General features: G+C 39.6%; 10 protein-coding genes and 2 long non-coding RNA genes across 14 annotated transcripts in view; 9 read left to right on the forward strand and 3 right to left on the reverse strand.

Annotated features, from left to right (window-relative positions):
* LOC139925433 (metalloreductase STEAP4-like) overlaps positions 1 to 2,178 on the forward strand; it is a 9,340-nt gene extending 7,162 nt beyond the window's left edge. Inside the window, exon 10 of the mRNA XM_071916805.2 lies at positions 382 to 2,178. Within this exon, the coding sequence (XP_071772906.1) occupies positions 382 to 636 (255 nt within the window). The 3' untranslated portion in view covers positions 637 to 2,178. The remainder of the gene's footprint in view (positions 1 to 381) is intronic.
* A 5,007-nt stretch (positions 2,179 to 7,185) lies between these two features.
* On the forward strand, positions 7,186 to 10,458 carry LOC139925417 (serum amyloid P-component-like). Its single transcript, XM_071916779.2, has 5 exons — positions 7,186 to 7,280; positions 7,507 to 7,561; positions 9,254 to 9,356; positions 9,460 to 9,757; positions 9,905 to 10,458. The coding sequence occupies exons 1-5, from the start codon at positions 7,236 to 7,238 to the stop codon at positions 10,124 to 10,126; spliced, it is 723 nt and encodes a 240-aa protein (XP_071772880.1). The 5' UTR covers positions 7,186 to 7,235; the 3' UTR covers positions 10,127 to 10,458.
* A 9,492-nt stretch (positions 10,459 to 19,950) lies between these two features.
* LOC139925423 (C-reactive protein-like) lies at positions 19,951 to 20,819 on the forward strand. The gene is given in 3 exon segments (XM_071916787.2): positions 19,951 to 20,056; positions 20,059 to 20,276; positions 20,439 to 20,819. Coding segments are annotated over 3 exon segments (618 nt in total). The 3' UTR covers positions 20,733 to 20,819.
* Positions 20,820 to 23,826: 3,007 nt separating this feature from the next.
* LOC139925416 (C-reactive protein-like) lies at positions 23,827 to 26,460 on the forward strand. Its single transcript, XM_071916777.2, has 5 exons — positions 23,827 to 23,846; positions 24,047 to 24,101; positions 25,260 to 25,362; positions 25,455 to 25,752; positions 25,919 to 26,460. Exons 2-5 carry the CDS (start codon positions 24,047 to 24,049, stop codon positions 26,144 to 26,146), a joined length of 684 nt encoding a protein of 227 aa, XP_071772878.2. The 5' UTR covers positions 23,827 to 23,846; the 3' UTR covers positions 26,147 to 26,460.
* An 89-nt stretch (positions 26,461 to 26,549) lies between these two features.
* On the forward strand, positions 26,550 to 44,200 carry LOC144541927 (uncharacterized). Its single transcript, XR_013506902.1, has 2 exons — positions 26,550 to 26,585; positions 43,692 to 44,200. It is a non-coding gene; the product is annotated as an uncharacterized LOC144541927 (long non-coding RNA).
* LOC144541929 (C-reactive protein-like) lies at positions 29,323 to 33,123 on the reverse strand. Of its 2 annotated transcripts, none has more exons than XM_078287190.1 (5): positions 33,040 to 33,123; positions 32,890 to 32,944; positions 30,448 to 30,550; positions 30,055 to 30,355; positions 29,323 to 29,906 (listed from the first exon to the last, which is right to left on the reverse strand). In XM_078287190.1, exons 1-5 carry the CDS (start codon positions 33,082 to 33,084, stop codon positions 29,688 to 29,690), a joined length of 723 nt encoding a protein of 240 aa, XP_078143316.1. In that variant the 5' UTR covers positions 33,085 to 33,123; the 3' UTR covers positions 29,323 to 29,687. The 2 variants fall into 2 exon arrangements, with proteins under 2 accessions (XP_078143316.1, XP_078143315.1); XM_078287189.1 differs by having other exon boundaries at positions 29,536 to 29,909; positions 30,058 to 30,355.
* On the forward strand, positions 35,001 to 44,200 carry LOC139924760 (C-reactive protein-like). 2 transcript variants are annotated; one of them, XM_078287146.1, is made up of 5 exons: positions 35,001 to 35,051; positions 35,218 to 35,270; positions 42,362 to 42,466; positions 42,559 to 42,856; positions 42,971 to 44,200. In XM_078287146.1, exons 1-5 carry the CDS (start codon positions 35,007 to 35,009, stop codon positions 43,190 to 43,192), a joined length of 723 nt encoding a protein of 240 aa, XP_078143272.1. In that variant the 5' UTR covers positions 35,001 to 35,006; the 3' UTR covers positions 43,193 to 44,200. The 2 variants fall into 2 exon arrangements, with proteins under 2 accessions (XP_078143272.1, XP_071772003.2); XM_071915902.2 differs by lacking the exons at positions 35,001 to 35,051; positions 35,218 to 35,270 and adding exons at positions 41,257 to 41,316; positions 41,412 to 41,466 and having other exon boundaries at positions 42,364 to 42,466.
* On the reverse strand, positions 43,387 to 75,656 carry LOC139924761 (uncharacterized). The gene is made up of 2 exons (XR_011785241.2): positions 75,595 to 75,656; positions 43,387 to 43,522 (listed from the first exon to the last, which is right to left on the reverse strand). It is a non-coding gene; the product is annotated as an uncharacterized LOC139924761 (long non-coding RNA).
* LOC139924727 (C-reactive protein-like) lies at positions 54,610 to 56,429 on the forward strand. Its single transcript, XM_071915860.2, has 5 exons — positions 54,610 to 54,693; positions 54,925 to 54,985; positions 55,518 to 55,620; positions 55,714 to 56,011; positions 56,173 to 56,429. Exons 1-5 carry the CDS (start codon positions 54,649 to 54,651, stop codon positions 56,401 to 56,403), a joined length of 738 nt encoding a protein of 245 aa, XP_071771961.2. The 5' UTR covers positions 54,610 to 54,648; the 3' UTR covers positions 56,404 to 56,429.
* LOC144541926 (C-reactive protein-like) lies at positions 73,429 to 76,232 on the forward strand. The gene is made up of 5 exons (XM_078287145.1): positions 73,429 to 73,512; positions 73,744 to 73,804; positions 74,369 to 74,471; positions 74,565 to 74,862; positions 75,029 to 76,232. Exons 1-5 carry the CDS (start codon positions 73,468 to 73,470, stop codon positions 75,254 to 75,256), a joined length of 735 nt encoding a protein of 244 aa, XP_078143271.1. The 5' UTR covers positions 73,429 to 73,467; the 3' UTR covers positions 75,257 to 76,232.
* Positions 76,233 to 88,452: 12,220 nt separating this feature from the next.
* Positions 88,453 to 90,530, forward strand: LOC139924759 (C-reactive protein-like). The gene is made up of 5 exons (XM_071915901.2): positions 88,453 to 88,536; positions 88,768 to 88,828; positions 89,391 to 89,493; positions 89,587 to 89,884; positions 90,051 to 90,530. The coding sequence occupies exons 1-5, from the start codon at positions 88,492 to 88,494 to the stop codon at positions 90,276 to 90,278; spliced, it is 735 nt and encodes a 244-aa protein (XP_071772002.2). The 5' UTR covers positions 88,453 to 88,491; the 3' UTR covers positions 90,279 to 90,530.
* Positions 90,531 to 96,422: 5,892 nt separating this feature from the next.
* Positions 96,423 to 101,982, reverse strand: LOC139924744 (metalloreductase STEAP4). The gene is made up of 9 exons (XM_071915881.1): positions 101,782 to 101,982; positions 101,542 to 101,649; positions 101,210 to 101,280; positions 100,691 to 100,775; positions 98,797 to 99,075; positions 98,532 to 98,626; positions 98,242 to 98,395; positions 97,921 to 98,091; positions 96,423 to 96,686 (listed from the first exon to the last, which is right to left on the reverse strand). The coding sequence occupies exons 1-9, from the start codon at positions 101,980 to 101,982 to the stop codon at positions 96,423 to 96,425; spliced, it is 1,428 nt and encodes a 475-aa protein (XP_071771982.1).
* Positions 101,983 to 119,917: the final 17,935 nt, after the last annotated feature.

Below are 119,917 nucleotides of genomic sequence, written 5' to 3' on the forward strand. Positions count from 1 at the left end.
CCCACCCCACCCACCCCCCTCCCTCCCCCTTTACTCCAGCCCAAATTAGAGCAGTGCTTTAAATGTTAAGTTATTCATCAAATGTAATTTAGAGGGCATACATTATCCTTGGCCACAGTCTTGAGGTTTTGTGCGTGTGTGTGTGTGGAATGGATCCGTGTGCCTGCCGGTGTATCACTGTGTGTGTGTGCGTGCATGTAAATGTGTGTGTGTGTAGGTCAAAGGCTTGTCTCTGTAAAGGTCAGTCTGTCACATACCAACTCATTGAACCTATTACACAGCAATTAGATCTGCGTTATCTGTGGGGGTGAAGGTGCGTATCTGAGTAGGTGTGTTAGCGCCATGGTGTGCGTCTTATCTCTCCTCTCTCCTCTCTCCTAGTCCAAGCTGGGCTACCTGACGCTGTTCTTCTGCACACTCCACACCTACCTGTACGGCTGGGACAAATTCCTTCGCTCCTCTTACTACAAATGGTGGACTCCTCCAGCCTACATGCTGTCTCTGGTGGTGCCGTCTGTGGTGCTGCTGCTCAAGCTGCTGCTCCTCCTCCCCTGTGTGGACCGCAGAGTCACCCGCATACGGCAGGGCTGGGAGAGGACTGAGCCGGGGGAGGAGAGCAACAAACCCCTAATATAGGAGTGTCACAAATATACACGCACACACACAGAAGACACAGACACAGATGTACGCAAACATAGACACCACCGGGACTTCCTGCAGCTCTATCATTAGATCATTCCAGCTCATTGTTTGGGCTGTCATATGTCCAGGACTATGCAATCACAGCTATTGTTCTGCTCTCTGTTGTGATAAGCCAACAGAGAAAACACTCACAATGGCACGCCATTTCAGTTTATATAACTGCGTCGCGAAGCATTCCATTTTGTAGTAGTTTGTAGTATACGATACAATAACAATATCTATTTTTCCACTAGATATACAAAATACTTTTAGCTGTTTTCAAACACATGGAGATACCCCCCCACCCACACACACACACACACAACACATATTAAAGCAGCTGCACTATATTTAAATCTGCTAATCTTTACCTTCTACTGTGAGCCCATCTCTTTGTTGCACTACAATGTCGCGATTACAGTCATGTACATCCAGTATATCATCACAGACCCTGACCCTGTGTGGCTCCTTTGTTGTATTGCTGTCTACATCAACGGGGTCAATTTGAGCATCTTGACTTTCTGATAAGTGACCAGTTATTTTCATTGTGGGCCTTATTTTCCTAGTTTTTGTGTTGTTCCAACACACATACAGGGCAAGACGTGTTTTAATCGCTTTTTGGATTGAACTGTTGGAGATTACAGTTGGCCCTGTGTGTGGTTCAGCAGCACTCCAGGCAACCTGGAGGTACGAATGCCCTACAGTCAATTAAAGCTACACTATGATTTTCCGACCACTAGAGGGTGACAGAAACCGCAACACATTTGTAAATAAACCACGGCAAAGCTGCTGGACTGTGGAGGCTCCAAAGGACAAACCTAGCGAAGGTCCGTGCATAAATGCTAATAGCTAAGCTAAACGTACCTACGGAGAAGTGTCGCCGGTTACCAGTCTCGGTTTGCCAGATTTTTGTCCCGCTGAAGGTTACATGTCCCACAATGACAAGTGAAGAGGTAGGTAGCGAGTTTATAGTTTAACAAGTTTACTCGCTTGCTTCATCGATTCCGCCATTACGAGAATTTTTTTCAGCGAGGGGAGGGGGAGAGTGCCGCTTTTAAACAGCGAGGGAGGAGACAAGCTAGTTTAAAAAAAAAAGAAAAGCTACTGGTCGGTCCGAATTTTCACAACAAGCTTTAGAAAAGAGGTGAAAACAGCAACACAGTTGGCCCGCTGTGTGGCTATTTGTTAATGTCATTACGTCTCACGGAAATCTCTACATAACACACGTTAGTTTCAGGATTGGTTACAGGGTCTGAAATCGCTTAGTGCAGGTTTAAGTGATGAAATTTACAATCAATTGTCATGATGGCAAAAACTAGGAAAATAAGACCCAGGTTGAAAATAACTAGAATTATCCTTTAATCTATATATAGTGGATTATGTTTATTGGATTCACTTTTCAGCAATTTGTGTACATTCTGATTTTTTGGATTTGGTTGTTACTGCCCTCCTTTTGTTCTACTTAATTCCTTTTTTTTTATTCATGTCAAATGTAACCGTTGTAAAAAGGCCTTTAAAATAAACTTCAGCTTGACTGAACAGTATTGCCTTGTCTCTCTCTCTCTCTCACTCTCTCACTCACTCTCTCCAACTACCTCTTATACTGTCTGGAAGCCCAGTTGAACCCAGGGAGTTTTTCCCGGCTGAGTTGAGTGTGCTCTGTCTAGTCGTCTCTGTCTGATCCCTCTCCAGGGTTCATCCCTCTGGCTGATCTGATGCCGTTCTCCAGGAAACATTCACTCTGAGCTGCAGGCTTCTCCCTCGTCACTACTGGATCTCATCACATCAGTGGAGGCAGCAGCCTGCAGACTCCTCCATCACAGAAGCCCTCTGTGGAGATGATATATGTTGATCCACATATGTGGATGTGACAGTAAAGAGAGGCCCTCTATGTTGTACTGCATCAAGTCGTTTTTGCCCATTGAGAAGGGAAGAAAAAGAAAGAAAGCACAGTACAGCCCTGATAACCTATTTTAATACTCCTAGGTGACAAGTGCTTAACCAATAATCTATGCACACATGGAAGGAAGGAAGGAAGGAAGGAGCAAACAAACAAAACAAATGAATACACAACCAACCAAAAAAAGAAAACTAACTAATTAATAATCACAAAAATTATTATGCCAGGTTTAATAGTTCATGTTGGGTTCATGTGGGAGTTGTACAACTTGTGGAAGTTACTCAACTTCCTTGAACAAGATGTCATAAAAGGACAACCAGTGCATTTATTCCTGCGAAAGTGATGATGGTGTCATGTTCTTGTTTGCATTGGATATGACAAAATACAATAGCTGGAAATACAATGAAGAAAAACAATAGCTGGAATGTAACCATGCTGGATTTGGACAAGCACAGCATGTATTGTGACAGGACTGTTGCAGTTGTCTGCTTTGCTGGAGGAAATACCTTGACAGAGAACCAGCTGCCATGGGTGTTAAGCTGGGGACTCAGTGGAGGACTCTTACCCTTATTATTGACCTGCTGTGTGAAATTAGTCAAGTTTCATCAACCGGACAACGGAGTCATTATTAGTAACTCTGCCTACCAGGGACATGAAAGGAGAGAGACACATACACAGAGACAGGGAAAGACACACAGACAACAGGCCCTGACAGTGCAGGGCGTCCACATTTTCTACCAATCATATTAAAATCCATATTTTACAAAAGAGATTTGTTAGATTAGCTGCTGAACATTCAGCACAACTCTTCTGTTAACTAAATATTCTGCAGGAGGGTATATCTTTCCCCAAGGGGATTAATAAAGTGCTATCTTATCTTATCTTATCATCTTGTGTGTTGTCATTTGTAGTGTCCTATCCTGTGTAATTTAGGTTGTTTTCACACTTGGTACGTTGAGTCTGCTTGAGTCCGAACCCGAGTTGGATTGTTCCTATAAGCCCCCTGGCACCGCTGGTCTGGTTTCACATTGTGTTATAATTCTGCCAAAACGCAAAACATTCGTCATCAACGTGAGTCTGTCCGATGCACTGAAAATGCCACAAATGGAGAACAATGTGTGCCTCGCATTCTTTGCAATGAGAGGTTTTTGAGATGGCAGTATACTCCTATTTTTTGCTTTACTTGAAGTGCATCATTCACGCTTGTCTGGTAGGTGAGCTCATCACTACAGCCCAGCTACTGGCCAGACTTCACACTTTTTATTTTCCATCACGTCACATTACCAACTTTTGACACAAACTGTACCTGGATTTGGACTAAAACACCAGTGTGAAAGCCCCCTTAGTGTCTTGTCCTGTGTAATGTGTGCCATGAGGTGGCAACTTCTGTAATGCCATATCTTAAGATTCAGCACAAGCAATAACTTGTTGGATCGGCACCATTATTTTGGGTTGTAAATGTAGCCTAGTCTTTAGCCCCAACAGCCTGCAGCTAATTTGAGCTAATAATGTATGCAGTCTGACAGAACAATGCACTATTTGACAGTCTGAATTTCAATGTGTTTTGTTTTTCAATGTGTGTCTTTATTTTCATTTAGTTTCCGTTTTATTTTATTGTCAATGCCATTTTATAAATCTTATTTTTCTTCTAAGATTTTACACCATGTTATTTCTGTCATCTTCATCTTGATTTATTGGGTTGTCATTACTTCCACCAAGGAGGTAACGTTTCACCCGCATCTGTGTGTCCGTCCGTCTGACTGTTAGCAGGATATCTCACAAAGTTGGCCATGGATTTGCACAAAACTTGGTATGAAGGTTGGTTATGGGCCAAGGAGGAACTGATTAACTTTTCATGTCGATTGGCCAAAAGGGGGCATGGTGGTGGGCGTGGCATATCACCAAAAGGTGGTTGTCAGACATGTCGGAGGTCTGTGCTCTACTGAGCACATTTTCTAGTTTTGTTTCTTTTGTTGTTTTTAGGTGAGATGTTAAATGTATTTTATCATTGCGATTTATTTCACACTTTGATTCTATGTTTTCTCAAACACACTAACTCTCATTCTCAATTAGAGAAACTAAACTAAATTAAAATAACCTTTTTACAATTCAGCAGTGTCTGCCCTGGGCTGGATATAGTATGGCACTGTGTGATGCTCTTGTGTGAACATCCTTAAAACTCAACCTGCTGCCCCATGGGCCGGCTGCACACACATCACATCAGTGGATGTGTGCATCTGTCGGGCTTTCTGGGGATCGGTATGGTTCTCCAGACAGAAAGGTCTCCCTGCTGCATCCAAAGCAGGATGATAGTGACTGATTGGTGGGATGACATCCTGCCCTAGAGGCTGCATGGAGCCCCCCAGTCTGGAGTACAACTGATGCCTAAAAAGACCAGCGAGTAGATACAGCGGCCCACAGACTTTTCCATCATAGCGCTTGTGTAGAGAAGATATTACAATTGAATGTTATGGGAGGTAAAGAAAGGCCCTGTCTGATGTAGAGCTATATACAGTGGATACATATGCAATCAATGAATGTCATGTAATACATAATGACAGTGTGATAAATATGATTATGTTGATGACAGGTTTCATGCTGTATGTTTTACACTTCCTTTTGGACTTCGCCCAAGTATCTTTTCAATGATTCAGATTTTCAGAAAAGGTCATCACTTGTATTTCTTCCAGGAAGAGTCTTCTTATTGTTAAATTTGTTTTCACAGCCTGTACATGGAAACAGTAAACAACAGTAATGCAAGATATTGGCTGGAAAGTCCTCATACTAGATTCTGAGAAGGTGGGAATAGTATGGTAAAAAAAAAAAAAAAAAAAATCAGTGTCAAATGTACTTCATCACAGACTTATGGGATATTCTCGGTCCTGTTTGTATCTTTTTTGTGTAATCTTTACGTGCTGCTTTGTATTATTTCATTCATTTACCGCCATAATTAAATTTTCTTCACTGTGCCTTTATTTTTAATTTTTCACAGTTACAAAAGAGCTCCACTGAAAAGCTCTGTTTATAATGTCTATCTGAAATGTGTAAGTATAATGCACCTCATGAGACATTGCTAAGTGCCTGCAGTGAGCAATGCACATTTGCTAAGTGCCTGCTGTTCGCAACAACATTGTGCCATGAAGTGCTTTTATATAGAATGTGATCTTTCAACGTGAACATGGGCTTTCAACATGAATTCTGCTGCATCAATGAAAAATATCAATTTTCAGGAAGAAAACTTTGGTAATGCTTCATTTTCCGGGTCTGCAACGTCCTAGTAATTTCCTAGAGGAGTTGATAAGTAACTGTTAATTTCTTAGGAAGTCTCCTGGGCCTCTTTCAGTGTTGGGAGTTGTGAATGTGTCAGTGGAACATAACAAACAGTCAAGGACGCTCCCACTGCACATCATTCAAGGAAACCGTCCAGCTCTGTTTGGCCGCAGCTTCAGTTGAAGTGGCAACAAGCGTCTCTGATCTGTGACGGAGACACAGGTTCACTACAGGGGACCTTGAGAAAGCGTTCAAAAGTGTTCAATGGAGAATTTGGCAGTATGAAAGGCTGACTGTTAAACCAGGGAGCAAGCTAAAATCCCTCAAAGTGAGACCTGTCCTGTATGCCATCAAACCTAAAGTAGAAGCAGAACTAGAGAGGCTGGTGCAGAGTGGAGTATTGGAACCAGTGAGTACAAGCGAATGGGCCACTCCAATTGGATGTGTGGGGAGTTTAAGGTCACTGTTAAGGATAACACCAGAGTAATTGTTTTACTGTCACCATTATTGCAAATGAAAAGTCTTGGCCTATCGATGCCGCAGTCAGAAGCTCCTACTGTCTATTCTACTGCAGGTTTACTTACTTCCCAAAAGTCATACGCTCCCAACTACGTTAAAAATAGCTCAGAGACAGACTGCTGCCTTGACAAATGTTTTCATTTGAGTTTTATGTTTTTTATCTTGTAGTTTATCTTTGTACCTGTTATTGTTCTGATGTGCCTGTTTGTAATAAAGATTAGTATAGTTATTAAGGGACAAGCAGTGCTGTTGCTAGTAGGGTGAAAGGTGGCGATTGTAGGGGCCCACAACAATTCCAGAAAGTTGTATGAATTAATGCATTCTATTGATCCTGCAAAGGCATTTGGGTTGCTGACAAGGCTGTGGACGCTAAACCAGGGTGTCTGCAGGTAAGTTTGTGTTGGACTCCACTGTACAATAGCATAGCCTACAGGGTGTTTTGCTCAATGGTCAATGTGTCAGCTGAACAGGCAACAATGTCTGTCTTCCTGTAAGGTTAGAAATTACAGATAAATAATTAAACAAATACTGAAAATAACTTCTTCCTCCAATTTTCTATATATAATTATATGCATAATTACTTGGGTTACCAAATCGTCTAATAAATAAATACAATAAATATTTTCCCTATAATTAGTAGATAATATCATGCTTCTTTCCAGGAAACGTAATTAACAGGTACTTATGAACTCCTTTCTGTGGAATTACTACAGTAGGAAGTTGCGGACCCGGAAAATAAAGCATTGCCAAAACTTTTGCAATACAGGAATCTGAAATAACAAAGAAAAGAAGGATACAAGGAAGCAAACACACAAAACCACCCACAGGGATGAGGAAATATAAAGCATGAAAAACGCAGTATCCCATGCATTGTTGCACACAACATCCTGACACTTGCACAGACTACAAGGTAAGGTGATATCCACTGAAATGTTAGAGAGGAACGTAGATATTGTATTTTATATTAACTTTTTGCAGTTTTTCTAACTATCTATAACAGCAGACCAAGCCCAGTAACAGTAAATTAATTTGTAGTCTAGTACACATGTGATACAGTAGTAGTAGTAAAACATAAGTAATGCATTTCATTTAATCTGAGCATTTTCCATGGTGTCTATTTGTTGTCTTTGCATTAGATGAAGTTTCTACTTCTACTGGTGATGCTGACAGCATGTGCCGCAGCTCCTCAAGGTACAAAACTTTTTTATTTATTCGACTGAAATAAATTTGATTTGCAATGTATTAACTGTAGACTCGCTATTTGAATACTAATGTACAAAATAGATCAAATGTACTGTATCTCTCTAGAAATTACCTATTCTGCCCATAGGCATATGTCTATTGTCTTGTTTTGTAACTAAAACATTTTTTTATTTATTTCACAGCTAACATTATAGTAGAATTTCATTCAACTGAGTTTCTAATAAAGTAAATAAACTAGAAATGTAATAATGAAAAAAAAAAATCGAACCATTAGTAACAAAAAACAAATAGAAATGTTTCAATTTTAATACTGTACACATACATGTATATGTGTGAGCGTGTTTATGTGTGTGCAACACACCATGTTATACTGTAAATATGTAATATACGTAATATATGATATATGTAATATATTCTTACAATGTTTTACTGTAACACTTTATCCTTGATGTTTTTATTTCAGTTTAAAGCAAATTTGTTCCATTACTGTACATAAATTTGCTTGACTTTACACAGCTACATGTCTTCCATAACACTTGTGGTATTTCCACTTTCAACCAGGAATAATAATAATGTATTTCTTTGTGTAGTCCACAAGATGCTGCTATAACAAAAGCTAGCTAGCTGCTAACGTTTGCATATGTTTACATAGCTATATATAACTACTGAATTCTAAACATGCCTACACCCACTCTTACACCGACACTCTCTCATTAATGTCCCGTAGCTGGTTAGAAACAGTCATTAAGTTTTGGGAAATCACAGACCTCAAGAATCAACTTTTCCTCCATTTTTTAAAACTCAGTGACAACAGAACAAACTCTCATTTTATTAGTCAGGCGACATGGTGTCCACTGATAATCAATTGTGTGATGAAACTCTGCGTCGCGGTGTCAAAAAGTTCAATTCAACAATTCAACTCTGGCTGAGTCTCACCACACACCTCTCATTGAAAATGAATGAGGACCAGGCAACTGTCGCGTCCCGTGTGAAAGGGCCTTAAGACAGATGCTCCACTAACTATGCAGCAAAATGGGCAAAACATTCTGATCTAGGAGGAAAACCTGCATAAATGAAACTCAAATTTAGCTTTGTATTAGTAGGCTAAGCTACAGTGTGTTATGTTCTTACATCTTTATTGCAGTGAAACAAACATTAATTTGGAACCTTACTGTAATATCGCTGTCAGCATGAAAGCATGAAACACGGGTGAATTGGAAAAAAACGAACAATCGCCCAGTGTTGTGGATTGGTTTGTTGTGCATTTGGTTAATGTAGTGTTCCTTTGTTGCAGCACACTTTTTATTTGTCGCGTACATTTAGTTTATGTAGCGCTGATTGTCTGTCTTGACCACTGTAGTGTTCAAGTGTCAGTGGTTCATATGATAACTCATAATAAGTATGTTCCTCATCCAAGTTCCTGTAACACTACATTCACAGTAAATATACAGTACAGTTAATTCAGTTTGTGTCAAGCTTGCTACCACAATTTTATCCACGTGGTTAGTTGATTATTGTTTTTTTAGCAGTGAATAGCTTTAGCTTACAAAGCTGTTTACAGAGTGAAGGAAATTATGCTAAAAAAAAAGAAAAGAAAAAAAGAAACGTACATAAAACACTCCTCAAAAACTATTATGAGCATTTTGCATTCTGATTTTGAAACTCTCTTTGTCGGTTTAGATCTTTCAGGTAAAATGTTCACCTTCCCACAACAGACCGACTCAGCTCATGTGAAGCTGGAAACACCAAGAGAGGAATTCAGTGCTGTCACTGTCTGTCTCAGGTATTATAAATGTTATTTATAAATGTTATATGCGTGATGGAACCAACTATATTCCTGACTGTGAAAGGCATGATGCATGGGAATTTATTTTTTATGCCTACAGGTCCTTTACAGACCTCAACAGAGCCCACGGGCTGTTCTCTCTGGCCACGCCCTCTGCCGCCAATGACTTCCTGATTTACAAGAAGACTGCAGTCAATCAGTTTGAGCTGAGTGTCAGGAACAGTAATGTGGACGTTAGAGGGCAGGAGTACAAGCTGAACACATGGCACTCTGTTTGTGCCACCTGGGACTCCCAGTCTGGACTGGTACAGTTGTGGCTGGATGGAAAGCCCAGTGCCAAGAAATTCATCAGCTCCGGATCAAACATCAAAGGAAAACCTATCATTATCATAGGACAGGTAGTATTGTTAGGCACTAAAGTTAATAGTCTTCTTACGAATATTAATTTACGACTTCTCTAAAGTACAGATCTCTCATATCATAAAAAATATTGTCCAATGTTACTGTTATTTATCTCAATCTGACTCTTTCTGCAATGTCCACAGGAGCAGGATTCCCATGGTGGGCGGTTTGATATTAACCAGTGTTTCACTGGCATGATCTCTGATGTCCACATGTGGGACTACGCCCTTTCATCCTGTGAGATCCAGCGCTACGTGGATGATCTGAACTTCACCCCAGGCAATGTGCTCAACTGGAGGGCACTGCAGTTCCAGATCACAGGAAGAGTGCTGCTGGAAAATAAACAAGTGAATGAATGTCACTAAATGGCTAAATCAAGGCCTTCAATGTCTTATAAAGTCAAAATCAGACTTTCTATACATTTGTCCACTGATAGTGAAGTGATAGCATTTCCAAAAGGTTTCTCTGTCTCCTCTGTATCAAGTAGAACATTCTTTCCAGCTTTCTCTTTTGTTGAGCATGTCACTTGTAACATTAATTAGAATATCAGAGTTTATCCTCTTTCCTTAACTTTTTTTTTTTTTTTCAGTAACAGTTTTGATGTAACTGTCCTTTCATTGTGAAATGTGGAGTGCTGAATATCTGCAAATAATAATATAAATCTGAACTGAGCATAAAACTGGTTTTGGTGGTGTTATTATACCTCAAAATTATTTTGTCATTGGAAATACAATTACTAGATGTCCCCTTTAAAGGCCTATTTCACTGCTGTGAATATGATGATTTATTAAAACTAGGTCACACATGTAGTAGAAATGTGCAATTATTTTTGAAATTGGAGCCCTATGACCAGAGAACACTGAGAAAACGGCTGTAGATTCCCCATATCGCTCTTAAGGGGGAATCTTACAACAACCAGAATGCATTGTGCGCGTCATTGACTCTGACGGTGTGTTCACGGCCAGCGTAGCACCAAAGACAAAGTTGGCAGAGACAAAGCAGCATTATATCTCTTTACTGAGGCTTATTTTCATTTACAAAATGTTTTTCCTCATCGAGTCTGGATAAATCGCACCCGTTTTCAAAGGATCATAAAACAAACCAGCGAGCTGGAGTCAGTTACGTTATGTGGATCAACTTACCGAGTGCTGAACGGTGCCTTTGGATGTAGCCGCAAGTTACAGGTAAAGTTAACACAGTCGCTGTTCGCTGTTGTTCTGTATTCAGAGTTGGCAAAGTCCGATATAATATTCTGTCAGAAAACAAAGTCAGGTTCACCAAAGCACCGTGAAGTTTGTTGCAGTGCAGAGTTTTCTGTCTGTCCCCCTGACGATCATCACCGGGCGTTCACAGGTGTTCAGCCTCCCCCGGCTCTCTCAGGCGCGTCTCTCTCGGCTGACGCTGTTACAGCTCCCGTGGTCGCCCTCTCCTCCACACTCTGTTTTGTCTGATTCCACAGCACTATATTCGGCCTCATAAGTTGTAATAGTGGCGCCACATCTCTGCTCCGACATTATATTGTAAAGCTAGTTGTTTTTTTGTGTTAGATGCTCTTCTGGATTAATCACGGAGAAATTTAGCAGCTTAGCTTAGTTTAGCTGCGGCTGAAATGTCGCTCCGGTCCGGTGGTCGCTTCCTCTTCCAGACTCTGTTGTGTCGCGATATTCCGCCTCGTATCATGAAACTAGTTTACTTCCAAATATACTGATATTTTAAAGTATTTAGTAGTATGATATTTTAGTGTCTGCTTTTCCCTATCGCTAGCGTAGCATGGGACGGGAGTGTTTTGGGAGACCCACATTTTACCGTCCTTGAAGGCACCACTACAGAAAATTCGGAAACGTAGTTTGTAGTCTAAGGCTGTTCTCCAAAGTCCGCCGGATGATGCATTTTGCGTCACCCAGTGGACTTTTGCCGGAAAATGAGCGGGGAGCTCTGGGTGCAGGCAACATGGAGGCAAGTTAAACATTGTTAATTTGCATATACTACCCATATTGTAATGATACAATGCTGGTTGAAAATCGGCGAAGTTGCCCTTTAAGTAAGACCTCTTATAGCCCATCTGCCCTCTAGACCCATAGGGAAATTATAACAATAATAGGGGAAATTATTGTACCACATTACATCTGTAGATAGAAATTATTTGGAAATTAAACAGTACTAATTTACAGGTCTAATGTGTGGAAAGCAGATAGAAACTAGGACTGCAAGCAGTCATGGACGAGACCATTCATCCATCAATTTGATGTGTCTGAATTCGCAACGCAGTCGCCACCCAACGGTTCTAACTGCACCGTGTATCTTGGCAGAAGATGGAGGAGCACCCGGTGCGCCTGTTTGGGCGAGCAAGCTAATGCTAGCTACCTAGAGCTAAGGTAGCGAGGTACCGAGCTATCAGTAGTTGCTAGCTTGCTCTAAAAAGTAATCAGTCTAAAGGCTATTTACCAATAGCACCAAAAAAACTGAGTGAGAACATATTTTCATCGAAAATAATAATCACAATATTTTATTTATGTAAAGATCATCACTACAAACATCTTTAATAAAAAGTCAAATAATAAAATATGTATTAAGAAAGATTCATTAATTGAAAACATACATTGTTTACTAGTTGCTATGCCAACCATCCGGTTGAAAATTCTGACGGTCCGATGCCAATACAAAGTTTTAAATTTTTCGAAGTATCCGTCACTCCGTTGTGAATGGATCCGCTGTCCACAAGGGGGCGTTGTGTTTCTACTCCGTACGGAGGTCCTCCATTGACCTCAATGAATTCTGGTGGAGCCAACGGAACTAGCATACGTCAATTGTGTACGAGGCATAAGGGAACCACGAGAGTTCATGATAAGATCTGTCCATCCATACAATGCAGATTTCTAAGTAGCGTCAAATATTCAGTTTTTATGATAAAATTCTGAGAATTTGCGTACTTTAGACAACATAGAGATCCCTGTCCCTAATTAGCTGGAAAATAAACAGTGCTATATCACTTTAATTTCCAGGGGCCGTATGTATAAAGCTTCTAAGAAATACTCTTAAGAATGGTCTTAAACTTTGTATTAAGAGTTAAGAAATTCTTACCAAAAAGTAGGACCAAGCACTATGTATAAAGATGCTAAAAGCAACTTTCAGCAAAGATCATGTGTGAGTCTTAAGTGCTGATCTGCCTTTAATTTACAGCACACCCAAGTGCCGTAAAAAACAAACTGAATCAGCTAATAGAGGGCCTCTACATCACACCACAACGTAATTTACAATTTACAACGTAAAATGTATTTATGTTGTTACGTATTACGTTCGTTTACGTATAACCATCATGATATTTTAGACCTATCCCTTACAAATTAGACTATTTGCCACGTTTTTGTAGATTAGTCTACTTATACTGTATTCAAAATTGCTGTTTTTCTTCCACTAAAGTAACACTGCAACACCGGAAACAATAATTTATTTAACTATATATAATAAAATGGGACAGTTGCTAATTGGTTTGATGATAATCTCACAAATTTCTGCCAATCACACCACTAAAATTGATTGACAACTGTAGGCTATATAAATCAAAGAGCTCAATATCTCAAACTAAGAATGGATTCAACAAGACGTAAGCCCAACTGGTCAAAAGAAGAAACTCTGCTTCTAGCACAGTCCGTCACAAAACAAAAGGACATTATAAGAGGAAAATTTGGCCCCACATAACCAGCAACCATAAAAAGAAGGCATGGGAAGAGGGATTTCAAGTGCTATTAATGATGCGTTCGCGCAAACTAATCGTTCCATTTATGAATGTGAGAAAAGATGATATAACATTCTAGCGCAGCAAAACGGCTGCCACTCTTCTTCTACGCTTCTTCCCTGTGCAGCGAGCTGGAAAACATGGGCTGAATGGGTCGAATAGTCAAAAAAATACGTCCTAACTCCTATTCCTAACCACTTTTCCTTGACCTCGTTGGAAAACGTCATGAGGTCAAGGAAAGATGTGAAGGAGAATTCATAAGGGCTTAGGAAAAGACAACCGCGGTGCTAAGAGAATCCGACTGCACTTACACTAGGCTACGTAATTATGCGACGGCGGATGTTAATGACATGGGTCTGCCGTGGTGAAACTACAGTGTTCCGAAGATGGACTACTAAAAGCGCATCTTAGATACTTCGCCCCATACGTTCTTACCGTGTTGTTTCATGCAGGCTATATAAACGTGGACAACCCGGTGAAAAATATTGCTTCATCACCAAGGTTGGAATTGAAATAAAAAAGGAATATAGGCTACCAGTCACAAAAGTGAAACGAAATGGTTGTCACATTGAGAATGGTTGCTCACGCTCACCCTCCTGTCCACTCATATTTATCGACATGAATCCCAATTAGTATGATTGTATGAAAATAATTGTTAAATTAATGCAAGATAGGCATAACATGTTAGGCCTACAAATCTACTACTGTACATATCATCAAAGTTTCAAACGTGTTGAATTAAATCTGGCTAAAAACGTCTCATATCCCTTTTTCTTGTGTTATGGTTAATATGCTGATTATGATCTGATTATAAGCCTATGCATATAATAGCTTAAGAACCACCACACAACTCAGTAAACACCTTGAAATGTTGACTTGATTGTGCTTTGAAGTTGTTATGGCTGATACAGGCCTTTATTAAGGGGGGGTTTCAGCATCTGTGACTTAAGTAAAAATTAATTAATGATATTCCTAAAGGCTGGCAATACAACAACGCTCAGAATGAAGAAATAACTAATGCAAACTGAGCATAGGTTACGCTACAACGTTAACTTCACTTTGATCATTTTACAACAGCAGCGTAACGTTCATAGTTCGCCTCTATGGGTTTAACATATTGTTGAAAGTTCAAAACATATAAGCATATTAGCAAGTTATGGCATAAGATGGAAAATGCTTAATAAGCAACGGTAACTTGCATGATGATCTGCGTCCCTTGTCGGTCATGATTTTCGTGAACGGCCAAATGGTGCGTTGCTTTAAATGTTGCTGCCGCAAGGAATTGTGGGACGGCATTATCTCCTTTCCTTTCGTAAAGGATGGTGTATCCTATGCTAAAGGAGCTAAGTAAGGAAGCATTGAAGCACCTTTCCTTAGCATTTAGAGAATTCGAACAGCTCTTATCATGGCTGCCACTTAGATACTTCCGGGTCATTTCACTCAGTTAGGAACCTTCCGAAGCAAAAAAGACAATTCGACCGCAGCCCTACTCTCATGCCCCCTCTGGCCCCTAAACAACAGGTTAGCAATGTGTGTAAACAGGATGCAACGTGTTTTTTCCGGCGGCCAGAGGGGGCAACAAAGAGCATGCTTTCCAGCTCGCCACACAGGGAAGAAGCGTAGAAGAAGAGTGGCAGCCATTTCTAAGACATCCATACGAGAACAACCAGGACAAGCCACACAAAGGTGAGATTTTATACTTTATTGCAAATACTTTAACACAATATGATCCACCCACTTAACAGATAAGGGTTCAAGGAATCCAGAAAGTTTGTCAGATTGGCAAAATTCGAGCTGTAAACCTTGACCGGTACGCCTGAAATTTTCTGTACTATCTACATCCTAGGTTTTTAATGCAGGGACCCGGGACTGACACCCCACGCAGTGTTGTGTCAGTCCCAATGGGGCTAGCAGCGCAATAGCAACTTATAAAGAAAGCCTCAGAGCCACTGGTAAGTCACAGACCTTGTACCATTAGGCCTACACACTTTTATTATGAATAGGCCAAATGGGGGATTGCAGAGATAGTGGAAGAGATTCTTGGATCATCAAATGCATCCATCTGTGGCATTGTTAATGCTCAAGATCCTGCACTCCTCAAACTTAAAGGATAAGGCTGGTGTTTTTTTTAATGCATTTCTTACCATCAACAAATTCTATGAAAATAACAAAATCAGCAATGAATTTGTTTTGCTAACAAGTCTCGTCCATGTAGCCGACGCTCATGTCTCAGTAGCCATAGAACTCCATTGTATTAAAAAAAACTATTAAAAACACGTCAAAAAGAGCCATGCCGTTGCTCTGGACAGCATATTTTATTTTTTTCCTCAAACAACTTAATAAGCCTACTGTAAACACGTTTTCGATCTCTGGAAAGTTAAGTAGCACCGAAAATAGTCGTAATGAAGAATTTGTTCCCATTTGAATTTGACTTGGTAATAACTACAATAGCTTGGCTCATGGTAACAGTTAGCTATTTTTAAAATTGAAACTATGTCTTTGTGAGCTGTATATAAAGGTTTTTAGCTTACAATTGGAGCCAATGACTTCTGGTTTGAAGGCTAATAAGGATACGTGGGAAGTAATGGTAGTAGAGCAAACGCATTGTTGATTTTGTTATTTTCATAGGATTTGTTGACGGTAAGAAATGCATAAAAAAACACCAGCCTTATCCTTAAGGAGTTAAAAAGAAGGTATGGCTTTTTAATGACACAGCCTGTTTTGCACTTTGTGATAAACATGTTTTAATTCTCAAAGCTCAAACTTAGTGTGCAGCAATTGTACGCTGAACAGTGTCTCTTTACAATATAGCAACGTGGGTGATGTTGGTGAAGCTGGGCCATTGGACCCACCATCTCCTCTCGCTACTTAGCAAGCTTGCCCTCGTCCTCTGGAGGAGCCCTCTGCTTTACAGGCCACAGGGTTTGGGCAGCGGGCAGCCTGTGTTCCGGAGGACATGGAAGATCTCAGAAAGAAGCTTGTGTAGGATTTGAAAATTGTTGATTTTGGTGACTCCTAGTGGTAGTGCCAAAAAAACTACACCGTCGCAAATGTCTTTGCAACCTCTTAGCGGCGTTTGTGATACCCCACTTCATACAGCCACAGCTGTAAACAAAATACTGCTGCAGATAACTGTAGCTCAAGCATTAGTTCATATATTATTCCTAATGACAGCATTGTACTATGAAGTAGTTTGCTATTGTGAGAATTCGAGTTAACAGATGTTTGGGGGATTGCTGTCGTTGTGAACATAGCCTATCCAACATTTACTATTCTGATGCTATGAGCTGCAGCTAATGGAAAATGCTACCGCTAACAAACTAGACTAAACACAAATCAAGTCAAGTAATCGGAGTATGGAGTTGTATTAAATGTGGCGATTACGGCCGATCAAGCTGGCAGAAGGCAGGACACATGAACCAGACACAGGACTTCGGCAAATAACTAAATGACTAAACGACGCGATTACAACCCACACACTGGACAGAAGGATGCCATGGTCTGCTGACAAATGTAAGTGGCTATGATAGTTTCTTTCCCTTCTGTACCCCCACTCTCTGTCGGCAACCGGCTATGTACCGACAAGTGAAGCCTAGGCTTTTGCTAAGCTAGGTTACATAGCTTAGTAGCTGTACAGGTAGCTGACTACACAAATAAACCGCAGATATAAATCACACGGGTCCTTAAAAAATAGTTAAAAGCTTCGGTAACACAATTTGAGAACCTATTGGTATTTCACTTTCATGTGTAGGAGAAAGAAAGCCAGCTCTGTGACAGTCTTAAACCACTTCAGCTCCCGTCTAGCTCTCCGACGAGTGAACGCCCGGCCGCGGTTAACTCTGGTCGATCTGACGCCAGTCTTTTAGCCTTTTATAGAGCTAGTGCTGGGCGCTGATGGGTCCACCGGGCTCCCGGGGTTTGGTGACTGGAGTCTCCAGTCTGCCGTGTTGCAGGGGGCCGGGGAACGGGTACTTCAAGTCAATCGATCCGCTGGGCTACTGGGAGCTCCGGGTCTTGCGCTGCCCTCCCTCTTAGCTGTTTTAGCCTCTTCTGTTATAGGCTTCTTGTTTTGTTTTGTTGCAGAGGGTCAAGCAGTTACAGTCCTGTCTTCTATGTTACCACTATCTGCCATATTGATTAGCTTCACGCTGTTCAATCTAAGCAACTAGTCTGCATTCAATCTGCTTCTGTTTTCTCCCTGGTTTGGTTTGACTTTCTGCCGTAAGTCAGTACGGCACTTCGCACCAGTTCGTACCTGTGGACACAGAATGAACAGACTGAAAGCAACACAGAGACTAAACCAATTTTCTGATGATGAACTTTTATGGTATCAAAATTAATTGGAGGATGATATAATCAGATACAAATTCTACACGTAGGGGCTTTAAATTGGAAATAAGCTTATTGGAGATACAAAAAGAATATGACACACTGAAACTGGAAAAGCTAAAGAAAACTTCATTATGTGCGTGTTTTTTTTCTTTCTATGAATAAAACAAGCTCTTCATGGTCTACATGTTATTTCTTGTCAATTTACCCGAAATGTAAGTTAGCAAAGCAGTCCCGAATTGATGCTCTGTCTGAAGCTCCCTGAAGAGTGTCGGTGTCGTCTTCATCACCATCATCATCACCATCATCATCACCATCATCGTCATCATTTTCAAACACTGGTAGGTTGCGGGCTTTGCAAATGCTGTGCAAAATGCCACAAGCTGTGATGATGCAGCTGGCTCGCTCAGGGGTGTGTCTGATTTCTCCGTGAAGAATATAAAATCTTCTTTTCCACTGTCCTATCCCTCTCTCCACCACACATCTTGTTGCCTTGTGTGCTCTACAGATAAAATAATCACATTTCAAAGATAGATAATGTATAATATTTAATTAACCAACTGAATTAATATAATTTGGTGCCATATCTACCTGTTATAATTGAGCTGTGCTTCTTCTTGTGGTCTTTGGTAAGGGGTGAGAAGCCAGTGCTTTAAGGGGTATCCGGAGGCACCCAGTAAATTACATCCTGGGGGTACGTAGTGTTGGTCGAATAGGGCAGTGAGGCCGCTCTCGGATAGAATCCTACAATCATACGTTGATCCTGGCCATTTAGAAACAAGATCCAATATTTTGTAACTGGCATCAAATACCGCTTGCACTGTGGTATCTTTTTCTGTTGACGTAGACCTCATTCTCACTTGGAGCTGTGATGCGCACATGCGTGCAGGCAATAGCGCCAACAACCCCGGGGAAGCCCGCAATCCAAAAAAGCGGCTTGGTTCTGGCGGATGGTTTGGTGGTCGGTAGGGAAATCAATTAATTGTCTGACGATGTTGGGTGCTGTTAGGGCCTTAATAGTGGCATCTATAGCCCTGCTTATTGTGGACTGTGATGGGCCCAAGTCATCACTTGTGCACTGCTGCATTTTCCTAGTTGCCAAAAAACGCAATGTCATTACAACTTTAATTTCTGCTGTGAGAGCATGGTTGCGCAAAGTGGAAGAAGTTATAGAATTTCTGATAAGGTCAGTGACGAACAAGATACCATGACGATCAAGCCTGTATCTTTTTATCAGCTCCATGTTGCTATATATTTCCAAAACATCCTTTCTTTGTTGGTGTGTGCGTGACCCCTGCCTCTGAACACGTAACACAGCCATCTGCTGGCAACTCCTGACCAAGTTAAGACCTCTGGAGCTCTCTTAAATAATTTAGGAGCTGAGACCAATTCTTAGCACATAAGAATCTTTATGCATTACACTTATTCTTAATTGTAAGAATAAGAGCAAATTTGCGTCATTCTTAGAATTTTGATGCTCTTAAGACCAAAGTTTTACTCTGAGCCGCTTTATACATATGGCCCCTGGTATCAAACCTTCTCAGTTTTTTCCTGGATCTTAAATCAAGGCATTGTAACTTTCTATGACTTCAGGACATGCAACTTGCATGAATGGGAGCAGGGGTTACTAGGCCATCAGGTTTGTGTCAGTGGTTCATATAACTCTTTCATAATAAGTATTTTCCTGATCCAAGTTCCTGTAACACTACATTGACAGTAAATATACAGTACAGTAAATTCAGTATATGTGTCAAGGTTGCTACAACAATTGTATCCATGTGGTTAGTTGATTCTTTTTATTTAGCAGTGAATAGCTTTAGCTTACTAAGCTGCTTAGAGTTTTAGAAAGGGAAATTATACTAAAAAAAAAAAATTAAAATGGAATTTTTTTAGTAAAAAAATTCCATGAATTATTACATGCAGTATTTCCACTGGATATTGTATTTCTGTCTCTACTGTGTAATTCATTTGTTCATGTGTAATTTGTATGAATATTTTGTATTCTGATTTCGAAACTGTTTCTTTGTCGGTTTAGATCTTTCAGATAAAATGTTCACCTTCCCACAACGGACCACACACACTGGAACATTGGAACACACTATATTCCTGACTGTGAAAGGCATGATGCATGGGAATTTATTTCTTGTGTCTACAGTTTCTTTTACAGACCTCAGCAGAACCCACGTCCTGTTCTCTCTGGTCACGCCCTCAGCCGCCAATGACTTCCTGATTTGAGTACCACAGGCAATCAGTTTGAGCTGAGTGTCAGGAACAGTCATGCGGTTATTGGAGGGCAGGACTACAAGCTGATCGCATGGCACTCTGTTTGTGCCACCTGGGACTCTCAGTCTGGACTGGGACAGTTGTGGCTGGATGGAAAGCCCAGTGCCAGGAAATTAATCAGCTTCGGATCAAACATCAAAGGAAAACCTATCATTATCTTAGGACAGGTAGTATTGTTAGGCACTAAAGTTGACAGTCTTCCTACGAATACTGCAGATTGCTAATTTATGACTTCTCCTCTAAAGTATAGATCTCTAATATCAGAAAAAAAATATTGTACAATATCACTATGATTTATCTCAATCTGACTCTTTCTGCAATGTCTACAGGAGCAGGATTCCTATGGTGGGCGGTTTGACATTAACCAGTGTTTCACTGGCATGATCTCTGATGTCCACATGTGGGACTACGCCCTTTCATCCTGTGAGATCCAGCGCTACGTGGATGATCTGAACTTCACCCCAGGCAATGTGCTCAACTGGGGGGCACTGCAGTTCCAGATCACAGGAAGAGTGCTGCTGGAAAATAAACAAGTGAATGAATTTGTCACTAAATGGCCAAATCAAGACCTTAAATGTCTTATAAAGTCAAAATCAGACTTTCTATACTTTTACATCCACTGATAGTGAAGTGATAGCATTTCCAAAAGGTTTCTCTGTCTCCTCTGTATCAAGTGTAACATTCTTTCCAGCTTTCTCTTTTGTTGATCATATCACACTAGTCCGTACCCGGAAATGCGTGCGCCACAACTCCGCGCAGACTTGCCAAAAAGGCGCATAAAGAGCGTAAATTTGGGAAAATGGAAAAATCAGCTCCATCAGTCCCTGCCTATGCCAATGCTCAATGCCCATGTGCAGTTTGAGATTGATTGGCCAACCCGTTGAGGAGCACAATGGATGCGGACAGACAGACAGACGGACGGACAGAGTTTTCCTCATTCTATAGTAGGATAGGATGTAGTATTAATTTGAATATCTGTGTTTTTCCTCTTTCCTGAACTTCTCTTAAACAGTTTCTTGATGTAACGGTGCTTTCATTGTGAAATGTGGAGTGCTGAATATCTGCACTCACTCATACATCTTTGGATTTTTCAAAACCAACTACTAAATCTGAACTGATCATAAAACTGGTTTTGGTGGTGTTATTATACCCTCAAAATTATTTTGTCATTGGAAATATAATTACTAGATGTCCCTTTAAGAAAGACCACTTTACAGCCCGTCTGCCTTCTAGACTTAAACAATTATTGGGGAAATTATTGTTGTGAGATACCACATTACATGTCTAATCTGTGGAAAGTAAATAGAAATTAGTTGGAAATTAACCCTTTAAACACGGATCGGCCGCCTGCGGCCTAATTTGCATCATGCTGTTTAGATGGCTCTAAAATCGAAACCATAATAGCTACCATCATAATTCTTTTTGCATCTGAAAGCCAAGGCTTCTGTCTTCCCTGCATGTTTTTTTCACTGTCTAAATGAACTGCGTCAAGTTGTACATCAAGTTACGAGGTAAAATCTATTGAGTTGCGGATAAGGTATATTCTAGAGATCTAATATTGCATCCATTTCAGTATGTATCATTGATGACGTCATCACGTTGTACCACGCTCGTGTCGCAATTTGATGACTTCAATATGCGATGCTCGAGATTCCCGAAACGTCACTTCCAAGCCGGCTGTTTACGGCGCGCGTGTGCCGGATGTTTGACCGAGGAGCAAGCCTGATTGCCGGCGAGCTCCGCTCTCAGCTGGGCTATCCCCGAAACGTCTCCTGCCGCCGACCCTTCCACCCCAGTGAAGAGGATAACCGATGTCTGGAGAAACATTAGCAGTTGGCTAATGTTTGGCAACTGCTAATGTTTGGCTAGCCAACTGCTAATGTTTCTCTCGCGGACAGAGAGGAAACAGAGAGCGGGTAGCTGTCTTCCAGAGACAGTCTTTGAGAGAGAGAGAGAGAGAACTGATTGATGCTGTGCGTCATTGTGTGGCAATAACAATGGGCATCATATTATTATTAGTTTTTTTTTTTGTCTACCCCCTGGCCCCAAATAAAAAAAATCTCTGGTAATTTGGTCACTGGCTTGTAAAGCCATGTAGTTGAAAGTGTTGTGTGATTATTGATGAGTTAGCGGGTAAAAATACAACAAAAGCCTCACAACTTCTGCCTATACTATATCTTAGGACATCATGAAGCAACGTCAGGTTTTGTTCATGTCGGCCTTGATTTGGTGGCAGATCAGCAGACTCTAGAGGATTACACATATGAATGTGGGTATTAAATAATTTAATAATACAGACATTTCGAGGAAGACTGCAATCAGACAATCTTATCACAGAAGAAGGCTGGCTCTGAGATCCTACCACGACTTGTTTGCATTTGCGATACGGGACCAGTGAGGTAAGTTGGTCCAGTCCAAACTATAGCGCTGTCGATTGCAATTATGCAAAAATCCCAAAAAGGTGATCCATGCAAACGCTAGTTTCACCAGTCACCAAAACAGGATGTGAAGATGTTGTTTTTAACCAATAAAATGCAGAGTAAATGATTTGCTTCCGAATGGTTCGAATGGTGTTCTCACCAGACATGAACCGCTCCACAGTTCACTTGGAAGCGGCCTGAGACCACCTCTTCGAGGCGGACCATAGAGCGGTTGTTTGGTCCGCACCAGGGTTCGATTAGGGTGTTCACACCACCCCAAATGATTCGAACCAAGGGGGTAAACGCTCCGGGGTTCGATTCAAACGGACTAAACAAGGCTGGTGTGAAAGCACCATAAGTTACATGCTACATCTAAACCCTACCAAGTCACACATACTATGATGTTTACATCCTACACTTGCCCAAGCAGAGAGTAGATACCCAACCAACTCAGCAGTCCGCATACCGGTATCCACATTGTATCTGCTTAGGCAAAGCTAAATCTGACTAGCCCTGCTGGCTTGTCTGGCAGCTTCTCATTGAATGCCAGGGCCCGCTCAGCTGTCCAGCCACCCTCAATGTTTATGTAGATGAGTTTCCCGTTGACAGTCGAGGATGCGCACGCAGCTCAGGGGCAGAGAAGCCGCTGTGGCTATCGGAGCTATGGCAACTTGGATGTAATTTTCGCACTGATGAACAAACGGACAACACTGGCGCACTTGGCTAGTTTGTCAGACTCTGATCACGCAGATTGTATAGAAAAACTTGTTTTAAGTACTGGTGAATGATTGCAGGACCCTTATTCAATCCCAGTTGATTAATGGCTTGTAGACATGGCCAAGTGGCCACCGATCCAATGACCAGACATACATATGTATCTGATTGAAAAGCCTAGCGTATACAAAAGACAGCCTCCAAGCATACAAATCTCTTGATGCTGTCAATTACGTATTATGTGGGCATGTGGAACAAAGTAGACATTACATCTCTGGTGAGTTTTGTGTGTTAAGAACAGAGGTCTTACCCAGCCAGCGTCAAAGTGTGAAGGCAAAGCCCTATGATGCATTATAATTTTACGCATTACTAAACTAAAGCACACTCAATAATCAGGTATATTCTATAATTATATGCATAATTGCTTGGGTTACCAAATCGCCTTTGCAATAGGCCTACTGGAATCTGAAATATCTAAACAGGAAGGATAAGAGGAAGCGGCACACAAAACCACCCACAGGGATGAGGACATATAAAGTATGAAAAATTCACTATCCCATGCATTGTTGCACACAACACCCTGAAACTTGCACAGACCACAAGGTAAGATCAAGACATGATGTCCGCTGAAATGTTAAAGACAGGAACGTAGTGATATTGTATTAACTTTTTGCAGTTTTTCAGCAGTAACAGCAAATTTATTTGTAGTCTAGTACATATGTGATATAGTAGTAAAACATAAGTAATGCATTTGATTTAATCTGAGCATTTTACATGCTGTCTATTTGCTGTCTTTGCATTAGATGAAGTTTCTACTTCTACTGGTGATGCTGACAGCATGTGCTGCAGCTCCTCAAGGTACAAAACTTTTATTTATCCGACTGAATGATTTTTATTTAATTGACTAAAATAAATATTACATTTGCAATGTACTGTAGACTCGCTATTTGAATGATAATGTACAAAATAGATCAAATGTATCTCTTTAGAAATTACCTGTACTGCCCATAGGCATATGTCTATTGCCTTGTTCTGTAACAAAAACGTTTTAATTTTAAAACTTTTTTTTTTATTTCACAGCTAACATTATGTAGAATTTCATTCAACCGAGTTTCTAATAAAGTAAATGAACTAGATATGTAACAACGAAAAAAAGAAATTTAACCATTAATAACAAAAACCGAACAGAAATGTTTAAATTTTAATACTGTACATACATACGTTCATATGTGTTTGTGTGTGTGTGTGCAACACACCATGTTATACTGTAAACGTATTATATACATAATATATAATGATATATGTAATATATACTTACAATATTTTACTGTAACCCTTTATCCTCTTGATGTTTTCATTTCAGTTCAAAGCTAATTCGTTCCATTACTGTACATTAATTAACTTAACTTAACACAGCCACGTCTTCCATAACACTTGTATCACTTTAAACCAGGAAGAATAATAATGTATTTATTTGCAGAAAAAACCTTGTTAATTTAAAACTTTAGTTAGCTTACTGGTATCAAACCTTCTCAAGTTTTTCCTGGAACTTAAATCAAGGCGTTGTCACTTTCTATGACTTCAGGACATGCAGCTTGCATGAATGAGAGCAGGGGTTACTAGGCTGTCAGGTTTCAAGTGTCAGTGGTTCATATGATAACTCTTTCATAATAAGTACTTTCCTCATCCAAATTCCTGTAACACTACATTCACAATAAATATACAGTACAGTAAATTCAGTATATGTGCCAAGGTTGCTACCACAATTGTATCCATGTGGTTAGTTGATTATTTTATTTTTTTTAGCAGTAAATAGCTTTAGCTTAGCAAGTTGTAAAGAGTTTTAGAAAGCAAAATTATCCATAAAAAAAAGAAAAGAACATTTCATGAATTATTACATGCAGTATTTCCACTGGATATTGTATTTCTGTGTCTACTGTGTAATTCATTTGTTAATGTGTAGTTTGCATGGACATTTTGTATTCTGATTTCGAAACTCTTTCTTTGTCGGTTTAGATCTTTCAGGTAAAATGTTCACCTTCCCACAACAGACCGACTCAGCTCATGTGAAGCTGGAAACATCAAGAAGTGAATTCAGTGCTGTAACTGTCTGTCTCAGGTATTGTAAACATGTTATATGCATGATGGAACCAACTATATTCCTGACTGTGAAAGGCATGATGCATGGGAATCTATTTTTTGTGTCTACAGGTCCTTTACAGACCTCAGCAGAGGCCACGTCCTGTTCTCTCTGGCCACGCCCTCTGCCGCCAATGACTTCCTGATTTTCAAGAAGACTGCAGCCGATGAGATCCAGCTGATTGTCAGGAACAGTGATGCGGACGTTAGAGGGCAGGAGTACAAGCTGAACACGTGGCACTCTGTTTGTGCCACCTGGAGCTCTCAGTCTGGACTGGGACAGTTGTGGCTGGATGGAAAGCCCAGTACCAGAAGATTTGTCAACTCTGGATCAAACATCAGAGGACACACTATCATTACCTTAGGACAGGTAGTATTGTTAGTCACTAAAGTTGATAGTCTTCCTACGAATACTGCGGGATTGTTAAGTTATGACTTATACCTCTATAAAGTATAGATGTCTCATTTCAGAAAATACAAATTGTACAATATTACTGTTATTTATCTCAATTTGACTCTTTATGCAATGTCCACAGGAGCAGGATTCCCATGGTGGTGGGTTTGATATTAACCAGTGTTTCATTGGCATGATCTCTGAAGTCCACATGTGGGACTACGTCCTTTCATCCTGTGAGATCCAGCGCTACGTGGATGATCTGAACTTCACCCCAGGCAATGTGCTCAACTGGAGGGCACTGCAGTTCCAGATCACAGGAAGAGTGCTGCTGGAAAATAAACAAGTGTCACTAAATGAATGTCACTAAATGACTAAATCAAGACCTTAAATGTCTTGTAAAGTCAAAATCAGACTTTCTGTACTTTTATGTCCAGTGATAGTGAAGTGATAGCATTTCCAAAAGGTTTCTCTGTCTCCTCTGTATCAAGTAAAACATTCTTTCCATGTTTCTCTTTTGTTGATGTCATGTAATTTGAATATCAGAGTTTTTACTCTTTTCATAACTTCTCTTAAACAGTTTCTTGATATAACTGTTCAGCTGAGGCTGGCAGTGTTTACAAGGACCTTTCATTGTAAAATGTGGATTGCTGAATATCTGCACTCATACATCTTTGTATTATTCTAAACAAACTACTAAATCTGAACTGATTACAAAACTGGTTTTGGTGTTGTTATTATACCCTCAAAGCCCATCTGCCCTCTAGACCCATAGGAAAATTATATCAATTATAGGGGAAATTATTGTTGTGAGATACCACATTACGTCTAATCTGTGGACAGTAGATAGAAATTAGTTGGAAATTAAACAGTGCTAAATCACTTTAATTCTCAGGTCTAATCTGTGGAGAGTAGATAGAAATTAGTTGGAAAGTAATCAGTACTATGTCACTTTGGAAAGTAGATAGAAATTAGTTGGAAAGTAATCAGTAATATGTCTGAGTGAAGCTGTGTGTATGAGGATGACGGGTCATGTACATGCAGCTGTGCTCCATCTGTGCAACCATCGACTCAAAGTTCAGGGGAACAGCCTTTTGGAAGGCCAATTTACTGACTCTTTAGTGGGTTGCTGACAAGGCTGTGGACGCTAAGCCAGGGTGTCTGCAGGTAAGTTTGTGTTGGACTCCACTGTACAATAGCATAGCCTACAGGGTGTTTTGCTCAATGGTCAATGTGTCAGCTGAACAGGCAACAATAGTCTATGTCTGTCTTCCTGTAATGTCATAAACTATACGGATAAATAATTCAACAAATACTGAAAATAACATCTTCCTCTAATTAGAGATCCAAGCACGTATAGTGGAAGGCAGCCCACACACAGTGGCCAGATGGTGGCACTGTAACAAGCAACTTTACGTTTTGGTATGACTTTCAATGTACACCATATTTTTTCATTTTCCGCCATTTTTAATTCTTTAAGAAAGAAAGTACTCCTAGGACATTAATCCAATTCACACGATACTTACAAAAAGCTTGCTCGGTGTGCACAATCTTTGTTGTATGTTATTTTGCCATTGGCAGATGATGTCAAACACCTGCTTTGAGTTTTATGTGATTTAGTGTTGATTTAACTTTCATGAAACTTCAAAAGGATCAGAAAATGTCAGGGGACTTGAACTTGTGCTCCAAAGACTTGTGCTTAACCACTCTGCCAACTTCTACTTTTGTGTTCAGAGTGGGCAAATAAGACAAAGGGACAAGTGATAGTCATAGGTGATAATCTCACCCATATTGGAAGCCTCAGAAAGAATATTAGGCTATAACGGTATCAGTGCCCCATATTAATCAATTCAAACATGGCTCTACAGACATCATGAGAGTACAGATATAATTTGTCTGTAGTTTGATAAAGATTGATCAAACTATCTTGAACATATCACATTGTCAATTTATCAAACTATTTGCAGCTGCACATTTCAATCGACCGTACGCTCAGTTTTCAAGATATCATTACAAATTTTTGTCTATTTACTAATTAAGGTATGACGATTTCAAAAAATATTTTTTGAAAAAACAAGTTTTTTCTGTAACGTACGGTTTAGGAGGACAACATTGTGGGATCACAGTCGGTTTTTGCTATAAACAGAGGGGGGCGACTTCAGAATCAGGGGTAGGTACCAGTGTATGAAAGATTTATCTCACTTCAGCCAACATGTCCTGAAAATTTCAACTTGGACATACGGCTGATTTGTTATGCATTTTTAAAGTTTTGACTTGAATGTATATGAAGATTTGTTTATTATGCAATAAGCCATGCCCACTTTCCTCAATCACAACCAAACTTCAGAAATCGACTTGGATATGATCCTAGAAGATGTGTACACAATTTCATAAAAATCTATGCATTCATTTAGGAGATATAAACTTTTTGCTTTTATAGTGCCCACTAGTGGTAGAACTCAAAATGCTTTTGGGGGGCGTTCTCAAGCAACACTCCTCAACATGTGTTTCAAATTTTGGCTTGATTAGATGAATAATCAATGAGTTATGGCCAATTTTGGGTTGTGTGGACATGTTTCGTTAAAAGTTTATTGGTCGATAAAAGCCAAACCATTTGGCCTATCAATAACCTTTACACAACTTTTAAAGAGGATGGTCCCAAGATTGTGCACACCGAGCAAGCTTTTTGTAAGTATCGTGTGAATTGGATTAATGTCCTAGGAGTACTTTCTTTCTTAAAGAATTAAAAATGGCGGAAAATGAAAAAATATGGTGTACATTGAAAGTCATACCAAAACGTAAAGTTGCTTGTTACAGTGCCACCATCTGGCCACTGTGTGTGGGCTGCCTTCCACTATACGTGCTTGGATCTCTAATTAGAGGAAGATGTTATTTTCAGTATTTGTTGAATTATTTATCCGTATAGTTTATGACATTACAGGAAGACAGACATAGACTATTGTTGCCTGTTCAGCTGACACATTGACCATTGAGCAAAACACCCTGTAGGCTATGCTATTGTACAGTGGAGTCCAACACAAACTTACCTGCAGACACCCTGGCTTAGCGTCCACAGCCTTGTCAGCAACCCACTAAAGAGTCAGTAAATTGGCCTTCCAAAAGGCTGTTCCCCTGAACTTTGAGTCGATGGTTGCACAGATGGAGCACAGCTGCATGTACATGACCCGTCATCCTCATACACACAGCTTCACTCAGACATATTACTGATTACTTTCCAACTAATTTCTATCTACTTTCCAAAGTGACATAGTACTGATTACTTTCCAACTAATTTCTATCTACTCTCCACAGATTAGACCTGGGAATTAAAGTGATTTAGCACTGTTTAATTTCCAACTAATTTCTATCTACTGTCCACAAATTAGACGTAATGTGGTATCTCACAACAATAATTTCCCCTATAATTGATATAATTTCCCTATGGGTCTAGAGGGCAGATGGGCTGTAAGTGGTCTTACTTTAAGGGACATCTAGTAATTGTATTTCCAACAACAAAATAATTTTGAGGGTATAATAACAACACCAAAACCAGTTTTATGCTCAGTTCAGATTTAGTAGGTGGTTTTGAAAAATCCAAGGATGTATGAGTGAGTGCAGATATTCAGCACTCCACATTTCACAATAAAGGGTCCTTGTAAACACTGCCAGCCTCACCTGAACAGTTATATCAAGAAACTGTTTAAGAGAAGTTACAAGAAGAGGAAAAACTCTGATATTCAAATTAATTAATACATCAAATGAATGCTACAAGTGACGTGATCAACAAAAGAGAAACATGGAAAGAATGTTCTACTTGATACAGAGGAGACAGAGAAACCTTTTGGAAATGCTATCACTTCACTATCACTGGACAAATGTATAGAAAGTCTGATTTTGACTTTATAAGACATTTAGTGACATTCATTCACTTGTTTATTTTCCAGCAGCACTCTTCCTGTGATCTGGAACTGCAGTGCCCTCCAGTTGAGCACATTGCCTGGGGTGAAGTTCAGATCATCTACGTAGCGCTGGATCTCACAGGATGAAAGGGCGTAGTCCCACATGTGGACATCAGAGATCATGCCAATGAAACACTGGTTAATGTCAAACCGCCCACCATAGGAATCCTGCTCCTGTAGACATTGCAAAAAGAATCAGATTGAGATAAATAACAGTAATATTGTACAATATTTTTTTATGATATGAGAAATCTATACTTTAGAGAAGTCAAAAATAAGTATTCATAGTAAGACTATACATTTTAATGCCTAACATTACTACCTGTCCTAAGATAATGATAGGTTTTCCTTTGATGTTTGATCCGGAGCTGATGAATTTCTTGGCACTGGGCTTTCCATCCAGCCACAACTGTACCAGTCCAGACTGAGAGTCCCAGGTGGCACAAACAGAGTGCCATGTGTTCAGCTTGTACTCCTGCCCTCCAACGTCCACATCACTGTTCCTGACACTCAGCTGGATCTCATTGGCTGCAGTTTTCTTGAAAATCAGGAAGTCATTGGCGGCAGAGGGCGTGGCCAGAGAGAACAGGATGTGGGCTCTGTTGAGGTCTGTAAAGGACCTGTAGACACAAAAAATAAATTCTCATGCATCATGCCTCTCACACTCAGGAATATAGTTCGTTCTATCACGCATATAACATGTTTATAATACCTGAGACAGACAGTCACAGCACTGAATTCACTTCTTGATGTTTCCAGCTTCACATGAGCTGAGTTGGTCTGTTGTGGGAAGGTGAACATTTTACCTGAAAGATCTAAACCGACAAAGAGAGAGTTTCAAAATCAGAATGTAAAATGTAAATGCAATTACACCTGAACAAACAAATTACACAGTAGAGACAGAAATAAAATATCCAGTGGAAATACTGCTTGTAATAATTAATGGAATTATTATTTTGGGAACACTTTCTATGATGCCCATGTCTATAATGCATTATAAACATACTTATAATGCGTTATAATCTGCTTATAGTACTGTATAATTATAGTTATAAGCACTCATAAATATTTATAATGCTTTATAACAATAATCATAACACATTATAAAGCATTTTATAATGCTTTATAAGGTCAAGTATCATAATACTTCATAATTGCTGGTCACTCACTGACATTTTTTTTGCAAGGATCATAGTGTATTATAATTCTCATAGTTGTAATACATTATAATCATTTTATAATGCATTATAATCACTGTTATAATGCATTATAATGTTATTATAAGTTACTCTAAGTGGTCATTGGGTGCTTTAAGTAAAGTAAATAAATTCCTGAGGTATAGGCAGATATTACAAGACTTACCAAGTGTTAACACCAGTGCATGGTTTGCACCTGTTTTTTTAAGGAGTCACTTTTGTTGATCAGACGTTTACATAAAAGTACAATATACAGCTACAGGTAAAGTAGAAATTGTTTCAGGTATTATCTATAATTTGAGTTTTTTGGGGAAACATTACATTAGTGAAATGTAAATGTCCATCATTCAGTTGTGTCAAATTGGAGTACCTTACCAGTACCAGTAGTAGTTTATTGTCTGTTATGACCCGTTACATATAGCTACAGGTAAAGTAGAAATTGTTTCAGGTATTATCTATAATTTGAGTCAATTGAGTCTTTAGAGTGAGTTTTTTGGGGAAACATGACATTAGTGAAATGTAAATGTCCATCATTCAGTTGTTCATCATCAGTTGTACTCAATTTCTGTTATGACCCGTTAAACAAATACATTAATTTTACAACGTTTTGTGTGTTGTTCTTGCATAGATTTAATGATATTTAGAATTATAATACACTATGATCCTTGCAAAAAAAATGTCCATGAGTGACCAGCAATTATGAAGTATTATGATACTTGACCTTATAATTCATTATAAAATGCTTTATAATGTGTTATGATTATTGTTATAAAGCATTATGAATATTTATGAGTGCTTATAACTATAATTATACAGTGCTATAAGCAGTTTATAACGCATTATAAGTATGTTTATAATGCATTATAGACATGGGCGTCAAAGAAAGTGTTCCCATCAGGGTAAAAAGCTAAAGCTATTCACTGCTAAAAAAAAAAAATCAACTAATTCAACTAACGACTTGGATACAATTGTGGTAGCAAACTTGACACATACACTGAATTTACTGTACTGTATTATATTTACTGTAAATGTAGTTATACAGGAACTTGGATGAGGAAAATGCTTATTATGAGTTATCATATGAACCACTGACACTTGAAACCTGACAGCCTAGTAACCCCTGCTCTCATTCATGCAAGCTGCATGTCCTGAAGTCATAGAAAGTGACAACGCCTTGATTTAAGCTCCAAGAAAAACCTGAGGTTTGATACCAGTAAGCTAACTGAAGATGTGAGTCACAAATCCCATACAAACAAAACACTCTGTATGGGTAATAAAAGATGTCTTGACACTTTACTTAGTTTTGTCCACTACTTTTTTAAATTTGCAGGGTACTTTTGTGTTTTTTCTGCTAAGAAATACATTATTATTATTCCTGTTTACCAGTGGAAAAACCACAAGTGTTATAGAAGATATGTGGCTGTGTAAAGTCAAGCAAATGTATGTACAGTAATGGAACAAATTAGCTTTCAACTGAAATGAAAACATCAAGAGGATAAAGTGTTACAGTAAAACACTGTAAGAATATATTACAAATATCATTATATATTATGTATATTACATATTTACAGTACAACATGGTGTGTTGCACACACACGTGCACGCACACACAATTACACGTATTGTACAGTATTAACATTTAAACATTTCTGTTTGTTTTTTTATTATTAATGGTTCAATTTGTTTTATTGTTATTACATTTCTAGTTTATTTACTTTATTAGAAACTCAGTTGAATGAAATACTATATTGTTAGCTGTGAAATATATATATTTAAATTAAAATCATTTTTGTTACAAAACAATAAAATAGACATATGCCTATGGGCAGTATAGGTAATTTCTAAAAAGATACATTTGATCTATTTTGTACATTAGCATTCAAATAGAGAGTCTACAGTTAATACATTGCAAATCTAATATTTATTTCAGTCTATGAAATAAAAAATAAGTTTTGTACCTTGAGGAGCTGCAGCACATGCTGTCAGCATCACCAGTAGAAGTAGACACTTCATCTAATGCAAAGACAACAAATAGATAGTTAGAAAAACTGCAATATCATGACGTTCCTATCTTTAACATTTCAGCGGACATCATGTCTTGATCTTACCTTGTGGTCTGTGCAAGTGTCAGGGTGTTGTGTGCAACAGTGCATGGGATACTGAGTTTTTCATGCTTTATATTTCCTCATTCCTGTGGGTGGTTTTGTGTTGATGTGCTGATTCCAGTATCAGATTCCAGTATTATTCCAGTAACTCTGAGGGAGTGGGTGTGTCTGCCAACAAATTGACTTTTTATTTGCCACACGGACGTTTCGGGCAAGACGCCCTTCTTCAGCGTGTGTATTGGCAATTTCACAATCCATAGACACAGGTGGGGTTAATTACAGATGTCCACAACTGGCACAACAGGTCTATCCCAGCAGGGGGAGTCACAATCAAATGATGTAGGTTACTAAAACATGAAAAAAATTATACAAAATAGATAGAAGATAAAAAACAAAAGATACAAAACAAACAAAAAACAACACAAATTGCGTTCACTTCATAAGAAACAAACAAATGAAATCTCCTCATTCAACCCATTGGGAATGAGGGTACCAAGGGAGTGTATCCAATACGCCTCCCTCTGAAGAAGGATTCTGTCCCTGTTGCCACCTCTCCGTGGCATATTCACTGTCTCAATGTAATGTAGTTCACTCAAGCTGTGGTTATGACTTTGAAAATGCCTAGCCACCGATGATTTATCATCATGATTTCGAATAGAACACTTATGTTCACAGATCCTGGTTTTTAACTCTCGTTTTGTTTTCCCAACATAATATAAATTACATGGGCATTTTAAACCACATATCTAGTGTTACATGTGATTCTGCCTCTAACCTTAATGTCAACACCAGACTTCGGATGGGTGAATTGATTACCCTTAATCATAGAATACCAGTGTATACAATTATGACAAGGAAAATTTCCACTAGGGATCTGAGACAGAAAGTGAGTGGGCCTCTTAGGCAAATCTGACTTCACTAGGAGATCACGTAAGTTGGAAGACCTCTTATAAAAATATCTAGGCGGAGTTTGAAATGCACTTGCATTAAAAAGATATTCTTGGACATTAAGGCCACCAAAGATCTCTAAAATGCATCAGCTTTTCAAGCCATTCACTCGTAACTAAACATAATGAATTAGGTTTCTCATCTTTGGACAAATTAGCATATTATGCTTGGACCCCGCCAATTGCCACTTGCGGCTATATTTTTCTATATATAATTATTTTCTATATATAATTATATACATAATTACTTGGGTTACCAAATCGCCTTTGCAATACTGGAATCTGAAATATCTAAACGGGAAGGATGTCGGACCGTCGCCAGGTGGTGAGGCTCATCACCTCTGAGCCACTGACCCTCAACGGCGTCGCATACAGCAGCACCATCGTCCTGACAGGCTGCATCACCGCCTGGTACGGGAACTGCACCGCCCTGGATCGCAGAGCGCTACAGAGGGTGGCGCGGACGGCCCAGCACATCATCGGAGGTGAGCTTCCCTCCCTCCGGGACATATACGCCAGGCGGTGCCTAACCAAAGGAAAACAGATTTTAAAGGACTCCAGCCACAGGCTGTTACCATCAGGCAGACGGTACCGCAGCATCAAATGCCGCACCGATAGACTCAGGCACAGTTTCCACTGCCAGACCATCAGGCTGTTGAACAACTGCTGAACCCCTGCTAGGACTTTCGCCACCCACTCCATCTGTATATTCACCCTGTTCTTGTTTACACTACCTCATATTCTTACTTTCTTTGCACATATTTATTATATTTTCCTTAAACATATGTATATACCTTTTTTCTATTTTATTATTTCATAGTTTCCACTTTACTTAACTATTACATATGTTTCTATTCTATTTTATTTCTATTACCTATACTGCAGTGTACAGGAGTCTGCACATAAGAATTCTACTCGCTTTTATACTGACTGTATTTGTGATGTGACAATAAATCTTGAAACTTGAAACACACAAAACAACCCACAGGGACGAGGAATAAAGCATGAAAAACTCAGTATCCCATGCATTGTTGCACACAACACCCTGACACTTGCACAGACTACAAGGTAAGATCAAGACATGATGTCCACTGAAATGTTAAAGACAGGAACGTAGTGATATTCCAGTAACAGTAAATTAATTTGTTGTCTAATCATGGTAGTAAAACATGAGTAATGCATTTCATTTAATCTGAGCATTTTCCATGGTGTCCATTTGTTGTCTTTGCATTAGATGAAGTTTCTACTTCTACTGGTGATGCTGACAGCATGTGCTGCAGCTCCTCAAGATACAAAACTTTTTTTATTTAATCAACTGTGTGGTGGGAGTTTTCTGTAATAAAGAGACTTGGAGATGAGAAGTTGTCCTTCTGATATCTTTATTGTCTGCAGGCAAGGCGCAATGCTCACCCAGCAAGTGTGTGAGACAAAGAGCGAAGCAATGAGCTTTGTCCACCCTTCTTATAATCATGTAGTAGAAACAGCTGAGTCATGAGAAGTCTGGCACATTCTTATACTTGAAACATTCTACGATTTGGGTACATCTGTGCAAAACAAAGATAAACGGGCTAGCGTTCCCAGGGTCATCTTCACACAGTAGCCATTGTCTCAAGCCAGTGGAAATGTACTGAGAGCAGACAACATAGAAATAAGACAGTGCTTCATGCATAGAGAAACAGAATGGTATAATATAATTTCCACTACAATTCCCCCCTTTGAGCATTTCATGCTCACTTAAATCATGAGAAATTATACAAAAAAAAATTATATGTCATCCCGAGCACAAGATCCCACCAGCAAAACGCTGATCACCTACACTAAGAGCAAAACGCTCAGAGCCGTAGTTGTAAGAAGTTGTGCTTGGGCTCCTAATGAGAAATGAACCAAAAACTCCTCCGGGTGACTGACCATGGAAGAGAAAAAAGATTCACCTCTCATCTCAAAAAGATTTACCCCTCATCACCTTAACTGCAACATAGTATAAAACAACAAACAACACGATAAATTACCAAATATAATTCCAAAAAAAAAAAAAAAAGAATGGTACCTTGTTTGTTTTTGACTCTCATCTTAAACCTTCAATGAACCTGATAATCCACTGAAGCACTTCACCTTTAAGTTTCGCAGTCAACATCAAAAGTCAATACACACCCTTTAGTACAGCTACAAAACAGGGTAAAAATGCATTTATGACGCTCATGTACCCATCTGTTATAAAAAGGTAAAAATAATCATACTAAACTGTGTAAATCATCAAAACAGTAGGATATAAAAGTCAAATGTTATTATAAAACAGTATCATCTTAAGTGGTAAATACAAGTACACATCAAACTAATAGTCATACTTCTATAACTCAATAAACCCCCCTTTGGCAGTTTATTAGGCAAAAAGTCCTTCACAATCGTAAATCAAATGTTACCGTTACTTCTTATTGCAGAATATGCTGTTTTTGTGCTAACATATAGCTTCAGCAAGCATAACACACTTCTAATGAGAATTAAAACTTAGGATCAAAAACATCACCTTCTGAATCATCGTCCTCATAGGGAGGAATCCAACCTGGGAGCGGAAACAGATCAGGATTGTCATCTTGGTCACCACTGGGTATTTTAATGTATTGCTGGATAGTAGGGCCCATCACGTTTCCTACCCATCGTAGGAGCATGGCCCTCACACAAGTTAAAAGTACAGTGCAAAAACATATCATCAATCCCAGCACTATCAACACAGGTACCAGCAATTGAACCACCATTGCACCCAAGGGACCCAAATGGTCATACAGCCATTGTGTAGCACTGAATCCCGCATAAGGAGAAGGCGCAAAGTGGTCTGCAAGGTTATTTAGGATCTCAATCAACTGTGTGATATTGTCATGTGGGTCTGGAAGAAGCACACAACATGCTGAACCAGTTAGATTTAAGGCTGCACACATCCCCCCCTCGGTTGCAAAAATGTAGTCAAGCGCCATTTCATGCTTCAAAATGATCTCCCTATGGTTTCGGGCAGCGTTGTTCAAGGCCTCGAGGGTAGCTGTGTTGTTTTTCATGTAATAGTACATGGCATAGGTGATGTTATCAATGTGGTCTGCCAGGAAAGTAACACCATACCAAGGGAATAGGCCAATGCCCCACTTCTCACCCAAACTAATCCGCCAGTGGTAAGAGTCTGATGTGTCAAACTGAGCCATCTCTCTTTTCCTGAGACGGGAAGGTATGGGGCATGTGCGTGTGATATTAGACATTGGTATGAACGACATCGGGGTAGTCAATTTAGCTAGATAACAGCAACCTGCAAATGTCGGTGGGAGGAAACTGTATGCTTGCTTACCACAGACCCAATGATGATCTAATAGACCTCCTAACCCTGGTGTGGTGCTGACAACTGGGACTTTAGTCAAAACACAATCTTTTACTGAACATGGAATGGTCAAATTCACAGTCATACATAATGTTGAACTCTTGATAACTCCCTCACATGCCTGGGCTTGGGCACAATTTGAGTATCCCAGGAACTGCCGTTTGTCATAAGTGTAGAAATCTGGATGTTTTGCACCATTCCAGCAGGTCTGGTTTGTTCCACGGCACACACAATATGACGGAAATGAGGTATTTGTTCTCACTGTCAGACCCTTGCTACGCAGTCCACTGTCCGTTGAATTGTCTGGGAAAGTCCATTGTTGGTAGCACAAGGGTCTGCAGGCAGTTTGATTGAAGTATTTCGAGTCAATGTGGTTATATCGGTTCACTATGTTCAGACATGCTGCTGTGGTGAAATTGTGGTGAGATTTGTAGATGTTCAAATGGTTCCGATGGTGCCGGATGGGCACTGGGCGTCATCTGCTGACCTCTCCCAGAGTTATATTGTGCACAAACTAAGCATCGTTCACAAAACCTTTTTGAGTAATTTGAGAATCCCTTTGTGAACCAATGTCTGTTTACTTCCTCCATCATTCCTCCTTTTGACACATGATCCATACCATGTGTCAATTTAGCATAGAAAGGAAACAGACATTTGGGTAAGCATGGTTTACCATCAGGGCCGTACCAAACCCCCCCTTCAACCTTTGAACCCGCATTCTTCCATATGGTCTTTTCTGCTTGTGTCGCTCTGCTCTGCAGATCCTTCAGGTCCGCTTCCGGTGTCACCTCCTGTGGGATACTGGTAAGCTGTAAGGGTAAAGGTAATGTGGCTGCATGTTTTGCGGCTGCATCAGCTCTGGCATTTCCCTGCGAAATGGGGTCAGTTCTTTTACTATGAGCTTCACTTTTGACAACAGCAATTTCTTTTGGGAGTAGCACCGCTTCCAGTAAATCAGCTACCAGGGTGTGGTGTTTGATACCAGTCCCTGCAGATGTTAGAAATTTCCTATGTCTCCAGATTGCACCAAAATCATGCACTACACCAAAGGCATATCTACTATCTGTGTAGATATTGACCGTTTTGTCCTGTGCGTATTTGCATGCTTCTGTGAGTGCCTTTAATTCTGCAGCTTGTGCTGAGAAATGGGCTGGAAGTGGTTCTGCTATGATAGTGGCGTGTCGGGTAACCACAGCGAAACCTGCTTGATTTTTGTGTGTCAGCTGGTTTTGGAAAGCGGAACCATCCACAAAAAGTTCTTGCTCCGGGTTGGTTAGTGGAACTTCCTTCAGGTCAGGCCTAGGGGAGCAAACTTCCGTTATAGCAGCTATGCAGTCATGTGGTTCTCCCTCATCTGGTGTGGGGAGAAGAGTCGCAGGGTTAAGAACAGAGCAACGCTTTACAGTGATATTTGGCATGTCTAATAACACAGTGTGATATCTCAACCACCTCGCTGCTGACAGGTGAGCTGTCTTTTGTTCCAACAATATGATTGAGACCGCATGTGGCACCAACAGTGTTAGATCCTGATAGCCTACTAGGTCCCTAGAGGCTAAGACTGCCTTTTCTGCTGCAGCTACTGCTCTCAAACACCTGGGCAAACCTGTTGCCACTGAGTCTAGCTTAGTAGAGAAGAATGCTACAGGCCTCATTTTTCCACCATGTTCCTGCAACAATACAGATGTCATATAGCCATTTTTCTCATCCACAGTTTGAGTGAATGGTCTGTTCATGTTTGGCAAGCCTAATGTAGGTGTGGATTGTAATGCCTTTTTCAACTCCACAAATGCCTCTTCAGCGTCGTCAGTCCAAGTCACCTCTTGATAAGCAGTCAGTCCTTTGCCATACACTATTGCCGACAGTGGGGCTTCTATTTCTGCATAGTTTGGAATTTACACAGCCACATGTCCTCCATAACACTTGTGGTTTTTCCACTTTCACACAGGAATAATAATAATAATGTATTTCTTGGCAGAAAAAACAACAAAAGTACCCTGTAAATTTAAAAATGGACCTTTCATTGTAAAATGTGGATTGCTGAATATCTGCACTCATACATCTTTGTATTATTCTAAACAAACTACTAAATCTGAACTGATCATAAAACTGGTTTTGGTGTTGTTATATCCCCGAAATTCCTCAATCCTCGAATGCCCCATTAAGTCAAATGTAATAAAAAGCCATTCAATAATCACACGATAAGACTCCAGGCTTAATCTTCCCAATTATATCATATTAGGCTGTTGAGCCATCAGGCCCCAAGCTATCAAGTTCTGATACTGAAGAATGTAATAGCAAGTGTGACCGGGCCGTGGGGATGGCTCAACTAGATCTTAGCTATAGGCCAGATAGGTTGACTACGCCACCTTGGGACTTTCACCCAAAGGACTAGCTGGTTGAACTTGTAACCAACAAAAGAGGGTTTCCACATACACAGGTTAATTCTGCAGAATTGAGACAGAGATGTGAGTTTCACAATAAAACGTAGAATTTATTTTCATCTTTCCGTCACAATTAAAAATAGCAACACATAAGTTAATATCCTAGTTCTCTTAAAACAGTTAAGCGTAAAATAACGTTCACAGTTACCAAACAATTTACAATTCAATTGAGCCAATGGAGGGCTGCAGGCCGACTGCAGTGGGGGGGATTTCACTGGCATTAAAGGGCACTCTGGCTAACACCACTCGTGTTGGAAACACCACACATACACTGCAAAGGAAAAAGAAGTGATCAACTAATACTATCACTACAGGAAAGGATGCAATAAGGAGCCACTATACTGCGCACCACCCCAGAGCGAGTACGGCCGCAAACCACTCTAGAGGAGCCAACAATTACAACTGTTACGGTTACTGAGTCAGAGCCGCGGGATCACTCCAAAATGTTGGTGATCCCCACGCTTTACAGAGGTGGATATGCACTAAGACAATTGATAAAAACAAAATCAAAATAGAACAAGGCAAAGCAGCAGTGGCAGACGTCCTCAGTGGACACAAACACATTTGCTGTGTCTCCTATCAATGGATAGCATGGATCTCCCAGCAACCTATTGTGGCGGGTCTATGGTGGAAGGCCAAATGCGGCAATACTGGAACCTCTCTCAATGAGGGGCATCAGAGCACAACACCCAGGGCAAAAGGGGAGAGCATTCTGATAGTGTTTCTACCTGGGAAGGTATATATCTATGCCACACACCACTGCTAATTGAATGATTGGCAGTACTCTGGTGTGAAGCTCTGAGGAAGTGGGTGTGTGGAACTCTGAGGGAGTGGGTGTGACTGCCAACACCACCCAAACTAGTAACTCTACCAGTTACACAAGTTATACGGTGTCAATATCCAACTTCGTATTGGCTTTATGTGTTTAGCTGTATACTCAAAATGCTACTGTTGGGCAAAATCTGGTTGGATCTGTATGGAAATTGGTGTGCATGTTCCACATAAAGGTTGGAACATGATTGCCAAGTTTCATAGCGATTGGTGAAATTTTGTTTGAGTTATAAGCCAAAATGTCATAGACCACGTCCACTTTCACTTATGACGATCAAACTTCAGATTTTGACTAGGACATGGTCCTAGAGCATGTGTACCAAATTTCGAACCCTGGAGTCTCATTGTGTGATTATTGAATGGCTTTTTATTACATTTGACTTAATTGGGCCTTCGAGGATTGGGGAATTTCGGGGATATACCCTTGCTGTCGGCCCCGACAGCATTCTAGTTTTCTATATATAATTATATTCTATATATAATTATATGCATAATTACTTGTGTTACCAAATCGCCTTTGCAATACTGGAATCTGAAATATCTAAACAGGAAGGATACAAGGAAGCAAACACGCAAAACAGGAAGGATACAAGGAAGCAAACACACAAAACCACCCACAGGAATGAGGAAATATAAAGCATGAAAACCTCAGTATCCCATGCACTGTTGCACACAACATCCTGACACTTGCACAGACCACAAGGTAAGATCAAGACATGATGTCCGCTGAAATGTTAAAGATAGGAACGTCATGATATTGCAGTTTTTCTAACTATCTATTTGTTGTCTTTGCATTAGATGAAGTGTCTACTTCTACTGGTGATGCTGACAGCATGTGCTGCAGCTCCTCAAGGTACAAAACTTATTTTTTATTTCATAGACTGAAATAAATATTAGATTTGCAATGTATTAACTGTAGACTCTCTATTTGAATGCTAATGTACAAAATAGATCAAATGTATCTTTTTAGAAATTACCTATACTGCCCATAGGCATATGTCTATTTTATTGTTTTGTAACAAAAATGATTTTAATTTAAATATATATATTTCACAGCTAACAATATAGTATTTCATTCAACTGAGTTTCTAATAAAGTAAATAAACTAGAAATGTAATAACAATAAAACAAATTGAACCATTAATAATAAAAAAACAAACAGAAATGTTTAAATGTTAATACTGTACAATACGTGTAATTGTGTGTGCGTGCACATGTGTGTGCAACACACCATGTTGTACTGTAAATATGTAATATACATAATATAGAATGACCACTTAGAGTAACTTATAATAACATTATAATGCATTATAACAGTGATTATAATGCATTATAAAATGATTATAATGTATTACAACTATGAGAATTATAAAACACTATGATCCTTGCAAAAAAAGTGAGTGACCAGCAATTATGAAGTATTATGATACTTGACCTTATAAAGCATTATAAAATGCTTTATAATGTGTTATGATTATTGTTATAAAGCATTATGAATATTTATGAGTGCTTATAACTATAATTATACAGTACTATAAGCAGATTATAACGCATTATAAGTATGTTTATAATGCATTATAGACATGGGCATCATAGAAAGTGTTCCCAAAATAATAATTCCATTAATTATTACAAGCAGTATTTCCACTGGATATTTTATTTCTGTCTCTACTGTGTAATTTGTTTGTTCAAGTGTAATTGCATTTACATTTTGCATTCTGATTTCGAAACTCTCACTTTGTCGGTTTAGATCTTTCAGGTAAAATGTTCACCTTCCCACAACAGACCAACTCAGCTCATGTGTATCTGGAAACATCAAGAGAGGAATTCAGTGCTGTGACTGTCTGTCTCAGGTATTATAAACATGTTATATGCGTGATAGAACCAACTATATTCCTGAGTGTGAAAGGCATGATGCATGAGAATTTATTTTTTATGCCTACAGGTCCTTTACAGACCTCAACAGAACCCACATCCTGTTCTCTCTGGCCACGCCCTCTGCCGCCAATGACTTCGTGATTTTCAAGAAGGGCGCCGCTGATGTGATCGAGCTGACTGTCAGGAACAGTGATGTGGACGTTGGAGGGCAGGACTACAAGCTGAACACATGGCACTCTGTTTGTGCCACCTGGGACTCTGAGTCTGGACTGGGACAGTTGTGGCTGGATGGAAAACCCAGTACCAGGAGATTCATCAGCTCCGGATCAAACATCAAAGGAAAACCTATCATTATCTTAGGACAGGTAGTAATGTTAGGCATTAAAATTTATAGTCTTTCTATGAATACTTATTTTTGACTTCTCTAAAGTATATCACTATGATTTATCTCAATCTGACTCTTTCTGCAATGTCCACAGGAGCAGGATTCCTATGGTGGGCGGTTTGACATTAACCAGTGTTTCATTGGCATGATCTCTGAAGTCCACATGTGGGACTACGCCCTTTCACCCTGTGAGATCCAGCGCTACGTGGATGATCTGAACTTCACCCCAGGCAGTGTGCTCAACTGGAGGGCACTGCAGTTCCAGATCACAGGAAGAGTGCTGCTGGAAAATAAACAAGTGAATGAATGTAACTAAATGGCTAATTCAAGGCCTTCAATGTCTTATAAAGTCAAAATCAGACTTTCTATGCTTTTGTCCACTGATAGTGAAGTGATAGCATTTCCAAAAGGTTTCTCTGTCTCCTCTGTATCAAGTAGAACATTTTTTTCCAGCTTTCTCTTTTGTTGATCACGTCACTTGTAGCATTAATTTGAATATCAGAGTGTTTCCTCTTTTCATAACTTCTCTTAAACAGTTTCTTGATATAACTACTCAGATGAGGCTGGCAGTGTTTACAAAGACCTTTCATTGTGAAATTTGGAGTGCTGAAAACTCATACATCCTTGGATTTTTCTAAACCAACTACTAAATCTGAACTGATCATAAAACTGGTTTTGGTGTTATTATATCCTTAAAATTATTGTCATTGGAAATACAATTACTAGATGTCCCCTTTAAGTAAGACCACTTTACAGCCCATCTGCCTTCTAGACTGAGGAAAATTATAACAATTACAGAGGAAATTATGCGAGAGAACTATGTGTTCTTGGAGTTTCTGAGAATGTGTTATTTGAAGTTCATGAATGCATTATATGAAAGACAAAGATTTATTTTTAAAATGGTCAACAGAATTATAATTTCAATAGGATTTAAAAGAATTACCTGTGCTGGATTTCACAGTGGATCTCATCACATCAGAACATGCAGCAGCCCACAGACTTTTCCATCACAGCTGTTCTTTGTGGAGATATATTTGGATATTACAGTAAAGGCAGGCGTTGAAAATAAAAGCACAGTCCCAGTAACCTTTGCTGATACTACAAGTTGCGCGCTTTTGTCCTAAATTAACTATCAATGCACACACACACACACACACACACACACACACCATGGGCTATAAATACAAACAATAGGTGGAATTATGGGACAGCAGCATAGTGAGAAGGTGGGAGAATAGCATGCTGAAAAACAACAAATACTGCATGGAGCACTTTGTAATCTGTTAATCTCTTTAGAAATCAATAATTTCTGAGGTGGTATTTCCTTTAAATTTTCTTTTAGCTAATTAAATTTCAATATATTATAAGTATAATATACATACATATTAAAACGATTCTATATAATTCAATTACAAAATGAATCCTGTTCATCTTTCAGTCAATTTCAAGATTTCTAAATTAAACTTTGCTGCAAAATGGCTATCGTTTGCAGCATGTATATCCAAAGTGCTTGTAAATTGCAGAAACTTTGTGCAACAAATAATTTACTGTTCCATATAAAAAATGGATTTAAAAACTCAGCATCGTCTTCACAATCTCTTACAAGATCGTGACACACAGATCATAAAGTAAATTTAAGACATGATATTCAAATGTATAAAGAACTTACAGTGCTTTTATAGTACATAACTTATTACGCAATAGTTTCACCAGCTTTTGCCAGTAATATGAAACCAGGCAAGTGTAATCGTCAGTGATTTACTTTTTCTACCAACACCTCACCTTATCTGTGACTGTAGCATTATAGTATTAGGATGGTCACATAACTTTTTATGTAGCCTATCTCTACACTCTTATTTGACCCTGGTGCAGAATGTTTTGTGGATAATTAAAGTTTCTATCTGCATACCTTGACTGGAACAGGAACTTGTAGTCGAACTGGATATGCTACTCTCAGCCATTCCTGAAGATGGCACCCCACTGATTGTCATGGGGGACATGAATATCCATCTTGACAAACCCCAAGCGGCTGACTTCCTTTCACTTCTGTCCTTATTTGACCTCAAACAGGTCTCCACCGCTCCCACACACAAAGCGGGCAATACACTCGATCTGATTGTGACTCAAAACTGCTCCATGGCAAAGCTGACTGTCACCCCCTTACATCTGTCAGACCACTTCTTTATTCAATTCACAGTTTCCTTACCGGAACATCCTCACGTTCTGCCGCAAATGGTCTCCTTCAGACGAAACCTCCGGTCCCTCACACCGGCTCAGCTCTCCAATGAGGTCTCGGCTACCATGCCCCCTCATAATGAATTCTCCTCACTCCATGTCAATGAGGCTACAGACACACTCTGCTCCTCGCTAGCCGCCTCTCTGAACAATCTCTGCCCACTCTCATCCAAACCTGCTCGTAACACCCCCCCTAGTCCATGGCTCACCGGTGTCATCAGAGAGCAACGGGCGGGGCTCAGAGCAGCTGAGAGAAAATGACGCAAATCCAGAGATCCCACTGACCTCAGTGACTATCAGACTCTCCTATCTGCATTCTCCTCCCATCTAAAAAGTGCCAAGACCACTTATTACCAGGAGAAAATCAGCAGCGCCAAAGACGCTCAGAAATTATTTTCAGCTTTTAACTCACTCCTCAACCCTCCACCACCTCCACCCTCAACTTTGCTCACTGCTGACCTCTTCGTATCCTTCTTTACTGATAAGGTTTCTACCATCAGTAATCAGTTCTCTGAGCCTGACCAACTCAGTATGCTGCCGCCAGCTAACAGGGCCTCACTCCTCTCATTTTCCCATCTCACCGAGGAGCAAGTCTCCAAGCTTCTGCTGGATTCTCGTCCCACTACCTGTCCATTGGACCCCATACCCTCCAACCAGACCATTTCGCCCACACTTGCAGTCACGCACATCATCAACTCCTCACTTACAATGGGTGTGTTCCCCACTGCTTTTAAGCAAGCCCGGGTTACCCCACTGCTAAAGAAACCTACACTCAACCCATCTCAGGTTGAAAATTACAGGCCGGTTTCACTCCTCACCTTCCTTTCCAAGACACTTGAGCGCACAGTCTGGCTTAAAATGCGGACACTCTACCGAGACTGCACTCTTGTCTGTAGTGGAAACACTGTGATCAGCTAGAGCTGCCGGTCAGTCCTCTGTTCTAATGTTGCTTGACCTATCGGCTGCCTTTGACACGGTTAACCACCAAATCCTCCTCTCCACACTTGCTGAGCTTGGCTTCTCAGGATCTGCTCTCCGCTGGTTTGAGTCCTGCCTCTCAGGGAGATCCTTTAGAGTGTCTTGGTGAGGGGAAGTGTCTAAATCCCACTGCTTGTCCACAGGGGTACCTCAAGGGTCAGTGCTCGGACCCCTTCTCTTTTCAATATACACCACCTCACTTGGTGCAGTCATCCACTCACATGGCTTCTCATACCATTCATATGCTGATGATACCCAGCTCCTCCTATCGTTCCCGCCAGACGACCCCGCAGTCTCGGCACGGATATCGGCATGCCTCGCCGATATCTCGGCATGGATGAAGGAACGCCACCTTCAGCTTAACCTGTCAAAGACTGAGCTCCTTGTCATCCCAGCCAGTCCCTCTGTACAACAACAGATCAGTATCCAGCTCGAATCAGCTCAGCTCATTCCCGCAAAGTCTGCCAGAAACTTGGGTGTCATGATTGATGACCAACTAACCTTTAAGGAGCATGTGGCTTCTGTTGCTCGGTCATGCCGATTTGCCCTGTACAACATCAGGAACATCAGACCCTACCTGTCTGAGCATGCAGCACAACTCCTAGTACAGGCGCTTGTAATATCACGCCTTGACTACTGCAACTCCTTACTGGCAGGACTCCCGGCATGTACGCTCAAACCTCTGCAGATGATCCAGAACGCGGCGGCGCGTCTGGTCTTCAACCAGCCCAAAAGAGCAAGTCACTCCGCTGTTCATATCCCTCCACTGGCTCCCAGTTGCTGCCCGCATCAAGTTTAAGTCCTTGATGCTCGCCTATAAAGCAGCAACCAAAACGGCTCCGACCTACCTGAACTCCCTCATTCAGGTCTACCTCCCACCCACTACGCTCTGCCAAGGAACGGCGCCTGGTGCTGCCACCACAACAAGGCCCTAAAAGCCCTGACACACCAGACGGTCGGCCGTCGGCCAATGTCGGGCCGTCGGTAAGCGTCTGTGTCCCTAATTTTTGCAGTGTGTCCCGCACCATTGGCACTAGTCGGACCCCTGTCGGCGGCTTTTCGGCCGATTGAGCATGTTGAATCAGCGGCGGAGACCGTCGGTGAGAGAGATCACTCTGATTGGCACGAGAAGAGAAATGGAAGTGACGAAAGCAAGCAAACGACGAAGTCGTTCTTCCACAACCAAAAGACCAAGCGACGCAACAGTCGGCCTTCGTCGCCGCTGGTTCTTTGATGTCGGTTTGGTGTGTCAGGGCCTTAAGTCTCTAGCCAGACTCTTCTCTTCTGTGGTTCCTTGGTGGTGGAATGAGTTACCAAACTCCATTCGATCTGCAGAGTCCCTCTCAATCTTTAAGAAAAGGCTAAAGACCCAGCTCTTTAGTGAACACCTTCTCACCTGATGGACTGTGTAATCCAAAAAAAAAAAAAAAAGAAAAAAAAAAACTCTTTATCTATGCACTGCCTTGTAGCACCTATGTCCTGTTGGACCAGAAATTAGCTTTATGGCACTTATTCTCGTTGTTCTCTCCTGACTAGATCCCTGCTTGTGTTGTATTAAAATCTCATATGTACATCGCTTTGGATAAAAGCGTCTGCCAAATGGGAAGTTGTAAATTGTAAATTGTAACTTATTAAGGATCTTCAAAAGCATTGTTGCTGTAACCTGTAATAGGCCTAGACTATTAATAGCTTACCAGTCACCCTAATGTCGTAGCCCACTTCAAGTAGGCCAACAAAAAGGTTAGCATCTAGGCCTATTAAGTTAATGTGGAGGTTAACTGTGCTGGGTGTCTTATTTGACACATTAGGCTACTAATAGCATAGGCTATAATAGACCTAAATGTACCCTGGTCTGCCTGTGCAAATTATGCTTCTCGGGCCAAAACTAGGCACTGTAATTCTGCATCCATCAGGGAAGAACCACATTATCCCCCTCAAATATTTGCAAGCACAGAATAAGCCTTTTTCCATAACATTTTTAAGCAAATTAGTGCCTGAATCAACGTAACTTTGTAGTGATTTATGAAACCTCAAAATGATTTCCATAAATGGAATCACTGTAGCACTTTAAGCCAATGTAATAATGTCCCGAGTTGATACACATTAATGTAATGCATTGCAAACAGTAGGCTATTAATATAACAGAACACAATTAACATTATATTTTCATTGCTATAACTCTGAAATTTCCCCTCTTTCACCCTCTCTTCTGCATGAAGTGAGGCTGGTGTGAATCCACTATTTGGGAATAATGAACGCAACATTTCCCTGTTCTTGGGACAAAGAAACAAGCCCTTAACACTGCGGCCGCCAGGTTTTTAACGCCCCCTCTGTCCGCCGCTGCGGTCTGTCAGACCGCTGTGTAAAATGTATCGTTATTTCGCAATAATAAGGACGGTCTTAACAATAAATTGATTTTTATATTAGTTAAATTAAAAAGGATCCTTAATAGCACACAGATATGACTAATTAATTATGTAAACCATGAATGCCAGGTTATGTTTATGATAAGTGTCTTTAATAGCCATATCGGCTGACTTGGGCTTCATAGGCAGTAACTGATTTGTATGATTACAAATGGAATTATAATCAAAATTATTATATAGCCTACTTTATCTCTCTCTGTTGAAAAGATGCAGTATCAAGTCATTGAACCTATTCCTGTTGGTCCCAATGATGGTTTCAACTTCAGCATGTTGTGCGGCCAAGCGCATACCCACAGAACTTTATTTTAAATTCTAGTCTAGTCAATACTTGCCATGTATTGCGTAAATCGGCAGTGCGCTTTAGTGGGGAACAACTGCTCGTCCACAGTGATGTAGGCTCCTGGTTTGTAACAGGCGATGCTGTTGTTCACAAATCTCCCCCAAACCTCCAACATGCAGGCAAACTTATCCTTGTGGAGACGAGCTGCCCTGTTGGCCTTGTTGTCAAATCGGAGGAAGCGCATGATTTCCCTGTACCTGTTTCTGGCCATTGTTGTGGTGAAGAATGGTAGCCATTCCTCCGACCAAAGGCTCTCCATTTCAATATTCTTGCTGAAGGCCCCTCGCACATACAGCAATGCTATGAACGCCTTCAGTTCCTCCACAGTCACATCCCATGACTTGTCCCCCACCCTATGTGCCTCGGCCACTGTGCAGTCCCAAATGTGCTGCAGCATGGACCTATCCAACAAGCACAGAAACGCATCAAGCGGAGAGTCTGTGTTGCGCTTGGCATGTGGTGTTGGTCCTGCAGGCTCTGTCAACACATTTTGGGCCTGTCTTCTCCCCGGCTTCCTTTCTCCTGGCTGAAGGACAGTCCAAAGGGTCCCATCTTTCCCTGTCTCACCTCTCCCCTCTTGGGCTGGTGGTTGGTTGGCACTGCAACAAAAATAAATTGTAGGTTATATTATTTTTTCGCGCATTATGGTATTGTTGTTATCATTAGGCATAATAGACTACTATTAGCCTGTTCTAGGCTACAGGCGCAATGTAAAAATAGCCTAAATAAATAAATAAATAAGATAAATAAACAAATAAAATAAAAGTATCCATAAAAAGGCATAGGTATCCGAGATATTCACTTCTACAGCTAGCTGGGCTACATTAATTTCTCCGATAGCCCTAAACAATACAGGATGGGCCACATTCAGCATAATTTTTGTCTGGCCATCAGCAGATCGCTTCGTTTCACTATGTGGGAGATAAATAAACAAATAAATAAGCTAGACATAATAAACCTACCTGGCACAGATGAAGAGCTTGCACCTTGAAGTTGTGGCACAGATGGCACAGCGGGTGCGGGATTTGGGGCTCTCCTTTTCAGAGGCAGAGGAGGCTCGTAGTCAGAGTCAGAACTGTCTGGCTCCGGCAGATCATCCTCTTCATCACTGAAGTTTTGCACCGGTACCAACACCTCCTCACCATCGGACTCCGCTTCACCGAGGTCGTGGAACAGTGACAATGCCTCCTCTGTGGTCATATTTCTCCTCTTCTTTGGATCCATTTTGTTCTTTCGATTATTTTATTCTATTCTGTGTTATTATGTTCTGCTATTCTATTCTATTCTGTTCTGTTCTATTCTATTCTAGCTATTCTGTGCTATTTAATTTTATTCTATTCTAATCCTTTTCTATATGCAGTCAATAGATCTCGTTCATTCAATGAATGGTATTGTAATGCCCGCTGGTTGTATTAGAATATCATAAAATAACAGTATAGTTGCTAGGCAACCCAGGCAGTAAACAGCAAAGCGCGCGAAAATCGAAAATAAACACATTCCTTCGCCTATAGACATAGCGGACCCTGGGACCGCGCTTGGCGGTCCAAGGAAGAAATGATTATTACTCTCTTACCTTTTATTACATAACTTTAAAACTTTGATAGACAATAAAAAACACATATTTAGGAAAAGTCATGGACTGGTGGGGTCATATGAAATAGATATATATGAAATAGAGTTACATGCATTACAAATATCAAAACGATCCCACAGACCACAGCGGCGGCTGCAGTGTTAACACTTGTTTCCACTTTGGGTGAAAACCAAAACCTTCTTTTTTAAGCTATAATGGCTCAAATAGGCCTAAATAGCCTACAAATTTGCTGATAGTGTGTGTTCTCTTTGGTTAACCCAAATCAAGTGTGTTAGTATGCCAACACATACAGTGCACCAGTGTTATGGTAGCACCAATCCCCAAATTTAAAAAAAATCTGAAAGTAGCCTACATCTACATTAGGCTACAATAAGTACTTTAAAATGACACTAGTGCTAAGACCCAAGGACTAATTTCTCTATTCACTGCTTTATATCGACCCATAAGGTAGCCTAGGCTAGCCAGAGTGCCAGAGACTTATTGTAGAAGAAGAAAAGTTATACAGTTATTGTTGTTGCAATTTCTACTGGTTATAACCCCCACACTTTCATCTCAGCTTTCCCCTAAACTACTGAAGGGAACAGGGCCTATTAGTTTAGAGTTCCAAAAAGGGCATAAAATGACCATCAAATTTCTTTAAACAGCATAAGAAGCCAAACAATGGCACTGAGGCCAAATGGCCTACGTTTACCTCATTACCTCCTATATTTGCCTCACTGAAGGCTCTGCTCGCTCACTGTGCTAACACGCAGCACCCCCAACCTCCTCTATTGTAGGTGTAATGCTTTCAAAAACAAGGAACTGTCACTGAGGTAAAAGTTGTAGGTAATGAGGTAAATTAGCCTGGGGTTAGGCTATTTTTCAAGGCAGGCGTTTCTTCCAGGAAGAGTCTTCTTATTGTTACATTTGTTTTCACAGCCTGTACATGGAAACAGTAAACAAGAGTAATGCAAGATATTGGCTGGAAATTCATCATACTAGATTCTGAGAAGGTGGGGGAATAGTATGGTAAAAAAACAACAACAAATCAAACAGTGTCAGATGTACTTCATCACAGACTTATGGGATATTCTCGGTCCTGTTTGTATATTTTTTGTGTAATCTTTATGTGCTGCTTTGTATTATTTCATTCATTTACCTCCAAATGAAATTTCTTCACTGTGCCTTTATTTTTAATTTTTCACAGTTACGAAAGAGCTCCACTGAAAAGCTCTGTTTATAATGTCTGTCTGAAATGTGTAAGTATAATGCACCTCATGAGACATTGCTAAGTGCCTGCAGTTAGCAATGTAGCGATACCAGGGAGACATTTGGAGAAAGCCCACAACCTTTCTGTTGCTTTCTTGAATCAACACCAAATGGCCTATCACAACAAGTGGCCATAAAGGTGTCTATTTGACACAATCCACAGCTCCAAAGAGTGGAGTCTGCTAGCAGGAGATGTCATCCTCCTTTCTTCATTTGGAGTACCACAACAGGACTGTTCTGATTAATCAAAAGGGATTAATCAAAAGGGACAGTCACCATTGGGTGAGAACGGGAATACACACCAATGTGTCAATACGAAGGAACAAAAGACTGCTGTTGACACTTTTCACCACTACCCCCCTCTCTGAAACAGGACAGTCATAAATCTTTCCCCTTTTCACATTCCTTTAAAACCTACTTTCAACTATATTTTCCAAATGTCTTTAATTAATTTATTATGTAGTTTGAAGTATACTAGATGTGTTAACTATAGGCCCATATATATGTTGAAGATGTTTAAAGGGTAACTTCGGTATTTTTCAACCTGGACCCTATTTTCCCATCTTTTTGTGTCTAAGTGACTAAAGGGGACAACAATTTTTGAAATTAGTCCAGCAGCCGCGAAACGGGCTGCAATGTAATCCGACGGGGCAAATCGCACCGTCAATGTACATCCACTAAAAGTGCTTGTTTTTGCCACTGACAGGCTCAGATTGTTATTATAAGTGTCTGACAACATTATGGAAAGGACCCTACAGAGAAATGAAACGTTTTTCTTTACCTTTCGCTTGATCCGGTCTGTGTGTAACCAAGTCTCGCGAGAGTTGAGTTGTTGCAGGAAGTTACACACAGACCGGATCAAGCGAAAGGTAAAGAAAAACGTTTCATTTCTCACCAAGAAACCTGCTAAAGCCGAGATCAACAATTTAGCTGCAATTCGACTTTAGCTGAAACTTAGAGTTTGAACCTGGAGTTAGAGATGTCTTCTCCAGATGAACTTAAGAATCGCTTGCAAGAAGTTTGAACCTCGCTCTAATAGTCAAGAAGTTATCAACGCTCGGCCACGCCGAGTCCGTCTCTCCGAGCTCAGCGGGACCAGACAATCCGACCGGCAGGACTTCTCAACTGAACAAAGTAGGCTCTGATTATCCACGTCTTTACTGCTGAGAGTTGATGCAAAAGTTTAGATTCAAATTACCTAAATAGATTAGGAAAGATTAGGCTTTTATAGTTTAGCTGCCCCGTAGCTTTCCACCTTGTTTCTCTGGTTGATTGATCCCTCCATTTACTGCTGCCAATTCTTATTCCCACATTTCATTACCATTTCCCTTTCATTCTTATTTTGTTTCATTGCATTTCATGTCTATTTTTAGTCTATAGCACATATGTCAAACTCAAGGCCTGCGGGCCAGATCAGGGCCGTGGCACAATGCTATCCGGCCCAGGAGATGATTTTGATTTTCTATTAATATTGGCCCGTTTCTGCAATTTAAACGCTACACTCCAATCCCCAATATGCACTGCAGCGTGTTGCGCTACAGTTAAACGCCCCCTCCTCTTACTGACACGTTTTTTTTTAAATTTTTTGATCAAATGCAGCATGGCAACTCCCGACATCCCAAAAAATAACAAACAAACTAACTACAACTCCTTCCCATGTGCGCACTTTGCCGACAAACTGAGCACACTTCGCACAGAGTTTACAAGACGATTTGCAGACTTCGAGGTTCAGAAATTCAATTTCGAACTGTTCAGTAATCCGTTTGCAGCTGATGTGGACAGCGCACCAATGAACATGCAAATGGAGTTGATCGAACTCCAGTGTAACAGCACACTCACGGCCAAGTACAATTCTGTCGGGGTAAGCAAGTTCCCCCGTTTTATCCCAGAAACGCTGCCCGAACTCCGCCTGCATGCTGCCCGTATGCTGTGTGTTTGGTAGCACGTACCTGTGTGAGCAGCTATTTTCTGTCATGAAGATAAATAAAACATCACACAGAACACGTCTCACTGACAGACACCTGCACTCCATACGAGAGTTTCAACAGCTCAGAAAATGACTCCAAACATTGATGAACTTGCAGCCAAAAAAGGATGCCAGGTGTCTAGCAAATAGGTGAGTCCAATAGACCTGCAAACCTACCGAGGCATGTACAGAGATTGAAAAATGTTTTTATTTTTATTCTATGATTTTTTTTTCTTTAATATTAAGCTTCAAGTGCAGCCATCCCATATGGGGTTATTGCTTGAGTTTTAAAATGGCCAGGCATATTTTGATGCAATTATTCATGTGGTTTAAGAAGTGTTAAGATAAATAAATATGGCTCTTATCTGGCCCGCAAATTTGTCATGAGTTTTCAATATGGCCCATTCATGGATTGAGTTTGACACCCCTGGTCTATAGTTTCAGTGCTTCATTCTGGTGATCAATATACGTGCCTTATATTGCTTATCTCATTGAATATTGTTATGCTTGAATAGTTAAATATTTCCATTTATTACAGAGAAGTTGTTATGTGTTTCCTTGTTTGCAGAGTAAAGTAATCCCTGAACTGGAAAGATTTCATGATCTTTAGACTGATGACTGATTAGTATAAGTAAAGGTCTAATTTTCTTCATCTATGAAAGTGGTGCCCCTACGAGTGTAATTTGATATCTTGATCAAAGTTTCATATTTCCATACCTTTACTAAATTCTAAATTCGATATTTTCGACTCTACACGCTACAGCAACATTGTGCAATGAAGTGCTTTTATATAGAATGTGATTTTTCAACATGAACATGGGCTTTTAACATGAATTCTGCTGAATCAATGAAAATTTTCTATGAGGAAGAACACTTCTGCAATACTAGCGTCTGAAATAACTACGAAAGAAGGATAAAAGGAAGCAAACACACAAAACCACCCAGAGGGATGAGGAAGTATAAAGCATGAAAAACTCACTTTCCTATGCATTATTGCGCACAACATCCTGACACTTGCATAGATCACAAGGTAAGATCAAGACATGATATCCACTGAAATGTTAGACAGGAACAAAGTGATACTGTATTTTATATTAACTTTTTGCAGTTTATCTATCTATTGTAACAGCAGACCAAGCCCAATAACAGCAAATTAATTTGTAGTCTAGTATATACTGTATGTGATAGTAGTAGTAAAACATAAGTAATGGATTTCATTTAATCTGAGCATTTTCCATCGTGTCTGTCGTCTTTGCATTAGATGAAGGTTCTACTTCTACTGGTGATGCTGACAGCAGCAGCATGTGCTGCAGCTCCTCAAGGTACAAAACTTATTTTTTATGTAATCGACTGAAATAAATATTAGATTTATTAACTGTACACTCTCTATTTGAATGCTAATGTACAAAATCTATTGTCTTGTTTTGTAACTTAAATTATTTTCATTTTAAAACATGTTTTTTTTATTTCACAGTTAAAATTAAAGTAGAATTTAATTCAACAAAGTCTCTAATAAAGTAAATACACTAGAAAAAAACCCCCAAATTGAACTCTTTTATAATAAGTATTTTCCTCATCCAAGTTCTGATAACACTATATTGTATATATACTATAAACACATGGTTAGTTGATTTTTTTTTGCAGTGAATAGCTTTACCTTACTAAGCTGTTTGCAGAGTTTTAGAATGGAAATTATACTAAAAAAGTAAAACACTCTTCTCAAAAAATATAAATTCCATGAATTATTACATGCAGTATTTCCACTGGATATTGTATTTCTGTCTCTACTGTGTAATTCATTTGCTAATGTGTAATTTGTATTCTGATTTTGAAACTCTCTCTTTGTCGGTTTAGATCTTTCAGGTAAAATGTTCACCTTCCCACAACAGACCAACTCAGCTCATGTGAAGCTGGAAACATCAAGAGAGGAATTCAGTGCTGTAACTGTCTGTCTCAGGTATCGTAAACATGTTATATGCGTGATGGAACCCACTATATTCCTGACTGTGAAAGGCATGATGCATGGGAATCTATTTTTTTGTGTCTACAGGTCTTTTACAGATCTCAGCAGAGCCCACATCCTGTTCTCTCTGGCCACGCCCTCTGCCGCCAATGACTTCCTCATTTTCAAGAAGACTGCAGCTGATGTGATCGAGCTGTATGTCAGGAACAGTGATGCAGACATTGGAGGGCAGGAGTACAAGCTGAACACGTGGCACTCTGTTTGTGCCACCTGGAGCTCTCAGTCTGGACTGGGACAGTTGTGGCTGGATGGAAAGCCCAGTACCAGAAGATTTGTCAACTCTGAATCAAACATCACAGGACACGCTATCATTATCTTAGGACAGGTAGTATTGTTAGCCACTAAAGTTGATAGTCTTCCTACGAATACTGCGGGATTGTAAAATTATAACTCATACCAAAGTATAGATGTCTCATTTCAGAAAATAAAAATTGTACAATATTACTGTTATTTATCTCAATTTGACTCTTTCTGCAATGTCCACAGGAGCAGGATTCCCATGGTGGTGGGTTTGATATTAAGCAGTGTTTCATTGGCATGATCTCTGATGTCCACATGTGGGACTACGTCCTTTCATCCTGTGAGATCCAGCGCTACGTGGATGATCTGAACTTCACCCCAGGCAATGTGCTCAACTGGAGGGCACTGCAGTTCCAGATCACAGGAAGAGTGCTGCTGGAAAATAAACAAGTGTCACTAAATGAATGTCACTACTAAATAAAGACCTTAAATGTCTTATAAAATCAAAATCTGACTTTCCATACTTTTATGTCCAAAGCAAAGAATGTCTGTTAAAAGTGTCTGCCATTTATGTTAAATCAATATTCACTGATAATGAAGTGATAGCATTTCCAAAAGGTTTCTCTGTCTCCTCTGTATCAAGTAGAACATTTTTTCCAGCTTTCTCTTTTGTTGATCACGTCACTTGTAGCATTAATTTGAATATCAGAGTGTTTCCTCTTTTCATAACTTCTCTTAAACAGTTTCTTGATATAACTGCTCAGGTGAGGCTGGCATCCTTGGATTTTTCTAAACCAACTACTAAATCTGAACTGATCATAAAACTGGTTTTGGTGGTGTTATTATATCCTCAAAATTATTTTGTCATTGGAAATACAATTACTAGATGTCCCCTTTAAGTAAGACCACTTTACAGCCAATCGGTACGGAAGCCCTGAGAGGCAAGTGAGAAAAAAAAAAAATCTGGTGATCCATTTTCTAAGTCTGATCTAAATTGTTTTCTCTCCTGTGTTTATGACTTAAGAACAGGTGAAAAAAAAGGTTTTGCCAGGATAATCTTTCTAAGTTCCTTAATTTTTTTTTTTTCCATCTGTGAAAAAGGTGGGAGAAAAAAAGGTTTGCCAGGATCATTTTTTTCTAAGTTACTGTTTTTTTTTTTTTTTTTCATCTGTGAAAACGGGTGAAAAAAAAAAGTTTTGGCAGGTGAAAAAAAAAAAGTTTTTCCAGGATAATTTTTTTTTTTTTCATCTGTGAAAACAAGAGTGCACCACTACCCCATGTTCTAAATAGGACTAAAAGCATTCATGTTTTCTTCCAATCCCGTAATAGAAACAAACACTTAGAAAAATGAGCCTGACAAAAAAAAAACCTTTTTTTCTTCACCTGTTTTAACAGATAAAAAAAAAAAAAAAAAAAAAAAGGAACTTAGAAAAAAATGATCCTGGCAGAACTTTTTTTTTCCACCTGTTTTCACAGATGAAAGAAAAAAAAAGTAACTTAGAAAAATGATCCTGGCCAAACTTTATTTTTTTTCACCTGGCAAAACTTTTTTTTCCCACCTGTTTCACAGATGAAAAAAAAAAATTAAGGAACTTAGAAAGATTATCCTGGCAAAACCTTTTTTTTCACCTGTTCTTAAGTCATAAACACAGGAGAGAAAACAATTTAGATCAGACTTAGAAAATGGATCACCAGATTTTTTTTTTTCTCACTTGCCTCTCAGGGCTTCCGTACATCTGCCTTCTAGACTGAGGAAAATTATAACAATTTTGGTAATGGGAGAGAACTATGTGTTCTTGGAGTTTCTGAGAATGAGTTATTTGAAATTCATGAATGCATTATATGAAAGACAAAGATTTATTTTTTACTATGGTCAACAGAATTATAATTTCAATAGGATTTAAAAGAATTACCTGTGCTGGATTTCACAGTGGATCTCATCACATCAGAACATGCAGCAGCCCACAGACTTTTCCATCACAGCTGTTCTTTGTGGAGATATATTTGGATATTACAGTAAAGGCAGGCGTTGAAAATAAAAGCACAGTCCCAGTAACCTTTGCTGATACTACAAGTTGCGCGCTTTTGTCCTAAATTAACTATCAATGCACACACACACACACACACACACACACACACACCATGGGCTATAAATACAAACAATAGGTGGAATTATGGGACAGCAGCATAGTGAGAAGGTGGGAGAATAGCATGCTGAAAGACAACAAATACTGCATGGAGCATTTTGTAATCTGTTAATCTCTTTAGAAATCAATAATTTCTGAGGTGGTATTTCCTTTAAATTTTCTTTTAGCTAATTAAATTTCAATATATTATAAGTATAATATACATACATAGTAAAACGATTCTATATAATTCAATTACAAAATGAATCCTGTTCATCTTTCAGTCAATTTCAAGATTTCTAAATTAAACTTTGCTGCAAAATGGCTATCGTTTGCAGCATGTATATCCAAAGTGCTTGTTAATTGCAGAAACTTTGTGCAACAAATAATTTACTGTTCCATATAAAAAATGGATTTAAAAACTCAGCATCGTCTTCACAATCTCTTACAAGATCGTGACACTTACACAGATCATAAAGTAAATTTAAGACATGATATTCAAATGTATAAAGAACTTACAGTGCTTTTATAGTACATAACTTATTACGCAATAGTTTCTCCAGCTTTTGCCAGTAATATGAAACCAGGCAAGTGTAATCGTCAGTGATTTACTTTTTCTACCAACACTTCACCTTATCTGTGACTGTAGCATTATAGTATTAGGATGGTCACATAACTTTTTATGTAGCCTATCTCTACACTCTTATTTGGCCCTGGTGCAGAATGTTTTGTGGATAATTAAAGTTTCTATCTGCATACCTTGACTGGAACAGGAATTTATTAAGGATCTTCAAAAGCGTTGTTGCTGTAACCTGTAATAGGCCTAGACTATTAATAGCTTACCAGTCACCCTAATGTCGTAGCCCACTTCAAGTAGGCCAACAAAAAGGTTAGCATCTAGGCCTATCCCATAAGTTAATGTGGTGGTTAACTGTGCTGGGTGTCTTATTTGACACATTAGGCTATTAATAGCTTAGGCTATGATAGACCTAAATGTATCCTAGTCTGCCTGTGCAAATTATGCTTCTCGGGCCAAAACTAGGCACTGTAATTCTGCATCCATCAGGGAAGAACCACATTATCCCCCTCAAATATTTGCAAGCACAGAATAAGTCTTTTTCCAAAACATTTTGAAGAAAATTAGTGCCTGAATCAATGTAATTTTGTAGTGATTTATGAAACCTCAAAACGATTTCCATAAATGGAATCACTGTAGCACTTTAAGCCAATGTAATAATGTCCCGAGTTGATACACATTAATGTAATGCATTGCAAACAGTAGGCTATTAATAACAGAACACAATTAACACTATATTTTCATTGTTTCACCCTCTCATCTGCATAAAGTGAGGAGGGTCTGAATCCACTATTTGGGAATAATGAACGCAACATTTCCCTGTTCTTGGGACAAAAAAACAAGCCCCTAATATTTGTTTGCACTTTGGGTGAAAACCAAAACCTTCTTTTTTAAGCTATAATGGCTCAAATAGGCCTAAATAGCCTAAAAATGTGTTGATAGTGTGTGTCCTGTTTGATTAACCCCAATCAAGGGTGTCAGTATGCCTACACATACAGTACATCAGTACAGTAGTGCACCCTCAAGGACTAATTTCTATTTCTATTCACTGATAGCTTTATATCGACCCATAAGGTAGCCTAGGCTAGCCAGAGTGCCAGAGACTTACTATAGAAGAAGAAAAGTTATATTGATGTTGTTGGATTTCCTACTGGTTAACCCCTATACTTTCATCTCAGCCTTCCCCTAAACAACTGAAGGGAACAGGGCCTATTAGTTTAGAGTTCCAAAAAGGGCATAAAATGACCATCAAATTTCTTTAAACAGCATAAGTAGCCAAACAATGGCACTGAGGCCAAATGGCCTACATTTACCTCATTACCTCCTACATTTGCCTCACTGAAGGCTCTGCTCACTCACTGTGCTAACACGCAGCACCCCCAACCTCCTCTATTGTAGGTGTAATGCTTTCAAAAACAAGGAACTGTCACTGAGGTAAAAGTTGTAGGTAATGAGGTAAATTAGCCTGGGGTTAGGCTATTTTTCAAGGCAGGCATTCACATGTGAAAATGTAAAATGTTTCTAAGGAGATAACTATCTAAATGGCAATATATGTTATGTTATGTTATTATTATTATTATTATTATTATTATTATCAGTTTATTTAACGGTGGACAATCATTGACTGTCCCAGAGTTAGCTAGATAGCTAAATTTCATCTGCAGTCCCTGGGCAGGCATATTTACAAAAATACAGTATCAAATGTTAAAAAGCATACAGGGTATAGTAAACAAGCATTGCATCATACAAAACTGAAAGCACTATACAATAAAAACATTACATCATACAAAAATAGAATAAAATGCTCTATGTTTGGTATCCAAGTGGTTAATGGTCACATGATTGGTTCTGTTTCAGCCATGATTTCAATTGTGATTTAAAACTAGTGAAGGTAGAGCATTGTCTGAGTGCTTGGTATTGTGTTCCAAAAGTTAGTAGCTCTAATGGAGAAAGCTCACCGGCCAAATTCAGTGGACCTGTGTTGCACTACACAGTTGCCTCTGATAGAAGCTCCAACCCATTCTCATTCCCAACTCGTCCTATGTTGACTCTTTGTCAAATCCCTTGGCGTCGCTATAATGATGGTAACGGTACCCTTTCGCGTCTGTATAGGACGCACCGGGTGTTCCATAGACTCCATGGTAAAACCTCTCGCGGCAGTATTGGACGCCTACAGCTTTCTCTCCTGGACCACGGAACACACAGTCTGCCGTACATTTTCTGCCCAAATAAGGCATTCCGGTTTGCTGCATTTCTTTGCTTGAGCTCTTTAGTGATAATATATATATATATTTTTTTTTTAATTGGTTAGTATGGTTGTAGATCAATTTTGAGGCCAAATGCAAAAAAAGAAAATCGCTTGCATTTACCATTTGATGTCACCTGATACATAAATAAATACATTTGGCTCATAACCTATATAACAAGTTATTTCAGTGGCATCTCAATAAACTCAAATATAGCACTTTATAACGACTGTATCGTTACATCTACTTTACAATAAGCACAATTTAAAAAGAAGAACGCAGCCGGGAGTTCTGTTTCTAAACGTTGCATAATCTGTTTCGTCATTGAACATACCTCTTTCTGCCCGTGAAACACAGCTGATGAAATCGCAGCAAAATAGCACCAACAAAAGTATATTTTTGTAATTTTTTTGATTATATCCGCTTATAACATTAACCTGTTGGTTCAGATTGTATTGCATCTTTGTAATATTGAGCAGTTTTTGAGCCTTTTCACAACCGCAACCTTCCACCCGGAAAAACTACAGTTTGCACTGTTTGGCACTTCCTATGAGCACTTCACAATAAAAGCCCTTTTGAATTGACATTGTTACTTATGGAGGACCGTAACTGCCAAAATCAAAAATAAATAAAGAAATAAATAAATGACTCAATAAATAAATTAATATGCCATTAAATGCACCAATCCTCCATTTTATTTATTAATTTATTCATTTTTACATTTATTTATTTATTTATGTATTTATAGATACATTGGCTTACGTTTTGACGGCACACAGATTTCAGTGTAACATCACTTGCTATAATTTTAAATTCTTACAGATAAATACATAAAATCCTGTAACTTACCGCAACAGCAACCCACCCCGAGACCTCACACACTCACCTTATGCCATACTCTGCCATCCGACGGTGACTCTGCCATCCGACGGTCCGCAGGCAGCATATGAGGGCGCCCAACTGTCCCAGCATTATTTGTGTGGTATAAGGCGATGAGCCACTTCCTCCAAATTATTGAAAACAAAAGGGTCAACCTCTGTGTCCGTGTATGCCGCTAATTGAAACACACTGTCAGTCAGAGCGTCCACACGAAAAAGTAAATAGTTCTGACTGACTGATTATTTTCAGCTAGATCAATTCTCTAGCGATCTCCTGACTGGAGGTAGCCATTTCTGCAGTGAGTGAGCCTGGTGCATGGATGTATTAAACTATGGATGAGGCATTCAAAGATGGCGGCCCATTCATTCCAATGAAAGTTGCTCACCCAGCGCATACGCCGAAAAAGTTTTTACGAATCCTACTTCCGTGTCCACAGCACCTGCGCAGTAGTGTTTTTCTTGGCCCCGCCTATCCCACATGAACGAGTCTAGTGGCGTTCTCGTTGCGACCGTGACGACAGCGCGTTCATGTGCAGCTTTCTAGGTTCTAGGTTCTGATTGACTGTTGCTGCTGCAGACTCGGCTCTTCGGGGAAACCATCGTCCAGGTATGACTCTATCATTTATTCAATCACAGAACATTTGCTTTATTTGTATAAATCTTACATCCGATGTGAAGTGATTCAGTCTGGATAAAGTTGAGCTAAGCTAACGTTGGTAATAACGGTTAGCATAACGAGACGGCTAAGAATCTAGAGGCTAGAGTCAGCTAACACATCCATGGGTTAACATCAAACAAGTTAACGTAAAGATAGAAATGTTCGCTAACGTTAGATCATAGACTAAACTTTGCATTTGTGATTTACGCTCCACTCATGTTGCTCCACTTGTTGTGTTGAACGTTGTCTTGTGTTTCTCACAGGGAGTCAAGTTCATGCCACACATCGCTAGCCAGGTCCATGTCAAGGGTTTACTTGCTTAACCAGGTGAGGAGATTCATTTTGAACTTAATTTAGAGCATTTTCGACGAGAGATGGTTCACATCGGTCACAGATAGTAATGACTTGGTAGCGACTTTTTCACCTCTACTGGAGCCAGTGCTTCACAAATTAAGTACTTTTCACCCTGTGCTGTAATCATCATCATGATGTATGCTAACTGTTTTCTGTAAGACACTGAGCCGCAGATACTAACTGCAATTTCTTCTGTTACAGAAAGTCCTGCTCTTCAAGAACCACTGACACTTCTCTGGAAAATGCTCCCAAAGAAATTAACTTATTTATGATGTGTTCTGGCCTTTTCACTAGTTTCTTTCTTTACTAGATTTCTTAACCCTTTGCTTTTACTGAATCTTACCTTGTACTGACATATTACAGCTGCCCTCTGTGGACCAGGGCTCTCTAAATATCCACCTGTTATAAACTAGTGTTCCAGTTCAAAGATGATTGTGGTTTTTTTTTTTTTTTGTCTTGTAATGCTTGATACTCCTGAGAAAGTTTCACCCATATAAAATGGAACATGTAGAATGGAACGTATTTTGAAATAAATGTTTACTTTACATATAACAGTTTGTCTTGGATCATCTCTTAAATAAGTCTTATTTGTCATCACTCTGTAGTCCATTGCCCTCAAATTACTTTTCTCCATCTTACCTTGGTTATTACATTTTACCAGCATTATGTTTTTCTAGTCACAAATATCAATATTATGTTACTAACAGTGTTTTTATTTATACAAGTCTTACAGAATATACACTGATACACTTTTTGAATGTCTCTTCCTTGTGAGTAATTTCTGACAATATTGACTAAAGCCACACATCTAGACCACATAGTCCAAGTTAACCAACATGCTGTTGCCTCAGTGTAGAGATAGTATTACTTGTAGCCATTATTATTCTGCTGCATGTATTGATTTAATCCATGGGACTGAACTACACTGGATCAAAGGTGGGTCACCTCACAACATTTAGTCACGAGAAATATTAGTACTCTGATCAAACACAGTCCTATATAAACAGTGTATGAAGATAGGTTTGCATTCTGCAACTTAGATGCAAGGTTTGCTAGTGAAAAAAACAAACTTAAATTATTATCATTGGGAATATTCTAGGTTCGTTTGGTGTCACACCAAGGTTTTCTAACTATAAATTTACAGACAGTAAAAGAAATTAGAACAACCATCAAAGCCCAAATATATTCATAACTTTAATAGGATAAAGAAAAGTACATAGGCATAGTCTGTAAACTGAGAATTTCGAGATGTAAATAAATATATAATAGTAAGTAGGTGCATAGAACTGCTTATGCTACATGTAGCTGGTTAACTACAGCAATGTTATAACGTTAGCTAGCTAGCTTGCAAGCGACCTATTTAATCAAGAGAGAAACAAAAACAAAATAGAAACCATCCGTTATTGTTCTTAAGTCTTGCCTGTTAAACCTAAGTGTTGGCGGACGTGTAGGTTGAGTTTAATGTGATCTAGGTTGATCACATACAGCTAAAAGCCTCCGCTAACAATCAGCTAGCTGTATAGCTTGTCAACAGTGGAAGTAGAAGCGATGAATGCGCATGGAGCGTTCCCGTGGCCTAGAGGCGCGTTCACGGAGCTTCAGAAAATACAGCTTTATACGGCTCTTGGTGGCTTCCAAAGAAAAATGGAGCCAATGATTTAAAACTTGATAATTCAAACAGGCGTTTTTGACTTTGAGTGATACCCAGAAAAATTTTCCCGGAGTTTTACAGCTGTTTCTTTCCCCATGTATGTCTATGGGAAAAAGTCTTTTTGGGCCCCATGGCGTCACGTGACTTGCAATACCGAGCTTGGCCACTACGCCAAAATCGCCGCACAGCCCAGAGCTCTTCCTGGGGGCTTGGCCTGGTGTGGGAGCAAGGCATGTATAGTCGATCTAGGCACTCTGATGTCGATCAACCAATAGGCGAAAAGTTGACCCCATGACACACTTTGAATGACAGCCCCCTCATTTGCATTATGAAGCAGAAATGCATAAAGAAATGTAAATGTAAAAAGAAAATACAGAAATAAATAAGTTTGGGGAAATAAATAGGGGGGAAATGCAAAGGGAAAATAATACATAAATAAATACATAAATAAATACATAAATTAAAAAATGAATAAATGAATAAATAAAATGGAAAATTAAATGGGAAAGTAAATAAATAGGGGAATTTATATGCAAAGGGAAAATAATACATAAATAAATACATAAATAAATACATGTAAAAATGAATAAATTAATAAATAAAATGGAAAATTAAATGGGAAAGTAAATAAATAGGGGAATTTATATGCAAAGGGAAAATAATACATAAATAAATACATAAATAAATACATGTAAAAATGAATAAATTAATAAATAAAATGGAAAATTAAATGGGAAAGTAAATTAATAGGGGAATTAATACAAAGGTAAATAAATACAGAAGCAAATTAAAACAGAAATATCAATTTATGTCACATTTTATCAATTAATTAATGCCTACATTTATTTTTAATATTATTTTTGGTGCATTTAATGGCATATTAATTTATTTATTGAGTCATTTATTTATTTATTTATTTATTTTGGATTTTGGCAGTTACGGTCCTCCACAGTTGCTGGGGTATTTGAGGGTGGAAAAAAACAAATCTTTTGTCAGATTTCAGCCATCTTAATGGGAAGCAGGAGAATTTCAGAAAATATTGCATTTCAACCCAACTCAGTGCCGCCTGCCATCAGTAACCCCACTCCCATGAAAGTGCAGCTCAATAGCTTTCTAGAGAAGTTGACCCCATGTCTCTAGCCCCTTGTGTTGCTGCATAATAAGCCTTCAAAAGTAGCCTGGGGTCAGAGTTCAAAGGGCAATATTGCAGTACAGGAACCACCCTTGTTCTTCATATTGACATATGTTACTCTCCAGGTCAAGGCCTTTCCAAAAATGTCTTTAATTTTGTCCTATGGCAAAGTTACATTTTCACCTCTGTCCAGCTGCAGCCTCTTTCAGGCGTAGTTTCTGAGACCCTTTGATACTCCAGCCTGGATAAAATCAAGTCTTTTGATTTTTTGCTTATTTAGTTGAAAAAATCCTTCAAGGTATTGATGTTTTTCCTAATCACAGTCATACTTTTGGATTTGGGCTAGTGTAGACCTTATTTTACCTACAAAATACATCTGTATTGTTGTCATAGGAGGGTTAGGGTTGGATAACATTGCAGGATTATAGTATGTTGTAGCCTCAATACCCCTCTGTTTACAGATGAAGTTTCCTACATATATCTCTGAAGATGACCCTGTTATGAGCTTGTAGGTGGTCTCCACAGCTGATTTGTGGCTTATCCTTACCATGGGGTGATGAGTTGATAATCAGATGGATATGGTCATGACATTTACTATGCATGGCCTCAGATCAGTGATTTTCTTAAAATAATATTCCAACTTGGGTTGTTGCTAAAAAGTTTATTGTGTAACTGATTACTAATATTGCCATGTCGTTTGTATTCAGTGCATTTCAAAGTAATCTGACTAGCAAGTTGTTACCTATGTGGTTAATATACAGTATATTTGCTTTTTAGCAACAACCCAAGTTGGGATATTATTTTAAGAAGCTCACTTGATTTTATCCAGGCTGGAGTCTCAAAGGGTCTCAGAAACTACGCCAGCTGGACAGAGGTGAAAATTTAACTTTGTCGTAGGACAAAATTAAAGACATTTTGGAAAGGCCTTGACCTGGAGAGTAACATATGTCAGTAAGAACAAGGGTGGTTCCTGTACTGCAATATTGCCCTTGGAACTCTGACCCCAGGCTACTTTTGAAGGCTTATTATGCAGCAACACAAGAGGCTAGAGACATGGGGTCAACTTCTCTAGAAAGCTATTGAGCTGCACTTTCATGGGAGTGGGGTTACTGATGGCAGGCAGCACTGAGTTGGGTTGAAATGCAATATCTTCTGAAATTTTCCTGTTTCCCATTAAGATGGCTGAAATCTGACAAAAGATTTGTTTTTTTCCACCCTCAAATTCCCCAGTAACAATGTCAATTCCATGTTTACAACGTCAACTATGGGAGAAACAACAACAAAACAACAAAACCCACGGAGCAGGGCTTTTATTGTGAAGTGCTCATAGGAAGTGCCAAACCGTGCAAATGGTAGTTTTTCCGGGTGGAAAGTTGCGGTTGTGAAAAGGCTCAAAAACTGCTCAATATTACAAAGATGCAATACAATCTGAACCAACAGGTTAATGTCATAAGCGGATATAATCAAAAAAATTACAAAAATATACTTTTGTTGGTGCTATTTTGCTGCGATTTCATCAGCTGTGTTTCACGGGCAGAAAGAGGTATGTTCAATGACGAAACAGATTATGCAACGTTTAGAAACAGAACTCCCGGCTGCGTTCTTCTTTTTAAATTGTGCTTATTGTAAAGTAGATGTAACGATGCAGTCGTTATAAAGTGCTATATTTTATGGAGTTTATTGAGATGCCACTGAAATAACTTGTTATATAGGTTATGAGCCAATATATTTATGTATCAGGTGACATCAAATGGATTTTCTTTTTTTGCATTTGGCCTCGAAATTGATCTACAACCATACTAACCAATTTTTTAAAAATTAATATTATCAAAGAGCAATTATTACCAAAGAGCTCAAGCAATGCCTTATTTGGGCAGAACATGTAGGCTAGACTGTGTGTTCCGTGGTCTAGGAGAGAAAGCTGTAGGCGTCCAATCAGTGGCGGCGCTGAGGTGGTGCTTGCTGGTGCTATAGCACCAGCAGAAATTACAATAGCACCACCATAGCACCACCAAGAAATGAACTGAAGTCTGACATACAAATTACAGCTGCTCTTTCTGTATACTTTTGAATACAGCTTGTTTCTCCAGTTGATCTAGTCAGACAGCGCCCTCAATTACCATAGCACCCTCGTCCCTCGCAGTATAAAGTTACTAACTATGCGCTGGTCTAAGGTCAGATCCACCCTACACTTCTACTTATTTGTTGTCAGTTCGTTGGCAATGTCTTGCCGTTTCTGTCCTCAGATCAGTAGTAGAACCTGGTGATGCCACTTAAGCTAGTGATGTCACTCACTCTCACTCACGCAAGATTTATTTACTATACAGAACGTGGAGGATGATATTCCAACTTCAACTTTTCAAGCTCCTCATAGTAGTGCTAGTGGGAATACTGGGTGAGTGCTGATTATAATTATTTTGTGGTGGATACCCATGGATGTATTAAACTGTGGATACCCCATAGTCATTATGTTTCCTGCAAATCCTAAAATATTACATTTATTGCTGTTGAGCCTACTGGTTTTGCTTGGACTTCTAAGCGGTGATTCTGTTGATTTTGGTTTTAAATTCAGTAGTTTTTAATTGAGGTATTGAGGCATGGTCAGAGTATGATTTGCTCAACTCCTGGTAAAGCCTTGCATCTGTTGTTTGCCTTATTTGACTTTAATAATGGTGTATCTTTTGGCATTGCCTGTCTATGTGATGTGAATAACAGTGGACATTGTAGGTTAGTGTTGCGTTTTTCAGTTGAAAAGCACACGATGCTGATTGCAGGATTGGCGCGTACCTGGTGATTCACGTTGTGCGCTGTGGGTCGGAAGCTCTGTTGGTTTGTTTATGCTCTGTGTAGCCCGGGTTGTCTCCGATGCTGTTGACGCTGTCACAGTTCACTTCTATATTAGAACTATCAATTGCGTGTGCTTGTGAATCAACAGAGGTATTTATAGTAGGCACATAATGCTTGAAACTGACTTTTGAATGCCGCGCGTCTGGCCTTGTGAATACATATTACCATACAGTACATCCCTCAGCACCATCACTGAATAATTCAGCCCCACTGTAGCACCAGCAAAAAAAAATCTCTGGCGCCGCCACTGTGTCCAATACTGCCGTGAAAGGTTTTACCATGGAGTCTATGGAACGCCCGGTGCGTCCTATACAGACGCAAAAGGGTACCTTTAGCATCGTTATAGCGACGCCAAGGGATTTGACAAAGAGTCAAGATAGGACGAGGAATGAGAACGGGTTGCAAGCTCTTGTTTGCCTAATGTTATCTGAGTACTGAACTCTTTCAGTGGGGGAGGAGCAAGATTGTGGCTATTTTTTGTACATTAAACAGAAGTTTGCAAGGTAGACAAAATTATCAAAGGTCAAAAGGTTATACTTTGTAATTATATGACAGTGATGATACCTTGCAGGCTTTTTGTCCAATATTTTGAGTGTTCTTTTGTACAAACTGTGCATGGGCCTAAGAATGTTTTTTTTTCCTGCTTGGGACCCTTTTCACCTGTTTTTCAAAGGTTAAGTGTGATCTATATGATCTATAATTTATTTATTTGTTTTATTTATTTATTTATTTGTTCCGCTCATGGTAATGCACAGCTCCAGAAAAAAAAAAAAAAGCAATTCACAATCAAAACTCAACTCAATTTACACATTCCATGACCGAAAAGGAGCAGGGAATCTTATTTTGCCTTCCCCTTACTCAAAACATAAATAAACAATAGAAATAGATGGTCTGTCAATTACAGTTACTAAACAACCAATACTTACAGTAACATGAGAAATAAAAAAGAATCAAGAGCCATACACAATAATTCACCATCAACTAAGGAAACCCATTACCTGACAACTTCATATAGTCTAATTATTCTTTCTTTATACATTTTCTTGAACTGAAAGATATTCATACAACCCTTTAAATCATTCTGTAGAGAATTCCACAGTTTGACGCCAACAACTGAAATACACATCTGCTTTAAAGGGGTCTGTGCATACTGATGCTTAAAATTAAATTTCCTTCTATGGTCCTCGTCCTCTGAACTAAAAACAAACAACTTTTGTAAATGTTCTGGTAATACTCTGCTTTTTGCCCTGTACATAACTAATAATGTCTGTAACTCAACTAAATCTTTAAGTTTCATTAGTCCTGACTTAATAAACAGTCTGTTGGTGTGTTCTCTTGAATCCACTTTATGAATAATTCTTACTGCTCTTTTCTGTAATATAAACAGTGGCTTTATGTTGCTCATATACATGTTGCCCCACACTTCCACACAGTAACTAAAATATGGCAAGATAAGTGAAGAGTACAGAATTCGCATTGCCTTGTAATCTAACACATACTTTGCTTTGCTCAAAACAGAAATATTCTTAGACACCTTTGTTTTTACATATGCTATATGAGATTTCCATGTCAGTTTGTCATCCATTATTACACCCAAAAATCTAAATTCAAATACTCTTTCAATATCAACTCCATCTATAGACAGTAAAACTTTTTCATCCTTTTTTTGATTAGCAAAAACCATAAACTTAGTTTTGTTCAAATTTAATGAAAACTTATTTTCATCAAACCATCTTTTAAGTTTGACCATTTATAATGGTGCTAAAGCTTTTAATTCATCTCCTGAACTAAAAAAATTAGTGTCATCTGCAAACAAAACAAACAATATCAATATCTTTGACACTTCACATATGTCATTGATATACAAAATAAAAAGTTTAGGCCCCAAGACTGAGCCTTGTGGGACTCCACATTCAATCTTCATACACTCAGATGTATTACCAGCAAACTGTACATATTGTTGTCTGCTATTTAAAAAGCTGCTTAACCAGTTTAGGACTACTCCTCTCACACCATATGTATGTAATTTAGAAATTAAGATGGTATGATCTATTGTATCAAATGCTTTTTTAAAATCAATAAATACCCCTAATGTGTACTTCTTACTTTCTATTGCTGTTGTAATTTCTTCCATTATTTTCGTTAATGCTAAAGCTGTAGATCGATTTGTCTGAAAGCCATACTGACTCTCACTCAACAATTTATTCTTTTCAACAAAAGTATCTAATTTTTGTACAAACAGTTTTTCAAGCACTTTGGAAAATTGTGAAAGCAAAGACACTGACTGGTCTGTAGTTAGTAAAGCTGTGTTTATCTCCTGTTTTAAAAAGTGGAATAACCTTTGCTATTTTCACTCTGTCTGGAAAAATACCTGTATGAAAGGAAATATTGAAAATAGAGCTTAGAGGTTTAATTATACAGTCAATAGTCTTTTTCACTATAATCATGTTGATCCCATCACTATCAGTTGATGTCTTGTTTTTGGTTTTTTCTACAATGGATCTTATTTCATTCTCACTCACCTCTCCTAGAAACATAGACTGCAACACTTTACTTCCCCCATTCCAGCCACCTTCTATTTGCCCATCATTATGTTTTTTAATGGAATTTGCAAGATTAGGCCCAACATTTACAAAAAAGGAATTAAATTAATTTACCACTTCATTCGTGTTTTTTATAACCTTATTATCGTCATTAATGAAATGATTGGGCAATGTGGACACAGAGTTATTTCCTATTACATTGTTTAAAATTTTCCAAGTACCTTTGATATTATTTTTATTTTCTTTTAACATTTTATTATAATATTCTTTCTTGGCTTGTCTCATTATAATTGTCAACTTATTTTTGTAAACCTTGTATTGCTTTTCAGCGGTCTTTGTTCTAAATTCTATGAAGTCTCTGTAAAGTTTGTTTTTCTTTTTGCATGCATTTTGTAAGCCCTTTGTTATCCAAGGCTTTTTATTATAACTACATTTATGTTTACATGGTATTGTTGGACAATGTTTATCATACAATGATAAGTAGCTCTTTAGAAATGTCTCATATGCAGTATTTACCTCTTCTACATAAACCCCTTTCCACTCTTCTTTTAAGAGATCATTCCTGAACTTGTTTATTGCTTCATCAGTTCTTACCCTTACATATCTATGGCAATTTTCCTCCTTCTTTCTCTTTATTTGACAATCATATATTGCAAATACAGGTAAATGTATTTTACGTCATTTATTATGTCATTGCTAATGGACATATAGTTTGCCACATCTGTTGGTTCACCGGCCTTGTAAATGCGTGTCACAACCGCAGATTTCCAGGAATTTGGGAATGTTGATTGACTTACGGAAAGATTAACAAGGCTGGTAATAGGTGCCAATAGAGCCTCTTTATTGCTTTCAGTTGAGTCCCATCCATAAATGGCTTTGGCTTTAGAGTTTTTGAGAGTACTTAGAAACTTGTAGATTTTCTGTTCAGAAACTTCCATAATATTAAGAACAGGGTCAACTGGATTAGGAAAAGATATCCCCTTAGTTCTGGTGCCAAAGCAATGTTCCAGGTTCTGTACTGAGTCAATAAAATAGTTGTTGAATGCAGCAGAGATTTCATCAGGCTCATGAGTTAAGTTTCCACATATGTCCAAACCTTTTCTATCACTGGACCTGCAGTCTTTCTTTGTCAAATGGTTTTCCATATCATTTTGTTATTTCCTTTGGCCTCATATATGATATTAATAAAAAAAATGTGCTTTGGCCTTCCTCAATTCTTGTACTACTTTGTTTCGTAAACCATTAAAAACTAGTCTGTCTTGTCTTAGACCGGATTTCAATGCAGTTTTCAGAGTAAAATCTCGCTTTTTCATTAGGCTCCATAGCTGATCGCTCTTTATTTAACTGCTGCTTTATTTAATATGCTCTTTCTGTAACTGTTTACAATTTTTTTTAACACATTTTTCTTTAATGCTATTTATTGTGTCTGTAAGAAGTTGGCATGAAGTCTCTAGATTTTCAGTAGATAGAAACTGCATCCAATCAATTTGTTTAAGTTCTTCCTCAAAATCATGTCACAGAGTGTGACCAGGACAGTGAACATTTTGTACTTATGGACCATGTATGATGTTTGCACATATGTTTTTATGGTTAAGTTTGAAGTTTTTCAACTTTTGTATTTACTTTGAGTTGTGTGCTATGGTCTTGCTGTGTTGGACTTTGTCATGTTCACGTGTTCTTCCTGGAGTAAAGAAAGGCTCTGTCTGATGTACTGTATCAATGAGCTTTATACAGTGGGTACATATGCAAACAATGAATGTCATATGTAAGACACAATGACAGTGTGACAAATATGATTATGCTGATGATAGGTTTCATGCTGTATGTTTTACACTTCCTCTTGGACTTCGCCCAAGTATCTTTTCAATGATTCAGATTTTCCGAAAAGGTCGCTTGTATTTCTTCCAGGAAGAGTCTTCTTATTGTTACATTTGTTTTCACAGCCTGTACATGGAAACAGTAAACAACAGTAATGCAAGATATTGGCTGGAAAGTCTTCATACTAGATTCTGAGAAGGTGGGAATAGTATGGTAAAAAAAAAAAAAAAAAATCAGTGTCAAATGTACTTCATCACAGACTTATGGGATATTCTCGGTCCTGTTTGTATCTTTTTTGTGTAATCTTTACATGCTGCTTTGTATTATTTCATTCATTTACCTCCATAATTAAATTTCTTCACTGTGCCTTTATTTTTAATTTTTCACAGTTACGAAAGAGCTCCACTGAAAAGCTCTGTTTATAATGTCTATCTGAAATGTGTAAGTATAATGCACCTCATGAGACATTGCTAAGTGCCTGCAGTGAGCAACAACATTGGGCAATGAAGTGCTTTTATATAGAATGTGATCTTTCAACATGAACATGGGCTTTCAACATCAATTCTGCTGAATCAATGAACATTTTCTGAGGAAGAACACTTTTGCAATACTAGCGTCTGAAATAACTAAAAAAGAAGGATAAAAGGAAGCAAACACACAAAACCACCCAGAGGGATGAGGAAGTATAAAGCATGAAAAACTCACTTTCCTATGCATTATTGCGCACAACATCCTGACACTTGCATAGATCACAAGGTAAGATCAAGACATGATATCCACTGAAATGTTAGACAGGAACAAAGTGATACTGTATTTTATATTAACTTTTTGCAGTTTATCTATCTATTGTAACAGCAGACCAAGCCCAATAACAGCAAATTAATTTGTAGTCTAGTATATACTGTATGTGATAGTAGTAGTAAAACATAAGTAATGGATTTCATTTAATCTGAGCATTTTCCATCGTGTCTGTCGTCTTTGCATTAGATGAAGGTTCTACTTCTACTGGTGATGCTGACAGCAGCAGCATGTGCTGCAGCTCCTCAAGGTACAAAACTTATTTTTTATGTAATCAACTGAAATAAATATTAGATTTATTAACTGTACACTCTCTATTTGAATGCTAATGTACAAAATAGATCAAATGTATCTTCTTAGAAATTACCTATACTGCCCATAGGCATATGTCTGTCTTGTTTTGTAACTTAAATTATTTTCATTTTAAAACATTTTTTTTTATTTCACAGTTAAAATTAAAGTAGAATTTAATTCAACTAAGTCTCTAATAAAGTAAATAAACTAGAAAAAAAACCCAAATTGAACTCTTTTATAATAAGTATTTTCCTCATCCAAGTTCTGATAACACTATATTGTATATATACTATGTACACATGGTTAGTTGATTTTTTTTTGTGCAGTGAATAGCTTTCCCGGAGTTTTAGAATGGAAATTATACGAAAAAAGTAAAACACTCTTCTCAAAAAATATAAATTCCATGAATTATTACATGCAGTATTTCCACTGGATATTGTATTTCTGTCTCTACTGTGTAATTCATTTGCTAATGTGTAATTTGTATTCTGATTTTGAAACTCTCTCTTTGTCGGTTTAGATCTTTCAGGTAAAATGTTCACCTTCCCACAACAGACCAACTCAGCTCATGTGAAGCTGGAAACATCAAGAGAGGAATTCAGTGCTGTAACTGTCTGTCTCAGGTATCGTAAACATGTTATATGCATGATGGAACCCACTATATTCCTGACTGTGAAAGGCATGATGCATGTAAATCTGTTATTTGTTATCTACAGGTCCTTTACAGACCTCAGCAGAAACCACGTCCTGTTCTCTCTGGCCACGCCCTCTGCTGCCAATGACTTCCTGATTTTCAAGAAGACTGCAGCTGATGTGATCGAGCTGATTGCCAGGGACAATAGTGTGGAAATTGTAGGGCAGGAGTACAAGCTGAACACATGGCACTCTGTTTGTGCCACCTGGAGCTCTCAGTCTGGACTGGTACAGTTGTGGCTGGATGGAAAGCCCAGTACCAGAAGATTTGTCAACTCTGGATCAAACATCAGAGGACACACTATCATTACCTTAGGACAGGTAGTATTGTTAGTCACTAAAGTTGATAGTCTTCCTATGAATACTGCGGGATTGTTAAGTTATAACTTATACCTCTATAAAGTATATATGTCTCATTTCAGAAAATACAAATTGTACAATATTACTGTTATTTATCTCAATTTGACTCTTTCTGCAATGTCCACAGGAGCAGGATTCCCATGGTGGTGGGTTTGATATTAAGCAGTGTTTCATTGGCATGATCTCTGATGTCCACATGTGGGACTACGTCCTTTCATCCTGTGAGATCCAGCGCTACGTGGATGATCTGAACTTCACCCCAGGCAATGTGCTCAACTGGAGGGCACTGCAGTTCCAGATCACAGGAAGAGTGCTGCTGGAAAATAAACAAGTGTCACTAAATGAATGTCACTAAATGACTAAATCAAGACCTTAAATGTTTTATAAAGTCAAAATCAGACTTTCTATACTTTTATGTCCAATGCAAAGAATATCTGTTGAAAGTGTCTGCCATTTATGTTAAATCAATATTCACTGATGAATGAGTGATAGCATTTCCAAAAGGTTTCTCTATCTCATCTGTATCAAGTATAGCATTCTTTCCAGCTTTCTCTTTTGTTGATCATGTCACATGTAACATTAATTTGCATTAGCTTCTCTTAAACAGTTTCTTGATGTAACTGTCCTTTCATTGTGAAATGAGAGCTGAATATCTGCACTCACTCATACATCCTTGGATTTTTCTAAACTAACTTAAATCTGAACTGATCATAAAACTGGTTTTGGTGGTGTTATTATATCCTCAAAATTATTTTGTCATTGGAAATACAATTACTAGATGTCCCCTTTAAGTAAGACCACTTTACAGCCCATCTGTCTTCTAGACTGAGGAAAATTATAACAATTATAGTAATGGGAGAGAACTATGTGTTCTTGGAGTTTCTGAGAATGTGTTGTTTGAAGTTCACCGAATGCATTATATGAAAGACAAAGATTTATTTTTACTATGGTCAACAGAATTATAATTTCAATAGGATTTAAAAGAATTACCTGTGCTGGATTTCACAGTGGATCTCATCACATCAGAACATGCAGCAGCCCACAGACTTTTCCATCACAGCTGTTCTTTGTGGAGATATATTTGGATATTACAGTAAAAGCAGTGTGATGTAACATTAAAAAGACTAGAACACAACTGTTAATATGAGCTTTTATTTTGAAGTTTGGGCTGTTATTTTGTGCAACTTCCGGTTAGACAGGAAGTGAAGCCATTTTTTAATTGAAGACAGATGTTTTGAGTTGGCAATCCTCATCCATCCTTCGTTTTGGTCTCTTCGTGTGGCATTGCCAGTGAGTGTATCTTTGTTGAAGGACCTCAGGAATAAATTAATAATCATATTAGATGGAAATAACATTATTTCATACTATATTTGAATTGTGTTCATTTACCTGTTCCATGTGAAAGTGAATGCTAGCTAAGTTGTTGGATGCTAATAAACTAAATGAGGATACTTACAGTACACCAACAGTTACCTGTTTAGTAACCTGCAAAGAGAAAAGTTAATTTGTACTTACCTATTACCTGCCTGCTATACCTAAGAGAAGTTTATATTACTACCTGACTTACCTGTAAAAGAAACAAACAAAGAAATTTTATACGTACCAAATTTGCTAAAAATATATATTTTAGGCTATTTTGTGTAATATTCACCTGTGTAATACCTGTGTAATTGTTTTCTTCATTCAAATCCTGCCAACTATGATATGTGGCCTATTCCTTGTTCCTACCAGTCAGCATAATGTCGTAGCCCACTTCAAGTAGGCCAACAAAAAGGTTAGCATCTAGGCCTATCCCATAAGTTAATGTGGTGGTTAACTGTGCTGGGTGTCTTATTTGATAGACCTAAATGTACCCTAGTCTGCCTGTGCAAATTATGCTTCTCGGGCCAAAACTAGGCACTGTAATTCTGCATCCATCAGGGAAGAACCACATTATCCCCCTCAAATATTTACAAGCACAGAATAAGCCTTTTTCCATAACATTTTGAAGCAAATTAGTGCCTGAATCAATGTAACTGTAGTGATTTATGAAACCTCAAAATGATTTCCATAAATGGAATCACTGTAGCACTTTAAGCCAATGTAATAATGTCACAAGTTGATACACATTAATGTAATGCATTGCAAACAGTAGGCTATTAATAACAGAACACAACACAATATTTTCATTGCTATAACTCTGAAATTTCCTCTCTTTTAACCTCTCTTCTGCATAAAGTGAGGAGGGTGTGAATCCACTATTTGGGAATAATGAACGCAGCATTTCCCTGTTCTTGGGACAAAGAAACAAGCCTCTAACACTTGTTTGCTCTTTAGCTATAATGGCTCAAATAGGCCTAAATAGCCTAAAAAATTGTTGCAGTGCACCAGTGTTATTGTAGCACTAATCCCCAAATGAATCCCCAAAAAATCTGAAAGTAGCATCTATAGTACATTCAGCTATAATAGGTACTTTAAAATGACACTAGTGCTAAGACCCAAGGACTAATTTCTCTATTCACTGATAGCTTTATATCGACCCATAAGGTAGCCTAGGCTAGCCAGAGTGCCAGAGACTTACTGTAGAAGAAGAAAAGTTATATTGATGTTGTTGCAATTCCTACTGGTTAACTAGTTTAGAGTTCCAAAAAGGGCATAAAATGACTATCAAATTTCTTTAAACAGCATAAGTAGCCAAACAATGGCACTCAGGCCAAATGGCCTACATTTACCTCATTACCTCCTACATTTGCCTCACTGAAGGCTCTGCTCGCTCACTGTGCTATTGTAGGTGTAATGCTTTCAAAAACAAGGAACTGTCACTGAGGTAAAAGTTGTAGGTAATAAGGTAAATTAGCCTTGGGTTAGGGTATTTTTCAAGGCAGGCGTTCACATGTGAAAATGTAAAATGTTTCTAAGGAGATAACTATCTAAATGGCAATATATGTTATGTTATGTTATTATTATTATTATTATTATTATCAGTTTATTTAACGGTGGACAATCATTGACTGTCCCAGAGTTAGCTAGATAGCTAAATTTCATCTGCAGTCCCTGGGCAGGCATATTTACAAAAATACAGTATCAAATGTTAAAAAGCATACAGGGTATAGTAAACAAGCATTGCATCATACAAAACTGAAAGCACTATACAATAAAAACATTACATCATACAAAAATAGAATAAAATGCTCTATGTTTGGTATCCAAGTGGTTAATGGTCACATGATTGGTTCTGTTTCAGCCATGATTTCAATTGTGATTTAAAACTAGTGAAGGTAGAGCATTGTCTGAGTGCTTGGTATTGTGTTCCAAAAGTTAGTAGCTCTAATGGAGAAAGCTCACCGGCCAAATTCAGTGGACCTGTGTTGCACTACACAGTTGCCTCTGATAGAAGCTCCAACCCATTCTCATTCCCAACTCGTCCTATGTTGACTCTTTGTCAAATCCCTTGGCGTCGCTATAACGATGGTAAAGGTACCCTTTTGCGTCTGTATAGGACGCACCGGGTGTTCCATAGACTCCATGGTAAAACCTCTCGCGGCAGTATTGGACGCCTACAGCTTTCTCTCCTGGACCACGGAACACACAGTCTGCCGTACATTTTCTGCCCAAATAAGGCATTCCGGTTTGCTGCATTTCTTTGCTTGAGCTCTTTGGTGATAATATATATATATATTTTTTAATTGGTTAGTATGGTTGTAGATCAATTTTGAGGCCAAATGCAAAAAAAGAAAATCGCTTGCATTTACCATTTGATGTCACCTGCTACATAAATAAATACATTTGGCTCATAACCTATATAACAAGTTATTTCAGTGGCATCTCAATAAACTCCATAAAATATAGCACTTTATAACGACTGTATCGTTACATCTACTTTACAATAAGCACAATTTAAAAAGAAGAACGCAGCCGGGAGTTCTGTTTCTAAACGTTGCATAATCTGTTTCGTCATTGAAGATACCTCTTTCTGCCCGTGAAACACAGTTGATGAAATCGCAGCAAAATAGCACCAACAAAAGTATATTTTTGTAATTTTTTTGATTATATCCGCTTATAACATTAACCTGTTGGTTCAGATTGTATTGCATCTTTGTAATATTGAGCAGTTTTTGAGCCTTTTCACAACCGCAACTTTCCACCCGGAAAAACTACCATTTGCACGGTTTGGCACTTCCTATGAGCACTTCACAATAAAAGCCCTGCTCCGTGGGTTTTGTTGTTTTGTTGTTGTTTCTCCCATAGTTGACGTTGTAAACATGGAATTGACATTGTTACTGGGGAATTTGAGGGTGGAAAAAAACAAATCTTTTGTCAGATTTCAGCCATCTTAATGGGAAGCAGGAAAATTTCAGAAAATATTGCATTTCAACCCAACTCAGTGCTGCCTGCCATCAGTAACCCCACTCCCATGAAAGTGCAGCTCAATAGCTTTCTAGAGAAGTTGACCCCATGTCTCTAGCCTCTTGTGTTGCTGCATAATAAGCCTTCAAAAGTAGCCTGGGGTCAGAGTTCCAAGGGCAATATTGCAGTACAGGAACCACCCTTGTTCTTACTGACATATGTTACTCTCCAGGTCAAGGCCTTTCCAAAATGTCTTTAATTTTGTCCTACGACAAAGTTAAATTTTCACCTCTGTCCAGCTGGCGCAGTTTCTGAGACCCTTTGAGACTCCAGCCTGGATAAAATCAAGTGAGCTTCTTAAAATAATATCCCAACTTGGGTTGTTGCTAAAAAGCAAATATACTGTATATTAACCACATAGGTAACAACTTGCTAGTCAGATTACTTTGAAATGCACTGAATACAAACGACATGGCAATATTAGTAATCAGTTACACAATAAACTTTTTAGCAACAACCCAAGTTGGAATATTATTTTAAGAAAATCACTGATCTGAGGCCATGCATAGTAAATGTCATGACCATATCCATCTGATTATCAACTCATCACCCCATGGTAAGGATAAGCCACAAATCAGCTGTGGAGACCACCTACAAGCTCATAACAGGGTCATCTTCAGAGATATATGTAGGAAACTTCATCTGTAAACAGAGGGGCATTGAGGCTACAACATACTATAATCCTGCAATGTTATCCAACCCTAACCCTCCTATGACAACAATACAGATGTATTTTGTAGGTAAAATAAGGTCTACACTAGCCCAAATCCAAAAGTATGACTGTGATTAGGAAAAACATCAATACCTTGAAGGATTTTTTCAACTAAATAAGCAAAAAATCAAAAGACTTGATTTTATCCAGGCTGGAGTATCAAAGGGTCTCAGAAACTACGCCTGAAAGAGGCTGCAGCTGGACAGAGGTGAAAATGTAACTTTGCCATAGGACAAAATTAAAGACATTTTTGGAAAGGCCTTGACCTGGAGAGTAACATATGTCAATATGAAGAACAAGGGTGGTTCCTGTACTGCAATATTGCCCTTTGAACTCTGACCCCAGGCTACTTTTGAAGGCTTATTATGCAGCAACACAAGAGGCTAGAGACATGGGGTCAACTTCTCTAGAAAGCTATTGAGCTGCACTTTCATGGGAGTGGGGTTACTGATGGCAGGCGGCACTGAGTTGGGTTGAAATGCAATATTTTCTGAAATTTTCCTGCTTCCCATTAAGATGGCTGAAATCTGACAAAAGATTTGTTTTTTTCCACCCTCAAATACCCCAGCAACTGTGGAGGACCGTAACTGCCAAAATCCAAAATAAATAAATAAATAAATAAATGACTCAATAAATAAATTAATATGCCATTAAATGCACCAAAAATAATATTAAAAATAAATGTAGGCATTAATTAATTGATAAAATGTGACATAAATTGATATTTCTGTTTTAATTTGCTTCTGTATTTATTTACCTTTGTATTAATTCCCCAATTAATTTACTTTCCCATTTAATTTTCCATTTTATTTATTAATTTATTCATTTTTACATGTATTTATTTATGTATTTATTTATGTATTATTTTCCCTTTGCATATAAATTCCCCTATTTATTTACTTTCCCATTTAATTTTCCATTTTATTTATTCATTTATTCATTTTTAAATTTATGTATTTATTTATGTATTTATTTATGTATTATTTTCCCTTTGCATTTTCCCCCTATTTATTTCCCCAAACTTATTTATTTCTGTATTTTCTTTTTACATTTACATTTCTTTATGCATTTCTGCTTCATAATGCAAATGAGGGGGCTGTCATTCAAAGTGTGTCATGGGGTCAACTTTTCGCCTATTGGTTGATCGACATCAGAGTGCCTAGATCGACTATACATGCCTTGCTCCCACACCAGGCTCACTCACTGCAGAAATGGCTACCTCCAGTCAGGAGATCGCTAGAGAATTGATCTAGCTGAAAATAATCAGTCAGTCAGAACTATTTACTTTTTCGTGTGGACGCTCTGACTGACAGTGTGTTTCAATTAGCGGCATGCACGGACACAGAGGTTGACCCTTTTGTTTTCAATAATTTGGAGGAAGTGGCTCATCGCCTTATACCACACAAATAATGCTGGGACAGTTGGGCGCCCTCATATGCTGCCTGCGGAAGCCCTGGGAAGTTTTTTGCTTGCGGGTTTGTCTATCGGTGACATTGCAAGGCTTTTTGGGGTTGGTGAAAGAACAAGATCACCGTCGGATGGCAGAGTATGGCATAAGGTGAGTGTGTGAGGTCTCGGGGTGGGTTGCTGTTGCGGTAAGTTACAGGATTTTATGTATTTATCTGTAAGAATTTAAAATTATAGCAAGTGATGTTACACTGAAATCTGTGTGCCGTCAAAACGTAAGCCAATGTATCTATAAATACATAAATAAATAAATAAATGAATGTAAAAATGAATAAATTAATAAATAAAATGGAGGATTGGTGCATTTAACGGCATATTAATTTATTTATTGAGTCATTTATTTATTTATTTTTGATTTTGGCAGTTACGGTCCTCCACAAGTAACAATGTCAATTCAAAAGGGCTTTTATTGTGAAGTGCTCATAGGAAGTGCCAAACAGTGCAAACTGTAGTTTTTCCGGGTGGAAAGTTGCGGTTGTGAAAAGGCTCAAAAACTGCTCAATATTACAAAGATGCAATACAATCTGAACCAACAGGTTAATGTCATAAGCGGATATAATCAAAAAAATTACAAAAATATACTTTTGTTGGTGCTATTTTGCTGCGATTTCATCAGCTGTGTTTCACGGGCAGAAAGAGGTATGTTCAATGACGAAACAGATTATGCAACGTTTAGAAACAGAACTCCCGGCTGCGTTCTTCTTTTTAAATTGTGCTTATTGTAAAGTAGATGTAACGATGCAGTCGTTATAAAGTGCTATATTTTATGGAGTTTATTGAGATGCCACTGAAATAACTTGTTATATAGGTTATGAGCCAATATATTTATGTATCAGGTGACATCAAATGGTAAATGCAAGCGATTTTTTTTTTTTTTGCATTTGGCCTCGAAATTGATCTACAACCATACTAACCAATTTTTTTAAAATTAATATTATCAAAGAGCAATTATTACCAAAGAGCTCAAGCAATGCCTTATTTGGGCAGAAAATGTAGGCTAGACTGTGTGTTCCGTGGTCTAGGAGAGAAAGCTGTAGGCGTCCAATCAGTGGCGGCGCTGAGGTGGTGCTTGCTGGTGCTATAGCACCAGCAGAAATTACAATAGCACCACCATAGCACCACCAAGAAATGAACTGAAGTCTGACATACAAATTACAGCTGCTCTTTCTGTATACTTTTGAATACAGCTTGTTTCTCCAGTTGATCTAGTCAGGCAGCGCCCTCAATTACCATAGCACCCTCGTCCCTCGCAGTATAAAGTTACTAACTATGCGCTGGTCTAAGGTCAGATCCACCCTACACTTCTGCTTATTTGTTGTCAGTTCGTTGGCAATGTCTTGCCGTTTCTGTCCTCAGATCAGTAGTAGAACCTGGTGATGCCACTTAAGCTAGTGATGTCACTCACTCTCACTCACGCAAGATTTATTTACTATACAGAACGTGGAGGATGATATTCCAACTTCAACTTTTCAAGCTCCTCATAGTAGTGCTAGTGGGAATACTGGGTGAGTGCTGATTATAATTATTTTGTGGTGGATACCCATGGATGTATTAAACTGTGGATACCCCATAGTCATTATGTTTCCTGCAAATCCTAAAATATTACATTTATTGCTGTTGAGCCTACTGGTTTTGCTTGGACTTCTAAGCGGTGATTCTGTTGATTTTGGTTTTAAATTCAGTAGTTTTTAATTGAGGTATTGAGGCATGGTCAGAGTATGATTTGCTCAACTCCTGGTAAAGCCTTGCATCTGTTGTTTGCCTTATTTGACTTTAATAATGGTGTATCTTTTGGCATTGCCTGTCTATGTGATGTGAATAACAGTGGACATTGTAGGTTAGTGTTGCGTTTTTCAGTTGAAAAGCACACGATGCTGATTGCAGGATTGGCGCGTACCTGGTGATTCACGTTGTGCGCTGTGGGTCGGAAGCTCTGTTGGTTTGTTTATGCTCTGTGTAGCCCGGGTTGTCTCCGATGCTGTTGACGCTGTCACAGTTCACTTCTATATTAGAACTATCAATTGCGTGTGCTTGTGAATCAACAGAGGTATTTATAGTAGGCACATAATGCTTGAAACTGACTTTTGAATGCCGCGCGTCTGGCCTTGTGAATACATATTACCATACAGTACATCCCTCAGCACCATCACTGAATAATTCAGCCCCACTGTAGCACCAGCAAAAAAAAATCTCTGGCGCCGCCACTGTGTCCAATACTGCCGTGAAAGGTTTTACCATGGAGTCTATGGAACGCCCGGTGCGTCCTATACAGACGCAAAAGGGTACCTTTAGCATCGTTATAGCGACGCCAAGGGATTTGACAAAGAGTCAAGATAGGACGAGGAATGAGAACGGGTTGCAAGCTCTTGTTTGCCTAATGTTATCTGAGTACTGAACTCTTTCAGTGGGGGAGGAGCAAGATTGTGGCTATTTTTTGTACATTAAACAGAAGTTTGCAAGGTAGACAAAATTATCAAAGGTCAAAAGGTTATACTTTGTAATTATATGACAGTGATGATACCTTGCAGGCTTTTTGTCCAATATTTTGAGTGTTCTTTTGTACAAACTGTGCATGGGCCTAAGAATGTTTTTTTTTCCTGCTTGGGACCCTTTTCACCTGTTTTTCAAAGGTTAAGTGTGATCTATATGATCTATAATTTATTTATTTGTTTTATTTATTTATTTATTTGTTCCGCTCATGGTAATGCACAGCTCCAGAAAAAAAAAAAAAAGCAATTCACAATCAAAACTCAACTCAATTTACACATTCCATGACCGAAAAGGAGCAGGGAATCTTATTTTGCCTTCCCCTTACTCAAAACATAAATAAACAATAGAAATAGATGGTCTGTCAATTACAGTTACTAAACAACCAATACTTACAGTAACATGAGAAATAAAAAAGAATCAAGAGCCATACACAATAATTCACCATCAACTAAGGAAACCCATTACCTGACAACTTCATATAGTCTAATTATTCTTTCTTTATACATTTTCTTGAACTGAAAGATATTCATACAACCCTTTAAATCATTCTGTAGAGAATTCCACAGTTTGACGCCAACAACTGAAATACACATCTGCTTTAAAGGGGTCTGTGCATACTGATGCTTAAAATTAAATTTCCTTCTATGGTCCTCGTCCTCTGAACTAAAAACAAACAACTTTTGTAAATGTTCTGGTAATACTCTGCTTTTTGCCCTGTACATAACTAATAATGTCTGTAACTCAACTAAATCTTTAAGTTTCATTAGTCCTGACTTAATAAACAGTCTGTTGGTGTGTTCTCTTGAATCCACTTTATGAATAATTCTTACTGCTCTTTTCTGTAATATAAACAGTGGCTTTATGTTGCTCATATACATGTTGCCCCACACTTCCACACAGTAACTAAAATATGGCAAGATAAGTGAAGAGTACAGAATTCGCATTGCCTTGTAATCTAACACATACTTTGCTTTGCTCAAAACAGAAATATTCTTAGACACCTTTGTTTTTACATATGCTATATGAGATTTCCATGTCAGTTTGTCATCCATTATTACACCCAAAAATCTAAATTCAAATACTCTTTCAATATCAACTCCATCTATAGACAGTAAAACTTTTTCATCCTTTTTTTGATTAGCAAAAACCATAAACTTAGTTTTGTTCAAATTTAATGAAAACTTATTTTCATCAAACCATCTTTTAAGTTTGACCATTTCTAATGGTGCTAAAGCTTTCATCTCCTGAACTAAAAAAATTAGTGTCATCTGCAAACAAAACAAACAATATCAATATCTTTGACACTTCACATATGTCATTGATATACAAAATAAAAAGTTTAGGCCCCAAGACTGAGCCTTGTGGGACTCCACATTCAATCTTCATACACTCAGATGTATTACCAGCAAACTGTACATATTGTTGTCTGCTATTTAAAAAGCTGCTTAACCAGTTTAGGACTACTCCTCTCACACCATATGTATGTAATTTAGAAATTAAGATGGTATGATCTATTGTATCAAATGCTTTTTTAAAATCAATAAATACCCCTAATGTGTACTTCTTACTTTCTATTGCTGTTGTAATTTCTTCCATTATTTTCGTTAATGCTAAAGCTGTAGATCGATTTGTCTGAAAGCCATACTGACTCTCATTCAACAATTTATTCTTTTCAACAAAAGTATCTAATTTTTGTACAAACAGTTTTTCAAGCACTTTGGAAAATTGTGAAAGCAAAGACACTGACTGGTCTGTAGTTAGTAAAGCTGTGTTTATCTCCTGTTTTAAAAAGTGGAATAACCTTTGCTATTTTCACTCTGTCTGGAAAAATACCTGTATGAAAGGAAATATTGAAAATAGAGCTTAGAGGTTTAATTATACAGTCAATAGTCTTTTTCACTATAATCATGTTGATCCCATCACTATCAGTTGATGTCTTGTTTTTGGTTTTTTCTACAATGGATCTAATTTCATTCTCACTCACCTCTCCTAGAAACATAGACTGCAACACTTTACTTCCCCCATTCCAGCCACCTTCTATTTGCCCATCATTATGTTTTTTAATGGAATTTGCAAGATTAGGCCCAACATTTACAAAAAAGGAATTAAATTAATTTACCGCTTCATTCGTGTTTTTTATAACCTTATTATCGTCATTAATGAAATGATTGGGCAATGTGGACACAGAGTTATTTCCTATTACATTGTTTAAAATTTTCCAAGTACTTTTGATATTATTTTTATTTTCTTTTAACATTTTATTATAATATTCTTTCTTGGCTTGTCTCATTATAATTGTCAACTTATTTTTGTAAACCTTGTATTGCTTTTCAGCGGTCTTTGTTCTAAATTCTATGAAGTCTCTGTAAAGTTTGTTTTTCTTTTTGCATGCATTTTGTAAGCCCTTTGTTATCCAAGGCTTTTTATTATAACTACATTTATGTTTACATGGTATTGTTGGACAATGTTTATCATACAATGATAAGTAGCTCTTTAGAAATGTCTCATATGCAGTATTTACCTCTTCTACATAAACCCCTTTCCACTCTTCTTTTAAGAGATCATTCCTGAACTTGTTTATTGCTTCATCAGTTCTTACCCTTACATATCTATGGCAATTTTCCTCCTTCTTTCTCTTTATTTGACAATCATATATTGCAAATACAGGTACATGTATTTTACGTCATTTATTATGTCATTGCTAATGGACATATAGTTTGCCACATCTGTTGGTTCACCGGCCTTGTAAATGGGTGTCACAACCGCAGATTTCCAGGAATTTGGGAATGTTGATTGATTTATGGAAAGATTAACAAGGCTGGTAATAGGTGCCAATAGAGCCTCTTTATTGCTTTCAGTTGAGTCCCATCCATAAATGGCTTTGGCTTTAGAGTTTTTGAGAGTACTTAGAAACTTGTAGATTTTCTGTTCAGAAACTTCCATAATATTAAGAACAGGGTCAACTGGATTAGGAAAAGATATCCCCTTAGTTCTGGTGCCAAAGCAATGTTCCAGGTTCTGTACTGAGTCAATAAAATAGTTGTTGAATGCAGCAGAGATTTCATCAGGCTCATGAGTTAAGTTTCCACATATGTCCAAACCTTTTCCATCACTGGACCTGCAGTCTTTCTTTGTCAAATGGTTTTTCATATCATTTTGTTATTTCCTTTGGCCTCATATATGATATTAATAAAAAAAATGTGCTTTGGCCTTCCTCAATTCTTGTACTACTTTGTTTCGTAAACCATTAAAAACTAGTCTGTCTTGTCTTAGACCGGATTTCAATGCAGTTTTCAGAGTAAAATCTCGCTTTTTCATTAGGCTCCATAGCTCATCGCTCTTTATTTAACTGCTGCTTTATTTAATATGCTCTTTCTGTAACTGTTTACAATTTTTTTTAACACATTTTTCTTTAATGCTATTTATTGTGTCTGTAAGAAGTTGGCATGAAGTCTCTAGATTTTCAGTAGATAGAAACTGCATCCAATCAATTTGTTTAAGTTCTTCCTCAAAATCATGTCACAGAGTGTGACCAGGACAGTGAACATTTTGTACTTATGGACCATGTATGATGTTTGCACATATGTTTTTATGGTTAAGTTTGAAGTTTTTCAACTTTTGTATTTACTTTGAGTTGTGTGCTATGGTCTTGCTGTGTTGGACTTTGTCATGTTCACGTGTTCTTCCTGGAGTAAAGAAAGGCTCTGTCTGATGTACTGTATCAATGAGCTTTATACAGTGGGTACATATGCAAACAATGAATGTCATATGTAAGACACAATGACAGTGTGACAAATATGATTATGCTGATGATAGGTTTCATGCTGTATGTTTTACACTTCCTTTTGGACTTCGCCCAAGTATCTTTTCAATGATTCAGATTTTCCGAAAAGGTTGCTTGTATTTCTTCCAGGAAGAGTCTTCTTATTGTTACATTTGTTTTCACAGCCTGTACATGGAAACAGTAAACAACAGTAATGCAAGATATTGACTGGAAAGTCCTCATACTAGATTCTGAGAAGGTGGGAATAGTATGGTAAAAAAAAAAAAAAAAAAATCAGTGTCAAATGTACTTCATCACAGACTTATGGGATATTCTCGGTCCTGTTTGTATCTTTTTTGTGTAATCTTTACATGCTGCTTTGTATTATTTCATTCATTTACCTCCATAATTAAATTTTTTCACTGTGCCTTTATTTTTAATTTTTCACAGTTACAAAAGAGCTCCACTGAAAAGCTCTGTTTATAATGTCTATCTGAAATGTGTAAGTATAATGCACCTCATGAGACATTGCTAAGTGCCTGCAGTGAGCAACAACATTGAGCAATGAAGTGCTTTTATATAGAATGTGATCTTTCAACATGAACATGGGCTTTCAACATCAATTCTGCTGAATCAATGAAAATTTTCTGAGGAAGAACACTTTTGCAATACTAGCGTCTGAAATAACTAAAAAAGAAGGATAAAAGGAAGCAAACACACAAAACCACCCAGAGGGATGAGGAAGTATAAAGCATGAAAAACTCACTTTCCTATGCATTATTGCGCACAACATCCTGACACTTGCATAGATCACAAGGTAAGATCAAGACATGATATCCACTGAAATGTTAGACAGGAACAAAGTGATACTGTATTTTATATTAACTTTTTGCAGTTTATCTATCTATTGTAACAGCAGACCAAGCCCAATAACAGCAAATTAATTTGTAGTCTAGTATATACTGTATGTGATAGTAGTAGTAAAACATAAGTAATGGATTTCATTTAATCTGAGCATTTTCCATCGTGTCTGTCGTCTTTGCATTAGATGAAGGTTCTACTTCTACTGGTGATGCTGACAGCAGCAGCATGTGCTGCAGCTCCTCAAGGTACAAAACTTATTTTTTATGTAATCGACTGAAATAAATATTAGATTTATTAACTGTACACACTCTATTTGAATGCTAATGTACAAAATAGATCAAATGTATCTTCTTAGAAATTACCTATACTGCCCATAGGCATATGTCTATTGTCTTGTTTTGTAACTTAAATTATTTTCATTTTAAAACATTTTTTTTTATTTCACAGTTTAAAGTAGAATTTAATTCAACAAAGTCTCTAATAAAGTAAATAAACTAGAAAAAAAAACCCAAATTGAACTCTTTTATAATAAGTATTTTCCTCATCCAAGTTCTGATAACACTATATTGTATATATACTATGTACACGTGGTTAGTTGATTTTTTTTTTGCAGTGAATAGCTTTCCCGGAGTTTTAGAATGGAAATTATACTAAAAAAGTAAAACACTCTTCTCAAAAAATATAAATTCCATGAATTATTACATGCAGTATTTCCACTGGATATTGTATTTCTGTCTCTACTGTGTAATTCATTTGCTAATGTGTAATTTGTATTCTGATTTTGAAACTCTTTCTTTGTCGGTTTAGATCTTTCAGGTAAAATGTTCACCTTCCCACAACAGACCAACTCAGCTCATGTGAAGCTGGAAACATCAAGAGAGGAATTCAGTGCTGTAACTGTCTGTCTCAGGTATTGTAAACATGTTATATGCATGATGGAACCAACTATATTCCTGACTGTGAAAGGCATGATGCATGTAAATCTGTTATTTGTTATCTACAGGTCCTTTACAGACCTCAGCAGAAACCACGTCCTGTTCTCTCTGGCCACGCCCTCTGCCGCCAATGACTTCCTGATTTTCAAGAAGACTGCAGCTGATGTGATCGAGCTGATTGCCAGGGACAATAGTGTGGAAATTGTAGGGCAGGAGTACAAGCTGAACACGTGGCACTCTGTTTGTGCCACCTGGGACTCTCAGTCTGGACTGGTACAGTTGTGGCTGGATGGAAAGCCCAGTACCAGAAGATTTGTCAACTCTGGATCAAACATCAGAGGACACACTATCATTACCTTAGGACAGGTAGTATTGTTAGTCACTAAAGTTGATAGTCTTCCTATGAATACTGCGGGATTGTTAAGTTATAACTTATACCTCTATAAAGTATATATGTCTCATTTCAGAAAATACAAATTGTACAATATTACTGTTATTTATCTCAATTTGACTCTTTCTGCAATGTCCACAGGAGCAGGATTCCCATGGTGGTGGGTTTGATATTAAGCAGTGTTTCATTGGCATGATCTCTGATGTCCACATGTGGGACTACGTCCTTTCATCCTGTGAGATCCAGCGCTACGTGGATGATCTGAACTTCACCCCAGGCAATGTGCTCAACTGGAGGGCACTGCAGTTCCAGATCACAGGAAGAGTGCTGCTGGAAAATAAACAAGTGTCACTAAATGAATGTCACTAAATGACTAAATCAAGACCTTAAATGTTTTATAAAGTCAAAATCAGACTTTCTATACTTTTATGTCCAATGCAAAGAATATCTGTTGAAAGTGTCTGCCATTTATGTTAAATCAATATTCACTGATGAATGAGTGATAGCATTTCCAAAAGGTTTCTCTATCTCATCTGTATCAAGTATAGCATTCTTTCCAGCTTTCTCTTTTGTTGATCATGTCACATGTAACATTAATTTGCATTAGCTTCTCTTAAACAGTTTCTTGATGTAACTGTCCTTTCTTTGTGAAATGAGAGCTGAATATCTGCACTCACTCATACATCCTTGGATTTTTCTAAACTAACTTAAATCTGAACTGATCATAAAACTGGTTTTGGTGGTGTTATTATATCCTCAAAATTATTTTGTCATTGGAAATACAATTACTAGATGTCCCCTTTAAGTAAGACCACTTTACAGCCCATCTGTCTTCTAGACTGAGGAAAATTATAACAATTATAGTAATGGGAGAGAACTATGTGTTCTTGGAGTTTCTGAGAATGTGTTGTTTGAAGTTCACCGAATGCATTATATGAAAGACAAAGATTTATTTTTACTATGGTCAACAGAATTATAATTTCAATAGGATTTAAAAGAATTACCTGTGCTGGATTTCACAGTGGATCTCATCACATCAGAACATGCAGCAACCCACAGACTTTTCCATCACAGCTGTTCTTTGTGGAGATATATTTGGATATTACAGTAAAAGCAGTGTGATGTAACATTAAAAAGACTAGAACACAACTGTTAATATGAGCTTTTATTTTGAAGTTTGGGCTGTTATTTTGTGCAACTTCCGGTTAGACAGGAAGTGAAGCCATTTTTTAATTGAAGACAGATGTTTTGAGTTGGCAATCCTCATCCATCCTTCGTTTTGGTCTCTTCGTGTGGCATTGCCAGTGAGTGTATCTTTGTTGAAGGACCTCAGGAATAAATTAATAATCATATTAGATGGAAATAACATTATTTCATACTATATTTGAATTGTGTTCATTTACCTGTTCCATGTGAAAGTGAATGCTAGCTAAGTTGTTGGATGCTAATAAACTAAACGAGGATACTTACAGTACACCAACAGTTACCTGTTTAGTAACCTGCAAAGAGAAAAGTTAATTTGTACTTACCTATTACCTGCCTGCTATACCTGTAAAAGAGAAGTTTATATTACTACCTGACTTACCTGTAAAAGAAACAAAGAAATTTTATACGTACCAAATTTGCTAAAAATATATATTTTAGGCTATTTTGTGTAATATTCACCTGTGTAATACCTGTGTAATTGTTTTCTTCATTCAAATCCTGCCAACTATGATATGTGGCCTATTCCTTGTTCCTACCAGTCAGCATAATGTCGTAGCCCACTTCAAGTAGGCCAACAAAAAGGTTAGCATCTAGGCCTATCCCATAAGTTAATGTGGTGGTTAACTGTGCTGGGTGTCTTATTTGATAGACCTAAATGTACCCTAGTCTGCCTGTGCAAATTATGCTTCTCGGGCCAAAACTAGGCACTGTAATTCTGCATCCATCAGGGAAGAACCACATTATCCCCCTCAAATATTTACAAGCACAGAATAAGCCTTTTTCCATAACATTTTGAAGCAAATTAGTGCCTGAATCAATGTAACTGTAGTGATTTATGAAACCTCAAAATGATTTCCATAAATGGAATCACTGTAGCACTTTAAGCCAATGTAATAATGTCACAAGTTGATACACATTAATGTAATGCATTGCAAACAGTAGGCTATTAATAACAGAACACAACACAATATTTTCATTGCTATAACTCTGAAATTTCCTCTCTTTTAACCTCTCTTCTGCATAAAGTGAGGAGGGTGTGAATCCACTATTTGGGAATAATGAACGCAGCATTTCCCTGTTCTTGGGACAAAGAAACAAGCCTCTAACACTTGTTTGCTCTTTAGCTATAATGGCTCAAATAGGCCTAAATAGCCTAAAAAATTGTTGCAGTGCACCAGTGTTATTGTAGCACTAATCCCCAAATGAATCCCCAAAAAATCTGAAAGTAGCATCTATAGTACATTCAGCTATAATAGGTACTTTAAAATGACACTAGTGCTAAGACCCAAGGACTAATTTCTCTATTCACTGATAGCTTTATATCGACCCATAAGGTAGCCTAGGCTAGCCAGAGTGCCAGAGACTTACTGTAGAAGAAGAAAAGTTATATTGATGTTGTTGCAATTCCTACTGGTTAACTAGTTTAGAGTTCCAAAAAGGGCATAAAATGACTATCAAATTTCTTTAAACAGCATAAGTAGCCAAACAATGGCACTCAGACCAAATGGCCTACATTTACCTCATTACCTCCTACATTTACCTCACTGAAGGCTCTGCTCGCTCACTGTGCTAACACGCAGCACCCCCAACCTCCTCTATTGTAGGTGTAATGCTTTCAAAAACAAGGAACTGTCACTGAGGTAAAAGTTGTAGGTAATGACGTAAATTAGCCTGGGGTTAGGCTATTTTTCAAGGCAGGCATTCACATGTGAAAATGTCAAATGTTATCACAATATCTATCACAAAGTGTGACCAAAATGGTGAACATTTTGCACTTTTGGACCATTCATGTTTGCACATATGCTTTCATTTCATTCATTTTTATGAGGTTTTTCAACTTTTGTATTTACTTTGAGTTGTGTGCTATGATCTTGCTGTGTTGGACTTTGTCATGTTCACCTGTTCTTCCTGGAGTGACGCATCCCCCCTTGCTCCTGCCCAGGGAATCCCCTTCCAGCTGCCCAAGATCCCAATTAAATGAACTTTCTCAATCTGCAGAGTCCTGGAAATGAAGATGGCAGTGTGCTGTGCAGAGAGGTACATGTGGGTAAGAAGAGTGGACAAGACAAGCTTGAGGAGCAAGAACCTGGGCCTCTAACTGGGGGAACCAGGGCCTGCTGGAGTGTAAGTAGTGTGCTGTGCTTAAGGTCAGGGCCATGGAACAGAAACGCCATGCCTAAAGGGCAATAAGGCAAGTATACACTATATTCCTCAGACATTATTTGTCCAACTGGTGATCTGCACTTGAATCTTGTTGCTTCTCTCTGCCTATAGCCGGGGGAGCAGCAGGAGTTGGAGAGACTGTGAGGACGTCAGTGGGATTCCCATTCAGCAAGTCTCCCCAATTGGAGCAGAGTGCAACCTGCGGTGACTGCAGCAGGTCCTACTCGAGAGGATCAGTAGGCCTGGATTTCAACATGCTTTGGAGACCAAGTAAGGACTTTTTTTTTTTCCTTTTTTGCTTTTTCTATTTTTATGCCATTGTTCTTGCTGCTGTAAATAATCTTTATTTTCAAAACCTTGAACTGACTCAATGTGTCTGCGGACTTGCAGAACAAGAGATGAAAATAATCTAGAGGGTCTTTTATTCCTCTTGTTAGAGGTCCTAGCCTTTTGATTGGTTGAACTTGAATTGATTGTCAATGTGTACTACTTCAAAATGGCGGTGCCCAGAGCAAACTCAATTTGAGATTTTGCATGATATTGTTGCATTAGCAGACAAAATGGAAGCAATTGGTCATTCGTCTGATTTTGTTTCTTAAGTATTTGCAATATCAGCCCTTTCTATGACGTTGGTGATGCCGTACTTGCATGATAGGAGCTGTAACAGTAACAGTGCTCACTCTGGACGCCCCTCATTCCTGCTGAATCAAATGAGCATTATGTGCTGTGGCTTGAAAATTCAGTAACTTGTTGCAACTTTTAGAAGCCATATTATTTATGCTATTATATACATTTTACAATTTAAGCAATTATTTTGACTTACATATATGGATTTCTGATGACATTTCACAATTTAATGAATTATTTCTGTATTTCGTTTAGTCCAAATAATAAGTTGCAATGGCTCACTCACTGTTAGAAACGAGTGTCTTTTGTTTTGAAACTGAAAAAAAAAAGTGCAGAGAAACTGATGAGGTTTTCAGGATGATTAAAGGTAAACCAAATTACAGTTGTGTCAATATGCTAAATGTGTTTCAGAACACCACTCAAGTTTCCTGAGGCATCAAACAACCTTCTTTAATTTCAATTAAATTGTTAAGTCCAGCTGAAAGTGGTCAGCAAAATATGCTAAATGAGTAGCATATTCAAAAATAGTTAGGTGATGGCAATTTGAATAGGCTTCTTAGTATGTGGATTGTATATGTCACCTGTAACCTTACTTTAAATAGCAACATTCATACTCTATTCAGCCTCAACAGCCTCTACAGTCTATTGTTCACGTTCACAAGGCTCTTTTGTATGGGTGTTGTTGGATTTTTCTGAACTAACCACTGTTGCCAGAGACAAAAAAAACAAAAAAACAGAATAAAGTTGGTTTTGGATGGTGTCATTACAGCCTCAAGACTATTGTATCATAAGACATATGATGATTGAATGCTACCTTAAAGCAAGACAGCTTCACAGCCCATCTGCCTTCTAGTCTGAGGGAATTTACATTAACTAGAGGCTTAATTGTGGGAGAGAACATATGTGCTGTGAGAGAACCATTCCAGAGAGGAATATTTTATGAGAATACAGTTTGATATCACATAAATGTTTCATTGTATACCACAAATTTGTCTTGCTAACGTGCAACATCCAAGTGTACATTTAACAGATAAATACTTGGTGTGGTCATTAGATATGGTCTATGGTCTATGTCTTTACCCTCAGTTTGAGCTGTTTGTTTATGCTCCTATTGAAGCGAGCCATCATGGCTGGACACACATAATCTTGTTATGGGTGTCAGGGTTGCCTCAGTGTGTGAAATTAAACATGAGTGGAAAAGATGGATGTAAGTTAGCTTGTTTCACAGCTTTTCCTTGTGTTGCTACATCTTAATTCTTTCCCAAGGCGATATAGGAATACTGTATCTCATTTATACATCAGCACTCACACAGCCCACTGCACCCAACAGCAGGAAATAGGCTAAAATCAACAGCAACTCTTTGGTAATAGGAGAATAATACAGTGTGAGAGGGTGCAAGGGATTGCAGATTGTGTGCGCAGATAATGCTGTTAGATGCTAGATAATAGGATGTCGCTGACTAAATGTTCTGCTTTGGGCAAAAAAGGCTCTGCATATTCCTTTCATAGCACCAGACCTTCTGTTTGCACGTAGGTGTACGCATGTATGTGATTGTGCACGTGTGCCTGTGCGTTTGGTGAGATAATTTGCTTAATCTTACTCTCATCTGCATTGTGTGTGTGTGCATGTGTGTGTCAGTGTGCATGAGTGTAGGTGTGTGTGTGTGTGCGTGTGTGTGTGTGTGTGTGTGTGTGTGTGTGTGTGCACACATTCACATGCCCCTGAAAGGGAAGCAGGTTTGGTGGTGTCTGTGTTAGAAAACAGAGAGATCAATAACATCCTGGAAAGAGAGAGCAACCTCAGGGATACAATAGCTTCACTTGAAGGGAGAGGAGAGAGGAAAAAGGAAACTATTGTCTACGTGTATCAAAACAATGGATTTCAGCTGGGTGTATCAGTATGTTTTTCACCACATTCAGCGAAAAAGAGCACAAACATCAACTACAGATTTACTTGTTTTCCAAAGCAAAAAAAATCTACATTAAAAAAGCATTTACATCCAGGGAACACCTGTCCATTTGGCTGCAGTAAACTATTTGAATAATTTTTTATTTTTTTTTGGTGTACTGTATTTGCAGTTATAGGTCAAGTGTACGATTGAGAGTAGGCAGTAGAAACTGATAATAGGACATAATCACACATCAACTGTACATGGAAGAAATTACATGGCTTTGGAGATGTTTCTTTTATTAACCTTTACTCTTCCTACATCCCAACCGGGATATGAAGAGGTTTGTTCAAAAATGAGCTAGCCAGTTCAAAAATATGACAGCTACTCTGGCAAAATGATCATCTGTCATGAAAGCAAAACTTACTATGTTTACCTTCAAAATACAAACATTTCACAGGTTCGGACCATCTGTATTTTTGAAATATTGAGTCAGATTTCAAGCTTTTTTTTTGTTTGTTTGTTTTGTTTTTTTAAAATGGATATATAGCATTTTGAAATGAAACTATTCATACATTTTACCATCCTGAGCTCAGTTGGAAACCCACATGACTTCAGAGGTCAGAGTTCACAGGTTGGTGGCCTTGATCTCGCACTTCTCCTCCCGCGGCTCAGTCCTCTCCCAGCCCTGCCGTATGCGGGTGAGGCTGCGGTCCACACAGGGGAGGAGGAGCAGCAGCTTGAGCAGCAGCACCACAGACGGCACCACCAGACACAGCATGTAGCCTGGAGGAGTCCACCATTTGTAGGTAGAGGGGCGGAGGAATTTGTTCCAGCCGTAGATGTAACCATGCGCCGTGCATATGAACAGGGTCAGGTGGCCCAACTTGGACTGAGAGAGAACACATAAAATGGAAAGAGTAAGAGTTTTATTCCGAAATGAGATATCCACAGACTGATATTGCACATTTAAAACAAAGTGTGGTTTTTGTTAAAGGATAGCATGTTACTTAAGTTCCTGTTTCACATATTTAGATTTTGAATGATAAATGTCAGGTAATGATGTTTTTCAAAATGAATAAATAGCATTTTGTTGGTGTTGTCATCAAATATGTACTGTATGTTTAGGCAAGCATTCTGCACAGCTTTCATTTAGGTTTGCGTTTCATTAGTCGTTCATTACAACTGATTTTAGGGCTAGAAATTCATAAGTTGTTGGTTCTAACTTTTCTGTAGCGTAAGTTTTTGAAGTTGAGAGTGGGCATATTTTATGTGCTTGTGGAATCCTCTAGTGTTACAACAAGTTAAAAATACAAATTGTTTCACAGCCGTTCCAGAATAATTGGTTTTGCAGCACTAGTGGCCTTTGAGGCTCGGTTATTGTTAATTACTTGGATAATGTGCTTTCATTTACATTTTTAGCATTTGGCTGATGCTCTCATCCAGAGTGACTTAGAATAAGTGCAAACAGTACAATAAGGGAACATTCATATTAATGCACTGCGGTAATGAACTGCACCCCTATAATGATAATCAGGGATCTTATCATTTAAGCTATTTGGAATAGCAAATTCTTTTCCTGTGAGCATTCATATATAAGAGTTTACATTCATCTGTTGACAATCATGATTACAAGCATGATGGACTATTTCAACCAAACAGCCTATGTAAATTGTTACCTGTTATGTTATGTCTTTCACAACTCTGCTCATAAGATGATAAGCATTAGCTTGACCTAGACCTCTATCTCTCTCATCCACACTCCCTGTCCTTGGTCTACCTACGGACCTGACCTTTACACAAACGGACCCGTGACCTGTATTAACAATCTTCTCACTGGGGATTATATATCCAGGTATCATAATTCTATTTAATGAATAACTTAACATTTAAAGTCCAGGGCTAAAGTTAGCCAGGCTTTCACACTGTATGCCTGTGTTGGGCAGTTAGTTAACTAGGCTCCGGGGAGACGAGTGCCGGTGACGTATTGCTTCGACAACACTTTAATGATTGATCAAATATTTGGAATTACGTAAAGGCATGGAAAGAGGTTTTACAGATAGCAAGCACATGACTGATAAGGTTTATTGCCCTAAACACACACACACACAGACATGTGCACTGACCTGAATAAAGGTGAACTCTCTCCAGCTGAGAGAGCCTCCCACGGAGGGCAGGGATGTTAATCCTAGCAGGACGTAAAGAAAGAAGCCCAGAACTCCAAGCATATAGAAGGAGTCTGTGCCCCAGGCCTCAGTATTATCAAAGTCAAATGGAGTGGTTTTATTCTTCTTCATCTGGGAGTGAGAGAGAGAGAGACACACACACACAGACAGTCAGGCAGACAGATAGAAACTAACTATGGTGACTCTCCCTCTAGTGAATAGACCGTTATGGCCCTATGGATGTAAATGTAGACACACTGCCGCAGGTTTGAGCCAGCCTACCTCATCCACCACCCGCGAGATGAGTTTGTGTCTGACAGCATAGCGAATGGAGATGATGAATGTATAGAGCACGTGTAGAAAGGCAAAGCCAAGTGCAACCAGACCCAGCTGCTTCCTGCACAGCATCCAGCGATCCAGCCAATCAGGGAAGCGCCTGGAACAGCCATATGTTTGCTGTGGCTTTATTCTATATCATGTAAAACACTCCAAAAATGATACACCACTGTCGCCTACAAATGCAACTCTGTCTCAGGTGCTGAGCATCATTTTGTCCTGCTTTGATGTCTGACCTGTACTTGGTCCCTCTGTAGAGCTGAAGGAAGGAGGCCAGAACACCAGGCAGGTAACACAGAGACAACATGATCAGAGACACGATGGGGAACACCTGAATGATGGAGGATAAACAGAGAATAGATTGCTGTGAGAATAGAATACACAGGATTGGAGTTACATGATTGCTAGGGAACACACTTGGAGGCTTGGAGGTGAAACACATCTTTGACAAGGAACACAAATAGCACCAATCCCCATATGAGAGCTGCTCAGATGTTCTACCTTGTTGCCCAGGGTCACCGTGATTCTGTAGGAAATGTCTTGGCCCTGTTCGACATACGCGTAGATGACGTCTCTGATGAGTAGGTAGAAGAAGAAGAAGGCGGCGAGGCCGACGGCCAGGCATAGCGGCAGCCTCCACTGTGGGAACAGCTGCAGGGGGAAGTCCTCCAGCTCCCTGGCTGCTGACAGAGCGCCCCTGTCCAGAACGCTGAGGCCCAGCCTGGTGGCCAGCTCTGCCACCGCCTGCTTCGCCTCAGCACTGTCCCCACACAGGAACACCTGGAACAAGGTTGTGCAGGTTACTTTCCAAATGTAATGTGTTATAGACTACTGATTACTTCCTTAATATTGTAAGCAGTAACGTAATAACTAATTATAATAATACTAATCACTAACAATGTAATGTCTGTTTAATGTTAGTTACCTTAGGATTACTTTGCGTCAAAAGTCAGGAAGGTATCAACAGGTGGAAAAAATATTTTTTTAATATTTATCTGTATCAATGATCTCACAATCAAACTGCATTTTCCCCTCAAATATGCTTCAGAATAATTTAAAACATGTTGAATTTCCTCTCTCTGCATTCTGATTGGATTTTTTTTTTCAGTAATAGTAACTGATTACAGTTATTTGTTTTCAGACTGCTCTAAGATGGCCACAACCCTGCCTTGAATGCCTTGAACAGTGGCATTACTGTACTGTATACACCTACAGCGCCTGTCTACCGATGAAATTACCCCTTGTCTTGTTGTTTTCTCCGTGCTGTTGAGTAGGAATTTTGAGATGAAGCCCCTGGAAGTGTCTGACCATGAGATACATGCATACTATACATATGCTACACAACATGTAATCCCATTTCTAGATCTCACCGTGCTGGGGCTTATTACCACACTCTCAGCTCTGTGATAAGAAGATTAAGTTGTTTGTAAAAAAACTAACAAAAAAAACAGAATCATACAAAAAGACAGAGAGAGAGAGTAAGGGAGGGAAAGAGCAGTTTGACAGGCATATAGTACAGTCAGTGGGATTGAGCGTTTTTCCCCCAGGTGTGTGTATAAGTGGACCGGGCAGCCAGCCATGTCTCTCTACATTACTGCACCAGTAACAGCAGGGGACGGCCGACAGACTAAATCTCCATCTGAATGTAAATGTGACACAGCCACAGCCCCGCTGTGGATCTAATCAAATTGCTGGCCAGGGAATAGCACACACTTGCAAGCATGTGCGCGTGCATGCATACCTACACACACACTGCTAAAGACACACACGTACAAACACGCCGCTCTTGTTCTCTCACAGCTACCTGTTTTCAAAGAAAATAGAGCACTGCAGTGGTATTTGTGTGTGTGTGTATGTGGGGGTGTTTGTGTTGAAGAGGATTCGAGGCAGATTCAGGTTTGGTCTCCAGAGGTTCCAGTATGTTTGTGTTTCTCTTTGTAGCTGTGAAACGGAAGCTGCAATAAACACTGGTCTCTCGTCTTTGTAGCATCATAAAGTGTGTTTGTTTGTTTGTGTGTTTATACAAGCACTGTCCTCATTTTCCTGGCCATTGTTATGGAAACATGGCAAAATCAATTATCTACAACAAAGCAAATGAAATTTTGCATGGGGCATGGTGTCGTGTTCATGTCCGATTATGAAAAGCCTGAGAGCCAGATATTCCCTCAAGGAAACGATGAAAGCATTTATTGTCGTATTGTTGTCAATTCACTTTTCAAACATTTAACGTGTCATCATGAAAGGATCGAGTTGGTAATCACCCCCTCTGTTATTGCTCTGTGTTTTTTTCCAGTCAACCAAAGCCTACCGTAAGGCTCAGAAGCTTCCTGGCTCTATCTCATCTGGATCAAAATGACATCTTTTTATAGATTCCTTACTGCCACTCCTCTCTCACCTGTTTTCCAGCCAGAGGCCCATTCTGCAGGGCCCAGGCAGACAGCGTGTTGAGGCCTTTCACCACATCGGCTCCGGGGACCAGCCTGGAGAAAGCACAACAAGCACTTTAGTTGCTATTGTTTCTATCTACAAATACACAGATGGAGAGAGGGAGGTTTCAAAACAGTGAGTGAGAATCAATGTTTCTGCTTCAATTGAACAGGCACAGTGGGCCATCCTGCCAAGAGAGCTGCAACCCCACAAATGATTTTAATTCTTTTGGTTTCAGTTTTAGTGTCATTAATCTAAATGATGTTAAGGAGACTTTCCCACACACAACCAAAAATATTTCTTTGGGAAAATGTTTTTCTCCAACATATGAAAAAAGTGACACCTACTGTTCCAAAATGATTGTTAACATTACATTAAATTTGTTTTGGGTATGAAAAGTTTTTTTTTTTTGTTCATGTGGATGGCTAATTGAAACATTTTGGAATGACACTCATTTATTTTCTGTGCTTTCCTCAGAGTTCCTTACCTCTGCAAGTAGGCAGCATTGGTTTCTGGGTAAATACCTTTCTTCAGGTTGTTACTGAGGTCTACCAATACCTGGTAATCAACCCCATCAGCACAGACAGATAAGAGGAAGCAAAAGAGAAACACAGTTCAATCTACTGGGCTAACTGACTAAGTTATTATTTCCATTAGAGTGACGGGAAAATGTTACAGTGATTGTTACAGTGATGTTAATGATGATAAAGACAAGTACAGCTTGTGATTACACTGATTACACTCCTTTCCAACGCAATTTACAACACAACAATAGTGGCTGGTTATGTAAAGACTCTATAATATAAAACTCAGAGTCACCTTCCCCATGAGTTGAGGCGCCAGGGTCTCCAGGAAGTCATAGTGTTCTCTGTGAACACAAATAAACACCAGGCTGGCGGACTGCGCAGCTGCTGCGTGGCTCAGCACCTGGACAACACACACATTAGGGACATCGAGACACATGGATATATTTGAACAGCATACACACACATTAACACATTTCGACAGACCCCGAGTAGAGCATAATCACACACATCTATACTGCGCTATGTGTTGTACCTGAGCTCCCTGAGGCAAGGGGCCGCAGCTGTGAGGTCTGCGGCTGCCGTACACCACCCTGTAGCCAGTCTGGAGCAGACGCTGGCCCAGAGAGCGCCCCAGGTCCCCCGTCCCAAAGATACACAGCGGCTCCTGCTCAGGGGCAGCTGCCGCGCCCAGAGGACTCAGGGACACACTCTCTGGCTTCACCTCTCCTGACATGACCCTCGCTGTGTCAGCCGCTGTCATGTCCACACAGTATTTATGTGGCCGGCGCTCACTGCTGTGCGTTTTCTGTAAATAGCTGTGAAATCTGAACCGTGGGTTGTCTCTCGTCTGGTCTCAACAGCAAGTGAGCTTTAACCCGCCACTACACAGCCCAGCCCTAAGTTACAGTGTGAGCGGGTTTGTGTGTGTGTTTGTGTGTGTGTGTGGGAGGGTGGGGGCATTTGTTTATTACACCTGTTAAATTGTAATCATACGAAATTGTGTGTAGGAATGTGTGCATGTAGGTGTGTGTGTGTGCGTGTGCGTGTGTGTGTGTGTGTGTGTGTGTGCTTGATTATTTGTGTGACTGTGAGTCATCCCTCCACCTCACAAGTCCAGAGTGTACTTAATCTTATTGGTCATGCTTTGAGGTTAGATAATAGATACAGCAGGAGTTTGATAATGAGCAAGATGTCTCAGCAACCATCCATCCACTGTGGATGTAATATTAAATTCGGATTCACATTCATGAACATTTTATTGGTTCTTAGAAACATAGAGTTGTTTAAAAGCCATATCTGGTACAGCCAGAATTTGACTTTCACATTTGAAACAAAAACAAGAAAGAAAACTTATGCTGATGCTTTCTAGGGCTGCCTTCTCCTATTTCCACACTAGGCATGGTGCCATGTGGGAGATCCTGGCCCACAGATTCATTATCATTTCAAAACCCAGTGTTCCAACCAAACCACTGGGAACAGAATGTGTGTAAATTTAGAGTGTTCATGTCCCCATGGCTAAAACATCTGCAAAGCTGTGACACGAGCAGAAGCAGCAGAGCAGAACTTGGCGATATGTTAGCGTGTGTTTGTTTGAGTGTGTGTGTCTGCATGAATGCATGCCTAAGTGTGTGTGCCCATTTGTATATGTGTGCGAGTGTGCCATGTATGTTTCTGTGTGTCTCTGTGTGTGTGCGCGCTGAATTGGGTCAGGATGATCAGAGCTGAGTAGAGTCTCAGCTGTCATCCACAGCACCTGGGGAGTTGGCTCTGCACACAGGGTGACTACCTGGCCATAGAAATGACACACAGCATCACATCAACTTTACTGACTATTTGCACTAAAATATGCTCCTCACCATAAAAAGCAGCCTCATTGAAATCACAATGCGCATATACATATCCAGCGATATTTATGGCAGACAAGCAGCGCATTACCTCCGGAGCTTTTACAGTCAAGTCCATAACTAAAGCATTAATGTCTACCTGGGGGGATATCGCAGCAAAATGAGAAATCATTTTATGCCTAACCTTTAAGGCATCCATTCACTTGTAGCGCTGTTAGAATAGACCTGATAGCAGATCCACTCCAATGACTCATTTACTAGCTCTGCCTCCGGGACATCTCTCTTTCTCTTCCCTCTTCTTTCTCTCTCTGCGTAACTCTCTTTCTATCCCCCCAGTCTCTGCCTCTCTCTCTCTCTTCCCCCCTCTCTCTCTTGCTCTCTCTCTCTCTCTCTCTCTCTCTCTCTCTTTCTCTCTCTCTCTCACACACACACACACACACACAGTCCTGAGCTCTGTGCCCCCTCTCTCTCTTCCAATCTTTCCTTGAACGAACTCCTATCGAAATCACTGAGAAAATTCAGCTCCAGTTGGCTGTAATGATTTCATCAAAGGCCATCTCTGTCTGTCTCACAGAACAGTGTGCACAAAATGGATGTCCCTTTGCTCCCAAGGTAATCAACAACACCCCATCCCACCCAACCAGACACACACACACACACACACACACACACACACACACACACACACACACACACACACACAGAAAGACATTACGTAGCTCCATTGACTTCTTCAAGACCTGAGCCCTTAAAGGATTCCCGGTATCCGTGAGAATCCACACAGGATTTTAAACCATGTGTGACTATTTTGGGCATAGGCTTTATCAATGCTTATCTGGGAACATCTTGCGACATTTAGCAGCGACCTGCTCTGGGACATGTTTACATCACACACGTGCTGAACCGCCATTTTGTAAATGTCAGGGTAGAACAGCAGATTACGGCTCAGGTGAGGTTGGGCTTGGGTTTTGTTAGCCTTCTACTGGAGCAGCGTGCAATTCAGAAAGTACGTACATACAATACAGAGCATTAAACATTTATTTTGCCAACTTAACAGGCAAGGATCTCAAAATGAAAAACTCTCATCTGCAGCCATCATTGACAGCCCACTACTGCATGCAAGAGTGAACTACTGTTGCACTATTTCTCTACTCCTGAGGGGAATTATTTAGGAAAATTCCAATTTCCAGCCCTCTCCAGCTGTCAGAAGGCACACTGAATGGTATGAAAGACAGTTGTCAAAGAAAGTTTTGTGTTATAGTGTGCATATTCAGTTCCATGCTGCTACATTTGAGAAAGAATAGCCTGCAGGATAGATGAGTTATGGGGGATTTCTGTAATGCGATGGCTACCACTGTAATGCATTAGGTATGAGGTTCAGATTGAGGTTCTGAGTGAGCTCAGGTTTTGAGGTTGTTGAAGGGTTGACAGAGAGAGAGAGAGAGAGAGAGAGAGAGAGAGACAGGGGGAAGGCAGGGATAGCGAGAGACACAAACACAAAGAGAGAAATACAGAGACAGAGAGACACACACACACAGAGAAAGGGAGGGAGGGAGGCTGGGAGAGCGAGAGACAGAGAAACACAAAGAGAGAAACGGAGATAAAGAATAAGAGAAAGAGAGACAGAGACACAGAGAGAGAGAGAGACATGGAGAGAGAGATGCATCTTAGGAAGGAAGAAATTGTGTCTCAGTAGAGCAAAGACGCTTGTTAAAAACAGAGTCTCCCACAAGTATTCCCAGAAATATTCTATAAATATTCCATTACTAGCTTTCCAGACAGACACGCTTGGGATGTTCATTATGAAACTCTTAGAATATGATTTAAGGAGAATCAAAAACAGTTTGGATGAAAGTGTAACCTATTTCTGCAGATGTTTGTCTTTGATGAAATTGCTGCTTCAGGGCTGATGAGAGATAAATGCAGGCGTGCGTTTGTGTGTGTTGGCATGTGTCCCATTGTGTGCTGCTGCTGCTGTGTGTGTGTGTGTGTGTGTACCCTGTGTCATATTATCACCCCCTCCACAGCAGGCCTGCAAAAAAATACAGAAACATCTCCGAACTCAGAGAGCCTCATCCTCTATCTCTGCTTTAACAGGATGAGCATTGGCTGGATGTTTGAAGTGCAGAATCTTATCTGGTGAGCCAAGCGGCAGAAATCAGAGGCTGGGAGGAGCTGCATGAAACTGCCGATCTAGAGATTTCCCTTTCCTCCGACACACATCGCTGCCGAATTATGTGGCCTTGCCTATTTCAGAATGCAGCCTTTTCAACTACAGAGGACTGTGAAACTTTGAAAGTGTCTCCAGAAAGACAATGCTCGAATGGAATTGTCTTATCCTCTCCTTGGAAAGTAAGGCTTTGATAATCTTCTTGCCTCATCTAACTTCTTCCTCCCCCCTTCCAGCCCATGTCACTCTTTGTATGATCTAAGATAGATGAAACTGAACAGAATCATTTGGGTTGCCATGCTGAGAGAGCTGAGATTAAAATCTCTAATGTATCTATGTCATTCTATATAATCATATCTTTGACAAACAGCTGTGCTCCGCAAATAGCATGTATCCGCACAGCATCTCCTAAATAGCTGCAGGGAAATAGGCAGCCCATTATAGGGCTGACATAGGCCTAAAGAATTTTTCGCCTCATCTCCTCAGCCATACCTCCAGTCGAGTGAAAGAGCTGACAAGGTAAAAAAAAGCTGACACAGAAGTCTAATTCTATAAGGATAAAAACCTCATACTCATCAGAGGTGCAGTTTCCCTGCCCTGTATTTTCACAGCAGGGAGGGCGAGGGGAAAAGAGAGCGGGCTAGGCAGCATGCAATTTGCACAAATTTAACGAGCAGTTTGGTGATTAATGGTGATTAGGTAAATTGTTGTTTCTATGTGCATTTTCCCACTAAATCTATAGTTAACAAGGGGGAAAAATTGTGCTAACAAGGGAGGATGCCATTCGTTCTCATTCTCCTTAAAATCGCCTTCTGGGCTAAGATGCTCAAATGAGGCCATTCAGATAGACCCATGGCTGGTGAAAAATAATTACCAGTCAGCAGGGCTGTTAGGTCTGTAGTATGGTAACTAAGTATTTTAATTGAGCTGTTGTCTGTTGTGTCAGTCTAGGTGTCTGTCTGCCTGTCTAATGTGTTTTCCTACTTATCTGCCTGCATGCTTATCAGCCCTCAAACCTGTTTATTTGTCTATCTGCCTGTCTCTCTGTCTGCATGTATACCTGTTTTTCTTTTTGCCTTTGGGTGTGATCACACCTACACTCAGTTTTGTTTTTTTTTTGGTCTGAACCACAGTGGAATAGTTTCCTTCATGGCATTTTTGTATTCGGTTCCATTAGATTCACACGGCCCGATTACAAGCCAATCAGAGTTTGTAATTGCGTTTTGGTAACCTGTCTTCCCGTGAGGTTACAGCTGTCAGTGGCAGCGGGAGGAGCAACACAGATCTGATTCCAGTGCCTGTAACTTTAGCTAAGCATTGCTGCAACTTACCTTCTCTGGTGTTCATACCACTTAAGAACACATGAAGAAATAGCTGACTATGAAAATCACTCGAGACAACGGTCTTGTCTTCGGTTCATTTGGTTACTCTAGGCTTTGCCAAGCATGAGTAACTGCTGGCTATCAGTATATTATAGCCATAAAAGTGTGTGTTTCAGATTTTGTTCTCACTTCTAATGATCCCCACTGCAGTTTACTTGGAAGATGACAAAGAATCACATTTTCAGGCGTCTCGTTACAGTTAGTTCAAATAGCATTGTTCTCACCTGCCGAAAAGAACCGAACTAAAGATGTGAACACTCCAGACTTTGAATAAACTGCTCCAAACACGCTTGGTGTGAACATGTCCTCGTTTCTCTGTTTGTCTGTCTATCCTTCTATCTGCCCATGCGTCTGTCTAAGTCTGCGTGTCTGTGTGTCTCTCTGCCTGCCTGCATCTGTCTGTCGATTTGTCTGTATGTCTGGCCGCCTGTCTATATCTGTGTAGCCCCTGGATGAGGTAAGTCGGAGAGAAACATTATTCTCAGGGATTTGCTGTTGAATAGGAGTTCATTGTGATGTTAATGCGAGAGCTTCTTTACTTAAATTTCTCAGTAATTCAGAGACAAACAAGCCATCCGGCGTTTCCGCCTGTCCCGCTCCCCCTGGAGAAAATACAACCACACATACTGTCAGCGCTGATAAGACACACCAGATTCTCGTGCATTCTGCTGTCTCACGCAGGTCTTTAATAGAGAAGGAGAATTATTCATTGTCTTCTACAGTAATCTATTATGTCTGTAAAACCCCGCTTCTGTTTCCCAGTCTATTCGATTCTATTATGTTCTATTGTGCTGAACATTCCTTTGCTTTCATTCAACATTGTATTTCCATACAGCAGATGGCTTGCTATCAGTGATAAGAAACAGACATTTAGCAGATAAATGAATAAATAAAGATTACAGTTGGGTGTAATATCTAATATTCATATACTGCCAAGCTGCCAGAACAGAACACAACTGTGTTTTGTTCTCCCCCTGTCTTTCTGTGTGTGTGTGTGTGTGTGTGTGTGTGTGTGTGAGTGTATGTGTGAGTGAGAGAGAGTGTGATTCTTCATTTGGGAAGCTTTTGTCTGCTGTACATATTTCATGTTTTTATAGAAGAGATGTTTTAAAAATGTATGGTATTGAATGTGTGCATTAGTTTACACTGCATACTGTTTTGTACACTCAAAGGATATCTTGTCTGATAGTATAGCGCTTTCCAATAAATTGTGTTACTTTGTAAAAGATAGTAACTACAAACTGGATTGTCTATATTTTAGAGAAACATAGCTATTTGGAATAAGTGTGTGTGTGTGTGTGTGTGTGTGTGTGTGCGCATGCATGAGTCTGTGTGTGTGAGACAGACAGAGACAGTATGCAAGCTTATGTCCTTGTAATTCAGGAAAATATACTTGAGAGAAACACAAATAATTAATGACTTTCAGCGATCACATATTAGAGGAGTCATGAGTGTGTGTGTGTGTGTGTGTGTGTGTGTGTGTGCGTGTGTGTGTGTATGTACTGTATGTGTGCACGCATGTGCGCTGTGAGGCAGTGTCCTTGCTCAGAAGCTGGGTGCTGGGTGAAAAATGCAGTGCATGCAAACCTGAAATGGCAGGTGTCGGCAAGACTGGGTGGAAATCACACATTGGATGATGCAGAATGCCTGAGTGTGTGTGCGTGTGTGTGTGTGTGTGAGAGAGAGAGAGAGAAAGAGAGATAGAGAGAGAGAGCTTTGGCATAATACTTGCTGTATGCACTAGTTTACATTAGATTCTATTTCCTCTAAATCCATCCGCTACAATGTGCAAATGACTGCTAAAATATTCCATTTGATAAAATTGACCCCATTTAGTAGGGCACAGATGGAAAAGGAGAGGAGAGGGACACATATAGTACAAATTTGCATCAATGGCAGTTTATGCGCGCGTGCATGAGTGTGTGTGCGTGAGAGAGACAGAGAGAGAAAGAGAGATAGTGAGTGTCTATGTCTAGGTTAATTGCTGCGTGACCATGCTGAGAGCAGTGAACTTTGACCTGCCGCGGGTCACGGACGGCCTTTTCTGATTGGCTCGCGGAGGAGAAAATGTATAATTACTCTGAATACCCTTGCTGATGACCTTCATATTCAGCAGAACACACACAACGACACACACGCACATACACAGGCACGCACTTAGACTCATAAGCGCAGACACACATACACACACATACGCAGACGCACATGCAGATGCTCATACAGCTAAACAGAAACACACAAGCAAACACACACATGCACACACACACATACACACATGCAGTGTTGCAAAGAGTCACAGTACAATGTTGCAAATTTAGTAGCATTAGAGCATTTTTCTATTAAATTCACTAATACACTTCTGATGTTTTTTAATCAAGCAGCAGAATATTCCCTGACTCTGGATTGGCCTCATATAAAACACTCATAGAATCGTTGAGGTCGTACATTGAGGTGTTTGAAATGCACTTACAGATTACTTCTCTGTGCGCAAATTGTGCCCAAAGAGCTTTGGGGTCCGGAGCTATGGTCATACAGTACAGTGAAATGGTCTCTATAGCAACAGCACAAAAAGATACATTGTAGCCTTAAGTGTTCCTCTGAAATTGTTCAGTCGTTATTAAAACTTTCATTGATGTGTCCATGTATCTGTGTGTGTGTGTGTGTGTGTGTGTGTGTGTGTATGTGTGTGTGTGTTATTGAGAGCCTTAATCCCTCTGGCTGTGCCCAGGTCACGTATTCTGGCAGGTAACCGTGGAGATTCGATGAAAGAGCCAATGGAACGTCTTTGTGTCAGCAGAGCAGTGTAATTGGTCAGTGACTTCCTGAGCTATAGATTGACATTTAAGTGTCATTCGCACCGCTCAGTTTTTCATCTGTGTGTGTGTGTGTGTGTGTGTCATTGTGCATGTATGTGCACTTCTGCCAAGATTCCGAATTATCAATTGTCCATTAACAATAAATTGGGCACTCTCTGCAGGAGTAGTATTCTTTTTTGCACGCACACAGACACATGCACACACACACACATGCACATACACACACTGTACAAAAGCCTCAGGATGTGATTCCTCCTCGCTATCTCATGTCTAAAGCCTACCATAATCTTTCCTGACAAGTTATGACAGAAACTACGACATGATACCATAGCTGGCAGACCCCTAACGGAGACAGCCTGACTGCACTCAATACTAAACGGATGACAAAGTAAGCATTATGCAGTGCATCTTATTGTAATGTATGGTGATGTTTCATATCGAGCAGAGTTGTATTGTGCCGTATCGTATTGTATTGTATGGTAATGTTTTGCATTGTGCATGGTAATGTACTGTGCCTTTTGGTAGATCGTTTTGTATTGTGTCGTATTGTGTCTGTCCTGAGGGCAATTTACCCGAATGCAGCTGACGTGTCCTGAGGACTGTCTGTAAATGTTAACGTTAGAGAGAGACTCAATATTCCTTTATGTATGTATGTGTGTGTGTGTCTCTCCCTCTCATTGTGTGTGTGTGCGTGCGCCTCTCTCAGCGCTAATGCCACAGAGAAATGTGTGAAAGCTGTCAGAGAACATCAGGTTCCTAAAATAGACTGTAACACTCCCCATGGGAAAGAAAAGAGAAGAGAGAGAGAGGGAGAGAGAGAGAGAGAGAGAGAGAGAAGAGAGAAATGGGGTAGAGTAGGTATTCACATTTGCGAGACAAAAAGCCTTGATTCTGGGACAGTGACAATGATTAATTATAGATTAGAGATTACAGTAAACAGGCAAGCACGTACACGCACACAAACACACACTCACTCACACACACGTACACACACAGATGTACGCACACACCGACACACACAATGCCTTGTGGACTTTCTAAAAAGCCTCTTGTCATGGTACACTAGAGGAAGGCCAAATGCCAAACATACAGCAGGTTCTACTCGAGGATTGTAGAAAGAAGAGACTCGGAGCAAAATCTTCCAAGTGGAGTCTGAACATCGAGGTAAACAGTACGATAAGGAAACCTATGTAAATAAGAGATACAATGTGTATAGAAATTCAATGTATTTTGAAAATCATTATTGACATGAGGTGGGGTGCATTTCCCTGGGATGGTTTGCAACCTTGCCAGGTCCTCTGACAGGGCAAGGTGAACAAGCTGCAGTGGCTTCGAGGTCAAGGTGAATACGGTGCCATTCGGAGTGATTCATTGTATAGTGACGCATTTCATAATGCTCCCCTCCTATGTATCCCTCCAATAGGGATTCAGATATTTGTAGGATGTATTTCAAGGTGCATTCAAGATGATTCATGTGGTGTTATTCATCCATTTTGTGTCCTGTTTCCTGTTTCCTGTATCGTTATACTATACGTTGGTCCGCTAACATCTTCTCACTGTGGTGAAAATGAATGTCAAAATATCCTAACAGGCCATGTTATTCTCCCTCCACGATGTATCTCACGGTCCTATATACATTAGAGAGTGACTGGCTAGGGATGGGGGGAGATGGTGAAGAGACAATAGATTCACTCTTTTAAGACAACAAAGAGCGACACTGATGAACTCTCAATCAGGATAAATTAGACAAGAGAGAGAGTGTGTGCGTGTGTTTGAGAGAGCGAGAGAAAGAGAGAGAGAGTGCGTGTGTTTGAGAGAGAGAGAAACAGAGAGAGAGAGAGGACTCAATCATCAAATCATCCCCTCACTCTTCTGGCAGGCAGTTGATGAGGGAATGTAAGCCCCTGCTATCTCTGTCTTTCCATACCAACCCTCTGCTTTCCATACAGGAGTGGTGGATAATTAAAAGATGAACCGATAGCACTGGAGCGCAAGAGGGCCACTGAGACTTCGTCTCTGTTCTCTCCCCTCTGCCATAATTAAAATAGAGACTTTATGGAATCATTCAAAGGATTCATCCCACTGCAGTTTTCAACCACAGTCCCTCCATCAACAAAAATCGTTTCAGACGATTTTCAGACATAATGGTTCTGCAGAGAAAAGAGGACCTGTTACAGACAGGATATTTTATGGGTGCGATCATCGGAGCCATTTAATTGCTTCAAACTGAGAATAGAAAGGTTCCCTGTGTTATCGTGGTCTCAAAATAACCAAAGCAAACTCTTCAGGAGAGTTGCTGGTTATTCATTCTACCGCTGTAATTATGGTTATTAAATGCCACTCTCAAACAGATATTAGACTGTTCATGCAGATATGTATGTAATTGTCACAGAAGGGTGTGATTCTGCATGAGGCCGGCATAATGGTCTGTATGTAATGCTCCAGTCTATTCTGGGGATGAAAGGACTGAGTTGCTGTGGGGTTAGTGGAGGTTCACTTTGTTTTTCTGTTGTGCTGTCATGGGCGTGTGGCGTGTGTGGGCAGGGGTGTGGGTGTGCAAGTGTGAGGAGAGGTGCTTTTATTTACGGTTTATTGAGTGTTTTTTCATCTTGTGTTTTTTTCCGTGAGATGTTTCATTAAAGTCTGGCTCTGTCTGTCTCCGTCTCTGTCTCTCTCTTTCTCTCCCTCTCAATTCGAAGAGCTTTAATGCCATGATAAGACTTCATTGCATTGCCAAGGCAGTCAGCAATACTAGAACAGTAAAAAAAAAAAAATAACATAAATATACATGTGTGAGCTTGGAATTATAAGTTTGAAATCTGACTTTTTTTGTTATCAAAATTAACACATTTATGATGTTGAATGTTATGCTTGTGTGTTAAAATAATAAAACCTTTTTGGGTTAACTATTTAAAAGATAGAAAGTACACAACATCTTTGTGAACTGGTATGTCAAATCTGTGATGCTTAGTATCTCAGAACTGCTCTCCATCCTGACAGAATCTTTTAATATCAATCATCAATTAAACTTGAGCAATTGAAGCTCAACAATAACTCAGCTGGATTGATCAACTAAAAAAGTCAAGAGTGGAGCAGTAACTCAATGAGGATCAAATATAATTCATATTATGGGTTTAATGTGGTTGACTGTTCTCCCCACTCTGTCGCCAGATTATGGCAGGTTGCCACCCTTTGTGCAGTTTTACACTTCCTGCCAAGAATTATTGAATTTCAGATGCCATGGCTGCAAATTCACTGTATTTTAGAATGATTCTGGGGAAGAATTGTGCGCTTAAAAGTTAAAGCTTATTTCTTTAAGTGTAGGCAAAAGTGCAGCTTTGTCCGCTTTACCTTGGGAGCGGATTGAGTTCTCCATCTCTATCTGTTTTTGTTGCTGTCTCTCTGTCTACCTCTCCCTCGCTCTCTCTTTCTCTAAACCCATTGGCCACGCCTGGTCACCAATTCTGCCTCTCTCCAGCCTCAGAGATAGACAGATCAATTTTGTCTGGAACTCAACTTGTTCACCCTCTCTCCGTGTCTCCCTGAGTACCTTCATAGCTCCTCTTCCCCTTCCTGTCATCCCTCTACCGTTCCCAGTGTACCCCATTGTAATCCCTTTCTGTCTCTCTGACTCTCATTTGCTCACTCTCTCCTTATTTTTCACTCTCTTTTTCTCCCTTTCCGTGTACAGCCTCCTTTAGCCTTAGGGTGTGTGCGTGTGTGTGTGTGTGTGTGTGTGTGTGTGCGTGTGCGTGTGCATGTGCATGTGTGTGATCCCTGCTAGAGCTTTTCTAAATCCCAGGTAAGAGCAGAGCTTTTCTGCGGGAGAATTTCATTTCAGCACCTCTCATCTTGCACAGAGAGCAGGAGGATAGGAGTCCCCCAGTTATGAATCCAATAACCATTGTGTGTGTGTGTGTGTGTGTGTGTGTGTGTGTGTGTGTGTGTGTGTGTGTGTGGCTAGACTGTGGCCTGTTTATAGGATTGGAGGTTACTCTCATAAACTCAAACTGAAGGTCAAAGAGAGAGAGAGAGAGAGAGAGAGAGAGAGAGAGAGAGGGAAAGAGAGAGGGAGAGGGAGAGAGACAGGTACAGAGAGAGTATAAGAGTGTGGGATGTGTGTGTGTGGTGTAGTGGGGGTAAAGTCAAGGTGTCGTCTTGACACAAGCACATACACACTGTATATATGCTAATAGGCATGTATCGACACATAAGCATGCCGCACTCTGACACACACACACACACACACACACACGCACACACACACAAACACACAGTCAAGAGTGCAGGACACATACACGCGCTGGGGCTGAGTGGGAAAGAGTGTATTGAGTTAGAGAGTTGAGGTCAGCTCTAAATCATTAGAGGTCACCATGGCAGGCCTGGCTACCAGATTAGATTAAAGTCTAGCTGATAGACCCAGCCAAGCACATTAAAACACACACACACACACACACATGCACACACTTGTGCATGGAGTAAACACAAAAGTGGATATCCCAGCACATTAATCACAGTGAGCCTGGATGTAATGTGTTGTGATGTTGCTTTGGTTTCTGGTTTAGAAACTGAGGCTGTTTCCTGACCCCTGAACAGTAAACAGCCATACAACAGATAAAAGCAGCAGTCCCAGTGGAGCGGACTGTTGGGAAACCAGCCTATTAGGAAGTCGAAGAGACTGATTAGATTAAAGCAGGCTGAGATGGGTCACTGTACTGGTCCTCTGGCTCCAGCTACACGATCTGAAGTGCTCAAAGCCTGGGAGACGCACGGCAGGACTGAGCCACCGCGCCATTCTCTGGGAAATATGGCTCCTTTGTTGAGATTAAAAGGCGTGTGTGTGTGTGTGCACATCTATATGTTTGTGCATGTGCGGTTGGATGGAAGAGAGGAAGGAATGAATGGAGGAGCAGCTGTTGTTTATCTGTGTGGCATCTCTCCTCTCAAGCACAAACCCAAGAACAACACTATAAAGCTCCCGTGGTGGGCTATATGTTAGAGTGAGCGAAGACAAGCCCTGTACCCCACTCTCTGTGTGGCTCTACCCCTCCATGCCTTCTCCCTCTCTTTAAAAAGAACAAGGAAGTGAAAGATAGAAGATGTTTATCTCAGTCCCACCCCCTTCCCCCCACCCTCCACCGTCCCCAACCCCCCCCCCCACATCTTTCTCTGCTGGGTGATGTATGTCTGACCTTCGGTGGTGAATTTGCCGTTTGCTGCCAAGTGGTTCTTTAACTGCCTCCATGATTCACATGACCTCACTTCCTCTGACCCTGCTAGGCGCTGCTCAGTGTGGCTGGCAGCCAAGAGCAGAGGGGCACCGAGCCAGGCCAGATAAGGGCTTCTCCAAATCAGCTTGGACCGCTCTGATAGCTCTCCTCCTCTCCTCTCCTCTCCTCTCCTCTCCTCTCCTCTCCTCTCCTCTCCTCTCCTCTCCAATCGTTCACATAGGGCGGTGGAAGTTGTGCAGCGGAGCCTCTGCTCTCCCTCACACTATATCCCTTTCATCCCAAATCTTAACTGTCATTGCTTTGAACTGCAATAACTGTGGATGAGAGGACTCTTGAGTGTTCTTCTGTGTTTGAGTAAAATTGGCTGAGCAGAGTGTGTTTCCCATTGTCCTCCGGGACGAACCAGAGACCTCGTCAACAGGCCTTATCTATTATTTACACAGCGCCACAGATATTCCAATAAACTAACTGCCGTTGCAAACAACTTTCTACAGTCACAAACAACAACGACATATTCATACACTTTGTGGCACCCCGACGCCGCCGCATCTTTTGATCTGGTGAATAGCTTTTTGAATAAGGCTTCACAATGCCAAACAAGTGTGTGGCTGATGGAAACAGTAAAGTTCGAGCGGGGAGTCTCGTCACACACATGCAGACGCACGCACACACACACACCAACACAAAGACGCAGACACAAAAGTAAACAAGTACGTAAAACAGACAAAGACACTCATGCAAACATGCACATACGACTGAAGTCATCGGGTCCGGGCAGGGTATTGTGTATTCCTGTAGTGGTGCTAACCTCCTCTAAGGTCCATTACTTTCATCTGCAGCTGAATATATGCTGATTGGCTTCCAGGGAGCAAGCAAGGGGCGGGGAGAGGGCTGCAGAGGGGAGAGGGTGCAAGAGAGAGAGAGGGGGGGAAGAGAGGATTTTGAGATATGGGGAATGAATTGCTGTCGAAGTGCATTAAAACTACATCTTGAATCTCTACCGCACCGGAATTTGGCATGCATTGAACATGAGAGCAAATGCATGCAAACACAGATACACACACACATACATACACCCAGAAACTACTGTAACAGAGAAACACACACACACACATGCACGCAAAGACACACACACACACACTCTCCGCATATGTATGAGTGAGAGCGTTGCGATCTCATTAATAGTGTTGGGGCAGGAGCGCACCTTAATGATCCCTATCTCTCAGTGCTTCTGCCTCCGACACCATTTCACTTTAACTGCAGGGCCAGTGGGGTTCACATCAGGACAGAGCACAACTCATACAGCTACACCGTCCATATATCAAAGACATATCAGAACACTTTACCAGAGAGTGACTAATTGACCACCGCCCAGGAGATCAAGTCCATATCGAAAGCCAGGATATCAGCTGTGACAGGCCCCAGTCTGGCCCCCGTCCCATATTTTACCCTGCGCTCCTCTCTCTGCTTTATGCTGAATATAGCCGCATTCAGTGGAGAGGCTGTTCCACTCCTATTCTTCTGGGTTCTGTCTCAATGGATCCTTCCGACCGGGTCTGACCGGCCTCTTATTTCTTATTCCTTCTCCCCCCCACACTGAGCCTGTACCTCCACCGCTCAACCATGAAACCATAACTAAATATAAATCATCCTCTTTCTTACTCTGTCATTCTGATAGCCCTTTCACCTTCTCTCATTTGTTCTCCTTCTCTCTCTCTCTCTCTCTCTCTCTCTCTTTCTTTCTCTCTCTCTCTCATTCTCTCTCACTCTCCCCCTTACACAAACACAACTCTAATAAATTGTGGCACTGGTAATTACATAGAACCCACCGGTAAATTTCACTTCCATTTACATTTAGATTACAGAATATTTCATTCCTATCAATCTGCAGTGCAAGACCGATGTGTGCATGGCTTCGCCCATATGCAGACACAACTGTTCATGGCATTTTTATATTCTCACTGGTGCATGTACGCACGCACACACACACACACACACACAAACAAACACAGGGGTGAGCACAGATATGCATGTACACACACACACATGCGCGCACACATACACAAGCACACGGTTGAGCACACACACACACACACAGAAAGAGAGGGTACACATGTGCACACACAAGCACACTAGCGCACAGGTGAGCATCCATACACATACGCACGCACGCACACACACACACACACACACACACCCATACACACAGACACGCATGTTTGCACACGGAGCAATAAATCTCAATGTTCCCACTATGCTCTCCCCTGCACACATGGACAAATGCACATATTAGGGTGGTAAATCCTAATTTTCCTGTGCACATATTTATAGGTGTAAACACACACACACACACACACGAACACACCTCTCCCCACCCCACCCCCACACACACAAATACAAATACACACAAACATACACTATAGCTGATGTTCAAATGAAGACCTCTACATTGTGTTCAGAAATTGAATTCTGTGCTGAAAAAGGAGGCATAATTTACCTTGAACTGTGCAGCGCTTATCTGATAAAAGAATTAACCCTCACCCGTCCTTTATTTGGAAATGCGCTCTTGTTTGTATGAGCTGTAAGGAAATCTCTTTGTAAGAATATCTATCTCTCTGCACACTCCGTTATACAGTTTTTTTTAACGTACTATTTTCACAGTGCTGATACGGTGTGTCTGTGAAGAAAACACACTCCTGCCCCACACCCACACACACACACGCACACACGTTCACACACACAAACTTACTCACTTCTGGATCATAATACATTCAGAAGCAATCTCATCCACTGCACATAAAAGAGAGAAATATGCGCCCAAAACCTAACTGTAATATTTCAACGGTTTATAAGGAGAGAGGAGAGAAAAAAAGAGCCAGAGGCAGCAACTGGAGAGAACAGATACCACCGAGATTTTGCCTTCTGTCTCGCTCTCTCGCTGTCTCCCTCTCTCTCTCTCGCGCGCACATCTGTCTCTCTCCCTCCCTCTCTGTCTCGCTCTCTCAGATTCCCCTTCTGCCCCCCCCTCCCCTCCCTTCAGTATTACTGCATCATTTCCAACAGTAATGAGTGCACCAGGAGCGGGGAGAGTGCAGGGGAGAGGGGAGGTACTTCACGGAATTAGAGTGTTTAAAATATACACAACGGTTTTCCTCTTGTGGATGATCAGTGCAAATAATCCCCCCTCCCAACACACACACACACACACACACACACACACACACACAATATAACCTGAAGGTATCAAACAGCATGAATGATACACCTGCATACTGTATGCTTTGTGATTTCTGACATTATCAGAACATTGCCATTTTTTAACAAATACAAAGGAGCTCTCTTTTTCATCACCTTAGAGAGCGGACCGTTAAATATTCGTCCCATTGTCTTTGCATTACCTGATTGTTCAGGATATAGTCATTACTGCCGCTGTTTCGCTCTCAGTCGCACTCCAGGACATAGAAAATACATTACCTAGCAGTGCTTAAGTGTATGAGACATTAACTAAAGCTTTTGCCAGGAGAGACTATGGAGGTAATTTCCTGCGTGAAATTGGTTTCCTTTTTCTTGGTGTGAGGGAAGTGTATTCCCAGGCGGTAAAGTGGCTGAGAGAAAGCGTATAGACAGCATTTCCATCAGTGACACAGAACATGTGTGCGATTATGTGTGTGTGTGTTAGTGTGTGTGTGTGTGTGTGTGTGTGTGTGTGTGTGTGTATGCAGGTGTCCGGGTGTGGACACGAGCATGCTGATGTTCTCTCCACCCAGACAGTTTTAGTGTCATTAGAGAGTTGTCTTGATATGATCTGCTGAGGTTGAGGCCGGTGGCTGCAGGAGGAAATTGGAACGGCGGGGTGATGGTAGAGTTTAGCCTGCAGAACACTGGGGAACCAGCAAACTGATAACACTGGTCATTGGGAGAGATCAGCATCAGTACAGTGCAAACACCCACACACACACACACACACACACACACACACACACATACACTGTTGACCCCCAGGGCTACACTGAACTGGCAAAAGAGCCTGGACAGCTTAGCAGAAAGCAAATCACTTGAGAAAGCGGAGCCCGAATCAGCAGGGGAAAACTGCTGTACTCGTGTTGGGGCATGCACACACGCGCACACACACACACACACGCACACACACGCACACACACATAAACACACACATTTACTCTGAATGTACAACATATTACGGACATCTTTCACGAAGCACACTGATGAGGTAAATCCAGATAAAAGCCATTATCCTTTATTAATTTCTCGTATTAAATCTATACAAATATAATATGCAAATATCTGTCACAAAGGAGGAGATGGAGATAAAGAGAAGCAGTCGAGTTAGAGAAGGATTTTTAAGCTTTGAGATGTGGACTGTGGCTGCAACTCAATATTAGCGGGATGTCCCTAATGTTTTGTGCATTCAGTGGCACACTGTGTTTGGGAGTCCATCTGACTCAGAGAGAAAAATAAAGAGACTTGCTATTTTTGAAGGTATGCTTTGGAGGGATTATTGAATGAAAGTTGTGATAAAAGAAATCCAAGGTATTATACACTCTTTATCAAAACAAGTGGCTTTCTGTTCTCTCTATTATTTTGATTCAGTCTTTGGAATCAGACATATTCAGAAAAAGAAATGTTGCTATAAGTAGACTATTAGCATGGCAGTACTGAATGCATGACTGCTATACAGGCATTTTTGTTGATGTCATTATACTTTTGGACACAAGAACTAAAATGCAAAAAAACTGTCTAGTGGAGAGAACACCAGCGCACTTGTGTCCAGACAGGCACACACACACACACACCACACCTTTCCACCTTACATACACACATGTACGCTCACATGCACACGCACACACATGCTTTCTCTATATATATTTCTGTCTGTCTCAACGCCGTACAGCACACTGTAGCCTACACTCGACCGACCATTACAGGAGAAGGGAAATCCATCACTGAGCGGAGGAACGCCTGTCGCTGCTCCGCGGTCTCCTGGGAAACCAGAGAGGGTCACTGTACCGGGTTTAGACAAAGATGTTAATACAAGTGTGTGTGTGTGTGTGAGAGAGAGAGAGAGAGAGAGAGAGATAAAAGAGAGAGTCAGTGTGTACAGTGTGTGCGTGCATGCATGTATGCACACAGTTTTACATGTGTATGTGTGTGTTTTGATAGAGGAGGGAGGCATAAGTCTCTATATATATGAGTTTATAGGCCCATAT

The sequence above is a fragment of the Centroberyx gerrardi genome, chromosome 12, assembly GCF_048128805.1.
Source record: "Centroberyx gerrardi isolate f3 chromosome 12, fCenGer3.hap1.cur.20231027, whole genome shotgun sequence".
Taxonomy (NCBI): Eukaryota; Metazoa; Chordata; class Actinopteri; order Beryciformes; family Berycidae; genus Centroberyx; species Centroberyx gerrardi.

What these genes read in the sequence shown, in the direction of transcription:
- LOC144541929 (XM_078287190.1), bottom strand. Translation starts at nt 33,084, where the DNA reads ATGCACTGTTGCACACAACACCCTGACACTTGCACAGACCACAAG. An exon ending in ACACTTGCACAGACCACAAG is followed by an intron (nt 32,945 to 33,039) that starts GTAAGATCAAGA and finishes TCTTTGCATTAG; the next exon opens with ATGAAGTGTCTACTTCTACT. An exon ending in TCATTATCTTAGGACAGGTA is followed by an intron (nt 29,907 to 30,054) that starts GTAATGTTAGGC and finishes TGTCTACAGGAG; the next exon opens with CAGGATTCCTATGGTGGGCG.
- LOC139925417 (XM_071916779.2), top strand. Translation starts at nt 7,236, where the DNA reads ATGCATTGTTGCACACAACATCCTGACACTTGCACAGACTACAAG. An exon ending in ATGTGCCGCAGCTCCTCAAG is followed by an intron (nt 7,562 to 9,253) that starts GTACAAAACTTT and finishes TTGTCGGTTTAG; the next exon opens with ATCTTTCAGGTAAAATGTTC. An exon ending in CTATCATTATCATAGGACAG is followed by an intron (nt 9,758 to 9,904) that starts GTAGTATTGTTA and finishes CAATGTCCACAG; the next exon opens with GAGCAGGATTCCCATGGTGG.
- LOC139924759 (XM_071915901.2), top strand. Translation starts at nt 88,492, where the DNA reads ATGCATTATTGCGCACAACATCCTGACACTTGCATAGATCACAAG. An exon ending in GCTGTAACTGTCTGTCTCAG is followed by an intron (nt 89,494 to 89,586) that starts GTATTGTAAACA and finishes TGTTATCTACAG; the next exon opens with GTCCTTTACAGACCTCAGCA. An exon ending in CTATCATTACCTTAGGACAG is followed by an intron (nt 89,885 to 90,050) that starts GTAGTATTGTTA and finishes CAATGTCCACAG; the next exon opens with GAGCAGGATTCCCATGGTGG.
- LOC144541926 (XM_078287145.1), top strand. Translation starts at nt 73,468, where the DNA reads ATGCATTATTGCGCACAACATCCTGACACTTGCATAGATCACAAG. An exon ending in GCTGTAACTGTCTGTCTCAG is followed by an intron (nt 74,472 to 74,564) that starts GTATCGTAAACA and finishes TGTTATCTACAG; the next exon opens with GTCCTTTACAGACCTCAGCA. An exon ending in CTATCATTACCTTAGGACAG is followed by an intron (nt 74,863 to 75,028) that starts GTAGTATTGTTA and finishes CAATGTCCACAG; the next exon opens with GAGCAGGATTCCCATGGTGG.
- LOC139924744 (XM_071915881.1), bottom strand. Translation starts at nt 101,982, where the DNA reads ATGTCAGGAGAGGTGAAGCCAGAGAGTGTGTCCCTGAGTCCTCTGGGC. An exon ending in CGGTGACCCTGGGCAACAAG is followed by an intron (nt 98,627 to 98,796) that starts GTAGAACATCTG and finishes TCCATCATTCAG; the next exon opens with GTGTTCCCCATCGTGTCTCT. An exon ending in TCTCGCGGGTGGTGGATGAG is followed by an intron (nt 98,092 to 98,241) that starts GTAGGCTGGCTC and finishes TCTCACTCCCAG; the next exon opens with ATGAAGAAGAATAAAACCAC.
- LOC139925416 (XM_071916777.2), top strand. Translation starts at nt 24,047, where the DNA reads ATGAAGTTTCTACTTCTACTGGTGATGCTGACAGCATGTGCTGCAGCT. An exon ending in ATGTGCTGCAGCTCCTCAAG is followed by an intron (nt 24,102 to 25,259) that starts GTACAAAACTTT and finishes TTGTCGGTTTAG; the next exon opens with ATCTTTCAGGTAAAATGTTC. An exon ending in GCTGTAACTGTCTGTCTCAG is followed by an intron (nt 25,363 to 25,454) that starts GTATTGTAAACA and finishes TTGTGTCTACAG; the next exon opens with GTCCTTTACAGACCTCAGCA.
- LOC139924760 (XM_078287146.1), top strand. Translation starts at nt 35,007, where the DNA reads ATGCATTGTTGCACACAACACCCTGACACTTGCACAGACTACAAG. An exon ending in ACACTTGCACAGACTACAAG is followed by an intron (nt 35,052 to 35,217) that starts GTAAGATCAAGA and finishes TCTTTGCATTAG; the next exon opens with ATGAAGTTTCTACTTCTACT. An exon ending in GCATGTGCTGCAGCTCCTCA is followed by an intron (nt 35,271 to 42,361) that starts AGATACAAAACT and finishes CTTTGTCGGTTT; the next exon opens with AGATCTTTCAGGTAAAATGT.
- LOC139924727 (XM_071915860.2), top strand. Translation starts at nt 54,649, where the DNA reads ATGCATTATTGCGCACAACATCCTGACACTTGCATAGATCACAAG. An exon ending in ACACTTGCATAGATCACAAG is followed by an intron (nt 54,694 to 54,924) that starts GTAAGATCAAGA and finishes TCTTTGCATTAG; the next exon opens with ATGAAGGTTCTACTTCTACT. An exon ending in ATGTGCTGCAGCTCCTCAAG is followed by an intron (nt 54,986 to 55,517) that starts GTACAAAACTTA and finishes TTGTCGGTTTAG; the next exon opens with ATCTTTCAGGTAAAATGTTC.